Below are 144,179 nucleotides of genomic sequence, written 5' to 3'. Positions count from 1 at the left end.
ACATTTGTTGTCCCTCCTTCCTTTATGAATATTCTTTGTATTTGTTTTTATTTAGCTTATGGACAGCACCTCTTTCCATTTAAGACATCTTAAGAAGCTCTTCATTCCTGTTCATTTCGTATGGTAAAGATGTTTGTTGGAGAAGTCCCTCTAAACTTGTCCTGTGTTTCTCAGCAGGTGACTCAATAGGTATCTGATATTGACACAATACCATTAGTTGGATAAAGCATCTCTTAGTTACAGATCATTAGTCCACTGACTCAATTTACAACCTAACCAGTTCACTTGCCCCTAGTCCTTTTTCTGTGGAGTCTGTGGCAATGAATTCCAAATCTCATTGCCATAAAAACAGTTCTTTAATTCTGCACTATGCTGAACTTGGCATTTCCAGATCACATATCTTATCCTCCAGAAAAGCAATCAGTTTGCACTTCGTGCACCATAAATCTCTCCAGGCTTTCAACAGAATGATATAACAGCACAAAGACAAGTCACAGTAAGGGTTTCTTTATCACTCATATTAAGCACACAGCTCCCCAGCACCCTTTCCCTTCCAACATGGGCTCTGCATGATATAAATATTAATAATGAACATTTGTTCATCATATATGTATGTGTATGGATCTAGACCCTCATTGATCCAGACCCTCATAGCAGTATCACACAGGGCTGCATTCATAACAATGTTTTAAAGCACTGCTCCAAAACATTTGAATCAATGGACCTTGTCAATTTGTTCATGTCTTGCAGACTACTGTGAAACTAAACAACTCTAAATGTTGTTTAGAGTTGTTGGTGAGGCCACCCAGACAACTTCCACTCAGAGCAGAGACTTTACATCTATTGCTGCTTTGTATGATTCCTGACCATGTCTTGTGGACCAGAGACACTTTACAAAAACAGGCTTAAAGAGCTACAGTTCTTCTATTAGCACTTGTGAGACACGGGGTCCTGAGGAAATTAATACATACAATCTTTCAACTAGGGTCTGAAAAACTCTGATTTATCTAAGAAGGAGATTTTATTGGACACTTTTGTAAAAAAATCCTTTTCACACAGCATTATGTTCGTACATAAGCTAAAATAAAACTAAACTGCAAAAAAGGTGAACACAAGCTAAAACCCCAAAAGCTTAGTGTAGGATTCCTGTACATTACAGCTCTGACAAGACTTTATTATCTTACTGTCCTTACTTATATAAGGAGGAAAATGACCAAAATGGTTAAAGTTAACAATGGTCCTGTTGTGAAGCAAGGATCAGCTTGGATATAGAAATCACATACTACCAACTGCAATAGAGACTGTCTATATTCCAAGATTTACCAGTTTAATTAAAAACTTAGGCCAAAATCACCCTGGTGGTATTGCCAGGTTTCACTAAACAGGTTTAAGAACCACATCCTTAGAGAAACCTGTATAACTGAGCAGATATAAGGCTAGCACGAAGTGCTACCATTCGTGATAATGCAGCAGAGAGTCAGAACTACTTCCAGGTGTAACAAAAACCCTGGTATTAATTCTTCAAGATTTCTCTGCTTTTTTGAAAACAGTAACAGAATGTGCTGCTCTTGTCTTCCATCTAGCATCATGAATCTTACAGCAAGCCTTGCAACTTGCAGGTTTTTAAAGTCCACACTTCACCTCTGGACATATACTTTTATTATTACTTAATTCATTCACCCATTACTTCTTCAGACTAAAATCAATTGTGCCACTTTAAAGCTATTTGTTTTAGGAAGTGTTTTAGTGTCAGGCTGCTGAAGGAAACAGTACAACCCTTGGTTTAGTGACAAAAACATGGAAAAACACTGTTAAGTGACTAACTTGGGTAAGTTCATGCACTAGCTGGTCTTTGCAAATCACGTAATTTCTTTATGATAAATGCAGCATTTCAGCTGTCTGAATATATGTCTATGCTACTAAAAGTTACAAAAATATCATGTAACAAAACACAGCACACACGGAAACACTCTCTGAATTTCACAAACAGAATTGTATCGGAGAGCTACCTACCTCTCCAAATTTTTCTTTTAAATTTCTAGAGTTTCTGAATTTCCCCACTCAAATCAAAATGAAATGAGTAATGAAAGCTTTTCAGGAATCAAAGATGGTCAACAGGAAGCTGGGAAAAACCTGAGACAAGTTTTTAAAAAGTGGTGGAGGAGGGTTCCAAAAAGGAATGAAAGCAATACGTGATGTTTTCCCGGAAAGGTCTGGCTGATAGCCTGCAGACACAAGCAATGCCTTTGCTGTTGAGGCAGCATTAAAAAGTGTCCTGACAGATTGGCAAACTCAGCTGCAGCACCAATCTGGGATGAAAGCAAGGGCCAAGAATAAGAATTCTTTCTTCAGGAACAAAAGTTACCAGGAGTGTTGCAAGGGTGTGCTGGAGGATTTCAAAAGCACCCAAATAAAATTCAAGGTCTTGAATCTTTTCTTTGAAGGGCCTTTTGGTCTGGCCCAGGTTATCCAAAATATCTACTGAGATTTGGAAAGACCCAACAGTACCTTCTACAAGTGCAGGTTTTCCTCTCTCAGGAAAACATAATTGTCTCAGGGGCTGGTCCATTCTGTGGCATAAACTCCCTCACGAACTGGGAACTTAGAACATCACTGACATCCTCACCTGCTCTAAGGTCAAGGCAGATTTCCATTTATTTTTACACATTTGTCAAAATCTATGCCAACAAAAATCCTATCAACTCAAGGCCCTTTACTGAGCACATTACACTTCCTACAGAGAGGACCAGAGGACAATCATATGCCAGACGGCAGTTATGATGCTTAATGCACTGGTGAATAGTACTCCAATATTGTGGTGATAAAGGTTGTAGGAGAGCCTATATAGAGGAAAACAGGTAGGACAGAGGATGCTGGAGTTATACAATAAGGCACTGACAAGGGGAAGGATGGCTGCAGTGTGAGTTCAGTATATGGAAAAGTACATGCAAAGGATTCAGTTTACCTCCAACACAAAATCACACACTGTTGTTAAAGAGGTTTCAATGATCACAATCTTAATACGTATGTGTTTAACAGGTTTTAACTGAGGGGGTGACATGTTAGTTTAAAAGCTTGCAAAGAGGACTCTGCCCCTCAGAGAATCCTTTTTTTCCTTCATTCAGTTCCGTATGTCTGTGATGTTGTCCATCTGATAGGTATGTGTTATTAAAGGGTAGCTGACAACCTGGTAAGTCTGATGAATGTACAGCATGAGGTAAGTGCATGTTCAACTGCTAAGTACTCTGATACAGATAGTTTTACTTAGATAAATATATTTAAAACATTTGGACACTGCTTGCAGTTTAAAACCAGGGGGGAAGAAAAGGAAAGGGTCAAAGAGAAATAGCTTTATGCTAATCTGCATTTAATCTTATTTTCTATTATGCAATGAAATGCGGTCTCTCTCTCCTGCTTAATTTGGAGATGGAGGCAAGGTTAGAACATGAAGGAGAAAAGGTCAAGGGGTTCAGTAATATAGTGCTGGGTAATTTAAGCCATATTGTTAGCTACCTCAACCTTTTTGTTCAAAAGAAAAATACCTTCCCCCACTTCTGAGTGTTCCTCTTTTTTTTGTAATAAATCACTGGACATTTCTAAACCCCCACTGTGCCCAGAGAGTCAACAAGTATAGATCATGTTTACGCGAATCCTCAAACATTGTACTCTCTCCCTGCATAAATCATGACCTCTTTCCAAATTTAGTAACTCCAGTTTCACCTTCTGTAGTCAAAAGTCAAAGTCCATAAGGCAGGTATGGGATTTAAGGCTATGGAAAGCTACTGGTTATTAACAAAACTCTGCATTGAATTAAATGTTTATGCTGCTATAATCCTGACCCCTCAGCTCTATGCTGATCAACTATCGGTACAGTTTTCAGTTCAGACAGCAGCATTTGTTCTTCATGAAATCACTCCAGCCCTGCATCACTGAACTCTTATGTAAATTCCCCATCTATCAGCCATTCACTTGACGCACATGTCCAAGATCAGCTGTGCACCTCAGCACCTGAACCTAAACCCAGTGCTGTAGTACAGCTCCGGAATCCATGCTGCACAGAAGCAGTAGGAGCCACAGAACTGCCTTCTCTGTTTGTGTTGGCTTAGGGACACAGAAATGGAAGAAGCAGAGAGGGTACAATTTGGAGATTTTTTTTTTTTGTGCCAATATATTCCACATTAAAATATCATGTTTTAAGTTGTGAGGAGATGGCAAAAGAAATGCATTTCTTGTGGACGTGATTCAAAGCTCACTGAAGTCAATGGCAAGAACTCATTGACTTTAACAGGCTTCAGATTAGGCCATTGGTATTATTCAGTCCATTATCCTGTGTCCTCACTGTGGATTTATGTGATATTGCTATGATTTCCACTACATATTGCTTTGAACCTCTTACCCTACTGTTATAAAACAAATGTCCCTTTGCACAAGAGTATATATTAAACTAGATGTGAAGAGGGAGGGGGAACATATCAGGCTTGCCTGTGACAAGCTACGGGGTGGTATGCAATGGTTAGAGGGACGGGGTGCTACTATGAGCCCTCAACCTGTTGCCCAGAGGCATGATGGGGACGCTGCAGCACAGCTGAAGTCTTGCAGAGATGAGCTGGGGGCTCCTGAGATAGTAGGATCTCACAAGGAAACCTTCGTGAAACACCCCAAGGGAAACAAGGGATGTTCCGCTAAGAAGGTGACACAGCCAACAGCCCAGATGAAATGCCTCTACACGAACGCACACAGCACAGGGAACAAACAGGAGGAGCTGGAAGCTGCTGTGCTACTAGAAAGCTACGACCTGATTGCCATACCCGAAACTTGGTGGAACTAATCCCATGACTGGAATATGGCTACCGATGGCTACAAGCTGTTCAGAAGGGACAGGCAAGGAAGGAGGGGTGGAGGCGTTGCCCTCTACATAAAGAAATCAATACAGTGTGAAGAGCTGTCCCTGAAGAATAGCCACAAGCAGGTCAAAAGCTTATGGGTGAGAATCAGAGACAGAGGCAACAAAGGGAACCTTGTGGTTGGTGTCTACCACAGGCTGCCTGATCAAGGAGAGCCTACTGACAAAGCTTTCTTCCTCCAGCTCCGGGAGGCTTCGTGCTTGCAGACTCTCATCCTACTGGGGGACTTCAATTGCCCTGACATTTTCTGGAAAAGCAATACGGCGAGCTGTAGGCAATCCAGGAGATTCCTGGAATGCATAGGTGATAACTTCCTAAGCCAAGTAATAGACACCCATACCTGAGGGGATGCAATACTGGACCTGATGGTCAGCAATGCAAGTGAGCTCATCGGTGATGTCAAGACTGGAGGCAGCCTGGGCTGCCGTGATCATGCATTGGTGGAATTCACACTCCTGAGGGACATGGGAAAAGCGAGGAGTACAGTCAGGACCCTAAATTTTAGAAAAGCAAAATTCCAGCTCTTCAAGGAGTTAGTCAGAAGGACCCCCTGGGAGACGGTCCTCAGGGACAGGGGAATGGAACAGAGCTGGCAGATCTTTAAGGACACCTTCCACAGAGCGCAAGAGCTCTCAGTCCCCAAGTATAAGAAACCAGGCAGGGAAGGGAAGAGACCAGCATGGCTGAGTCAAGACATGCTGGTCAAACTAAAGAGTAAGAGGGAACTGCACAGGCAGCGGAAGCAGGGACAGGTGTCCTGGGAAGAGTACAGCGAAGCTGCCTGGTTGTGTAGGCAGGGGGTCAGAAAGGCCAAGGCACAGCTGGAACTGAATTTGGCAAGGGATGTAAAGAATAACAAGAAGGGCTTCTACACGTGTGTCAACCAGAAAAGGAAGGTCAAAGAAAGCGTACCCCCCAGATGAACAAGAATGGCAACCTTGTATCAACAGATGAGGAGAAGGCTGAGGTACTCAACAACTTCTTTGCCTCAGTCTTCACCGGCAACCTCTCTCCTCACCCCTCCCAAGTCGATGGACCACAAGATGGGGACCAGGGGGGTAAAGCCCCTCCCACTGTAAGGGAAGATCAGGTTCAAGACCACCTGAAGAACTTGAATGTACACAAGTCTACGGGACCTGATGAGATGCACCCCAGAGTCCTGAGGGAATTGGCTGATGTAGTTGCCAAGCCACTCTCCATGATATTTGAAAAGTCATGGCAGTCAGGTGAAGTCCTTGGTGACTGGGAGAAGGGGAATGTTGTGCCCATTTTTAAAAAAGGAGGAAAGGAGGGCCCTGGGAACTACCAACCTGTCAGCCTCACCTCTGCCTGGGAAGATCATGGAGCAGATCCTCCTAGAAGATATGCTCAAGCACATGGAAGACAGAGGGTTGAATCGAGACAGCCAGCATGGATTCACCAAGAACAATTCCTGCCTGACCAGCCTAGTGGCTTTCTATGAAGGAGTGACTGCATCAGTGGACAAGGGAAAAACAATGGATGTCATCTATTTGGAATTCTGCAAAGCCTTCGACATGGTCCCCCACAATATCCTTCTCTCTAAAATGCAGAGATATGGGTTTGATGGGTGGACTGTTCAGTGGATAAGGAATTGGCTGGATGGTTGCATCCAGAGGGTCGTGGTCAATGGCTCGATGTCCACCATTGACAAGTGGAGTCCCTCAGGGGTCCATACTAGGACCAGTGCTGTTTAATGTCTTCATCAATGACATAGTGGGATAGAGTGCACCCTCAGCAAGTTTGCAGACGACACCAAGCTGAGTGGTGCAGTTGACATGCCAGAAGGACGAGGTGTCGTCCAAAAGGACCTGAACAAGCTGGAGGGGTGGGCCTGTGTGAACATCATGAGGTTCAATAAGGCCAAGTGAAAGCTCCTGCGCCTGAGACGGGGCAACCCCCAATATCAATACAGGGTAGGGGATGAAGGGATTGAGAGCAGCCCTGCGGAGAAGGACTTGGGGATACTGGTAGATGAAAAGCTGGACATGAGCCAACAATGTGCGCTTGCAGCCCAGAAAGCAAACTGAATCCTGGGCTACATCAAAAGAAGCATGGCCCGCAGGTTGAGGGAGGTGATTCTGCCCCTCTGCTCTGCTCTGGTGAGACCTCACCTGGAGCACTGCGTCCAGCTCTGGGGCCCTCAGCACAAGAAGGACATGGACCTGTTGGAGCGGGTCCAGAGGAGGGCCACAAAAATGATCCAAGGGCTGGAACACCTCTCCTACAAGGTCAGGCTGAGAGAGTTGGGGTTGTTCAGCCTGGAGAAGAGAAGGCTGCGGGGAGACCTTGTTGCAGCCTTTCAGTACTTAAAAGGGGCCTATAGGGAGGATGGGGACAATCTTTTTAGCAAGGCCTGTTGTGACAGGACAAGGAATAATGGATTTAAACTAAAGAAGAATAGATTTAGACTAGACATAAGAGAGAAATTTTTTACAGTGAGGGTGGTGAAGCACTGGAACAGGTCGCCCAGAGAGGTGGTAGAAGCCCCATCCCTGGCAACATTCAAGGTCAGGTTGGATGGGGCTCTGAGCAACCTGATCTGGTTAAAGCTGTCCCTGCTCACTGCAGGGGGGTTGGGCTAGATGACCTCTAAAGGTCCCTTCCAACCCAAAGCATTCTATGATTCTATGATTCTATATTTGGAAAAGAAACTTGAAAACAATTTCAATTCCTCCTGTCCATTTTTTCCAACTGATCCAGCTTTACTGCCAAAAATTTAAAAGTTCCTGAACCTTTTGCTAATATGTGATTTCTAATGAAGACACTGACACATGACTGTATCATAAAGACACTGACATATGACTGTATCATAAAACTAGATATTTTAGAGGAAAAGTCTATTAAGAAATACTAAAAGAAAAACAATTTGACAGCCCACAGCAAAAATAGCTTGGCTACTGGTTCCTCCAACTTGTTTTTTATTTTGCTCTGAATTCAGCACTGCAGGTAAATTAATATAATAACAATACTCAGGGGACCAGTATAATTAATATATTCATGTGTGACTATAATGCACATGAAAATTTATGGGAAATGAGTCAGAATGTTATCCTATGCCAATATGTACACACAGTCCAAGTCTTATAGTCTTGTGTTAAATAACAATCTGAAAAGACTTGGACTGGTACAAAGAAAAATTGTTCCAATAGATGTATTTTGTAAAATTATAACTGTTTTTTTAGCTTAAACTGCTTTACTGAAGTAAATATACTAACCTTTTCATTTAAAACAAGCCACACTGAGGCACCATCACAGTCTCAAAATATTTGCAGTCATTTTTAGAATTTGAAGACCAATTGACTAAGAAGAAGAAAGTGGGCAGAAAAGAGAAAGGATAAGAAAAATGGGGTCCGTAATGAAGGATTTCCAAAGAAGAGAAATCTAGACTAAAAAAACCAAACAAATAAACAGAAAAGGTGTCTATATACTTTGTAAAACACAGTTCGTAAAGATTAAAACTTCTTGTGAGAGAAAAATCAATGGAACTTTCAATTTAATAAAATTTGAGGAAAAGTGTTTATGTGGTCAAAACAACCCATATGGACATTTTCAGAATGAAGATTCTGTTCCTCAATTAAGATAAAATCTAGTTTGGAATTGTATTTTTTTCTATATTAAAAAAAAAAAAAGGGAGGGGAGATTACCTGAGATCACAAGTACAGCAAAGTTTTCAAATCCCCAACACTAATTAACTGTTTGTGACAACCGGGGATTCACAATCCCTTTCTTTAGGTGAAAGGGTGAAAACCTTGTAACTTCACCGTCTTTTGAAATGAATAAACTGTTTTTTTCTCCTGCCTTACTTCCAAGAAGAGACATCCGAGGAAGGACTATATGCAATTGCTCACCACCCGCCGACCGATACCCAGACAGTTCCCGAGCAGCAGTCGCTGCTCCCTGGCCAACCCCCCCAGTTTATATACTGAGCATGAAGTTATGTGGTATGGAATAGCCCTTTGGTCAGTTTGGGTCAACTATTCTGGCTGTGCCCCTCCCAGTTTCTTGTGTGCCTGGCAGAGCATGGGAAGCTGAAAAGTCCTTGACTAGCATAAGCAGTACTCAGCAACAACTAAAACATCAGTGTGTTATCAACATTCTTCTCCTACTAAATCCAAAACACAGCACTGTGCCTGCTACTAGGAAGAAAATTAACTCTATCTCAGCTGAAACCAGGACAACAGTTTGGGTTTCATCCCCCAGTGGGGAGTTATTTGTCACCAGCATTGCTCAAAAGAGCTGCTTCTTTTACTCCCTTAGCTCCCAAACCTGAGCGTTCAGGACACCTCCTACCTACTTCTGGAGCAAGAGCTTCTGTACTGACACTCATGCAGTCACAGCTTCTTAACCTTCCTTTCCTCCAAAGACTTCCCTGTACATTACCATTACACCTGCCCTGGTCGTATGCTACATCCCTCCACGGAGGAGTGAGGAAGCAAGAGAAGCTGGGTTATGAACCTGAGTCTGGGCTAAGCTCATGAGGAATCCCAGTTTCAATACAGAGATGGGGAGAGTTTATTTGGGAAGGGGCAGTAATGGGGCCTTATGGTAGCATCATCTTACAGTAGCACTCAGGGCTTCTTAAAACAGTACAGTCACACTGTTAAATGTAACCTTCAACACCCAGTAGAAGAGGACATTCCAGGAAAGACACAGCATTCTGAAAAACAGCTCTAAAGGAGGGGGGACAGATTAGCTGAAGGCAGGCAAAGGCAGGGACATGAGCAATCACAGATGACTCACTGCGGTGCAATGAACTCATGCTTATTTCAAATGGATATGCCACACTGCTCTAGAATATTGTAAAGTATTGACTTAAATAAGCAATTAAAATGGAAAAGAAAGACTGCTTAAATGATAGATTAAAGTTTTTTTGGAAAGCACATAACTTGTTATTAAAGCTAAAATTTATAATTCTTAAAACGTGTCATAATTTGGCTTTTAAATGTTATAATTTTTTTTAATGAATAAATATAATGACAAAGTTTGTACCAAATATAATTATGCTGCTAGACAGAGAGAACTGAGAAAGTTCTATCGTTCTGTGGTAAAGATTGTTTACTTTCAACAACTAAGTAGTGATCTAAAAACACTTACTAGTCAACATAACATAAAGGCACATGAAGTTTTCCCAAGTCTCTCTTGTCTCAACTGATAAAGACCATCACTTCTTATGAACAAAGCACTAGCTTCAGCTGCAAAAGTGTATGTGATATTTGGTAAATGTAGCAAACCGATGGATTGTCACAAACATTTTTGTTAAAAACTTCATATGTCACCATGCTGATAATTAAGCCCAGATTCAGAAGGGAAATGTTGGATCCTGCTTTATATTTTTCTGCCCAAAAAAGTGAAAAATAAATAATCAGAACGGGCTATTTTGCAAAACTTTGCAAAACATTAGTGTTCTGCGTTATCTGGGGATTTGTTTGTTCCATGATACTTATATTCTTCCTAATTTTTTCAGGCCAAATGTTATTCTCAGAGATGGATGTGTCAAAAGATATGACAGTGAAAACATACACAACATTTTATGTGCATCTTTATTGGCCTGGTACTCATAAAGCAGAAAATAAATACTGTGTACTTAACAGCACACTGTTAATGCATGACACTAAGTTATACACAGTATGCTCCAGAAAATAGCTTTTCTATTATGAACTGGCAGTGCTTAAGAAGACCATAGTCACGAATCACAACTTCAGCATGTGAGTGGTAGTGCTAAAACAATAAATCTTCAAATATTTGAGTGACACATTTTTGTACACAGGTTTGGAATAACCCAACAGAGCAAAAAAACATGCTTGGGTAAAAAGCATAAGGATATGTGGCTAGGATTATAAGGTAAAACACAGGTCTCCCAAAACAGAATTCAAAGCTGCAGTGCTCACTTCTATTTCTAAACAGAGCAGTGTTAATTGTATCAGACTGAATTAGAATCATAGAATGATAGAATTGTTTAGGTTGGAAAAGACCTTTAAGATCCTCCAGTCCAACCATTAACCTAACATTACCAAGTCCACCACTAAACCAATTAAGGGTAGAGCAGCATTTTCATGTTTCCTGGCTTGGTGGCTGGATTACTTTTTAACGAAAGTAAAAACTAGGAATCAATAAAGGATTGAAAGGAGGTTGTAGTGAGGTGGGTGTTGGTCTCTTCTCCCATGTAGTTGGCGATAGGACAAGAGGAAATGGGCTCAAGCTGTGCCAGGGGAGGTTTAGACTGGATATTAGGAAAAATTTCTTCATGGAAAGAGTGGTCAGGCATTGGAACAGGCTTCCCAGAGAGGTGGTGGAGTCACCATCCCTGGAGGTGTTCAAAAAACGGGTAGACGTGGCACTTGGGGACATGTTTTAGTGGGCATGGTGGTGTTGGGTTGATGGTTGGGCTGATGACCTTAAGGTCCTTTCCAACCTTATTGATTCCTAGTTTTTACTTTCATTAAAAAGTAATCCAGCCACCAAGCCAGGAAACATGAAATTGCTACACTACCCTTAATTGGTTTAGTGGTGGACTTGGTAATGTTAGGTTAATGGTTGGACTGGAGGATCTTAAAGGTCTTTTCCAACCTAAAAAATTCTATGATTCTATGAATAATTGCTAGCAACTGGAAGGAATTTGTAGTTATTCCTCTGACAGCCCCAAATGACTTTCACTAACAGAACTGCATTTAAAAAGCCGGCAACAATATTCTATTCTTTGATATGTTTTATGTAAAAATGAAATAAAATGTGTCTTTACATTAGTTCCTCCTCAGCCAGAGTTAGAGCTGTGTATCAGTGATTTCCAGGCCATTATGGCACGGCCTGCAGCACCTCTAATGAGATTTACAAGTGCAGACTGTCTGCTTTGTTGGATTTGTTAAATACATTTTTTCCAATTACCTTCTAAAATGTCAGTTTCTCATGCAAATGAAAATGCTGGAAAATCCAAAGGCTGGTTTGCGGAGGTGGAAAGGAAGGGGAGCTGGGAAGCAAATCAGTCCCTGAACTACTTGCATTGCCTATTACATAGCCTTGAGAAAGAAGCAATAATTTTAAAAAAGTACAGAGAAGTCAAAGTACTTCTTGACATAGCAAATACTTCTCAACATAGCACATACATTTAGACCACTGATGACAACTGGCAAATACAGAAATCAGCACCATACTAATATACACAGCAGGGAGGTTTGTTTGATAGGCAATGTACATGGGTGTGTATGTATAAGTCCGTATCATCTCCTCCTCTCCATGTGACTCTCAAGGACTGTAGGCAAGATCATGAAAAAGGATGCTAAAAGTTTTTGTTACAAAAATGATAATAAAAATAAATTTGTTTTAATCTTGACAGGAGTTGGCATTTTTTTTCCCTTAAAACCAAAAAATAGGTCACTCTGTCCTAAGAATCTCTAAGTTACAGGAAACACTAAAAGCTAATGTATTTGCAGTTTGCCATGTTCATTTTCAAAAAGTTTGCTTTTTCCACTGCTTTATACAGAATCTGCTTCATGGAAGTAAAAGCACTTTGAAAAGGCACTGCCTTTTCAGAGATAATTGAGTTCTAAAAACCCAAAGAACAGATTTTAAGGGCACTCAGGCATCTTTTTTGCTTTAATGGGAACCAGGTGCATAAACGTCTTTGCAAACGTAGCTGCTGATTTTGACTTTGCAACTGACAACCGAGTTTTACTGGACTCGCTACAACAATACTGGTTTACATTTACACTGAGAATCTCATCTCCTTCCTGTAACTTTAAATACAAAAATGCAGGATCATTTTATGAACTTTTCTTGCCCTTTTAAATATTTCAGTTTGTTGCCAGCATGTATGGTACTGCATTGTAATCAGAAAAATCTGCTAAATCCAGTTTGGTGGTGCTCTGTCTTGTCACTGCATGAGACTGATCAAGACTATCATTGTGCGGTATAACTTCCAAAATGGAAATGAGACAAGTAAGCTTGAGAGCTCTCATGCTTGAAGTAGCTGGGGAAGAGGCAGGGAAGTAGTGACCTTCCATTGTACATGCTTTTTTTTTCCTTAGAATGTGTAGCTTTACGGTTTCACTACTGAAATAGGAACTTGCATCCAGAATAATGTCAATATTGCTCACTAGACTCAGGGGATGACAGCTAGTGGTGCTGACACTTCTCATTTTCTACTTTTGGCAGCATTAAGAATTCAGCATGGAGAAAGTGTTCTTGCATTTTATGCCTCTTTTATATGTTCCAATCTAATGTAGTTAATGTTCATTGTTTGTGTAGCAAAAACAACCACATATTTTTCAGCTATACTATTATCACAGGACTGGTAAGAACATAATGAAATGTTGAAGACACAAACCCAATCTATCCCACTTGAAACTTGGTATGTAAAATATTTTGGTATCCAGCGTACAGACACACAAAGATATTAAAGTAGAGCTGACTAAGCAAGGTGCCAGAGACTATCAGCCAGCTTTCAGTCAACCATATGCATAAATACTTTGAAATAGATCTTATGCCTGGGTCTAAAAGCCCTGCTTGCTTTTGCATAGAGTAACAGGGAGATTCCTTTGCTGAGTTAAAGGGAAGTGTTAAGTACCTAAGCACTTAAGACCAGTGCATACAAGATGAAGATTTTATTGCAACCACTCAGGCATTGAACTACCTCCTACCTGCCATACTTGGAAAGATCAGCACTGGCTTAGGTGTCTTCTGAGTCATGGTGCTGAATGATACTGTTCGCTTCCCTGAGTACTCTTTTCTTCTTCAAATCTTTCACATCTTCCTTTCTCAGATTCTACAACATCCACTTCTGCCTTTCTCACCCCTTCTAGCTTCTGTCCACAGTTACTCAAATCACAAGTCCTTAGTCTCTTTCTGGTGCAGGTACAGCTGCCTTCTCTGTCTGTCCAGAAAAATGTAAATTTCTTAACATCCCTACAGAGAAGGGAAGGCATTAAAGACTCAAAAAGTGCTGCAACCATTGAGGAGAAAGAAATGTCCAAGCAGTGAGAAGGAAAACAGGACCCCTGGACCAAGGCCAAGACTATGGTAAGGGTAGAAGAGGAAAAGAGTCTGTGGTAAAACTGAAACCTAGTATCATGAGTTTTCCTTACCATTAACCTTTGATTATCAAGGCGGTTGAATGTTTCTCTTTGCTTTTTCAATTTCTGTTCCTTCTTATTCTCTACATAGAGCTAACATTTGTGTGCTATAGGACTTAATGAAAAATAAAGTCAAATGTAAGTAAAGTGATTCCTGCTTACTTGTTACATATCTTCATTAGCTGTAGATTTGGTGAATGCATTGTCAATTCCTCATTTGTTACTTATCACCTGAATCTTTCCTAGGAAGTAGGCAAGAAAACACATACGCTTATGTTCTAAATAGACTTTGTAGCTTTAAAATCAGGTGAAGCAGGTTAAAGAGAGGCTAAGAATGTATGAAGGCACATTTCAATGTCATCAGAAAGCAGTGTTAAGTTCACATTCACTTTTGGTTCAAGGCAGTATGTTAGCAGCAAGACTGCCAAAGACAGGTATTTGTTAACTTTTCACCACAAGTAATACACTCTGCTTAAAGGGAGAGGCAGGTAACCCATATATCTTAAAAATGTGAAAGTATCTTCTCAAAAGGATGATTCTCCCTGGAGTTGGATATTTCAGATTAGATAAATCTGAAATCTGCTTACACTGCCAGATTTGTAGGTGTGTGAGTGCCTGGCATTGCTTTCCAACACATATTTATGTCCAGCAGGTACCATATGACCATGTCATAAGCCTAACCCAGCTATCTTGGAAAGAACTTACTGCAACTCCTAACTAATATGCTAGGAAGTGTTTACATCCTATCCATTCTGTTGAGCACAGTACCTTCATTGTGGGTGATGTGTCAGCTGCATTTATCATCTCGGTGCATTTTTATGACACATTTAGGTTGTCACTCGATTTGCCTCCTCTCCAGAACAGTAACAGAAAGTCAATGGACGTGTATTTATCACCACTACATTTCCTCTCATCAGCAGCATGATTGATGCCATTTGTATTTTTAATATTACCCAGGGACATAAGTGGTGATTGAGATAGAAAGAGGAAGCACTTTGGTTTTGTGTACATAAAGGAAATGTGTGGCTCCAGATACACAATTACTAACAGAAAAGTAAAACATCTTGTATCTGCAGAACACCTACATGGCTGAAAGAAGTCAACACTTCACCAGACATCAAAAATCATGTTGTTCGAAGAAGTTTGTCTCTAGCAACATACTCTATTTTAGGGACTGCAAATTCCTTTTACACATATTTCCATTCAAAGTTTAGAGTTTACTTGATGTGACAATAAAGCTATCATTATAAAGGTTTCAGGAGTACCTCTACAGAAGATACAAGGGATGGATGTCAAATATTTGGGTTTGTCACAGGTACTGGAGATTTTAAACTTGATCCCACCTGAAGATTCATAGAGACAAGAAAAATTAACTTATACAGGTTTCTAAACAATGGGCAATTTTTAATCTAGTGAAGTTACATTTTAATAACTTGCTAACATATCATAAGATTTACTCTAAAAAAATTTGGAAACAGGGTCTCAAGCCCAATAGCAATTTACATCCAAAGATTAAGCACAGAACTCTCTACTCATACCATTCAAAGCTCTTAGCAAAAGGGCAAGCAAGGTGAAACTAATTAATTTGTATTGAAGATGGAGTGTAGAAAGAAAACACAGAATAAAGAGACAGACACTATTCTTTGACTTTCATTTTAATTTGAAATCTCAACAGCATATGCTTCATGTGATGAAACAAGCATGCAGGATATTTGAAGCATATATTATTTATCATTCAAGCAACATTTTAGCCTTCCATAACTTAATTTATTAGTACTTAGAAATGTCTGCACTAGAGACTGAGATTCATCTGGTGTACAGTCATGAATTTTTCTCCAAACTCTCATTTTAACAAGACTCTAAGAAACACTTCAGGTTTGATAGGGACGTACAAAGAATCTATTCCTAGTGTCATAAGGTTGCCTCTTTCGCTGCAGGTGACCGGAAGTATCACTCAAATCTTAACAGCATTTTAAAGACAGATTCTGCTTTTGGTTTTTATATCTAAACTCAGCTTTTTGTAAAAGGGAATTAATAGCTTGCTGAAAGAAATGATAGACAAACCATGAATGTTTACCTTGTTCACTCTTTCTTGCTGTGGTGTCACACATGCAGACTTCAGGGCATGTTCCCTCCTTCGTTTCAGGCTTTCAGGAGAGACAATTTGGGTGGTTTTTACTTTTCTACTGATTGCCATTGGGAGCTCTCTAGGAAGTGAGTCCTAAAGCTTTCCAATCAAAGAGATTAACTTGTAGTGCTTAGAAGTAATAGGTTAGACAAGTACCAGCAGCTTGTCACTTCACTTAAATTCTTCTTTCAAGTGTATTAGCTGGGTGTCACCAAGTCAGGAAAGAGAATTAAGAAGGCATTTGGTTTTTCACAGTTTGGTTTCCACTAGTATAAGAGGGGTTTGCCTAGAAGTACTACTCCCCGAGATCCAGGTGGCAATCTCACTGTTCAGAGAACTAGTAAATTCTAAAAAATCGCACCCCCTGGGGAGCGACGCAGCATGTACCTGTTGCATGGCCACAACTGCTCCGAGGCAGGAGCACAAATATGCCATGTGCCACAGAGCACTGGACATGAAGCGGTGCTTGTGCTTGAGTATCTGTTCTGTAAACTGCGAGCTCTCACATTTGCACCTACCTCATGACCATTCAGCCTCCAGATCTCATTTCAGTTCAGCACAGCTTGCCCTGCTGAAAGAGCTCATAAAGATTATTCAAGATTATAGTGTCTTGCTTAACTCTAACACAAGTTTTCTTTCTTTTCTAAATAAAATACATTCCGTCAATTGTCCAAAAATGCATTGTTCTTCCACACACAGATTATCTGCCTTTCCTTTCTCCCCCATTACTACTGCAGGTCGATATCATGGTACAGGTACAGACATGTAGTTCTGCAGCTTCCATTGTATAGCTGGACCTGGTTCCAGTCCTCACACTATCAACCTATGTATTAAGACCAAAAACTCTGCAGTGATAAATGTAGCCACTTGGTTCATACTTTAAACTGGAAATAAGAAATCTCTGAATCTTTTACTAGCAGAGCAAACTAGATTTTTAATAATAGCTTCACAACACTCTCATTTAGCGTCTGATTTGCACATAGAGAATTTTCCAGAGGTTAAAATTTTAGTTCTTGTTCATTGTGTTTGGACATAAAAAACAAATATTCATATAGTCTAGCAGATTCCTATTTACTCACTAGGGTGTTCTGCTTCATCTGTTAGCAAAAAGATTGTGCCATTTTCCAGGAAAGACAGACACCTCCTAGCTGAAGCTGGATATGGAGAGAAGGACATTAATTGCTTTGCACTGGCTATGACTGCCTGGAACAAGGGCAAACCTAGAGCGCGCAGTGTAAGGTTTCTGGCTCTTGCATGCCACCATTGCATCCCTTCTCTGGCCAGGTGCCTATATCTAGAAAAACATGTTCCAGCTGAGCATAAAGATGTATCATTTGGTGTGTTAAGTTCCATATCAAATAGTAGGAGACTTTATAACTAAGACAGCACCGTAGCCCATGCAGTTTCCTGTTAACCACATAAATTTGACTCTTTTGATCCAAAATAGCAACAGCTTTAGATATGTGCATACTGAACAGCAGATTGCAAAATTCAACAGGATTTGCCTGTAACCAGGTGCACATGGAGAATTGCAGAGCTCTATCAGTCAGGAGCAGCATGAATTGACAAGAGAGAAAAACTGGTTTCCAGGTGTGCCACATTAACAGGGAAGTTTGTAATGAAATCATGGACCAGTTTAAGCTGTGGAACACTGTAGAACTGTCTGCATATACCAGCATCCTCAAAATAAATTGAAAAAAACATTTTTTACAGAAATAGACACAAATATAAGAGGAAAATAAAGAATTATGTGAGTGAGGACAAGAGAAAGTGACTGGGTCTTAGAGAGTGAAATCAAAGCCAAAATATTTCAGATTTACTTCTTTGGTATTACTTTTTGTCTTCACAGATTCTGGTAATGAGAACTCCAGAAATATACACTGGACCTACACAGAATTATAAACATGTAAAATACAAAATGCTAACCACAGAAATAGAACTCATGGCATTGTGGTGGATTGACCCTGGCTGGACGCCAAGTGCCCACCAAAGCCACTCTATCACTCCCCTCCTCAGCTGGACAAGGGAGAGAAAATATAATGAAAGGCTTTTGTGGGTCGAGATAAGGACAGGGAGAGATCATGCACCAGTTACCATCACGGGCAAAACAGACTCGACTTGGGGAAATTAGTTTAATTTATTACCAACCAAATCAGAATAGGGTAATGAGAAATAAAAACTAATTCTTAAAACACCTTCCCCCAAACCTTGTTTTCTTTGTGGGTTTAACTTTACTCCCGAATTCTCTACGTCCTCCCCCGCAGTGGCACAGGGGGATGGGGAATGGAGGTTGTGGTCAGTTCATCACACGTTGCTTCTGCCGCTCCTTCCTCCTCACACTCTTCCCCTGCTCCAGCATGGAGTCCTTCCCACGGGAGACAGTCCTCCATGAATTGCTCCAATGTGGGTCCTTCCCACGGGCTACAGTTCTTCACAAACTGTTCCAACATGGGTCCCTCCCACGGGCTGCAGTCCTTCAGGAGCAGACTGCTCCAGCATGGGTCCCCCATGGGATCACAAGTCCTGCCAGCAAACCTGCTCCAGTGTGGGCTCCTCTCCCCACAGGTCTACAGGTCCTGCCAGGAGCCTGCTCCAGCGTGGACTTCCCACAGGGTCACAGCCTCCTTTGGGCACATCCACCTGCTCCGGCGTGGGGTCCTCCCTGGGCTGCAGGTGGATATCGGCTCCATGGGTGCAGGGGCACAGCCTGCCTCACCATGGGCTGCACCACGGGCTGCAGGGGAATCTCTGCTCCAGCACCTGGAGCACCTCCTCCCCTCCTTCACTGACCTTGGTGTCTGCAGGGTTGTTCCTCTCATATATTCGCACTCCTCTCTCCAGCTGCAGTTTTGTGTTCCTTTGGGTTTTTTCCCCCCTTCTTAAATATGTTACAACAGAGGTGCTACCAGCATGGCTGGCTGGCTCGGCCTTGGCCAGCGGCAGGTCCATCTTGGAGCTGGCTGGCATTGGCTCTATCAGACATAGGGGAAGTTTCTAGTAGCTTCTCACAAAAGCTACCCCTGTACCCCCCCCCGCCCCAAAACCTTGCCATGCAAACCCAATACAGGCATCTGGGTCCAAAAGCCCACAGTTTTGTATTAAAAAAAGAAATCCCTCACTTATCTGCAAAATATGCTGGAAATTCTTTAATAAAATTTTGAATAAAAAAAATTTGTACAAATATCACCCTTAAAACCTGCTTTAAAAAAAAAAATTGCTTGTGGCTCTGGGTGTGCCTACCAGCATATGGAGCATATTCATTTTCCAGCATAGCTTTTGGCTTAATACAGTGAAGAGTGCGTTAGTGATTGTTGTCATGACATTTCCCTCTGCAAGATTAAAGTGTTTCCATTCTAGCACCCACAGCTATTATTGAAATAACATAATTTGCAAGTTATATGAACTTGCCCTTGCCTAGGATAATGAGTTGATGAAGCATTTGTATGAAGAACAATGTTTCATTATTAGCAGTAAAAATATGAAGGTCTTAACAATGGCCTTCACTGCAACTTCTGCATGACTCCGCTTTATTTTCATCTTCTGATGTTGATGAGAAGCAACAGCAGTTGTGCTGTGGCAGCGTAGTACTAAGCAAATTTCACTCTCATAACAGCTTCTGCAGTGCTTGGCCATCAGAGAGTAGTAGCAAACCCCAGCAGTGCCATCTGAAACACTCATCCAGTGACTCTTCTGTACTTGGCAACTGCCTCTGTTCTCAGTGCCTGCTGTCTGCACCCTTTGCAGGGTTTCTGTAGGGCACCAGCTGATTCCAAGGCAAATTTACTTTTTTAATAAAAGTGAAATTCACAGCCAGCATTATAGTGAAGGCACTGGATAGCTCTGAAGCAAAACACGCAGCACAAGGGACATGTAGCAGAGTGGTTGGTTCAACAGCTGGAAAGGCTTCTGTCTTTCTATGTAGACTACAGAAGGTGTCTATGATGATTACATTCTTCTATTAGCTGCCTCGGATAAATGCCCAAAGCCCTCATAACATCTTTCCCATAGGTACCTGTGCCGTGCTGTTCTACTCCAGTCATGGATGTTTGTGGCACAAGCACACCTTGGTTATTTAAGATCTTGAAAAGCCTCTTAAAGCAAAAGATGAAAAAAGGCTGTTTTGCAGTACACCTGGGAAAGATATTCCAGGAAAACAATTAAATTTTAAATTATTAGATGGTTGCTACATGTCCTTCCCAGGTGATCAAAAGGTGTTTGCTAGTTTGCTCTTCTGAAAAATAACCTGAAGCTAAAGTGAGTGAAAACATGCATGGTATAGACCACAATAATCAGATGTAGTTTGCTGATCCATAGTTTGTCATGCATATCAAATCATATTTCTGATCAGCCTTTTTTATCGGAAGCTAGGACTTGTAATGTTGTCTGTGTTTACTTTTGTTAATTCTGACTGTAGTCTGCCAGATTGTTCTGTTCCCCATATTAAAGATCTAATTAAAAGGCAAAAGATATTCCCAGTCTAAAACTCAGTGGCCAATAAATTCAAATTGACAAAGAAAGGGCATGAAAGCTCAGGTATTGCATGTAATCAAGCCTGAAACTTACTTTTGCATGGAAAATGTCACAAAAAGTTGTTTTTAGAAACATTGATTCAAATAAAAATCAGACATCATCTGAAGGCATTTCTGACTAATATTATTCACCCTTAAGGAGAACAGTCATATGAATAAGGTTTTGTTCGTAAGAACAGTTTTGAGAAAAAACATGGTAAATGCACACAAGTATGAATTTGCATGATTATTCACTTATACAGGCTGATCAGCTAACTCAGAAGGTGTGAATTTAGAGGGGAAAACAATACAATATGCTTTAGGTGACCAAACATAAATTGCAATTAGTAATTTAGAAGTAAGTATTTGAAGAAACAGTGAGTTTTACTGAGATATTTACACATTTACAATATTCTTATAAATTATTCTGAATTTTGGTCTAATGCTTTAAAACTATCCATGGATTGCTTTGAAGCAATGAAAGAATGTGATGCTTAAGATTTTTTTTTCTTACAACTATCTCATGGTTTTCTACTTGCAGCTTTCAGATAAATTACTTTCAATTTGTACAATATGCCATTCTGTTCATTTGCAAGGCAATATATACATCCTGCTTCGTTTTACTTCAGAGAAATTGCACTAGCTTTGCCTACCTCCTTTTTTTAATTGTCAAACTAGAGCAATCTAAGCATCCTATAAAGATATATGAACCACCGCAATGGAGTTAAAGCTGCAGTATATATATCTCAGGCTTGGTGCCTGTCAGCCAGTGGGAGATGCTCAAACAAAGGCTGCCCAAAGAGTGGGATTGCATCATCCAGGTGGTGGGAAAGGTCTGATGGAAAAGAAGCCATTTGGCTTGGGCAAGTTGACTCATTTAAGTTAGAATTTTCTGCCATGTTAACTACAGCAGAATGCAATTAGGTGTGCACTTGGTTGTTTAATATGACACTGAAGTTTTCTGATGGTCTTCACTGGAAAATGGAGAGTCAGCAAGCCTGAATCAGTATCATTATCCCTGATTTTTATCACTAGCTTCTCTGGTGGAAACCAGGCAAATTTTCTGCAGAATGGGAAAACCTGGAAATCTTGCTAGTTGGGGCTGGGCTTCTGGGTTCTCTGCCATGTAGCTCTGGAAGACCATTTGAGCTGGAAGAAAGCTGGAAACAGAGTTTCCAGCCCAGAGTTAATCCATCAACCTTGTCATATTTGTTTCAAAAAAATCATTCTGCTTATCTTTGGAAAAGAACCAGGCCAGGGTTGCTATTCCACAAGAAAATTTGAAAAGGAAATATGAAAATTTCCTTTTCAGTCATCTTACAAGAGACTGGGCTGCTTGGCAGGGTGGGAGAGAGGCTGTGTTCCCCTTGGTGCTACAGCTAGTTGCATCCACTTTGAGAAAGATAAATCAGCAGCAAACAGAATTTTGTAGCTTTAGAAATGTCCCTGCTGAGGTTGACAGTGTTTAAAAAATTGCTTCCCTTCCTGAAATAGCCTTTGTCATAGCCTTCCTAAATATGGCCCCATTTGCCACACGACATGTGTAAACTAGTGAGTCTGTGAGGTTTCGGTGAGCTGTGATGAGACACAGCTCTAAAATGAAGAACATACATACTCAAGTGAAGTGCAGTCTCTTAACTTCGTAAGGGTCATTCACTCCATGCTTACCACTAGAGAAGTCATTAGAGGAATTACATAGATCAAACACAAAAAATATGCCATGGTAGGTATATCTTCTGCTTTGGAAAAGTTTACAAGAAGCATATGAAGCCTGGCAGAGTCTTCAGAGGAAAAGAGAAGAAAACTTTGTCTGTCAGTCTAGGTGAACATCAAGGGAAATAATATGTTACACAGGAAAACTAGTCCATGGATTTCACTGTACAAGAAACTATCCATGCAGGGAAAAAAAAAAAAAAAATCTCTGTCCAACTAGTCTAAATCTTTGGAGCAAACTTAGAACCTGAAGGTGAAAAATAATGGGAATTTTTTTCCATTCTCACCAAACCAAATCAAAGACAGTCAACATCAGATTCATATTTGGTAGTTTTCAAGGGCAAAAATTATTACCTATATTGTTAAAAGTCATGGGAAACCGAAATATCCAGATCATGAAATATACATCATATATCACAGAACATGCAATTCTGTTTCTATTTCTTGGCTCACAACAAATGAAGAAAAGGTGTATGGCATGGATACCTCAGAAACATCTACAGGAAACAGAACTGGAAAAACATCAGAATTATTAATAAAAGATACAATGCCCCACAGGGCTGAAAAAATGGCGATGAGCATGAGCAATGATAAACAGTTCTTGCTTTGTGTAATGTGTCAGGTTTAGAAGAAAATCTATTTTCCAAGCAAGTGTGGTAGAGAAACCATTTCAGTCCAATAATAGTTCAAGATAAATTTTTTAACCAGTGAAGAAAGCTAATTTTAAATACAGAATCTGCCTGTTACTGATTGAGTTATTTGGCTTAGCAGACATGTTTAAGCAAAACTGTCAGCATATGCCCTAAACCTAAAAATAATTAATCCAACGGCAGAATTGAAACTAGTAACAACATTTACAGATGGAGAAGCACAGAGGATTCAAATATGTGTTTGAGATTCAAAGCCGTTTGCTCCTCTCACTGATGCCGATTACCTTGCCTCCAGAAACATATCACAGCTCACATTGTTTAATAAAACATATTAGATTCAGACATAAAACTCAAGTTTCTGCCAAGTCTAAAGCCTTCAGATGGTCTCAAAACAAGTACACACACTTAGCAGAGGAAAAAACATCCTCTGTTTATCTAGGGAAGAGACACACTAAGGTCAGATTGCAGATCTAGCTTTTAGCCATGTGCATGGAATAGTCACAACTGTTCAAAAGCTAGTTTTGACCCATTAATTTCATGACAACTGCTGAACCTTTCCTCCTAAAATTATACCACTGCCCGTACTTAGTGGCAGGTGTATCAGACTCCAATTTTCAAGTCTGGTTTGGGCAGAAGAAGAAAGCAAAGGCTGTCTCTTATCTGTCATTATATGTAAATGTTACTGAAAATTTGAGTGTCCAATGGTAGGAGCCCAGAGCTTTTTAGAAGGTTACGCAGCTTCAGTGCCAAAGAATATTTGTGTCACTAGCTTGGGATGGTCAGCAAACTGCGTTCAGCATCAGGCTTTATCCTGAATGTCCTAGGTAAACTGAGAACAGTTTTCTCAGGGTCTGGGTAGAAGGTTTTCGCAAAGGTTTATCCAAGAGAGCCTAAATAGAGGTAAGAAAATTTTGCAATTTCTATCCTAGGGAAAGGTTAACATGTGGGTTAATAATTTGCTTTCCAAATCAGGATAAACTTAAGGTTTATATGTGATGGATTTGAGTTAAAAAATATTGGCAGATGTCAACATGATTTTAGCTGTACCTGAAATGTTTTATTCCAAGTGATTACATTGACCCAGATGCTCTGTGATTAAATTAGCATTCAGCTGAGTGTTTCCCCTTGTGGACATTGTACATAAGGTACCAACACCCCCATTTTCTCCTCCTTTTCCTCACCTTCGGTGCATCCTGGACAGAACATTTTTTTCCACAATGCATGCAGAGGTGTGTGCCGCTAGTGGTGAACCATTTGTTTTGAAGATACCTCCAATGAATTACAGGAATATTTATTCTTTTCTGGGAGCACGGCTTAGAGGAGAGACAGGGAATTTGAAAAAAACTCTTCCATAGGGAAATGAGGTACCTGTCAAATGCAGCTAGGTGCTTTAAACTGAGTTGATATAACATGTTTAATTTTTAATTTAAAAAAAAAATCTCCTGATTCACATGAAATCAGTTTGATCTAAAATGTTCTGAATTTTAACAACCTGAATGATCAGAGAATGTAAAAAAACTACATTACAGCTAGAAAAGACTGAGAGGTATTATTATTAAATGTTGTAAATACCTCAAGATTTAAACAACAGGGAGAGAGAACAGCTATTGAGCTAGCAAAACCAAACCAGAATTGAAACCAGAGCAAATAAATACAAACTGTCCCAAATAAAAGCAAGCTGTAAATCAGAGGAAAGTGTGAGATGTTATTTCCAATAGGGCCAGCAGGTGTAAGAATCTGAGCTCTTTTAAGGATGGAATGGTATACATATTTATTTAAAAACTTTGTTGTTTGTCATAGAATCATAGAACAGTCCAGGTTGGAAGGGACCGCAAAAGATCATCTGGTCCAACCTTTTGTGGGAAAGGGAGCCTGTCCAATCGCAGCTGGAAAATCTCCAGTGATGGGGACTCTACCACATCCCTGGGGAGGTTGTTCCAGTGAATGATTGTTCTCACTGTAAAAAAAATCTTTCTTATATCAAGATGAAATGGCACCAAAGAACTTTATGACAATAAACTTAATAACTCAAGATCCCAGTATGACGACTGCTAAAGCTGGCTCACTCTTTCTCTCTTTCCCAATGAAAAAAATAATTGGGGATGTAAAATCAGTTTCCCAGGAAAACTACATTTTTGTGGAAGCTGAATTTCCCATTGAGAAAGCCATTCTGATATGTCATCACCCATACACTAAACATCTAAGTCTTTGAGATAGCTTCAAAACAGACAGCACAACCTTGAGCTCTCTGTCTCTAATCCTTATCAGTAAAATGCAGCTAGTGAATCTTCCTTGCTACTCCCCTAACCTTTTCACATGACTTATCAAGGTGGATGAAGATATATTTTAGGTATCTATTTCCTGGTGTGTTCAATCTGAGTTAAATGTCAAAATACATCTGAAACCCTGGCCTGTGTTCTCATAGCTGTCTCTTACTGTGTATTCTTATAGTAACTAGTACAATGAAACTAACTTTGCTGAGATTTCTGGTTTATAATGAATAAATAGTCTGGGGTTCCCACAAAAAAACCTCTTTCCTAATTAAAATTGGAACTGTCTGTACATTAGAAGAATATTCCAAATAGCTGAAACAAAAAAAAAAAAAACCCAAAAAAAGAGGAGAAGATGGTGTTTGCCACTTGGCATCACAAAGTTCAGAGACTTCCTAGAGGCAATACTGCTGAACAGAATCCCAGTGTGATCACATTGTCAGAGGTCCTTTATGCCACAGATCTTGGGCAGGAACTGTGACTATTACTTTTAAATAAACAATGTTTATTAACTGTCATCCATGATCACTTCAACATCAATTCTTACAGATGCTTTCTGAATCTTGTAGCTTTGTATCTGTTGCAGTTTCTTTGCCTCAAATACTCTGCACAAACTCACAGAACTGAGGAAGACTGAATTCTGGCAATATCTAATAAGCTATTACTTGGTTTGCTAAGCAAGTCAAGTTGCTTAGTGTTTTTTCCCTGTAGAGGTAGATGTACTTGTGTATGTCTGATGTTTCTCTTAGAACAAGCTGCTCAGATAATGTCATTGCTACTAAAAAATGTCAAGGACATACTTATGTCTAAGTTAAAATTCTCTTCATTAAAATGAATGATTGGCTCATCTTCAAGCAAACTGCATAATTGGCTGTCTCTGTGTAAAGCCCTCGCCATTCTCTTTTAAGAAAGAAGCACGTTCCTCTTAGTGCCCAAAACATAGATCCCAACCACTCTGAAGGTGACTGTAATACTTCAGACAAACTAATATTGGCTAGCACCGACTTCATGCTGGCAGGTTTCCATCTCCATAATAAAGTTCAGTGGTCAAGGACTTGTGAGCATTTCATTTTGAACTGTATGTAGAGGGCTGACTTTGTTCCACTGTTAAAAAGAGAAAAAAAGAACAGCCCTATAGAGTAGGACAATTCAATTATACCTTTAACCTCAAGTGAAGAAAACTTCTGAAGTTTTTTCTCCAGCTCCAGGAAAAAAAAAAAAAAGCTGCAAATTTGATTTCAAGTCTCCTGACATCAGAATAAGTCAAAGCATTTTTGCTGTCCTGAAGAGGATGTGGCATGAAAGTGATATGACAAGCTATGCAAAATTGGCACATAGGCTGTGTGTCCCTCACTTAAACAAAACACACGATTTATTTAAATAGAGCCCTGGAGGCACAGACAACAGCAGTAATTCCTAGTTGCCACACAAGCCAGTGTAGGCCAGTAATCACCAAGAAGTTGCCCTGGTACCCTGGAGTTAGCCCTTCCACACTATCCTGCAGGCAAGTCTGAGGCTGTGCTCTCTTTTTAGTCCCCCATAACCCAGAGGGCCCAGACACAGTCTGTGCAACGTGGCAACGACTGACGTAGAAATGTGTTCAAAAATTCACTGTGTGCCCTGAAGGTCTGTGTTTAGTAAAACTATGCTACAGTTTGTGGCTTATAGCAATCACAGAGAAAGGCCCCATACTTCTCAGAAAGGCTGTGAGTGATCCCTCCCAGGGGCAGTTTAATGCCTCAGAAGTTCCACCGACAGGAACGGGTGCCCATCCCTCCCCACACAGTAGATTTCAAAAGCAGTTCAGCAATAAACACAAACTTCAGGAATGACAAAGAACAGCATACCTAATTAACATTCCCATGAATCATTAGGAACTTACATTAGTTGGGTTTCAAAAGGCTTCTAGAACGAAGGAAATTTTTTTCAGGATGTTCACCTGTATTTTTGTTATAAATTTTCAGCTGAAATCTAGCAGTTTCAGACACAGCCCTTAATGATGTCAGAAGTGATGCACTGTGCTCTGCCACCCTGGAAAAAGAAGCTTCTTAAGAAGAGCAGATAGCTATTCAGCTATTAGCTGATCAGCTATTAATTCTAGATTAATAACGTCCATTGACGTGTGGACTGTCCAGATATTTCCTAAACCTTTTGATTGTTTGACATTGAGGTGAATTTAGCTAATTTACCAGTAAGCAATTGAGTTTCACAGCTGACATTATTTCAGCCCTTGCTTGACAGCTTGTTCACCTGCAGGACACAGAGGTGGACCTCTGTGGAGCCCCGGCTTTGTTTGCACAGTGTCTGCCACCTTCACCTGTGATTGTGAGCAATAAACACTGGCAAAAAAAGGAAGGGAAAGTCTTAAGTTGTGTTGCTGAGTAACTACATTTATGGCTACATAAAAATCAGAGCGCATCCGCACAGAATCCCTTTCAGAGTTGGAGAATCACATGAAAACCCTTTACAAAACCGATTGATTTTCAGACTTCAGCATTTCAAACAGCACAAGCATCTTGTGGGAATAGACACGATGATTCCTGACACAACTTGAGTTCGCTGAGTAGCAATATCAGTAGCTTAGAACAAAGGAAAAATGAGAGAATATTTAAATCAAGAAGGGCCCAGTGAGGCATGTAATTGAGAGAAAACCTCTGGTGAATGTCCACTGTATCAGTGGCAGGAAAGGGCATTGTTTTAGTAATTTACATGAATGAAAAAAGACAACTTCATAATTGCCAGAACTACACTGGGGTAAAAAGCTGAAAAGAAATTGTTAGAAAAGCACAGGAGTCAACTCAGAAATTTAAAATGGCAGACTGATGAAGCCCATTTCTGCCTGATTTCTTGGAATATGTAAAGGAAAGTGGGAAATAATTCATGGGAAAATTTAAGATGTTCACTTTCATTTTTTAAAAGCAAAGCCTATGCATGCAGTCATAGATTATGCTAGGATCTGGGATTGCAAAAAGCTCTAACTTGTGGCATGCATTTCCAAATAGCGCCAGAGCACATCAGCAATTTCAGTCAGGGGAACGTGAGCGATTACTGAAAATCTAGTACCTGATTAGTACCCTGTCTAACCCAGTTGTATCTTTAGAGAGTATGGGAGGTGTCCTGCCTGTAAATGTATATTCTCAGCCTAAGGGCCTCTGCACAGAGGTCTCACAGAGACAACTGGCAAGATATTTACTAAAACCTTCTTGTTCCATAAACACACACAGAGAGACATTTTAAAATGCAACAGTAGCAAGTGTACAGGACTCCACACAGTAGCTTTTCAATACTGCTTTCAAACCAGTTATGAAAGAACAAGTCATCAGAGCCAAGCTTTTTAAAAGATACATATTTGTCCATAAATAGCAGACTTTTAAATGTCTGCTAAAATACAGTTACAAATAATTCTGCCCAGCTTTCTGATTTCTGTCCTGTTTCCAAGATATGAGATAAGAAAGAAGTTCTTTTACCTACCGTGAGATTTCACCTAGATTCCTGTGAATATCAGAAAGAGAGAGTACTTATGCTGAAGCCAGGTTCCCATACTGCAGACAAATGAATGGGATGGCTCAGGGAGCCATTTGCTTTTTCCACTGGCCTGCCTAGTCTCTGAACTGCCTGATTTTTTTCCTTAGTTAAGAACTTCAAAACCTGGCAGGTGGCTGAAATAGTTTTGTCTACTATTTTTTAGATGTTCTGCTCCTGTGTAACAAGAGAATCAGTGACTACCCATCAGAATGAAATTAGGTAAGGTACAGTAATCTTACTCACAGACCCCTTCTGTGACCAGGAATTACTCCTTCCACCTCCTCTCTCAGAGCAGCTTGAATTCAATATGTTAGCACAGGCTTAGCATATTTCCTAGTATGTTCAGGTTTCCTGTTCATCCTCAGCCCCACAGGCAAGGGAAAGTAATTTCATGGGAATGCCTGGGTAAGGAGGAGTCACAAAATTTTAAATCCCTTGCAAAAAGCTTCCTACATCCATAGTGTTCTGACATGGAAGTAATGGCATATTTAGGCTGGTCTAGATACTCTCTGGACCACCCTACTGCCTCTGACTTCTTTCCAAAGCAGGACCAGGAATGGTACCAGCACTAACCACAACAGGTCTATTCAGATATCATGTCCAGTTTTGATCAGCCATAAATACATTGCTACCTAGCAGATCCCGCTCTGCAGAGGTCACTCATTATGGGCTGCGGTTATTTCCTTGTCACTATGTGTGTTTTAGAATCAGGCCCTCTTCTGTACCTGTACAGCAACTACATAGGCAAAATGCCAGAATACCGGTATTTTTACACTTAGCTTTTTGATTCAGAGGAAGTGCCAAATACTTTATCATCAACAAAACTATTTTTCAGAGTCTGGCTATAGTAAGGGATCTCTTCTACACTTTCCATAAGACTAAATGCCAGCTGCCCTGTGGTCTCGCCATGTACCTGTTGGAGGGAGGGTGTCATGCTGGTGACATTCTCCTCTGAATCTACTGGCAGAGCTGGGTGGTGGAGGAGGCAAAGGCACTCTAAGCTGTCCACCACAGACCAGGAAGCACACAAGAAGTCATGTTTTCTGTAGTCATGAAAGCCTGGTGCAGTTATTCCTCAAAGTCCTCTGAAACTCTGAGTAGGGAAAGAGGGTGTAAAGAGGGAATTAACCACTTCTCTGGAATGACCAACTCCTTTTCAGAGACAAGTGAGCAACAGTGAAGCCAGCAGTTCCCAGTAATAATAGTTTCAGAGGAGATATAGCCCCAGGTTGCAGTCATTCACTAAGTGCACTTAATATTTGGGTGGCTTTTGGTAACAGGAGGGAAGTTCTGAAATGTGAATATCAGGCAGCCCAGCCCCACAGGCATCTCTCAGGATACTCAAGCACTGCTGCTGACATCGTGGCTGACCCTGCCGGGTCCTAGGACCCTGGAAAGGAAAGTGGAGAGCTTGAAGACAGAGCTCTTCATTGATACAGTGACTGGGAAATACCCATCATATTGCAGAGATGATGAGGAGGAACCTTGCAGAACCTTTTTTCTATCACCCCAAACCATTCTGCAGGCCTAGACATGACCGTGTGAAACAGATTTCAGCAAACATTTCTGCTTTAGTGTTCCTGTAGTACAATGCAAAACATTATCTATGACCCTTCTAAACATAGAATTGCAAGAACCATTAAAATTGCAAGGATAGACTTCAAACCACTGTTGTTGTACAAATACCACATATATTAATCATTCATTGTGTCTGATCCCTTTTAGCAACATGGAAAGCCATAGCAAATACCAGTTGTATGTTAAAGAGCCTGGAAAATATGTGTTAAGTAATTTAAGCTGTTCAGAAATCTTGTTTTTTCTAAAGCTACAAAAGATGTCTGAAACCTTCAGGGTGAGCTATGAAAGTGACACCAGAAGAGGTCATGGCAGTTACAGAACACTGCTGTTGCTATGTATACTAGCACGGCTTCAATTTGTACCTTGAAGCTGTCTAATTGACTATGCATAATATTCATCTATATGCCAGTTGCTAGCCTGTACTGTCCTTAGTTACAAATAACTCCTCTGACATTCAGTAATAACCCACATATTGCTGTTGCAAACAGATACACCCAGATTAAGTTGGAACATGAGACACTACTTTTATATTGCACAACCCACTTTCCTGTTTCCTGGTGGGGGCTGTTTATGGTTGTTAGAAGGACTTTTTAATGGGACCATACAGAACTGGACATTACACTTGTTTTACAGCACATGTTCTGGACTTGACAGAAAGAAATTCTGGGGCTTATTGATTTAGAATGATGGAAAGCAAACTTGTGTGTTTTGCTTGGTTACAGGATGTTCATAAGCCACATATATGATGTTGTTGTGAAAAAAGGGAAATGCAATTTTGGAATACATCAGATGAAGTATTTCCACTAGACATAAGCAACTTCTGTTCAAGATAGATGAATCTAGAGAAGAGCAGCTGCAGAAATGTATTCATAGGATAATCAAGAGAGAATAGAGGCTTTTTAACAGGAGGAAACCAGAAATGGTTTGGCTGTTGAATCGAAGAAACATCATCTCAAGCACCCATAGGTATAAATAGTTTGTGAATAAACACAGGCTTGAAAATAGAGATAGATGAGCATTGACTCTAAAAGACCCTGTTTGTAGGAGCTGTGAGAACAAAGATAGTGTTAGATCTAGCTATTATCAAATATACATATAAAAATAATAATTTGATCTGTTTAGGAAGTGATTTTAGAACTTAGCTACAGTGGCAGAGGACTTGACTCAGTAACGAAAGAGATGTCTTTCAGTCCTACAGCTATGACATCATGGCAGAGCAGTTAGTTTAGTTCTACATCCTGTACTAGATAATGGAATTTAGCATACAATGACTAACTTTAAAAACACCTCAGGGGAACTTCTACACCTATACTGGCATTTTCATGTAAGCCAAAACTTAAAACTTTGTGTACATGCAACATTTGCACATATAGCACAGAGCTGCCAAAGAGGGCAAATAAAGACAGACTCAGACACTGCTGTTGACACAATGGCCAGTGGTCCTTCTCAGTGCAATTTGCAGCTATAAGCAGAAAAACCCTGCAAAGAGGAGCAGTCCTCCCAAGTAGGACAAGCCCTTGCCATGGATATTCTGTCTCTGTCAAAGACAGAATAAAGGGCTACCTGCAGGTCTAAGCCTGCAGGGGTCTTATGCCCATAAACAAGAATTTTGCAGCCTTTTTACAAAGAACTGCTATGGAGATTCTACTGTCCCGGTGTTTTGCGATGAAAAGATTTCCTTGCAAAATCAGCAAGAGTTATTATGCTTGATGAAGTACAGACAACCCTATAAAATCTGCAGTAAAACCAGGCTCCAGAGGTTTCAAGTTCGTGATATCACAGTCTTGAAATGAGTGAGAGGTGATATCCTTTACTTTTACTCTACCTTTCAAGTTCTTCCAAGACTGAAAGATTAAAAAGACAAAAGCAATACCCTCCCGCTGAAAGAACTGTTCACCTGTAGTGAATGTAAGATTATTTCCAAGAAATATTTTAAAGAGTTAAAAACTAGAAGAAGAAGAGAGGTTTATCTGCCACAAGGTTGGTAGCTGGCTGACTGCGTGATGCAGTCGATCATGCACCATTTGAGGAATAAGATCCCAAATTCTGAGACTGACTTATCCTCTGTATCCACTTGTCTCAAAAGCATCCCATTATGAACCCATGCCACGGCTATGGAAATAAACCAAGAGCAATGAAAAACAGGCGCTCAGACTCTAGTGTTCCATACAGGAAACAACGACACTGAAAACCCTTTTACAACCCATAAGCTCTGCACAACTGCATGTTCTTGGCTTCTACAAGAAGTTTTCTGTTGGGAAACAAATCCACTTCATTGCCTAATAAAACTGAAAAGAAACTGAAGAGCTAAGTGAATACTGAAGCACTTTTCTTAGCTAAGAAGCAGCATTCACAGCTGAAATGTTTAATGAACAAAACTTTTGCCTGGATATAGCATTATTCATAGCTAATGCATCTGTTCTACTTCATACACTTCCCAGCATGGATGTGGAGCAATAGGTTTACACCTGTTCCTGAGAAACTTGGCTTCTGAGACGTGAACAAAATTTGTTTTAAAGGAAGAAGAGAAAAACTAAAGAGATGGAAAGAGTTGCTTTACTGTTTCCTTTTCTGCCTTTTTTATCATTTGCTTGGAGTAGATTGTATTCACAGAAAATGGAGAACACACACACGGAAATGAATTTGCTTGGGTTGTTTACAACATTTAGATATCCTTATGCTGACTTGTTAGTGTATTATTACTAACATATAAGCCCTCAGCAACACAAGAGCCAGCACTGAGCTCTGCAGGGACAATAAAACTCTTCCCAGGTATCCCTGAAGATCCAAAAGAGATTTCTCACATTGTGAACAAGTTTGACAGCAGAGATAAAACAGACACAGTTAGTAGCTGGGAACCTGAGGTCTATGCTAATGATACGTCAAAAAGTAGTGTAAAGTTTTCCCTGCAGGTGGTCACGCAGATGAAACATTATAAATTAGCAAAAAAACCCTCTGATTTGAGTCTTGTCTTCATTCCTGTCTTAACGTCTTACATGGAATTAATTTTCCACAAGGAGAACTGTGCAGAAGCAGAGTCAGAATGGCATGCCTTAAAAAGACTTTTTGACACCTCTCTATACATCTGCACTTTATGCAAGAAATATTCCCTATTACAAACCGGACTAGCTTCTTTATGTCACTAATATTCTGGTATTTTATGTGATTCCTTAACTAACTGACTTTTAAATCCAGCTTTTAAAGCAAACTAGTCAAGCATGAAGGAATTAGAAGGGCTTTGTTTTTCTATATAGACACTTTCTAATCATTATACCTTCTTGCAGCTCCTGGCCAAGTATGCATTTTTAGTGTCAGTCTGTGCATCTCATGAGTTATTTAAAGATGTTACTTTAGGTCAAGTTGAAAATAAGGTGACTTTCTTAAAAAAAAGTTTAAAATGGAGCTGCATGCTTTGAACAAGCGTGACAACCTTTTCCTTTCACCTCAGTTTTACAGCTACTGAGATGTAGTTATTAATTGATTTCTTTCTCTGGTCTTTAATAAAACTTGGCTCTATTGTGTGCCTGGAAGAATAGCTCTTCATATAATTTCCAATTGCTTTTCACTCTAAAACATGCTCTGATTAATTACCAGTTGTTTTTCATAATTTGCTGGACTGTATTTTTGGTTTACAACAATTAACTTTTCTTTAAACAAATAGATGCCAATATATCACACAGTCTTGAAAACTTCCATTACGGTGAATCTACCCAAATGAAATCCAGCTTCATTTCAGTAACATTTGCCAGGTGGTGTAATACTTTGATTATTTTGTATTGGGATTATAAACTTATCCTCTTTACATGCTCAGAATTGTTCTGTGCAATTTCTACCTAATGTTCAGTTTCTGGCTGGGAACACTGAGCTTAGGAACGAGCCTCTTATGCATTAACATAAAATATGAGAAATTTAATCCCTTAACGTATTTAATTACTACTTATGTAAAAAACAAGATGGTTGTTTAATTTTTGTACTTGTAAATACCTATTTGCTAAATTAAATACTTCAGTGTGCCTTTCTAAAGCATGCTGGCTAGACTCACCTCAGACTTCCAAATGAAAGTAGAAATATTATCGTACATTCTTAGACTGATCAATAAATTTAAATTTAAATCCGGGCAATTGCTATCTAGCTCTAATACCGTCACCATTAAAAAAGCCAGATACTCTGAAGTCTTCACTATTCCAAAAACAGGAAATCACTGATGAGAAATTCTGACACTGTGAGCTCTGGCAAATAGCTGGGCAATCCAGCAGAGAAAGATACAGGTCTCTCTGCAGTGAGGTAGCCAAGAAAGTGTACCTCAAATTTCACCTGACTCTAACCAGCTCTAAGAGTCGTCTGGGTCCTCAGATCCTCCAACACTCTGCACCTGTAAGGAATTACTCATTCAAGAGCAACCTCAGACCTGAGTTTATTCTGTGGATTTGTGTGCTTTCTAGATCTAGGTCTTTCTAGATGTTCCCATTCCTGGGAACCAGGGGGCAGAAATAATGCCAGTGTTAGTCAAGGGGAAGGAGCTGCACAGGAGTGTCCCCTTCCTCTTCCTGAGCCTGAAGACAGAGGTTTGTCCCCATGGCAGGACATGCTGGAGGAGCTGAAGAAAACTATGGTGCTGTGCTGCAGCTAGGGAATATGTGAATTGCCACTGATCTGGGGCAAAAATCAAGCAACAGAGGCTAATGTCCTCTTTACCTCCATAAAATGCTTTCCCCAAGACATCAGTGTCTGACACAAGTCCCGGGTTGAGATTTATTCCGTATCTAGAGCAATGTAAGCACCTTGTGGACAGCAGCTAGTATACCCTGCCATTCAGAGTGAATCTCCATGGTAGCAGAATAGCTCTTCATAGCCCTTCATCCTCAGTAAAGTCCAAAGTCTAGCCAAATCTTCAAAAGTTAACAGCAGATAGCCCTTGTCATGGGCCAATACCTACTGAACTAAGTGCTTAAAAAATAAGAACAAATATGACCCATTCCCCACTGTAAACCAGACCAACACCAGTGCAAGGAAAATAACACAAAGAATAGAAATGGCCAGCTAAAATCACTTATCCACAGAAGCAATCGTTCTCAGTGGCCTCAGAGACTACACGAGAGAGGTACTAGTACATTCAGATCCACCATCTTCCCCTGTTTTCTGTATTTTGCAGGCCGGAATCTTTGTGTGCGAATGAGGAGAGCAAGAAGAGTTGTACAGCTGGTGTGCTGCTGCGTCCCCACGCACAGCTGATATTCTCCTCATCTCCATGCACAGAACCGGTAGCGTTTGCTGTGACACTGTCATGGTTTAATCACAGCCAGGAACTAAGCACCACCCAGCCGCTCGCTCACTCCCCCGCAGTGGGATGGGGGAAAGAATCAGAAGAGTAAAAGTGAGAAAACTCATGGGTTGAGATAAAGACAGTTTAATAAGTAAAGCAAAAGCCACGCACACAAGCAAAGCAAAGCAAGGAATTCATTCACTACTTCCCACCAGCGGGCAGGTGTTCAGCCATCTCCAGGAAAGCAAGGCTCCATCACGCAGAATGTTTACTTGGAAAGACAAACACCGTAACTCCAAACATCCTGCCCTTCCTTCTTCTTCCCCCAGCTTTATACGCTGAGCATGACATCATATGGTATGTAATATCCCTTTGGTCAGTTGGGGTCAGCTGTCCCGGCTGTGTCCCCTCCCAGCTTCTTGTGCACCCCCAGCCTCCTCGCTGCTGGGGTGCTGTGAGAAGCAGAAAAGACCTTGGCTCTGTGTAAGCACTGCTCAGCAGTAACGAAAGCATCCCTGTGTTATCAACACTGTTCCCAGCACAAATCCAAAACATAACCCCATAGTAGCTACTATGAAGAAAATTAACTCTACCCCAGCCAAAACCAGCACAGACACTTACAGAGCACTGCTGTAAAATAGGATTCCTGTAGGGCAAAAGCAGAACAGACATGATATTGGTTATTACTAAGCATCCATAACTGAACTGGAAAAACGTTTTGTTTTGCTGTTATAAAACTCATTCAGTGTTGGTGGAGACACTGTGGAGATTACACAAGATAATTTCTCTCATCACTCAGGAAAAAAAGAACTGAATGCTCAACATCTCACCTTACTTTATGGAAAATTCTGAGTCTAAATATAAAAATACACAAAAGGATAGCGAGAGTTCTCACACACCCTGAACTGTCACCTTAATACCTTAAGGTCAGCTATACAAGAGGAGTTACCCAAAGTAAAATGCCATCTGTAATTGCTAAAACTGGGGATGAGTCATTGTGAATTCCCTGCACATTTCTGCATGGCTAAGTCGGTCACAGACATTAGTCTACCCCACACTTGCTGAGTCAGAATCGTCTGTTCTAAAACTGGAAATGTCGGTGGATGGCACGCTAACAATTTTTTTATCCCACTCAAGGCCTTGATGGCTTGTGTCCTTCACTTCTCTGTTCTGTATTTCTATTCCAGTCATGAACACCAGGATAAGCTGGTATTGAAGCTACAGGTGATTACATGCTATCCAAGTGCCTAAGCAGTCATGTAACAACAAGAATATTAGACATCCAAGAAGTGCAAAGTTAGTGCTCTTGTCCTGTCGATAGTGATGTGCTGTGCCTCTGGGACATCCCTGAAATCTCCAGGTAAAAGTTTATGCTTGTATCATCCTTGCTCCTTATGACTAATCTACCTGTAAAAGAGGCATAATGAAGGTTCATCTACTCAGATTATAACTACGCATGCCATTTTTACAGTATCTAAATCTGTTGCTACACAGCCACTAAAGAGGTGGACCATCCACGGCCACTTCTGCTTGCAGAAGCCTGATATGACAGGAAAACACCACCAACAGATTTACGATAGAAACCAACAGGCATACTGGCTATCACTGATAGCTCTCTTTCCTCCCATGTACACAGAGCATCCTCACAGAGCACTGGAAAACCAGCTGAGTATATGGATAAAAACACCCCTGCACTTAAAGGCTCTGCTGAATTGAGACTTGACAAATGTCCTTTGACTCCTGATACCTGCCTCCCAAGTACCTCTGTTTACTTTTCAGGATGCAGATGTAATAAAAGCCGAATCTGTCTTGTTCCACTGTGTCTTAGGTACTTTAGTTCCTTAGCCTCAGTAATGCTAAGAGCTTACTATTTACAACTCTGTAGCCTTTTACCTAAGCCACTGAGGCAGCATTTCCAATGTCTCTGTGTCAATATTTTTCCCTTATTGTTCCCATCCTATTGTACTCTTATTGTTGCTCTCAAAGCCTTGAACTTGTAAATCCTGATGGTGGTGTTATGGCAGGTTCTCATGTTCAAGTGCTATAGGCACCACTGGCATGAGAATCACCCCTCTCCTGGCTCCTCTCCTTTCATTGCCTTTTTTTTTTTTTTTTTAGATATATTAGAAACATCAAAGGCACAGTGCACAAGGAAGCAGTTAATAGCCATTTAAATCCTCTAAGAAATATTATCCAATAGTTTATGTGCACAGAAGGATAACAACCAAACAACATGCAACACTGGCACCCAACCAGCATACTCCAGTCAGCACTTAATAACATTATAATTGGGAACAACCCAGAGGGTGTTTGCGTGGGTCCTAATGAAAAATAGATATAGCATTAGGGGAAAGAAGTAAAAAACTCACCAGAATCATCATCATCATAGCAGTCTTCTGCACTGGAGAGACCCCCCCAGAGGAGGATACTTGTCTGGGACCCTGTCCCTGCTATTCTCAGCTGGACAGTGGGGAGAGTTTTCCCTTTCCTTTTTTAAAATTTTCTCTCTTTTTCTTCTTTTGATTTATTTGTCCACAGGAGCAACTTCAACCAGAAGATCCATCAACTGTGGACTGACCTCACTCATAAATCTTGTTGTAAATGAATCTGTCTCAACACCCTTCATGTAACAGTCTCCTGGGCTACTCCCAGGTATCACTGCTACTAGTAGCATAAACAGTGCGCTTCTTGCTCTCCAGCAGCAGTGGTTTCTCTGTACATATGCAGGTATTTATAAATGCATAGATATTTATTTATGCTTACAGGCACATTATGCTAAGTGGCAAAAGAAAATCATAATATTCTTTTGGGGCACCCATCTGTTTCCGTGTGTCAGCATTGATGTTTCAAGAAGAAATCCTTCTTTGACCTATTTTGACTTTTCTGGTGTCCTCTTTTGTCCCTTCTAACTTTATCTCAAACTTGTAAAGTTGCTGACACCAGATAGTTATGCAAAACCTTTTCTGTTTGCCCTGATACACTTGTGAAAGCAGGTACATTATGCCTCCCTAATGTTCCCCACAGCCACATATCCCCCTCTCTGCCCTGAAAAAAGTAACCATCTTTAGCCAGTCTACCTTCTGTCTTCAAAGTTGTGGTTTTGCAGTGTTACACAATGAAGCAGTGAAACAGTACCTGAAGATCAGCTGCTTCCTCTTGTTTAAAGATGACTGAAACCAGCACGTTCAAGTCCAGTAAGTTAAATGCCAGTCCCAGATGATGGGATGACTGCTGGAGCCAGTGGTGATCATCTGCTCAAATTGCTACTCCTAACGATAGAGTCTTGTCCTGATGGAAATCCTCAAGGCTCCTTTGCAGTGAGCTTTGTGGTTCAGGCTGGGTCACCTCTACTATGGTTTTAAGACAGAGGCAAGTTACAGCAGAAGGGCAGAGTGAGTGACTTTTAGCCCCTTCTCTCTGCCAGTCACCCATGCTCAATTGACACCAAAGCCCAGAAACAAGGAGGTAAAAAGACTCAAATCATGCAAATATTTCACCTGGGTACGTGCTACACAGTCTCCGCTATGAACGCAACTGCAGCAGGTCAACAGACTTAGACCTAAGTCTGAGGCTCACAATTGGGCTGAAACCACAACAAGGAGTCTCCTAACATGGAGACAGTACCAGTAATAATGAGAAGGTCTTAACACAGCAATAATATTTCTGGCAATCATAGGAGCAATCTACTATATGCAGCTGAAAAAGGTCATTATAGCATCCTACCTACAAGCTTTTTTTCCCCTCAAATGTTCTTTTAAAATAATTTAGGTGTAAATTAAGTTGGCCTAAAAGTCTGGTAATATCTTGTCACTTCAATGATTTTGCAGTTCTGCTCTCCCAGTGAGAAAGAGCACTGCTTCCTCAGCTGCTCCAGGAAAAGCTAATGCAATGGTCACACAAAGCAAACTATTTGGTTAAATAGGCACAGAGGAATCAACTATCTACAAGGTCTTTGAGAAGGAGACCAACTGCTAAATAGAGCAGAGGATAAGATTTCCACTTGAAAGTCTTGGCTTAATTTAGTAGATTCCAAAGTAGCCAGCCATATATGAACCATATAGGATTTTTTTTTTTCAGGTTTTCTCTGTGGTTTCTCTGGGGAAAAGCAGAGTCCTGACACTTGCTGCAGGAAAATGAAGTGTGCTTCACTTTAGATGCCTATAAAGGCGAGGCAATTTTAGGTTACATTTCTGTAAGATCCCTCTCTGTGGGAAAGGCCATATTGTAATGCATCCTTCCGTGCCCCCTGTAGCATTTCATAAATCCTTCTCTGCAGGAAACTGTATGTTTCAGCTGTCATGTTCCAAAACCTCTCAACTGGTATAAATTTTAACTCGATCATGATATACCCGGTCTTAACTATTCCTTTCAATAAAGTATGTTTTCTTAGTCTCATATCTAAAAATGAGATTTCTAAATGCCATGTTTCAACAATGGGAGAAATAATGTTATAATTACAATCATGTTATGAAAATCATTTTATAGTTTTGTTTCCTAAAGGGATGGAAAACCAAGCCAAATAACATGATACAGAAGGCAGTTTCACAGAAAAAGCACTCCCAAAATGTTCATAGCACCTCCTATAGTTTACTAATATATTAAAACTTGCTGATAAATGTATTGCTATACAATAACAAAAATTCAGGTATGTGTCTACTATAAATTGTCTATTTAAATATACATCTATGAATTCAAATAAGCCACTTTTTGGCAAAATAACAGATAAAGATAAAACTACCTTTTCAGGACCTTCGTGTCTTTGAAACCTGTTGCCTAAATCAGAGTTCACACTGAAGACCTCTTTCTGTTGCAAGGTTATCAAATATATTCTATGATTCTATGATTCTATATCAGAAAGGAAACACAAGCTGCTACAGTTCTGTACCTAAGGATCAATCTCCTCCCCTTCTTGGCCTTGGGTATAACCTAGTCCTGTAACTCCAGCCATACTTGAGGAATGTTCCACTTTAAAATTGACTTAGGTCATGGACACACAGAGGAGGAATCAAAGAAATTTCCTTGTTGCTCAAAACAGAGAAGAATGATGCACAAGAGGTGGTACCCTTCCCTTCATGCTGTTACCGGTGCCCTAACCTGCCTTGGCTTACCTCCATTGCAGTGCTCAGATTTTCCTGGGCACATTGTTCTCTTCTGGGGCTACCTGATCTCTTGCACTTGGCAGGTACCAGCAGCAGTAACCTCCATGCTTCAGTCCAGAAGCTCCTTGTCTTAGGGCCGCTTCATTCATTTCAGTCACAGCGTTAGTCAAAAATGTTTCCACAACAGAAATGTAAACCTCCTGCCTGCCAACAGTAGAGGAAGCTGTACTGCAAGACCCCACTGCTGCCTGGCATGCAGTCACTGAAACTGTTGGCAAAAAAGCCTTCTTAAGGCTGCAGTCTCAAAAGACTTCTATTGCCTTAGTCTCTTTTACTTCCCCTTCCTAAAACACCAAAACCAAACCCAAACCCAAACCCAAACACCAACCATTAAAAAAACCCACAAACACTCAAAATAAAAACTTCTAAAAAGAGACAACCGAGATGGTGTTTTTGTGAAGGGGACATTGACCACTGATGGACATAATAGACACTGTCACCTCACCTCCATTCCTGTCCCATAGTCTGGAATCCTGTTCATCAGCTTCTTACTCTTTCACCTTCATCCCATGAATCGATATCAGGACATAAAAAGTATTCATCTCACTAGTAATGCTCCGAGCTGGGTTAAGATCCTTGCCTATGCAGAGATGATGGATTATTGCACTTTTGATTAAATGGTTGTTTTAGGAAGACATGTTACGCTTCCTCTGATGGACTGTATTAAAAGTGCAAGATGTGACCACATGTTCAAGTCAGGATATCCTGAGGGCTCTGAACCTCATTTAAAATCAAACTGGTCATTAAAAATAAAAATGAAAAAGAAAAAAGTATCTAGCACCCTGTCAGACATATCAACATGTCTTTTGTAACAATGTTCCTCTCATACAAAAATGCACGGGTGGATAGCTGAGAAAATCCTCTGCAAGAACTTGGCTTTCAAAAAACTTTCAAGAAGTCATATCCTCTTGGTCTCCTTTTCTTCTTTTTACTTATTTTTCTTTGCCTTTTCCCAATTTATACAGTTCCCATGTATTTAAAAGAAAGACCTTCTACACACGCACAGTCTACATGGAAGTCCAGAAAGTAGCCTGTGGTGTATTGTCACTTACATTGTCAGATCCTCTAACTTGTCTTTGTGAGTCTTTCCCAAATTCACCAAACTCAGAGGACATCTTTACAAGGGAGTGCTATAATTACAATTTACCTCAGAACATCAGTAATTTTTGTTTCATGTGTGGATGACAGTTTATTACCCATCTTCATTCTTAGCACATTTACTTAATTTGCTGAGGCAAACCAGCCAAGTGTAAAATCAAATTATTTAAGGAAGATTATAGGATAATAAGGTAGTCAGCATTAGTATAACAATCATTACAATGTGCAGAATCTTGCATATTCTGTGTTTTATTGTGGAAAATACAGCAATACACTAGTGAATAAACTGATTAGAATTTTCTAGTGGCAGAAATATGTTGGTCATATATGTCTGTTTCTTAAGTAACTTTCCCTTTTAAGCCTCATTCAGAGAAGGAAAGTTCTAACACCTGACTGCATCAAAAGGCATCAATTTACAGAACAAAATTTAAGTGACTGTCTCGTGTGATTCATTCTGAACCCAGTAAAATCAACACAAATCAATGGAAAATATTCCCACTGCATTTTGTATGCTTTACGTCATTACCTGTAGATCCCAACAAATAGAGAGTCTGATCTTGGAGTAAGCCTCCAAAGCACCAGTGAGCCATCATCATCATGATGAAATGAAAGGCTAATTTTTGAAACTTTGTTCCAGTGGAATATTCAGACTGAGACCATTTATAGTATGAAATTATTTTCTTAACCCATCTGCCTGCTACATGACAGTAACTCACTAAGGAATGGGCAGGGACAATATCATAGAAACAAGACTGTCTGTGTAAATCATGGAGATGCGTTGTGTCTCTCTGTGGGACTGCCTTGCTTCAAAAAAACAGTTTTAAAAGTGTTCATAGGAAAATAATACATAAAATTAAATATACAAGAGGGTTTAAAACACAACTCTTACTTAGGTTGACCTTGTAAGGTTGAACGCCTGTGAAATAATCCTGGATGAGAGTTATAAATTCAATTCTCACATAGATGTCTTTTTTTTTTTTTTTTTTTCCAATTGACTGGTGTGTCACTTTCAATTTTTCTATTTTAAAAGGAAGCAAAAAAAGCACACAAAAAGAAGCAAGAATTACCACCAAGTACATCAAGGCAAAATTCCCATTCCAGCAATTGTTTCCCCTAGAGATATCAAGAGATGTCTCTTCTCATGGCTTGCAGAAGTGCTTCAGGATATACACATTCATATTCACACAGCTCCAGTTAGGATTTTTTAACATAGAGGAATTTTCAGTTAGATTTCAAAGCCATGTGAAAGTTACTTCCTTCTTCTGGAGTCTTATATGCAGAGTTATGGCAAAAGGGTCAGTTTTCAGCCACAGATGCCTTTGTTGGTGGAATTCTCCAGACCAAACCATTCACCTCCCAAACTTCTCTATTTGTATTACTGAACAGAAAACTTGTACATGCACATAATACCCTTCTATTTGCACTTAAATGATTCCTCTGTTCATACAGATAAGCCCATGCTGATGCGCTCTCCGTCTTTTCACTACTTATCACTGGGTCAATTTTCTTAATTTTGAACACAAAACTGAAACAAATGTAAGCAATTTTTTCACAGTGTGCATTAAGGCTTCAGGAAATGTTAGTGAATAACTACATTTTAGTTAATCATAGATTTAATGAGTTATAGTCATTAGTGTTTCTGATACCTCTTCAAAGATATTTAAATTAGGAAACCTCCTGTCCACAGCACAATGCTGAATTTCACTGTGTTTATCTTGTACTAAAATATAATCAGAAACTGCATCATCATTATCAGACAGATCTCATGGGCTTCACTGGGACTTAGGCAAAGGATTAAAGCTTTCCTGAGAGGGATAGAATTACTTGTGTGAGAATACTTTGCTCTTTTGTGCTCACAGCTTAATTTCCTGATCCCATACATGAAAAGATCTATGTGTCACTATGTAATCCTAATGTCTTGACCCACACAGTTTCCTCCCTTTGGAAAATTTTCAGAACCTGAGAAATGTTTGACCTGGTAAGATTTTTTTAAAAATGAAAAGTATGTGAGCTAACCCTCTTTATCAATATCCCTTATTGAAAATACTTTATAAATATAAATATATTATTACATAAACACATATAAATCTGTTTTGTGTATGCATGTATTTTATATATGTATTTTACATATATGTGTATAGATATATATTTCCATATATATGTGCATATATCCATTTTCCATGCCTTCTTAAATTTGGCTCATGAGTATACCTGGAATTTTCTTTTACGTACTTCACATGCCTTAACTAGTGAGCAATTTCCCTATTTCTCCTCTCGACAGTGTAAGAAAATTCTATGCTGAAGTAGCTAGAGCAGTGCCTTCATCATTATGTTCCTCTTCTCCTCTCCCCTGCCTAAGCTGAGTGCAAAACACACAGTGATGCCACGCTCTGTATTTCCTTATCTTCTGTAGAAAAATACATCAAAAAACAAGGGTGGATACAGTGTAGCAGCAACATAGAAACTGCTTAAGTCTCTCAGAAGCATCATACCTGCTACATAGCACAAAACAATTAGGAGATGAGAGGTGGTAACAGCCAACGCTGATTTTTAATAACACACTGTGATTCATTGGGCTACAGAAGATGTAAAGTGCATTGCCCAGACAGTCAATAAGTAGAGCTAGACAAAGTACAGCACAAAGCTAATTTCTAAATAGAATTTTAAGCAATCATTGTTTATCATTTTGCCAGCCACAGACTCTAATGTCTTTGGGGCCTGTCTGGAACAACTCGAGGGATCAATCAACAGCTATCCATTAAAAATTATTTGCCTTTTATAAATAAAATTTACATAGATGATTCACAAGTCACAGAAAAACAGTAAATATCAGAAATTAGGTCCTGCCTTGCCTCATGCCAGATCTTAGAATCATAGAATCATAGAATCATAGAATCATAGAATGCTTTAGGTTGGAAGGGACCTTCCCAAACAACAGACTTGATCTTTCTTGTCCTCATCTGCTTTCTGTTAGTTTGTATTTTTTAAGGCTATATCCTCAGTGTTTGAGCTCCAGATAAACATAAACTAAGCCAATCAGGAAACCCTAGTGACAGGAAACTTGAATCCATCAAAATATGAGTCAGTTCCATCTCTAAGTCAACAAGGAGGTTGCCCTTGGTTTCAATTGTTCAATTAGTCTAAGAAGCAGCTATTACCATCTTGGCACTTCCCCTGCACGCTCACAGTTGCACAGCAGTTAAACCCTGCCTTTCCTCACCAGTTGTCCATGCACACTCCAAATTTGGATAATTATTACTGAAATAATTCAGTGATTCAAAGTCAGCAGCAAACATGAAACCAAAAGAAATTAAATTACACATATTTCTATTGACTGTAACATAGAAAGGAAATGCCTAACTGAAAATTCTTCCTGGAAGCAAAAAAAATCTCCAATAATATTCATGGAAACACCCCTTCCATAATAAACAATTCAACAAAATTTTATTGGGTTATCAGCTACATAATTCATTGAACTGGAAAAATAAGAGATCATGAATGTTACCCAGAAGTGTACTTCAAATGTACACAGCTTTTTCCGCTAAAACTCCTCCCTAGTCCAATGACAGGAATTATACTGGTACAGAGAAATCAAAGTGATGTATGTAGGTAGGGCATCTCTCCTTAAACAAGAAACAGCATCACCCCAATCAGATTGTTGCAATACTAACTATATTGCGAAATAACAACATACTATGCTAATTAAAATTAGGTCCTTTTGTTCTTTTCAAGTAACCTAAACTCTCAGAGTAGTGCTCGGAAATAAAAAAATCACTTGAAATCCCTAATGTCATCACAAGTGGATGGAGGTTTTGGATCATGTCTCTTGCATAAAATTAAATATTCTTCTGTGCAAAAAATAGTTATTCCCCTTAAAAGAAAGGTAGGTGAACTGCTGTGATCAAAGTTTCTCTATACACTACACAACGGGTCCTTGTACACTGTAGGTTAAAACACCAAACTACTGACACTGAACTTTAGATCAAAGCATGTATGCTGCCATGGAGAACTGTTCCCTCAGAGATTATGTGTATCAAAAGATATCACAGAGCTTCAGAAAGCCTTACAGAACATATGAGGACTGATGTATTTTAGAGCAAACAAGGAATAGTTTATCTATAAGGTGGCAAACAAAAAAGACTACTACTTTTGGAAAAGAAAAGAAAAAAAAAAAGATAGAAAAACACTTCTTCCTCCTCCCACATAATCAATTAAAAAATATTTGTTAGCATCACAGCATGTAGCTATGTCTCAGCCTGCAAAAAACCAAAGTCCTCATTCTCATTAGGAAACCAGGACACGTTCAAACAGGTCAAATGAAGTCTGGCAAAACACACAGCCTACAGCAAAGCATAAAGGGCCAGTTCAGAGGTGTGTCAGAGAGGTTGTTTTCCTTTTCTCACAGGTAGGTTAGTTTGCAGCCAGGCTGAGGAATAAGGGATACCATTTCACAAAACACAGCCAGACTAAGAGGAAATAAAAGTACTCCAAACCAGTAATAGATTAAGAGTAAGAGCAATAGAGGAAAACCAGTTCACTGTACCCAAGCACAGTAACAATAATATTGATAACTTTCTAAATGTCCATTTCAGATTTCAGCATTGCATTTTATGTCATTATTGCTCCCAAAACTACATCATTTAAGCATTTGAACAGAAATATTGCAAAAAATATTAAAAAATTATTTGATCTTTCCTTTTGCCTACACTGCTCGTGGAGTTTTCTCAAAAATTGTCTCCAAAATAACTCCCCATTTCAGAATTTGACCTTGTCAGATAACACACCCAAACATTCATGTCAACCAGTATCTGGAACGCCCAAGACATCTGCATATTTGGAACTGGTACTCTTTCTTCTAATGCCATGAGATAGCATTAATATGTCCTGTGCTTTTTCAGCAGAGTGACCATACATCTTGCGACTCTTTGCAACCATAAAAGATTTCAGTGCAATTTTTCCAAGAGTAGATATGGTATACAGCAATGTTCTGTCCAGTTTTCCTCTCTGCAAATTATTTCTCTTTAGTCTTTTTAGAGGTTCAGTCTTTGCTCTAAAACCCAGCAGCTGTACCCCTCAGAAGAAGAAGAAACATCAATTCATGGGTACAAGTAGTGCCTTTGTCTAATGTACCACCTTCCTTCTAAATGGAGAATGCAATACAAAGAAAAAAATGTTTTTGTTGTAACCAAGATGGTCTCACTTGAGACTCACAGATAAACACTCTGAATCCTTTGACAAACCATTAGCACAAAGCTATATACAGCTTAGGTAGAGTAGCTACAAGTGTGTTTTGGAAAGGAAAGGAAAGAAGTTATGCAAGCAAGCTGATGAGGCATTTGGTATTACTTTGCTTCTCATGGCAGGTACCAGCGCAGCCCATTTCTAAGTGCATCCATGCCTAGATTATGCTGTGATCTAAGCAGGTTACATGCTAAATGGTGTGGGTATGCTACATCTCAGCTTTCCAGTACCAGTTGTATGCTAGGTTTGTACTTTCTTTCCAGTATCACAGTAACATGACAGAAAGCTGAGCAAGCTGACCTGATTTTTCAACATGTGAAAGACCTACCAGAAGTACTTCTGACTGCCAGGTCTCTATTTAATTTGTTGCCCATTCCAATGTGGAAAGAGCTTGGTAATATTTTTTGTTCACTGTGTCTAATTTTCTTCCTGTAAGCACCATATGAAAAGGGAAAGAAAGGATTTCTATTCTAGACTGATTAGGTAGAATGGGAGGTGAATGGGCTTCAGTTATTTAAAAATACAATATTTTGCAAGTTCATTTAAAAATTGATGTTATTTTCTAAAGATATGTGTCTTGAAGGGTTAATGTTATCCCCCAAATAAAGGAATCAGTAGTGCAAGGATTTGCTTGGATTGTTCTAGGATTAAATTTGTTTTTTTAAAAAAGATAAATCCATTCTGGAGCAAGACAAATACATTTTTTTCCTCTTTTTTTTTATTGTGGCCATTATGCCAAAATAGTTATTTATTCTCCCAACTCTAGCCATTCATCTTCTAAAAATAGCCTTCTTGAAGACCAACAAGCAAAACAACATTGCTAATATTTTGGAAAATGATCCCCCCCCCCCAAAAAAAAAAATTAGAATCAAAGTGATTCTCTAAAACCCTTTACAAAACCCCAGTCAAATGAATCTGTATTTATGAGTATTTAGGAGCCCTCAGCAACCTTAACAGTACCCTAGAACCTTATTCTAGAGGTGTTCCCGTTTGAAACCCTGGTCTGGTTTACCCACTTAGATGAAGTTGGATGATTCAGCATTAAGCTCAGATTACTATCCTTACTAGTAATTTGGAAGATGTGATAAACTGCCTGTGAATTTAATCCACAGAATTGGAACGTACTTCATATACTGGAAAAAATGAATAATACGAAGCCATCCTTTCAAGTCTTAAACACTGGCATTGCCACCCCCTTGCTTCTCTCCGGCTCCCCAGTTTTCCTTCATCTGTGATGTGGTGTGCAGAGCACCAAAGCCCATTCCCAGTGTGTGGCCCAACGTGTATCCCATATATCAGGACTGCAGTGACATGACAGACTCATTCAGACTGTCTGTGAAAGACTATTACATGGTCTAAAACATGGCGACTAATTTGCAAAATACAGAACGGGGTGCAGTGATATGAATCTGAAATCAGTCAGAAATAACTACTTAGAAAATGTCAGTGCAGGAAGGGGCAGCTGTAGTAAATCAACTACAAGAATGGGAGGTGAGAGTTTCAAGTTCACTTTTCAGCTCAGCCACGGATGTCATGAATAGTTTTGGACAACTCAAATGGACCAACATTTTCAAATTAGGATGCTCATATTTGTGCATTAAATTTCACAGTTTCACCAGATTTAAAACTTCGGCATGTCTAACAGCCACTGCATTTTGACACCTCCAATACATATTTAAAAGTCTAAAGTTTAAGATCCTCTACTTGAAAAGTAACCTTTTAATCTTAGTGTCTCAGCTTTCACACTGAACGTCATATAGTAGATGCTAAAAGATCTGTTGTGTTGGCTGAGAAACTGATGGATTAATGATGATAATGATAGTAAAGATGACAATAAGATAAAAACCCTAAAATGAAATAATGTACCAAAATATCAGTGTTATGGCAAGCTTCACACTGAGGCCCTGAGGAAAGATCATTCCATATGACACAGCATTAATGTGGCCATTAGAGTGGTAATTTAAATTATTTGCAATACCATATTGTCTGCTAAGTGTATTTCAAAGTGGAAAAAATACACCAACAGATGCAATATTTGTTAGATTAACAACTTCCATCTAGCCTTATTTGGAAATAAAAAGAAAAAAAAGAAAAAATGTGGTCTGTAGGTCCTAGGCTGAGTACTGATGCTCTCACACCACACCCCAATTCTACCATACCAGTGCATGCCCAATAGAAGATGACGTAGTTGAGGTAACATGTAAACGTATAAACAATCTGATTTTCTCACATCACTATTGTCTATGGTACACTTTGTGGTCTCACCTCGGTTATTCAGGAGGTCCCTTAGCCATGTCCAGTGCATAACCAGCAAAGATTGTCCAGGCTTAATGGCTGCTGTGATGGTGGACCTTTACAGCATCATAAAAGAAAAGCATAGGCACAGTAACAGCTTTGCAGGTAAGCTTCGGACTAATTCCTCGTGCCAGTTTTTACCTAAAGAGCTATTTCAGGTTTTCATCTATCATCTCAATTTACTGCCGATGCCTGAAGTTTAAACAATGTTGCTCGCTATAGTGAAGGTCACAGATTAAAAAGGTACTTTTCAGCAGGAACAAGGGGAGAAAAGATGCAAAATAATGTAATGCCACAACTGAATATTGTTTATTTCTTTAACATCTGGTTATGCTTTTGAAACAAAAAGCATATGTAAAAAGTAGGAGTTCTACCCTACTGACAGACTCATGCACCAGTTTCTCCTATTTCAATGTTATTTGCTATAATTACATTTATTGTGCCTGTTTCTCCATGCTGACCACTTACCTGCTTACACAATGCTGGACACTGTACCGACAGAATTACAGACAGCTGCAGTCCTGGTCTAAACAGGTGAGAGATAAGGAGTGGGGGCAGGGGAGGAGTGCAGCATGATGAAAACAAGCATCGTGCTTGATGAAATCAGTGTATTACCTAAGGCAGTGGGAGCTAAACAGGAGCAGATAAAGGGATGGTCCAGGTATGCTCCAAAGCCGAGATGAAGTGACTGCAGAGGAAAGAAGGGCTGGAATGAACTGCCAGTCCACACAAAGCAGGTAAAGTCCAGCCTGAGCTGCCGTTTTTCTCATTGTCCTATCATAGGTGGGTTCATTGCAGCTACTTCTGCTCACTAAAGTCCCTAGCAGTCCTCTATCTGCAGTCTCTTTTGCCCACAAAGTTCATTTTGGGAGACTTCAAGGGATTACAAATGCCAACTCACGAGTCATAATAAATAAATATTTTTTACTAACTAGTCTAAGAGCACAACTCCTTACATATTTTCTGCATTTTGACCCAAAAATTTCATAGTATCTTGCATGGCCTAACTCTGGCCCACTGCATTGGCACAGAAAATACAGATTACAGATATTAACAATTGTAATTCAATTAGCTACGAGACAGATTTGAAATGCTGACTAGGCAAGAAGGAAGACTGCTAGAAGAAAGGTTTATAAATAACACTTTGTATTCATAGTAAGGGAACTGGGCACTTGGCTCCTTCTGCTTATATCTACCAGGTTTTCTCACACAGGAGATATTGGAAATCACACAGATATTCCGTTGTGGCAATTTTCAGTTGTAAAATGACACTGTAATAGGTGTGCTGCCATTTATGATTTAGACGAACTCTAGAGATACTCTCAAATTATGGTGGAGACTGAGCCAGCCTCTTGCAGTGTCAGCAATCATGAGCACACGTGGGGAACTAAGCTCTCCTTGCATATCTGGCCTCTCCTTTGGTTTTCCAAGCAGAATAGCAGTTAAGCAGACCTGACCTAACCAGCTTGTTCAGAAGACACTAATGAAAGCTTACTTTAGGAATCAAAATACCGTGAAAAGGAATCCTGTGGAGAAGCTTCTATGATCTTCAAGCAATTACCCACAAATACTGCTATCTACAGAAAATAAGCTATTTGATTATCTTCTGTTTTGAAAAGGCAGCTACTGGGTCATATTGTCACTGTAGCAGATAACACAGATGCTGTGCCTGCAGGCAACAACATTTGTGTACAATACACAACAGAAGATAGAAAAGTTACCTCTAATAAATGCACCAGTTTTGGAACAGGAGCCTGGATGTTTAGGCAAAATTCTGCTTCTACCGCCATTAAGGTACTAATGGATTTTAAAATGCTCAAGAACACTGACATGGCTAGGGAAGCACAGATGTGCACCAGTGAGAGATCCCAGTGCTTGCTTTCTTAGAGTCCTTGAGTTATAGGGAACGAAGACAGAATGTATTTGTCTTTACTTCTGCCTTTTCTGCAGTACACTGTTAATGCACACTCAATTCAGAGTTGCTCTAGCCACTATTCAGCTTCTTTCTTTCACCTGTATTTACTGATGTGCTTTGAACACTTCTATTCTTCTTTCTTTTTAAATCTGTCAGTTTATGCTTGGCCTTCCAAACACCACTTCTTCAGCCTGCACCTACTTGAAGCCTCCTTTCTGAGCCTTTTCCAGCTTCTCCACTGTGAACTCTAATTTCTTTTTCAGATCACTAGAACTCCAATGCTTATTTCTCAGGCATACTGCAGAGGGTGCTGCTATGTACGTACAGCTTCCTTTTGCTTCCATTTCTGCTTTGAAGGCACTGCAGTTCTGGTAGGTCATGCAGATAATATTTTGGCCTTTCTCTAGACCAGGATTCTGCTATCTGCATTCCCAGAATAATTTAGAGATCCCACAAAGTGACTTAACACTTCTTCATAGATAACAGTTTCCCCACTTCCTAATCTTTCTTAGGAGTCCAGTAACTGAAATTTGTGCCAAATTCATTCCTTCTAACCAAATTCTTAAGATTCCTTTCCAAATTTTGGAAAACATTTGTTGAGATATAAGCACAGTCCTATCAGAGGAGGATTTGGGTCTCTGACAATGCCCTTTATTAGAAAACCTGCTTTCTCACTTACTGCATGGCACTAAATACACTTAAATTTTTGGACTGAGTGTTAGAAAAGATCCAACAACATTGTATCAGGCAAGTTTATACTCTTGTCAGTGCAGGACGTCTCCCTGTAGTTCAGTCTCAAAGGACTTACCCACTGTAAAGTTTTAAATAGTTCAGAAAGTAGGAATTCCATCCATTACTGCTTAAGAGCCTCTCACCTTCAAGCAGCCGTTACTAATATAATACTATTCATGAACAGTTTGCACAAATTTCTTTTGAGGATTGTTCTTCAGGGTTTTTTGTGGTTATTTTTAATGATTATGTCCTCCATTAATTTATGCATTTATTAATTTATGCATTTATGTTTCTGTGGACCAGGTTGGTTGTCATCACAGAGAAAGATATTCACAAATACTAGGGAAGATAGACATCTCCTCTGGTGAATGAAGACACACTTCCCCAGGCAAGTAGTCAGTGCATGAGTCTGATTTGACTGGGCTCTGCAAAAGCTCATCTCCTCCATTTCACTCTAGTAAGATGCTTAGGCTTTCTAAGCTAAAATACATTCTGTGAATATAGTCCATATTTTCTAGAGATCTCCACAGTCAGTTTGTGTACAATTGCCTTTTAAAAAAAAAAAATATATATAAAAATCAGCACTGCTTGACCTCTGACCTTTTCCTATTATTGTTCCACAGACTTCAACTGTATCTAAAAACCTCTTCATGGCCGAGCAACACAGGTGGTACTGCCTGTGTCAGTCTAAGATAGGGTGTTTCAGTATTTACACCTCAGATTTGCCACTGCTTTCCCCTTTTACTCATATTTACCATTAAATTATCAGGCACTGTGAATTCTAGTTTTATTTTAGCATAACTGCCTTCCAGGTAGTGCTATTTCAATGTGCAACCTGGTATTTTTCAGTGGGTACATTTTCCAAGAAGTACATGCCTCCATTTGCCACTTCTATTTCTGTACAAGACTTTACACAATTGCTTTAACTTGCCAGGTGTTTTTACATTAGGTATATCTGTGAATTAACCCATAAAGGAAAAGACAAATGAGCATATGTAAAAATGAGTATGTAGGAACAAGCCAGCTTAGTTCCTAGATCCCCAGCCTGTCCTGCCCAGGATGTTTACAAGGCACAGCCCAGCCACAGTGAAAGGATAAATCTCACTAAGGTGGAGGCCATCGGTCATAAGACTGATCTAAGAGACAAGGAAGATGGCACTTGGTACTAAGTAGGAAACTTGGATCAAATTGGGAAGCTGAGAGCACCACTGTGCAAAGGTGACTAATGGAGAAACTTCTGAGCTGTTCATTAAAAAAGCTCCAGATGAAGCATGGTGTATCTTGACCAGGGTGTTTCAGGGGAGATCAGCAAGTCAATGTGAGAATGCAGAGCAATTCAAACACTTGCTGTTCATTGCTAGTTATACACAAGTGATTATCTCAACATGCTGAGTTTATCTGATAGCTTATCTCCCAGTAAAGTATTAGTTTTTCAGTACTCTGAGCTGGATTTGTTTACTGAGTTTCAAAATACCTGCTTAGTTATGTTTTCCCTCAATTTCTGTCTTTTTTTCCCAGCCAAAACCATCTTTGATCTAGTTACATCTATTGAAGGCCCAACTGATTTGCTACTCCACTATGTCAAACTTCTGTTCTATTAAAAGATGTTTGTGCATTAGGTTTTACTAATAACACTTCTAGGGAGGAACTGTCAAAACAACTTGATCAGTTTAAATAATTAAGAACATGAGTAAAGGTAATTCCACTGCATTACTCCTCACTCTATTATGGGTAGATGATCACCAATAAAAAGTGGTCACTCAAAGCACAGTTCAGGTCCCTGTTTTAGAAATGCAAATAAAACAGAAAAAAAATGTGTTAATTTGTATAGTACTGAGCCAGTCTAGTAGCTCAATAGCAACCTTTTTCTTAGGTCCTGTGCAGAGGAAAAGGTCTTGTTTAGCATGAATCTGTACAAAGGATCAAATCAGTCTTTAGCTGGCTGTAACATGCTGGAGCAGAAAATCTGCCTGAGATACATTCCACGCTTACCAAATGCAGCAGCTTTAGATGTGCAGTTGTAACTGCCCATGACAGCTTATATTTTTTTATTGAACATCTATGGCCTATGTTATAGAGGAGGTTAAATTAACTGATGGCATGGCCAGTTTTGGTGTTATAATTGAAAAATCTATGTAAGAAACTAGCTTATAAAAGACAGTTACTAGCCTCCCAAGAAGGATAACTAATGACACAAAATCAAGTAAAAGACAGGCTGCCTTACAGTGGGAGTTGTTTTAGTTATACTGATGGCAAATAATCAATAATCAGAAGACACAGATATACAGAAACAATTATTCATTCAATATCAAGTAAATCTGTTCCACTTACCTCTGAGGAACATAAAACATCTTCCTGGAGAACTAACAAGTTTAATTTGAGACTACCATCATTCTTGTATTCTACGTGATTATGTGAATTATATTTGTAGAACAGTAAGGCTTTCGAATTCTTGATTAAGTCCTTGTTTGTGTACTGTTAATTACTCCACACTTCTTTCTCTCCTGTCAAAAGATGATTACATTAACTTTTACTTATATATTAACTTATTATTTCTATTAGCTCAATATCCTCTGTGGATTCTGTACAAAGCCAGGAAAAACTGTAACAGTTTTAAATCTGAAGTGTAAAAATGTATGTAAAGTTGGCCATCTCCATCTGTCCGTCTTAATCCCCCAGTTGAGTCAGAGACAGATCTACATCATTAGTTTCCCTTTATAGCTCATAATCATTCAGGATTGGGCAAACATAATGATTTCCAAACTTCATTATAAAAATTATTCAATGAGTTCTGATCCTGTGAGGACACCTAGTGAGCAATTCCATTTAGAAAGAAAATAGTAACTATTGCTATAACATACACTATGAACAAACATTTTCATTACATCTTTTATTGCAGACAAATATTATTATTACTGTTTGTATTACAGCAGTTTCTAAAGCCAGGCAGTAGTTGCAATAGGCTTCCTATATGCTTTCCTATAAGCATAGAGAAAAGAGAAATCTATGTCCCGGAAGTTTACACTCTAAGGGAAAATTAGCACACACATTTTCACAGCACTTATACAGTCTCCGGTAACATAACATTTACAGCCTGTTTTAAATATTTATCCTGATATTATTCCTGTGACTACCACGAGGCCGTGACTGTAGGCTTTCAGTGGAGCAGGAGCCTTCTGGAGGGGCTCTCTAGAGAGGCAGGCATTCGGCAATGGCTCTCCTTCCCAAAAACAGGTACACCGTGCTCTCCTCTGCTGGATGCAGCGAGCCGGCTCCCAACCAGGTGCATCTGGCACTGGGACCACTGCATGGAGATGCTCTGGATCAGCAGGGAAAACACCTGGGATGTAGGGGAAGGGATAAGGAGCATGTTGCACGCATTTCACACAGGCTGCACAAGACTTGACAAGTCTGTATTTACAGAGGGAAAGAAAATGACACTGAGATGCAAAATCTAATCCAGCAACCCTCTGGATTCAGTTAAGAGCAAGGCAGGCTTTCTCTCCCTTGTTTTCACATTTTTTTTCCAGGCAGAGTGATTCTCCAGGCCACTGCCGTACTTTAATCTGCACATAATATTTACATGTGATTGCGATCACTGCTTTGTTTATTAGACTGAAAAAGAGGGGCAGAAAAAAATCTCTCAAAGTTTGCAGACTTTTGATAAATCATTCTGATGTTTGGCCCTCTCTAGCTATAAAGTATGCAAGCTTTGTATCAGAAGAGCAACTACAATCAATAAATGATCAGCTATAGATTACCTTATCTACAAAATATGCCATAACGTCTTGATAAAATTTTAAAGGAAGGAAACAACATTTCAAAGAAAGTCTGTTAACACCGTGTCTACTTGTAACATCTTAAAACTTGGAAGATTTGGAATAATACCGCATTCCGCCTCCAAAAACAAAACTTCATTTTGTACAGTACATAAATAACATGTTTATTGAATTGTGTATACAGCTGAGCTTTCCTAAGGTTCTTTTTGTTCTCTGCAAAGGCAGTAACTCTCTCTTTGAAAGACTGCATATAAGAGACTCTGAGACTTCTCTAAATTAGTAACGCCCCAAACACTATTTATGGCAGAAGTATTAACTGATAAGGCCTCCAATTTCCACCTAATTAGTGCACTAGCCAATTTCCCCAAATCCTCACTAATATTTAAGAAGTTGCCAGGAAATGCAATAAGCTTAATGAAAAACAGAAATTAGCTACAGAAGGAATTTTTGCTACATCTCATGGCATGAACATAGGGAATCCAAAACACCTGAAAATCCTGTGAAAGGAAGAGCACAAATAGATAAATGCTTTGGTAAATTCATTAGTTCTGACCTGTGCTAAGGTTTTGCATGCCTGCCCTTTTTGAGTCATCCAGACACATTTATACTTTCACGAAACTTCCAGCCTAGAAGTGGTAGCTCTGTCATTACACTGAAATCACCCCCTTATGTTAGTGGAACTAGCAGAGAACAAAGGAGTTAGTTTTATGCATTTGAAAAGTTAATTAGGTATTGTTGGAGAAATACCTTTCTTAATCGTTTGTGAAAGCCATTCACAGAATAAACAGTAACATGTGTATGTGCAAATAAGCAGGATTTAAGAATGGGTATGGAAATTCTAAAAGTATACATTATTTTTTTTCTAGTATATAAGCATTCAATATTAAATAGTACTTGCTGAAATGATTGTCTGAAAAATATTTTGACAAACTGCAGAAAAAGAGACTTGATACTGATTTGATTTATGTAATTATGTTAAACATCTGAAGGAGAATTGCCATGTTATGTTATTTGATGAGTTATTTTGTAAAATGCAACCTAAAATAAGCTGATTAGCTGGTATTGTTTCTGCTCTGAGACTTTTTAAAGTTATCCACAGACCTGCATAGTTACTTGAAAAAACTAACACTTGGGAAATGAAAATATTTATAAAAATTGCTGCAGAGATACTTTTGGCATGAATCTTCATGCCAGTAGTCATGAACTGTTGGAACACCCAGAAATGGTAATATGGTAGACCTATAATGAAGTGAAAAGTGAACATTATAAAGAATGGCAGAGAAAAAGTTAAATAATTCTGATATCAACTCCAAAATCCAGTGTCTGCACCCAGTTTAGTAAAGGAAGAAAAATCCCCATTAATCACCAAAGCATCATTGATTCTGCCCCTCACAAAGTCTATAGCATCTAAAAGTAACCTGAGAATTTTGAACAGCTATCTAGGGCAAGGGCTAACCACTCATCAAAATTAATGCCTCCTAAATGGCTTTGAAAAACTCACCCTTGACAATCATTATACAGAATGCATAATATACATAGACCTGCACATAAAAATTATAATGCCTTATTTTATTCTAAGGGAAAGGTTAAAACATGACCTCTCATTTTATATAACATCATTTACAAAACTGTTATTTGATTAAAAGACTACTTAACATCATCTATGTCTAATTTAGTGTGGTTTAAATTTCCCAGAACAACAAAAATGAAGATCATATAAGCTGAATAATCGAGGAGTGCTTTCTGTCAGAACAGCCAAACCACCCTTACTGCATTGGCTGATGTGGCTCAGGTTCTCATTTTTCTTATTGTTTCTGATTTCATAGCATGGCCAGACATCATCCAGACCCAGCCAAGCTGGTTTATACCATTCCTGCCTTCACTAACGTATCTCCTCAGCTCTGTTTGAAAAGCTGGTGTGCCACCCTGAAGCTGTGCAAGTCAGAATGGTATAGCTGAAATTACTATGTTTACCTGAAGTAGTGGAGGAAGTGCTCCCACCATCTACTTCTACTAGCAAAGCTATGAAATCTTCCAACGCACCTCACAGGGTGAGGAGGGTTGGTATCATTTTTAAGTAGCACACCACCTTGGAAATGAAGCGGTTTAGGTGAGTGGGTCTTAATTCAGGCACACTGCTTTTCAAATACACCTTTGCTGCTTCCACAGTAGGCTCAGATCCCTTTGCATGAGGTAGAACCAGTCAGGATCCCAGGGACTTTATGCAGACTTCACACCCCATTCTTACAATCAAAGGTTCCTGGAAGCACAGTGTGGGGAAGCTCTGCATGGGGTGACTGAGGTCAACTGGGATTTCTAAAATCAGCCATGCCATCTCTCACGTGGTGGTTTCCAAAGCCTTCCTGAAGACTGTTTCTTCAATTTGCTCCCTTGCAACTCTGGGTCCAAGAGTTCACTGAAGCAGGTGCAGTCAAACAACAGTGCAAAGATCCAGCTTGAGTTCGTTGCTTCATCTGCCTTCACACTTCTCTGTGAGAGCACTGAGGAGCAGACAAAAAGGAGATCCTTGATATGGTATACAGGAGCCAGCCTACATCTAGTGCAGCTTATGTTGCACTGGATCTGGACCGAGCTGTTGGGACACCACTGTGGTAGGAGGGGTTATTTGCTTGACTCAAGGGTGGGCCTGAGTTGGCCTTTTGTGTTTGCTCCAGTAACTCTCTAAGTAAATCCACACCTGGTTTTATAAGAACTTTTACATTCATACTCTTTGTCTGCCTCAGTTTATCAAACTACTCACTTCAGTATGGCCATTTTTACACGTCTGACATCCATTTTGTTTGCTGTTTCCCCAATTTTCACTACAGCTGAAACACCTGAGTATTCACTGTTACAGTACCATAGACAAATGACTCCCTTTTACAGTAACCATACACACCTTAATGCCAACCGTAGGAAGTGGAAGAATAAAGCAGTGATCCTTCCCTTGGTTGCTTCCAAGGCTGAATGCATTATCTCCTCATTAGAAATCATACTAAATTATGGCATAAAAACATGGGACGCAAATACCAACCTACAGTGCAACCTACAGCATGCAATGACATTGGTCTTTTTTGTAGTTGTCATTTATGAATGTATTGGTCTTAGACTTTCATTCATTTCGATGAAAATATCTTGCATTCAAGAAATGAAAGCTACATAAAAGCTTTAATTTGCTCATTTCCAATGAACTTTATCAAATCTTAATACCAACTGCAGCTGAAAAAATGCATGCAAAATTCAATTACCGGGCAAAATAACATGCTAGGTTCTGAAGTTTTATTTGCTAATGTCCATAAATAAAAATATTTTCATCAACATAAAAATCCAATGAGTTTATCACAACTCAATTAGTTTGTTTTTATACCCACATAGATATTTCCCCCTATGAAGTTAGATTCTTACTGTTTTATTTGTTCTTGTCACTATATCTTTGTTTTTTTCAGGTAAACTCAATTAGGATTTTTTTTCCTGCTCATTATAGTTAATTTTCTTTGTTAGCTTAGAATTTGAGCTCATGCTTGAATCTGAAGAGAACCAGCTGGATCACATGCCTGGAGAACTGAAGCATGAGGATGAGAGGGGAAAAAGGAAGGAACCTTCTCAAACTTCAGACAGCATTTTGCTTTCTTTTCTCTCTTTCACCACAACTATGTTTTGTTGCAGTAAAACAAAGTATTCACAGGAAAACAGAAATGGTAAAATCATGTACTTCTAAAAATTACTAATAGCTTCTAGCTAGAACTCCAAGCACACAAAAAAAACACATTCAGAATACCAAGCCAGGAAAACTAAAGCATTTGGCACTTACTGGCAATACGGCACAAGAAAAATCACAAGTTTAAGTAAAATTTTCAAAAGAGAATCATCCCACATTAATTGAGAGGAGAACTGGACTTCCTGTTTTTACAGAGAATAAAATGAATCTGAAAGCTTTCCACAGTTCAGAGAGTAAACAGAAAATTTAAACACCCTTAGGAAGTGACATTCCAAATGAAATTTTGTCTTTAATGTACTAAGATTTTATTTTAAACTTATTAAAATGTTATTACCTCATTTAAACTCCTTTCAGCTTTTTTACTAAAGTAAAACACAACTTCTCAAAACAGAAAAGAGTTGTTTCAAAGCAAAGTCAAAGCATCCTGTTCTGTAAATATCAAAATAGAATGCAAATGAATTGTTTTATTTTGCTGGGCTTTTGTCTAAACAAGAATTCACTGATGTGGGCATGCTTCCACAAAACATGTGGGTTTAACAAAAGCAACATTTTTGGTAGAAAAACTTTCTGTCCAAAAATTTCTGATTAATGCTAATCATACTGTCTTTAAATGAAAGTTATATTAGCAATCAGCAACATCCCAGATTTTCAGATTTATATAGACACCTAAATACACAGATAGTCTCCAGCTGGAATATTTTAAAGTATGTGAATATATACATCACTTCTGAAAATCAGAACTAACCTTCTAATCCTTTCAGATACTTTTGAGAAATTAATTTAAATCTAATTTTGTTATCACATTTTGAAGTATCCTTGTTTCCTTCTTTCTCAGAGAATATGCAAAAAATTCTTATTTTAAGCTCAACAGTTTAATTCTTTAATTATATTTTGTTGAAAGGAAAATTGTTTGGGTAAATCCTGGCAACTATTTCCCAGAACAGAAGGTAGGAAAGCTTCACCATTCATGTTGGACTGTGTTTTGTCGTTCCTACTTGACAACACAGAGTCACATCAGTAGCTGGACTAATGGATCATTAGGGAAGGATTGGGATATCAGCACAGTTGGCTGTGCTCTACTCTTGGCTGCCTTGTTTGTTCTAAACAAGTAATCCATCTGTTGTTATTTTCCAAAACTTAGAGGAGGAGCTAATAACCAGAGCTGGGGAGCTGCAGTTGCCACAGACCCCCTGGCTGGACTAAGCTGGCTGCTCTACACATCATCCCAGTTCCTGGCAACTGACAGAAAATAATGCCGGTGTTTCTAAAATAGCCAGCTCACTTCATCTATCTAGGTCTACCTTTCATTTCTGCACTATTTCAGACCACCTCAATACTTTTAAATGCAGCAAGAGTATGTTATTCTTGACTTTACTATAGTATAACAAATACCAGAGAAACTGAAGCAGAGCAAAAAAGCAGAGGAAAGAGAAAGAGGGTGCGTAATGTAACTTATAGCCAAATTTCAGGAAGAACTAGCCACCTGCATCTGGACAGGCCTGATTTACCTCACTGACCTGTATATCTTAGTACATAAATCAGCCATGTTGTTCACCTTTCATTTTCATTCTGCTGGTCTGTGCAGCTCCATCATTCAGTGTTTCCAATCTTGTCTGGGACAGTCAAATCATTACACCTGTTAAAGTCTGCACCAGCTGTTTGTTGTAACACAACATTTCTGTGTGCAGCCTGCAGAGTCTCACCAGAGGCATGTTATCACCTCTTCTAAGATAAGCTACTTGTGTTCTTTCATTTGCATTCACTTGCCTTTCTCAAAATAAGAGTTACTGGTCACCAGCAACTGGAACAAATCTTGAGTTGGCTCTATGCCTCCCTTCTCTCTGGGGAAAAATGTCTGAGCTGCCACATGGAGGATGCCGTGCCTGAAGTGCTTTAGTTTACCAAGCTGATGGGTTAAGAGCACTTCTGCACGTGGGACAGGAATAGACAGATGTTCTCCCAGCATACACTCTGAAACGTTTCACAGAGGAGGGCTGCTAAGAGAAGTACTAAGGGCTCAGGATTTCAAGTGCCAAAATAGCGCCTAACCGCAATTCCTTTATAAATGCAAGTACATGGGTATGGCTCAACATTGCAGATGCTTGCACTCCCAAATCCCAGATAATGGCAGCAAAGAGAGAAAAAAAAGAGCTTGCAGTTTGTCAGACAAAGATGGTAAGGTATAACTTAGGTGTTAAAAGCCATCAATACCACAGTAACCACTAGAAGCAAGCAAGCATCACGCTGTCACCTGGGATCTCAGCAGTGCTGCAGACCACAGCCTCATCTATGACTTGCTGCAGCCACCTCCAGCCCTATCTTAACACAGTAGCGATGCCAAGAGTTGCAGTCCTTGTAGGCCTTCAGAAGATAGTTACCTGCTCTCCTGTACAACATCTGCTGCAAAGGATGGCCTCTCCTGATCAAGAAATAGGGCTGTTAGGTCCCCTTTGCACTGACCCAGACCAAAAGGTCTCAGCATGGCCTCAGCAGATGTTTCTATGAAAACACCAGGATTTCCCTCCCAAGGCTCAGGCTCACCTCCCACAAACCCCGACTCCTAAAAACCAACACATCACCTTCCGCAACACCCGCTTCACTACATGCCTGACATCTGCAGGGAGGAATGGGCAGATTCCCTCCCCAGCAGTGTCTCACGGGTACAGGCCCTTGGATAGATACTGGAAGACAGAAAAGCCCAGGAGCTCATCAGGGCAGCGAGACAGAGGCCAGCACAAAATCTGCAGAAGCTAAACCTGCTGAGAGTTGAGACCACGTGTGGACAGGTAGTGTTAAACTGCAGGCTGGGTGAGCTGCAATAGTCCTCATCTCAGACCTGAACTTGAGCAAGAGCACAAAGACCAGGAGAGGTGCAGCTCCAGGTGTGCGGTGGCTCCTCAGGCATTTGACCAGGGCCATGGAGAAGGGCTGGGGACCAGCCCTACAGAGGTGGCTAGCTATGCCTTTAGAGCTAGGCAGATGCCATGCTTGGGTGGCCATAGTGGAAAGCCAGAGAAGAGCTCAGGAAAGCAAATCCATGAGTCTCCCAGGGTTGGAGGATGTGCTTGGGAGGACCAGACTGGGAGAGCAGGATCTCCCGCACACAGGGAATAGGGTCACCCAGCAGCACTGGCATAGGGAGGCTGTGCTGGGAGCGCACGAGGAGGTGACACCTGCCAAGTGGCCAGGGTGGGGCTTTCATGGCTACAGACTTTGGGTCCCCCTTTGGGTGCAAGGGCAAAGCTGCCGGCAGCCCTCATGGAGCTCACGAGACAGACGACCATCCTCCTGGCACGTCAGCCCACCAGCGTCCAGGTCCGAGTCTGGCGCAGCAGCACAGCACACACTCTGGAGGCAGGCAGGGAGGGAGCGATGAGGGGCAAGCATCACCCCCACTAAGCGCCTCCTGAGAAGCCTGGGGAAGTCATCCCTCCCCACACCACAGTCCTCCCTTGCTGAGCACAAGACAGGCTCTGCACCAGGGCTTCTGGGGAGCTCCTGCCGCCCTGCCTCCACCAAGCCCCTACAGCCCCTGCCCTTCCCTCTGGTTTCAGGGAGCTGCGGAAGGTTGGTCTCACCATCCTCTCTTGACTTGGGGGCCTTCCTCTCCATGGCAGCCATGCTGCAGATTGGTGCCGACAGCTCCTCTGATGACCCTGAGGGAAAAGCAGGAGCAGGGGGTGACTCCAACACCTCTCAAGGAGCCTGGGAAAGTCTCTTCGAGGGACTCCCCAGGGCTGCGATGAGCAAGAGGTGGCAGGCTACCGGGGGAAGGGTGTCCCCAGGGCTCACAAGTCAAAGTGCCTCTGCACAGCCCTCCGGGCTTTGCCATCACAGCCAGTGCCTGTCCACCCCACTACACATCCCACTCCTGCTGAAATGCCCTCACTGGACCAACTCTAGCCCCACACCCTGGCCCAAAGCAAGGCTCCCTCCAGTGCCACCAGCCTCCGTGGCTCCCGCTCTCTCCCTGCCATCATCTTCCCCAGCCGCCCCTGGCCTCCTTGCCCCCACTGAGCTCTGGGCAGCACCTGGGTGAGCTGGAGGAGGGCGGACAGGGAGCAAGGGCTCACTCTGGTCCAGCCCCAAGGGCTTTCCCTGGCACTCAAGCTTGTCCCAGGCCAGGCCAGGAGCAGGCTGACGTGCCAGAGCCCGGCAGAATTAGCCCAAGCCCTGCTCCCCACCCAGGTACCGGGGCCACATGCAGCGACTCGGGCACCAGCAATCTGCTCTCCCCTTGTCACCCACGGCCTTCAACTCCCAGGACAGCAGCCCTCACCTCTGGCTCAGCCCATGCAGCCTGCTGGGAACCAGCAGGGCCACGACATGTGCCAGGGCTGGGCATTAGCACTACTGCTGGTGGTCTTCATCGCCAGTTGTATGGGTTGTGACTCCCGGACTCCTGTGCTGGAACGGGCCTGGGCAGAGCCCCAGCAGCCCTCTCCACTGCTTGGAGGAGCCCTTGGTCAGTGCCACCAGATCTGGGGCATCCCTTCTCCCCTGGAAGCTCAGTGTCCCTCAAGAAGAATGCTGTCCCCCTCAACACCCCGCTCCACCTCTTTGCAAGGCTTTCAAGTTTCGGCTGGGATAGAGTTAATTTTCTTCCTAGTAGCGGGCACAGTGCTGTGTTTTGGATTTAGTAGGAGAATATTGCTGATAACACGCTGATGTTTTAGTTGTTGCTGAGTACTGCTTATGCTAGTCAAGGACTTTTCAGCTTCCCATGCTCTGCCAGGTGCACAAGAAACTGGGAGGGGGCACAGCCGGAATAGTTGATCCAAACTGACCAAAGGGCTATTCCATACCATGTGATGTCATGCTCAGTATATAAACTGGGGGGAGTTGGCCAGGGGGCAGCAATCGCTACTCAGGAACTGTCTGGGTATCGGCCCGTGGGTGGTGAGCAATTGCATTGTGCATCACTTGCTTTGTATATTATTATTATTATTCTCATTATTATATTGTTATTATTATCATTACTATTTTACTTTATTTCAATTATTAAACTGTTCTTATCTCAACCTAGGAGTTTTTCTCACTCTTACTCCTCTGATTCTCTTCCCCATCCCATGGGGGTAGGGGGAGTGAGCAAGCAGCTACATGGTGCTTAGTTGCTGGCTGGGGCTAAACCACGACACAAGGCTTTCAAAGACCTGAGCAGACCCTGCCCAGGCATTCATCTCCACCAGGGATGTGGAGAATATAAGTCTCCTTCGGAGATATACCCCTCCTCTTCTCACTGCTCCCTGCCTCCCCAGTACAGGCACCGGCTGACATTGCAGCCTGGATGTATGTTTGCTGCGTTGCTTCCTCCTCCTCCTCCCAAGCTGGCTTCCTGCAAGAGAAGGAAGGAAAAGACACAAGCAACCCCCAGCCCTGCCCTTGCTCAGCAAGCACCCCTCCTGGAGCTGGGACAGGGTTTGTGGCACCCCTGCAAGCAAGCCTCTCTCCTCCTCTCCCCCAGGCAACCCCTCTCCTTGGGGACAGCCTGGCTGCAGGGACTGTGGGTCCTTGGGCCATTCCCCTCTCATTTAGGTGTGGTGGGAGAAAAGAAAGGAACGAGCGTGTCAGGTATAAGGATCCCCATGTGCATCATCTCAAGAAGAAATGTCTCCCAGCCTTTGCAATGGGGACAAGCAAAAAGGCTCATCCCCGCCTGGAAAGCTTAGAGTATCCTCTCCAGCATTCATAGCCACCTGACATTTTGGGGGAAGAAGGACAACTGAGAGGAGCAGAACTCTGGTCTGCCAAGCCCTTGAGACACATTTTTCTTCCCTTTATACCAGACATTTCTGTTTAAAAATAGTAGAGGCAACATCATGCTAATAAAGATGAACCTCTGCAGATGGAGAGCTTGTCTGTACCACACAGGTCTGTTTGGGGAAGTTACTCTCAAGTAAAACAGCACATGAGTTTCCAGTGCGTTTTTTTGTTTCATATTATCTCCCCATGAGAACAGCCTTAGTAAACAGTACACTTACAAGACCACTAAATGAAGCTGCACACACTACTTTACAAAAACACTTCACTGCAACGTTGTTCATATGTTATAAATTTACATTTTAGAAATTGTAAATAAGCTCTTTGCCACACTGCATCACTATCAAACAGATCAGGAAAAGCTGACAAATAACACCATCTTTTCCACTAACAGGTCATTCACACCATTCTAGTTTTCATAAACGTGGGAAAAAGCAATGGCAAGAGAGTGACTATTTGTCATTCTTCTGTAGCTTTGACTCAAAACTTAGTCAAGCTCCTTTCACTGAATTTAATGAATTCTGAATCAGAATTTTAATGACCATTGTATGCACATATGCATCTAGTCACAAACAAACAGAAGACTACAATTCAATTAAGAGTCTCACCCAGCAGAGAAACCAGGCTTGCAGCTCTGAAAATGCCTGATGCCTGCTTTCCTTTTATTAGGCCTGACAAAGACTTGCTCTGGAAGGTCACAACCTCTGCTTGCTACTCTAAGCTTGGGGTCTGGAGTTTTTTTCCTCAGAGTGAAAGCACTTTACCTTTTTCACTCTCTGCAAACAAAGTATTGTGTCCATTTTGAGAATGGGGCCAAAAAGGGCAGAGAGGAGGAATGTCTCATGAAGCAAGGTGTGGCCACTCTTTAGCTTTTCTGTTTGAATTCCAGCAGATAGCAATGATAAGCCTTTTCCTTTTGCAACAAAAAGAATTTACTGGCTCGGTAGAGTGAATAAAAAGAAACATGCTGTAAAATATAACTGCTGGGAGCAGTTAAAAGGTTCCACACAGTTTGCCGTCCTTTTCCAAATGCCTCATTTTGTAGAAAAGTACCTCAAAACCAGGTGAGAAAAAAATCAGGACAGGAGAGGAGCTCTTATTCAGGGCTTGTGCCACTTACTACCTGTATTATTGCATGTGCGTATGCATATATGTGGGCACATGCTTGTGCACATGTTCATATACATGTATGTTTACATTATAATATTACAGGTTTATGTTACATAAGTGCTTGTGAGATATGATAATCTCAGTTATCATTTTACTATAAAAGAACTGTATCTAGCATATCAAAAAGGAATTGAGAGAACAATACTGTCAATTAAATCAGAGGCATTAGAAAACACCAGTATATTGTAATACTTCCTCACAACAGTTATCAGAACCAGCAGCTGCTGGTGTAGCCAGTTTGTAACTGGGGAGTCGAGCTGGTCCTCTCAAGATTGCGACTGCCATCTTCTGGTGGTCTTTCTTAAAGTCACAACTTTGTAAGAATGTCATCTTTTGAATAAGGTTTCTTAAAACATCACGTTTATTCACACTGACTTTTTCAGAGCGCATTTTGCAAGCACATTTATTCCAGTATATTTTTTTCCTGATATCCCACAAAACGGCTCAGGTTGCATTTCTATTGTTTTTTGAGGTTTGGTCCTTTGCCAGCTCAAATGCAAATTCAGTTTGTGTCCACATGAGCCCATGCTCAAGCATTGGCTTGAGGCTTGGGTTGGGGTGGGATGGAAGACAGAGCAGGTAACTTGAGCTAATATTCTTTCTACTCAGGGATGCTCTTGCCTTACGCATAGTAGGTGGCCCAGGTATACCATGGCTCACCAAAGGGCTCACCATACAGCCTAGACCACCTGGTGTTCCATCTGTCCTTGTAGCAATGGTACACAGACACTGTTACAAAAAGAAGACGGTCAGAGTGGCCCATAGTAAGAAACATCTTTTGTGATGAGTCGCAGGCAGCCTTTGCTTCGTAATGTCTATATAGCACCATGCAGGCACTGTACCAGTCCTGCATCCTACTTCTCACAGTGTGCTCATATAAAGTTCAGGCAGGTTTAAGGTTGAACTGGAACCTGGTTTTAGCTCAGCCTTATAAAATGCAGTACAGGTGTAGCGTACACATAAATAATGTGAAAAAAATGGCATATTTCTCATTGAAATTAGAACCACATTATCCACAGTTCTCTTATTCCTTTCCACTAGTGTGTATTGCATTTGTTTTAATTTGTTGAAAATGACAAATCTGCTATCATTTGGCACAGTCTTCAAAACAAAATATGTTCCTGAGGTGTTTCTTAGGGAAAAAGTCTTGAGATAAAAGTAATACAGAAACTGAGTCTTGATTCATCTCCCTAACTGCTCAAAAAGAAAATTCACTTTCATATGCACACCTGGAAAGGGAAGACTAAAACCTGATTGCTCTGCTCTAAAACTACTCTCTGGTGAGAATCCCATAGCAGCAGCCATAAGATTATCCTTCTCCATGCATTATAGTTGCCAGTCTTCCCCCACTTAAATGAACAAAGCCAGCAGTACATTATAACTTACTGCATTCTTTCAGGCCCAAGGAAAGTAAACTGAAAACACTAGAAGCTCAGATATAATGATAGACCACTTGCATTCATTACATTTTGACAAAGAGGTTTCCCAAATTATCTTATAAAACTCCCAGGATTTCTTCTGAAGAGTAGCATCTTTCCTGCAAGGCTTGTTTTCTACTGTAGCAGTGCAGAGTTTGGTTCACTTTCACATGTTTTTCACTTTCATTGTTATGGCAATCTTGTACAGCAATCTTGCCAATCTGCTATCTCAGCCATAAAGTCTTCAGCACCAGCTACAGATTTATTGTCTGAATTGACTGCATTTCTGGTATATGTGGCCAGTTGGGAAGGACTTGTATTTTTTGTCAGGTATCCTGTCCCAAAGCCCTGCTTCTCAAAAACAACCCCACCCATACACCCAAACTATCTGAAACTCAGAAGAGCAGCTGACACTGGAGTTCAGCTGAGAACCCAACTTTTTCATTTGCTTTTGCTCTGTTTTATTTACTGTCATTGAAGTTTTCAGTTTAGTTTCAGCTGACATGCTAATGTCAATTTTCTTTATTATTGTCCTTTTTGTAAGCTACAAACAGCTAAGTACCTCTTGTTCATGCTAACTCTAAGGTCAACCTAAATATTTCTCAGCAATGATTTTAAAAGATTATTTTAAAGTAAATTTTATCTACTTATTTTACAAAGGTGGAGATCTTGAAGACATGGGAAATCAATGACATTTGTCATTTACAATTTGTGAAATAACAAACTGCAAAATTTGAGCCCCTTACTTTTCTCTCACAGGCTACCCATCTCACTGCCACCGATTGTCACATTCTCTCTCAAACTAGATTATTAAACTAGAGATATACTACTGCTATGCAAATGTTTTTCTGACCTGAGTTATAAATAAATTAGATTTAGTCTGATAAAAACGAAGGCCTGATCAATAACTTCAGGCAAAGGTCTACTGCAAAACAACTGCAAAAACAATTTCCCCAAACTTATAAATAAACTAGTTTCCCACTTTGTTTCAAAAAGTACCACTTTCCTTTGCTTTTCAGTGGAGGCTACAAAAGATCCACTTCATCATTCTGGTGGTGTATCCCATCCAAAAATCTGAATTATAAAATATTGAAAGAAAATGCTTTAACATTCAGTTGATAGATGTATGTAACTTACTATTCTGTGAAAGATTATTCATAGTTTCCTATTCCCTTATTTGGCTTCAAATGGAAATATTTCCTTTGGTCCTTTTTAATAACAAGTCATCTACTGCGTTCTCTTTTAATCAAATAATGTTACCCGTTTCCCAGTAATGCATGCATTATTAATATTTTAAAGAGGGAGGAAAAACCCAAATGCAGCTGAGGTTCCTTAGTAACTCTGTTTCTTTTAGGTAGTCTACCAAAAGGATTTTCTAGAAAAAGAGAATGAAAGGAAATAAATGCAGAAGAAATGAAGCTTAGATTATCGGATTTTAAATCCAAAAAGAACTAATGCCATCACATAGCAAAGGACAAGAGCTTCTCTTAAACTGCATTTGTGAAGCAAAATCACTTTGATAATCCCCAGTATGAAAATTTGCTGGATCTATTATTAGTAATGGAAGTAACCTCAGTCTAACACCTGTCCCACACTAGGCTGGGCAAAATTCAGAATGCCACAAATCCACCACAGTCCCTACCAACAGGGAAGTTTCAGTGCTACTCTTCAGCCTGCAAAATACAACTGCAATTTATTAGTGAAACAGTGATTCTCAGAATCACTAATGACTCTTTTAATCTATTAAAAAAAGAAAAAAAAAAAAGAAGACATGAAAGAAGTGCTATTATATGAAAATAGATTGAAATATTTTGAAAACCTTCAGAAAATACAAAATTTCTTTCAGGTCAGAAAAAAAATTTAGAAGAAGGATTTGAAGAAAAAAAGGAGCTGATAATCTATTTTTCAAAGAATGCAGTAACTTTTGATCATGTAGCTTGAAATTTTCATGTTCTATTGTGCAAATAAATTCTCCATTCACTTCCCACTTTCTTTAAAAAGCATCTAAAATGGTCTCTGAATTGTGAATGAGAATGATGCTAAATGATGAAAATGGAGATACAATGGGACACCAGCCATTTCCTAAGCATCATGTAATAGAATCATAGAATGCTTTTGGGTTGGAAGGGACCTTGAGAGATCATCGAGCCCAACCCCCCTGCAGTAAGCAGGGATTGAACCTGTGAACTTGGCGTTATTAGCACCATGCTCTAATAGATGAAAAGCTCTAAAAATTTAACTCCATACAGCCAACCATAGAATTAATAAATATTCATTTTTTAAGGATTAAAAAATAGATCTACACCATCCAGAATAAAAAAATTACAAGCAGAAGAGAGATTATAATAGCCCACACTATTTAAGTCAAGTCAGTCTATCAATAGTGAGTCATAACTGATTGCATCTGGTTTCAGTTTTTAAATGTGAAGATAAAAATCTCTTAAGTGTCCATTTCTCTTTGACGTTCAAGAGAGGCTAAACTAAAGAAAATCTACAGTGAATATCACAAGGAAAGGATCCAAGGGAAACTGTTTGACCTCTCTTCATTCTGATTTAAGTTTGATGATGCACTATACATGATGAGGGTACCACTATCTCACAACCCATCAGCAGGTAATTCATGAGGTCAAAGAAAGGAAAAGGCCATAGAATCATGCATAATTTAGCAATTTCATCAATAAACAATTATTCAGATAATAAAAAAGAGCACTGAAAGAGGCATATGGAGAAGGAGAAAGGGAACAAAAATACCACCAATACCATCTTGCAAGCAAAATTCGACTTTGTGTGCCTACAGGAAACTAGGTAAATAATTCCCCAGTTTGCATCAACAACCATGATAATTATGCATGCAAATACAGACATATATTTATACTTTGTACATTACACTTGATCCACTTGGGTAGGTGATGATACCACAAAAATAAATAAGGTAAATAAATAAGAAAAAAGAACAAGAAGGAAAAAACAGTAAATAATTATTCAATCACCTTGGGCTTCACAAACTTAGCTTTAGTAACATAACAGTCAACATTAAAGGCACAAAAGCAAAACCTCTGAAGAGTAAAACTCTTCACAGAAACATGTAGCTACAATGGTCTAATCAGACCTGACAGTTATTCTTATTCTTGAATTCTGTAATATTCACAAAGAATTTCTCCCTATTGTGTGTGGTAGTCTACCAGATTTTTTTTTTTTTATTGTAGTGTGGTAAAACTAATACTTCTAGAAGCTATTACTAGCAATTCACATTTCAAATTACTGGAGAACAGAAAAGCAGAAATTGTTTTTGATCACCCCATGGTCACATATTTTAATTTAATTTTAAGAAAAACTGTCATTCCAAATAGATTTCTAGTAACACTCTAATGTATAATACTAGAAAGAAATATTAGTATGCAACATCCTACAACATCTAGAAAGATTTTAATGTATTGTTTATGTCTATAAGCATTCATTTTTAAACATCAGACACTAACTATGAATAAACAAAAATTAAATACAGAATTTTTTGAACTTGTTTTAACTTTTATACATGTTAACTATGATGCATCTATTCCAGAAAAACTTATCACTGCAGATCTTGCAAGTGCAAAGTCTCATCATGCTAGATATTAAACAAGATAAGAGGATAATCAAGGAGAGTAGGGATGGAGTCAAATGCTTTACTGAGTTAACTGCTCTTAGCTGTGATACTCTGAGTTTCCTTTCCACAGCATTTTTTTTTTCAACCCAAATATCATAAGGTGACAAGTGTAGGAATTTTTACAATGTAATGTGATATTACAAATGCAAAAATTTAGATACCAGAAACAAAGCTAGAATTCTAGTCACTGCCTATCACATTGGCTAAACATACACTGCATCGGTATGCAAGAACAGATATTTTTACAGAAATAGCATATAGCAATGTGTTAAGTACTCAGAGAAAATTAAATACAATTCTTTGAGACAAAGCAATGACAACATTTTTTACTTTCAACTCAATAGCACATAAACGAAAAAAATCACTTAACTCTAGGAGTACCAAAAAAGGTCAGTTATAAAGTTAAATGGACCAATGTAACTCTTTCATACTAATTTTATATCAATTAGATTATTTAATTTTGATTTTATTCTGTACTATCTAGGGATTATTCCACATACATTAGGTAATTACAGGCACATATCAGCATGTGTTAGGTCTATTGTTTTGTGAAGGTCCCTCTCACCTTTTCCTTTCGCACTTTTTCAAGAGGAAAATTGATAACATTTTACATCTAAACCTAAATTGAAATTGCACATACAATTCCTGTACCACTGGGATTATGCATTGAAGTGCCATTTGTGCCTTTAGAAATCTTTCCACTGTCTGAAACCACATGACTGCTTGCATGCTGAATAAGACCTCAACTTGCCGCCTTTTTCTCTTTACTGAGACAAAGACATCTGTTTTGCTTCATCCTTTTGCTGTCTTCACCATACTATGCCAAACTTGGGGGTAGAATTTAGTACATGGTTAGGGCCTGACAATTTTTAAATTTTGGTCACATAGATTCACATTTCAGTCTCCAAGTTTAGGTGAGAGCCTGTTCTTAAGCCCATTCTTAGAGCTTAGAACACAAAACTATGATCTATTATTTATGCATTTTTACCTGCCTCTTCAAGCAGGTACAGTGTAATATATTTAAGTGGAAGCAAGTAACTTCAACTTTTTTCTCAAATTTCAGTTCTGAGAGTAGTTCTCACACACTGCAACAGATGGACCTTGCACAATGGCTTTCCCCTACCACATGAGTGACAGGGAATAGGAAATCTTATGAAGAGGCATAGAAGGAAGATCAGGAAGAATGTGACACCTAGTTAGCAGTCACAAGCATTTGGTAGCCATCTTAGAATTTTTATTTCCAGGGTGGTGCAGGTGACATATAATTAGCATCACTGTAAGCATTTATATTTTGGGGAAAGGGGAGTGTAGTCTCTTCTATCCTTCTATAACAAATACGGTTGAGGTCTTTTGCCTATAAATTCCACTTCTCTGTCCTTCATTTTGCACACAACACAATTATCTCTTGACACTAACAAATAAAGAACAATCTATAACTCATCAAAATTAAATGTGGCATTCTATTCTTAAAAACTCTGGCTAGTTTTGCACAACCAAGGTAATTATATTATTTAGGAGAATAAAATGTGTGTAGAATATATAAAAACGAAGATAAGTTACAAATTTTTCTTGCATGTTGGACTTTCATTAGAGGTCTGAGAAACCTGTAAAAAGAACCCAAGTGGTATGAGAAGTGGTATCTTTTCACATGGAATCAATCTGTTCTTGAATGCTGATTGCTTGTTTGTAGTCCTCTACAGCCTCTTTATTGAAACCCAGTTTACCACGAATATCGGCTCTAAATTTGTACATCAAGGCATTATTAGGCTGAATTGACAATGCTGTAAAAGTAAGAAATAGAATGTTACGCTTTTTCTTTTTTTTAACATTATCACGATTATGAAGAGAAGCATCATCCAAAAACTTTTGTCAGTGCTCAAATTCTTCTCCAGACATGCTTTCACAAGAGAAAACATATTACATATATTAACTTTACATCAAGAGGTAGGCAACTTTGTTATGTTATCTGTACTTCAGATTTTTTTTCTCTTTTTGATGCCATTTATGAATCCCACTTTAATTTTGCCCTGACAGCAGAAACTATGCTTTCCTCTGAAACGCAAGCAAAATCTTAGAGAACAAAACTACCACCGTCCAACTTCTGGAACATGGCAATGAACCCAGTATCTTCTTCAGTTTCTCCATTGTATAAAAAGGATTTAAGTACTTGTTGGAAAGCTTAATGTGCTGTTTTAAAATTCTGCTTTAGAGAGAAAAATTTCGGAAAAAAAAAATCAATCAGCTCCCTGATCAAGTCAGTTTTTCACCATCTAACACTATGAAAATATTAGTCATGAAAGCCATGAAGTAAAACCACTATTTTGACAAATTCCACTGTAAAAGTAAATTAATTTATTAAAAAAAAAAAAATCTAAAGACAGTTATCCTTTCAGGAAAGATCATTACCTGTGCAATCAAGCGTTGTTAAATCAAAGTCACATTGCTAAATTTTGTTTCAACAAAATTAATACAAACTAAAGATAGCTTTAGTTACTGGAAGAAGTTTGCCTGTGTATCCAGAGCTGCTGAACCTCATGTTAGTAGCAATGACAAAAGCAGCAATGGAGTAATATAGCTCAGCAGTTTTGAACCTGAACAAAAGGTTTGTTTTTTACTAAGATCAAGATGAAAGTTTGATTCAGTTCCTCTTCTCTGTGAATCATGTCTATTCCAAACAGAAAAGCTTATGGAAGCCATATACTGTTTGAAAATTTGTTCTACAAAGAGCACATTCATTAAATTTCATTTTTATAAATAAAATAAGCTACCTGAATGCCATTTTCTAGGCACCTAGATATCTCAACACATACACACACAAAACCTCACAAAAATTTCTCAGACTTGGTCAGTATAGTAACTTTCCCATAACTTCTTCCCACAATTTCATTTAGAATGGGGCTCTGTTCAGCTGCTAATGGCACACATTATATGAAACAGTTTATCTTCTAATTTACATATTCTTTCAATTTTGAGAATGGAAAAAAAACACAATTAATTAGCACATTAACTTCCTCTTTTTAATCATATCATAATATCTCATCAAATCAGGCAGAAAATACACTAGCAAAAATACACACATACTTTCTGAATCATGAAATAAAGCCAAGTAATTTGTTATCATAGAAATGTAGAATGGTTTGGGTGGGAAGGGACATTAAAGATCACCTAGTTCCGACCTCCCTGACATGGGCAGGGACACCTTCCACTAGACCAGGCTGGCCAAAGCCCCATCCCACCTGGCCTTGAACACTTCCACAGATGGGGCATCCACAACTTCTCATCCACAACAGGGCAACCTGTTCCAGTGCCTCACCACCCTCATAGTGAAGAATTTCTTCCTTGTATCTAATCTAAATCTACCCTCCTTCAGTTTAAAGCATTACCCCTTGTCCTATCACTACATGCCTTTGTAAAAAGTCCCTCTCCAGCTTTCTTGTGGGCCCCCTTCAGGTACTGGAAGGCTGCTGTAAGGTCTCCCCAGAGTTTTCTCTTCTCCACGATGAACAACCCCAACTCTCTCAGCCTGTCTTCATAGGAGAGGTGCTCCAGCCCTCTCATCATCTTTGTGGCCCTCCTCTGGACTCACTCCAACAGGTCCATGTCCTTTTTATGTTGGGAGTCCCAGAGCTGAATGCAGTACTCCAGGTGGGGTCTCATGAGAGTGGAGTAGAGGGGCAGAATCACCTCCTTCATCCTGCTGGTCATGCTTCTTTTGATGCAGCCCAGGATACAGCTGGCTTTCTGGGCTGCAAGCACACATTGCCAGGTCACGCTTAGCTTCTCACCAACCAATACCCCCAAGTTCTTCTCCTCAGGGCTGCTCTCAATCCATTCTCCGCCCAACCTGTATTTGTGTTTGGGATTGCCCCAACCCATGTGCAGAACCTTGCACTTGGCCTTGTTGAACTTCATGAGGTTTGCACAAGCCCACCCCTCAAGCCTGTCAAGGTCCCTCTGGATGGCATCCCTTCCCTCCAGCATGTCGACTGCATCACACAGCTTGGTGTCACCGGCAAACTTGCTAAGGGTGCACTCAAACCCACCACCCATGTTGCTGACAAAGATGTTAGACAGCACCAGTCCCAATACTGACCGCTGAGGAACACCACTCATCACTGGTCTCCACTTGGGCATTGAGCCATTGGCTGCAACTCTTTGAGTGCGACCATCCAGCCAATTCCTTATCCACCAAGTGGTCCATTGGTCAAATCCATGTCTCTCCAATTTAGAGACAAGGATGTCATGTGGGACAGTGTCAAATGCTTTGCACAAGTCCAGGTAGATGATATCAATTGCTCTTCCCTTATCTATCAATGCTGTAACCCTGCCATATTTGGCTGTAACCCCACCAGACTTGTCAGGCATGATTTGCCCTTAGTGAAGCCATGTTGGCTGTCACTAATCACCTCCTTATTTTCTGTGTGCGTTAAGATATTTTCCAGGAGGATCTGCTCCGTGATCTTGCCAGGCACAGAGGTGAGACTGACTGGCCTGTAGTTCCCCGGGTCTTCATTTTTTCCCTTTTTAAAAATGGGGGTTATGTTTCCCCTTTTCCAGCCAGCAGGAACTTCACCAGACTGCCACAACTTCTCAAATATGATGGACAGTGGCTTAGCAACTTTATCCGCCAGTTCCCTCAGGACCCGCAGATGCATCTTATCAGGTCCCATGGGCTTGTGCACCTTCAGGTTCCTTAGATGGTCTTGAACCTGATCTCCTACAGTCCCTGCCTTTGCCTTCTGCAACTTGGGTGGTATGGCTTGAGCAGCTGCCAGTGAAGAATGAGGCAAAAAAGTAATTGAGTACCTCAGCCTTCTCCATATCCTGGGTAACCAGGTCTTCCATTTCCTTCTGGAGAGGGCCCACATTTTCTCTAGTCTTCCTTTCACCACTGACATACGTACAGAAGTTTTTCTTGCTGCCATTGATGTCCCTGGCCAGATTTAATTGTATCAGGGCTTTAGCTTTCCTAACCTGATCCCTGGCTGCTTCGACAATTTCTCTGTATTCCTCCCAGGTTACCTGTCCTTGCTTCCACCCTCTGTAGGCTTCCCTTTTGTGCTTGTGTTTGTCCAGGAGCTCCTTGTTCATCAATGCAGGCCTCCTGGTGGTTTTGCCTGACTTCCTCTTTGCTGGGATGCATCACTCCTGAGCTTGGAGGAGGTGCTCCTTGAATATTAACCAGCTTTCTTGGGCCCCTAGGGCTTTATCCCATGGTACTCTACCAAGCAGATCCTAAAGAGGCCAAAGTCTGCTCTCATGAAGTCCAGGGCAAGGAGCTTGCTGTGCACCCTCCTTGGTGCCCTAAGGACCTTGAAGTCCACCATTTCATGGCCACTGCAGCCAAGGCTGCCCTTGAGCTTCACATTCCCCACCAGCCCCTCCTTGTTGGTGAGAACAAGGTCCAGCATAGCACCTCTCATTGGCTCCTCTATCACTTGGAGAAGGAAGTTATCATCAACGCATTCCAGGAACCTCCTGGATTGCTTATGCCCTGCTGTGTTGTCCCTCCAACAGATATTGGGGTGTTTGAAGTCCCCCATGAGGACCAGGGAGTGTGAATGTGAGACTGCTCCTATCTAACTATAGAGGGCCTCATCCACTCAGTCTTCCTGGTCAGGTGGCCAGTAGCAGACCTCCACTACAATGTCACCTCTCCCTGCCCTCCCTTTAATCCTGACCCATAAGCTCTTGGTCAGATCCTCATCCATCCCAAGGCAGAGCTCCATGCACTCCAGCTGGTCATTGACAAGGGCAACACCCTCTCCTCCTCTCCCCTGCCTGTCCTTCCTAAGGAGCCTGTATACTTCCCTTCCATATCATAATTGTTATCACAGAATGACAGAATCATTTAGGTTGGAAAAGACCTTTAAGATCATCCAGTCCAACCATTAACCTAACATTACCAAGTTCACCACTAAACCAATTAAGGGTAGAGCAGCAATTTCATGTTTCCTGGCTTGGTGGCTGGATTATTTATAATGAAAGTAAAAACTAGGAATCAATAAGATTGGAAAGGATCTCTAAGATCATCAGTCCAATCATCAACCCATGATCAACACCACTATGCCCACTAAAACATGTCCCAAAGTGCCACATCTACCCATTTTTTGAACACTTCCAGGGATGGTGACTCCACCACCTCTCTGGGCAGCCTGTTCCAATGCTTGACTACCCTTTACGTGAAGAAATTTTTCCTAATATCCAATCTAAACCTCCCCTGGCACAGCTTGAGCACATTTCCTCTCATCCTATTGCTAACTACTTGGGAGAAGGTCTGAGACCAACACCCACCTCACTACAACCCCGTTTCAGGTAGTTGTAGAGAGCGATAAGGTCTCCCCTCAGCCTCCTCTCTTCTCCAGGCTAAACAACCCCAGTTCCCTCAGCCTCTCCTCATAAGACTTGTGCTCCAGACCCTTCACCAGCTTCGTTGCCCTTCTCTGGACATGCTCCAGCACCTCAATGTCTTTCTTGTAGTGAGGGGCCCAAAACTGGACACAGTATTCCAGGTGCGGCCTCACCAGAGCCGAGTACAGGGGGACAATCACTTCCCTGCTCTGGCTGGCCACACTATTCCTGATACAAGCCAGGATGCTGTTGGCCTTCTTGGCCACCTGGGCACACTGCTGGCTTATATTCAGCCAGCTGCCGACCAACACCCCTAGGTCCTCTTCCACCAGGCAGATTGCCAGCCACTCTTCCCCAAGCCTGTAGCATTGCATGGGGTTGTTGTGACTGAAGTGCAGGACCCAGCACTTGGCCTTGTTGAATCTTATACAATTGACCTCAGCCCACTGATCCAGCCTGTCCAGATCCCTCTGTAGAGCCTTCCTACCCTCGAGCAGATCGACACTCCCACCCACTTTGGTGTCATCTGCAAACTTACTGAGGGTGCACTCAATCCCCTTATCCAGATCATTGATAAAGATATTAAACAAGACTGGCTCCAAAACTGAGCCCTGGGAACAACCATAATTGTTAGCATGCTACCAAACATAGTCATGACAAGTAAATAAAGATTACCTGTTGAAATGTCTTTCTCAGCTAGTTCATATTGCCTCAATCCATTATAGAAATTTGCCCTGTTAAAATACACTGCTGCAGAGAATGGGCAGAGACAAATTGCCTTCTCAAAGTCTTCTTTTGCTTCTTCAATATTGTTTAGTAATGTGTTTGTAATAGCACGATTCATAGCAGCAGATTCATTTCTTGGGTCAAGTTGTAATACCTTGGAATAATAGCAATAGGCCTACAAAACACACGAATTGGAGACAAAGTACTCTGTTAAAATTTGAGGAAATGGCTTATGTACAACTTGTAAATTCCAGTTTGCTTCTTTAAGCTGTTTGTATTCTTAAGTCTTTACTCATTCTGTTGAGCCTTCTTTGTGCACAGAAAAGAGAGACACAGCACCAGCATGTTTATCAACAAATAGGTTGATCACCACCCAGATGGACTTTTGAAAAATAACAGCTGTATATGCTGAATTGTAATTATAGCAGAAGAAATATGCCACACACTAAAGCCAACTTGAATTATCACAGAAAACAGTTTATAATGCAACACCTATTCTTGAACTTCTTTCTTCATAATTAGATAGCCTCTGTGAGACAGTAAGTAGTCACAGAAACAGAGTAAAGAGGAAGAACAGCCTATGCAAGGCCAGTCATGGAAGAATGATACCAGGTGCATAAGAAAAGAGATTACATGATCACAGAAGAAGCCATATACAGGGCACTGACCTTGGACTCCGAAGGAATTTCTGGTCCAAGTCTAACTAATGCTCAAGAGCAACAAGGAATCTAACTCAGAAAAACATGCAAGAACATTAAATGTTTTTCTTACATGATCTTTTTCTTGTGCTTTATGAAGTACAATCTGGGTTTAAAATCATATGCCAGGCCTGTACTATACATGATGAATTCCTTAATAAGTGAACTGCAAGCTGAAGTGTTTACAGATGCAACTCTAGGAAAGAATTAATTCAAGTAGATGAAATGTGCTGAAGCATCCATGCTGGTTTTTGGTTTCCACAGCTGCTGAACCACAAAGCTCCAATCAGATAAAAGCCTGAGCCTACGCCCAGGAAATGTGACTGGAAGACCAAAGGAAAAATCATTGCAGCAGCCTCCTCACACAGAGAAAAATAAATGGTCCTTGCCTTCAAGAAGATTTCAAATTCTCTCACAAGAGGAATGTCCATATCCAACTCTTTTGTATTTGAAGATACCCACCATATTTAAGCAGAATTAGGTGATTTAAAAATCCAAAGTTACTGTGGTAACAGGAGGAAGATCTGACTTCTTGATTAAAGTTCATCAGCGGGAAATTCTTTTCATTCTCCTTGTCATGGTGCTATAGTAAATCTGGGCAATTTATTTAATGTATAGGAGTTAGGCTGGGGGGGGGGCGGAGTTACTAAATATCAGTGGGATTTTGGTATCTCAATTATTTACAAATTTTTGTGATGTGTATCCTAGCTGTCATGAATCTTAGTTCATTTATATTAATGATAAAATACATCATAGTAGGGCAATTATTTATTATTAATTACTACAGATTAATTCATCTCCTGGTAGAGGATCATGAAATTCAATGTAAGAAAGCTTCATGCTAATTATACTTAAAAGACAGCTTTATACCAACAGTACTTATTCAAGGAAAAAACTTGTGAAGACAGTATAAAGACAGATTGTAGACTTACCTGTGAAAACTGTCGATTATGGAAGTATATATTTGCTGCATTGAAATAGGCTAATGCATAGTTTGGGTCGATAGAAATTGCTTGTTGATAGTCCTTCATGGCACAGGGTAGATATCCCATTAACTGATTGATGACACCCCGATTTGTTAGCAGTGGAGCAGTGGTAGTGAGCTGAAAGAACAATGTAGATGCATTCTTACACTGGGAAAATTTACATTTCTACAGTAATTTATTCTGGTTTTCAAAGACACATTTACTCTAAAAAAAAAAGATTGAATTGCACCTTCTAATCCAGATTGGCAGCTACTAATATACAGTATTGGCTGGCTTCATATCAACAGGTTGATTTTAGTAAAACCACTTTAAGCTAACATCTACCTTTAATGCGGCATTTGTGTCTTGCAATGCAGCAAAAGTTTCACCCATTTGAAGACAGACTGAAGCTCGTCCATCATATGCAGCACGACATTTTGGATCAATGCAAATGGCAACTGTAAATTGGCTCCATGCTCTTTGAAGCTTTCCAAGGGCCTAAAATGAATTGCAATGTGTCCACAATAAGAAACATAAGAAATGCCAAACATACTAATGGTCCCACTTAAAAAATTACAGCAGAGAATGGAAGCATGCTTCTATTTACAAACACAGTTAACTAAATTACAGAAATAATGAATTCAAGTATCTTGTTAATTTTCAAATATCTTGTTAATTATGCAATACTTGTTGTCTTTGCAACTATGTAATGTACCTGTCACAACTGTTTTAACTGCAAGTATTACCTCTTCTGCATCACAGAATGGTTGATTTTGGAAGGGATCTCTGGAGATAATCTAGGCCAACCCCCTGCTCAAAGCAGGGTCAGCTGAAACAAGTTGACCAGGATGATGTACAGTTAGATTTTTTTAATATCTTCAAGGATGGAGACTCCACAACCTTTGTGCACAATCTGTTCCAGTGTTTGATTATCCTCACAGTTAAAAAAAAAAAAGTTTTCTGATGTTTAAATGGAATTTCCTGTATTTCAGTTTGTGCCCATTGCCTCCTGTCCTGTCACTGGGCACCATTAAGAAGAGCCTGGCTCCACTTTATTTATACTCCTTCATCAGATATTTAAACCTATTTATAAGATTCCCCCTTAGGCCTTCATCTCTCTTTCCCTTCCTCATGTATGACAGATGCTTCAAGCCCTTAATCATCTTAGTGTCCCTTCGCTGGATAAAAGCACCATTATGTTCATGTCTCTCTCGTACTGGAGAGCCCAGAACTGGACACAGTACTCCAGATGAGGTCTCACCAGTAATGAGTAGAGGAGAAGGATTATCTCCCTCGACCTTCTGGCAATACTGCTCCTAACATAGCCCAGGGGATCATTCGCCTTCTTTACTGCAAGGGCACATTCCTGACAACTTGAGCTTGTTGTCCATCAGGATCCCCAAAGTCTCTGGACTTTTCTGCAAAGCTGCTTTTGAGCCAGTCAGCTCCCAGCTTGTAGTGGTGCATGAAGTTTTTCCTCCCTAGATGCAGAACTTCTCACTTTCCTTTGTTGTACTTCATGAGGTTCCTGTCTGCCATTTCTCTAGGCTGCCTAGCCCGTCATCCCTCTAAATGGCAGCACAACCATTTGATGTATCAACCACTCCTCCCAATTTTGTATCATTTGCAAACTTGCTGAAGGTGCACTCTACTCCAGCATCCAGGTCATTAATTAAGATGTTAAACAGTATTAGACCTGTTACTGACCCCTGAGTGTACTTCACTAGTGACTGGCCTGTAGCTGGACTTTATGGCACTAATAATGACCCATTGAGCCTGACAGTTCAATCAGTTTTCATGTCGCCTCACTGTCCACTTATCTAGACATTACTTCACGAGGTTTTCTATGAAGACCTTATGAAAGACTACTGAAAGCTTTGCTAAAGTCGAGATAAGCAACATTCACTGCTCCCCTCTCATTCACCAAGCTAGTCATCTCATCATAGAAGGCTATCAGGTTGATTAAGCATAATTTCTCCTTCATAAATTCATGCGGACTACTTCAAATCACCTTCTTGTGCTTCATGTGTTTAAAAATAGTTTCCAGAATTATTTGCTTCATCACCCCCTTCCAGGGACTGAAGCAAGGCTGACCTGCCTGTAGTTCCCCAGATCCTACTTCTTACCATTCTTGAAGATAGGAGTGACATTTACTTTTTTCCAGTCTTCAAGAACCTCTACCGATTGCTATAACCTTTCAAAGATAATTGAGAGTGACCTCACAGCGGTGTTGGCTAGCTCCTCAGCACTTGTGGGTGTATTCCATTAGGTCCCATGGACTTGTGTATGTCCATTTTGTTTAAATGTTCCCTAACCTGATCCTCTCCACCAATGGTGAGTCTTCCTTGCTCTGGACTTTTCTGCTGGTCTCAGGAACTTGGGATTCCTGAGAGCTAGTCTTACCAGTAAAGACCAAGGTGAAGAAGGCATTGAATACCTCTGCATGTCCTTTGTCACCGTATCCCTAGTCACATTCAGCAGCAGGCCCATATTTTCCTTAATTTTCCTTTTCCTACTGATGTACTTGTAGAAGCCTTTCTTGTTGACCTTCATGTCCCTCACCAGATTCAACTCTTGATGGGCTTGTGACCTGAAGACTTATATACTGGACTTCACATAGCAATAAAATTAAACCACTGTTCAGCAACAGTACCTCCCCTGGATGGTCAAACGGAACTCTTATACTGTACCTTGTGAAGGATTTAGCACAGTCAAGAAACTGCTTATTTCCAGGCAAGTAGGCCACTTAGGACCACAGGCAAAATGTAAATATTTTACCTAATATACGTGTTAATTAAGCAAAGGTGGAAGGCGAATCATCTAGTTTCCCATATCAAAATATTTCTCCATGTGTCTATGTTTAAGCCCCAAAAGGTATAATAAGGTTTAAGAGAAGGCATCTAGTGAGATTTAGGCCTCTCAGAAATAAAGCACCTGTCACTATGTGAACTTTCTGGTTTGTCACCTGCACCTAAGATGTCTAATTCCTACCTACATCTTATTCCTGTCCACTCAATGCAGTCACTCCCAGTTTTTCTCTTGCACAGTACTTCCCAAAGCACTGTGAAAGCATTAGTTAGAATTTAAGTGAACTGGCAAAGCTGTAAAAGGAAATTTGCATGACACTTTATGCAAGACTACCTGACACAGGCTACTAACATTTACATTGGCAAAAAATAATTCGCAACAAGATTCATGACAATTCAAGACATTTCAGACAACTGGATATAATAAAACACAGTGGCTAAATGACAGAAATGAGACACAGACAAAAACTGTCAAGTCATATCATATGTGCCTTTGCTAATACAGAAGTTCATTTTCTATGCAGGTAAGTAGTTTTCAGAGATCATTACATATAAGGCCTTTACCAAGGGATTTTAGCACATTTGCTAACAGTGTAGTTTTGATAATTAGGACATACAAGATTGTTTTACACAGATTTGTCAACACTTTGGCTGCTTTTTACTTCAGTAAACAGCTCATACACACGAAACATGCCAGTTCTTAATGTTAGTTTATCAGAGAACCACATACGCAAATCAAATGAGTGTAAAGTTACTTGATATTCCATTATTCAAAGAGCAGAATTCCAACAAGATTGGGCACAAAAGTGAAAAGAAAATAATGATCTATCCATTTACTTAAAAATAAAGAAGGTGCCATAAAGCTTGCCTAAAGTACATGGATTATTTTATGTTTATTTTGATTATTTTATGTAGTATATAAATGTACGCATATAAGATTGATATTATTTTGTTTGATTAAACATAGCATTGACAGTGAATTTTGGTGTGTTACCTGCAAGTTGTATCCTAAGCAAATTCTGGCTTTTATACACTTTGGATTCAGGTGAATTGCTCTCAAGAAATCTTTCTGTGCTTGTTTACAACCAGCCTCACGTTCGTTTTCCATGTATGAATTTCCTCGTCCAATATAGGCATCCACAGAAACAGGATCTAGTTTGAGAACCTGGTCAAATGATCTCACAGCTTCTTCAAACTCATGAAGTCTAAAAATAGAGATATTAATGTTTGCTGTTTAAAAATTCTATAAACAAAATTCTCAATTTATGAATGATCACCAAATACTACCCCATAATGCCCACTGAAAGTAGTTCAGTTCTCACTGAAAGGGACACTTCTTTTTTCCCCTTAAGTTTGCTTTCTGTATGTGCCACCTGATGGTTATAACAGTGAGGGTAGTCAGTGTAAGGCCTTGCAGACTTCAATTTTAATTCCTTGGCCTGAGGAAGAAAACAGCGAAACTCTCATTAACTTCTGCTGGGCCAAGATTTCACCTCTTCAACAGTCATATTCAGAGAGACTTTACGCAAGTCATTCCTGCTACCCAAGTGTCATGACCAAACATGTCTTTGGTAGTCTGTTCAGGAACAGATGTTTCAGCAATAAATAATTTACTTCTAATACAAGCCTTCTCTCTGTTTTTTCTTATACCAATTCTCAAACTTATCCAAACTATGCTATACTTGCACGGCAAAAAGAGACGATATTCGGGGTTCTAAGCATAGGCCATTCTGGTCTAAGAGTAAGCCAAATGTGGAACCCCATCCTTAGATAAAACTTGATGCATCTGAGGTATACTGAGTAGGAATAAAAAGGATTAAATACCTGAAATGTCAATGAATGCTAGTAAGTGTCTGTACACGTAAAGCAGAAAATTTAATGTGTCAAAGTACAAAATCATTTTACCAAGATATTGACAATAAAATGTTGTTTGAATATAAGCTACCTGTGTCTACTTGAAGCACAGCCTGACTTCTTTACCAAAAGAGGAAAGATTAAATATATTTAGCTAACAAATAACTTTAAGGGTTGTAAATCAAATGCTTTTTAAAAGCAAAGCACGTGTTGCCAAAACAAATTAGGGCTTCATTCCAATCCTGTTGATAGTCAGTCATGAGGCTAGAGACTGCAGGATGGATCCCAAATGCATCTTAAAATGGGTTATATGGCTGAGTTATATAGTTACTAGAGACTCCTCTTGACAGTTGAATACAGACACGGGCACCAAAATCATATGCTCAGTTCTTAGAAGCAGTGTTCAGCATTCCTGTGCAAGTTCCACATCATCCAGACACTATGAAAGAGGGAGCCAGTTATGCCCTAACTACAGGCACAGTAACACAAGAAGTTTTGATAGTACAATCCTGAATATGTCCACCTCCACACTGCCTCAGCAGCAACAAGATTAAGTAGTGACAGATGGCAGAGTAGAATAAAATAGAATAAAATAGATTAGAATTGTAGAATAAAATAGATTAGACTAAACTAATAGGCAGATAGCTATTAAAATTTCCTTTTTATCATAGGTGATATTTGTGTGAAATAGGAACTATGAACTCCAAGTGCCACTACGATAAGTAGACTAAGATACTAATGTACATCTTACATCTTCCAATTTATATCTCTTTTAAGTGATTAACAGATTTAATTTAGTCTTTCTAAATAAACATTATCTTGATGAAACTACACTTTAGAATTTCCAAATAAAAAAAATCAGGCAAGGAAGATCATTGAGGCTTTTGCTTTTCCTTAAAGGACAGAAATTGCATTCTAACTAATTCTGAACAAACCAACCCAACTCTGTTTATCTCATAATTCTTTGTTCTTCAGTCCTTCTCTTTGTTCTGTTTTATCATCCTAGTATTTCCTCCTGATGCTGTCATGAACACATAGTTGCTTGATACCAGAAGATTTTAATATCAGTTGTTAAACTTGAAAAATATCTAATTTTCTTTTTTCCATTCCTCTTTACCGTTTTCTCCTCCCTCAGTTCTCAGTGTATTCGATATGAAAAGGTGAACTGGAATATAAAGCTCAGGAATTATTTCATTTTTCTAGTCTCCATCAAACAAAACTACATATCTTACCTACGACAGCATATTCCAATAGCTTGAAAGATCTGGCTATCACCTGGACTAAGCAACGTTGCTTCTTTGAAGTCCTGAAAAGAACAGACATTAAACCATGCAAATTGATATTGCTTCACCTCACCTACAACTGTTGTTCTTAGTTAAACAATTTTATACTTCTATATAAAAAGGGAGATAACTTCTGACAAAGGCATTATACATTCAGAAGTACTGGAGATGTATTTAACTGTTTTCATACTTCTTGTCCCAGACTTTGATAGAATAAAATCTCCAAAGTTACGTGATATCATGGTATTTCCTACAAAGCTGGAGGCAACATTTCCAGAAACAAAACCTTCCAGAAAGGTTTTGTTTGTTTGTTTTTAATAGAAATACTGTACCTCAGCTGCTATTATTAAATACATATATATTGAAAATATATTTTGCTATATACAATTTCAATAGAATTCTTCCAGTAATAAAATTATCTAGTTACTTTCTGTCATTCATTTGACAAATGTAGTAAACCAAACTCATATTTGCATTGGGGATTCTATGCATAATGTTCCAGTGAAAGACTTCATAGTGCTTTTGACTTTTGCCTTTTACTAACATTCAGAACATTTTTCAAAATGCTTGTGGTTTTGATATATGTGGTTCAATTGTAAAAACTGTACAGGTGCTTTTAAAATCAAATACAATCGTTTCAATTATGATGTAAGGAAGCACTTTAGGCTTCTGCATGGGAAAGCAACCAGTATGTACTAGGAGTGGTTTAGCTGATGCATCCACTGAACTACAACTTATCATTTTTTACTTATTCAAATTGTAAAAATAAAAAGATGTGGAAGATTTTAGCACTGTTGGAATTACAAAAGTGGCAAAGTAATTATGTGCAGATATATATATTTATATTTTGTTAAAATAAAAATCTCTCTTTCGATGAACATGCTATCATAAAATTGTAGGTATGTTTTTAAAAAACTACTGAGACACACTGTTTCCATCCAGCAAAGTCTTTCAAAGAATACCCAACAAAGCTAAAGGGACTCTTCATGTGCACAGTTTGGAGTATACACTCTGCTCTGTGTATGCAGCAGAGCAAAAGCAGGATCAAAGTTCCAAGTACCACGTTTTGTTTACTTAAACCAAAGATGCTATCCTCACAGGTAACTGCACACTTCACAGAATCAATAGGAAAAAATACCTCTACATAGCAATTCAGATCTTGTATAGACTGAATTGTAACTTTTCCTTTTTCTTCCAGTGTACCAAATTCAGGAATACATTCACTTCAAGTCTTATCTACCCGTGCTTAAGTAATTATATCCTAATTCAACCAGCACTATACTTGTATACAGATATACTCCTTGCAATAAAATATTATCAGAACTGATACATAAGAAGGTCTCAAGCATATTTATAATCACCAATGTTTTTCTTAAATTAGCTGTCATATTTTTGTGTCTGTTCAACTACCAGTTTGTAAATTTGTCTTCACTACAATCCATTCAAAGAACTTTTTGCTCTCCCTGCTGGTTCTGCCCCAGTCTCTTTCTCCTGGCCTTCCATACCAGTTTGTACCACCCCAGCTTCTTTTCTGAACTATTCTGATCAATTGCATCTTGAAGCACAAGAGACCAATAACACAATATTTCTACATAAATTATTTCTGCGCAAGGTCTACCAACTGTAAAGAGCTTTTGTTGTGCACCTCCAATAGGACATTTCTAGGTCATTGGAATGGGATTCATACTCATTCTTTATTTTTTATTTGCACATAAGAAACATTACTCAATTTTTGAATGCCTATACTGAAATTGTTGCTATCACGTCAAGAAGATAACATATTTTAAAATTACTAGTCCATAATGGAAGCAATGAATGCACCAGTTATACTGAAAATAAATACCCCTGCTTTTCAAAAAACTAAAACTTTTAGAAAACTTAAAAACTATTTAAAATTCAAAAATAAAAACTCATGTGTGTGAATGAGTAATGTTTAACACTGTTAGGTTTCCAGCCTGCTATTGCTATACCAGATGGAGTCCCTTGGAATGAGTGTCATCTGCACCGTGAGTCCATGTCAGAAACACATACTGTTTTCTTACTTTTAAGAAAATTATCTTAAGGTCAGACCCTTCCTGCCCTTTCAACAAAAATGGTCATTTACACACACACACGTGCACACACAGAGGAACAAAACAAGCCCACTCAATCAGAACTTCCATTTACTGAGGCTTCTGCAATGAATTAGTACTCATTTGGACCCAACATAAGTTGCTTCAAGATTAAAAAAGAAGGAAAAATCAGGTTCTTGCCTATTACATTTTGTGCAACTCCCATGTTTAACTCGAGCAGCATAAAATCGTAAAACAACTAAAACTGCATTTTATTTGCATCTTCACAGCCAGACTGGCATTAGGAGTTGAGCAAATGAGAATTGGGCACAAACTATTTCAGAAGAATATTAAAATAGTCAAGATGGCCTTTATATCAGCAATGGCTTACGTTTAACAGAAAACTCTACATTTCCTTTACTCAAAGAAGGATTTTGTACCTCACGTGCATTAGCATAATCACCAAGTTCCACGTAGAGTAGTCCACGATTAATTAACACTTTAAAAGCTATTTCCTTATTCAATTCAAGCAGAAGAAGAATTCCATAATCTTTCAAAGCCTACAAAAACATAAAATGTATTTTAAACCATAATTTATTCAGAGGGGTACAATGATGCTTCAAAATTTAAAAGGCATGCTTTCAAATTCCTACAAATCATGTGCATATGCATGGACTTCAGTGTGGCTATTCCAATGTTTCATTGTTCCCAGATTGCACTTAACTGATTTTGGAGCCTTCTATCTATTACATAGATACCCATTCCTAGAGTACAGAAGTAAAAATAATACAAATATATTAAATATACATAATTAAAACTTGTTTTGACATTATATAAATTTCAGCGTTAGAAAAAAATCTTAATTACTTCCACTGTTAAATTTTATGTCCAAATTCTTATTAAAAAAAACCCAACAAATTATTCTAGATTAATTAGTCATGCTTTTAAAATTAAATATCTTCAAATAGAATTTATTGTTATTGAAAAACCTAAGCACTAGTTGTATTAACTAAATTTGGGTGTAAATCTTCTAAGAGAGCAAATAGTGACACGACTAGGTAGACTGAAGAAGCCTCAATTCTCAAATTCATCAAAATTGAACAGTATTTCAACAATGCTTGATCTGAAGAAGTTCTATCCCAACTCTTTTTTCACCTGAAGAATAAACTTATACAATATACTTAAGAATAACTAGACAAAAATGTCCTTGGTTGCAGTATTCCATATACTAGCCACTTAGAAGTTCTATCTTTTGTCACTTCTAAACTAGCTAGATACTAGAAACAGCTTTAAAGAAAGCAATCCAGTTCTTGTTAGTTCTAGTGAATTTCTTCTGTCAATAATACACTATATTTTTTCTGCAACTTCCCTTGTACTTTAAGTGGCTTTTCTGGAGAGTTTTATAATACATTTTTACTAAAACTTTTATAATACTTTATTTATGAAGGAACTATCATTTTCACATCTTAAACTTTTACCTTCAGTTACTGAAATCACCTATTTTTCTTTACCCATCTGCATCATTCTTGGCCAATTAACCTCTAAGCACAAATGGTCTTTGCCCAAAGTTGATTTGACTTGAGACATCCGACCTCAAATACTTAGGAACTAGCCCTGTCTCAGAAAATAGGCCTCATCAGAAAGACAGTTCAACATGATTGTGTTCCCAGTCTGAAGTTGCATGGTGCTTTGTGTGCCCTGCTGTGCCCTTGCTTTATAACAAAGGTAGAAAGCTGAAACACTCAGAGGCAGCTCACAGGCAAGCTGACAGAAGTATAAACACATCCAGAAAAACAGGGCTGTGAATGAGGGTTGGATGTAGTCCAAATCCCTGTTTTGATGTAGTCTTCTTCTGGATAGTTCTTATATTTTCAAAGGGATATCAAATGTAATTAATATGGTAGTAGAGACCAAAAAGCCTTTTTTTTTTTTTTAAACAATTTCCTGAAGAACACAATCATTCAGGAAGACATTGCAAGAGGTCAGAAATTTTGACTAACTGTCAATAACAGGTTACTAGCTAGTATGAACAACAGAGTGCTCATGTGATGTTGAAAAAAAATTAATACCATACCTTTCTGAAGTCCTTTATTTGATGATAACAGACAGCTCTGTTATAATATGCCAAAATGCAGGTTTTGTTGAGGTCGATAGTTTTTGAAAGATCTTCAATTGCAGCTTTAAATGTCTGCAAATGAAAAGGCACTGTGTATAAATTGTAATTCAGGGCACCACGTATTCTTCCTCAAATAATAGCCTATTGTAAAATTTTATTTCATAGTTTTACATTTTGGTTCTTCATCAGCACTGGAAGGCATCCAACCATTTCACTATGTCCTCTACGGACTAGTTGCTGCAGCCCTTACTGCAGCAGGAGCACTTCTTCAGAAGCTCTATTTGTGCAAAGGCTGGGGAAACAAACATTCTTAGTGTTTTCTTACATCACATCCACATACTGCAATACATAATCAATCCTTAATTTTACTAGCTCACATTTTATATCTTAACCTAACATAGAAAGTATCTTTTGTGGAGTTTTAGTACTTCTGTCTGTCACTAGGTAAGAATCTATTCTGTGGAACTTAAGAGAAGAATAACCAAATAGATGCTCAGTAGCTTCTTCAACCCATCAATCATTTTCAGTTACATAGTACCACCGGAGAGTAACTTCAATGGGGAATGGAAAGTATAATAATCAAGTGGAATTCCTGGTTTCCATCAGCAACACTTTTATCATTATTTCACCATTCTAAAGTATCAAGTAAGATACATTAAATTTTAAGGGAGAACACGAAAGTACAACAATAAAGACAGTCCCACCTTATTTTGATACTTTAAAGTTCCTCGGTAAAAATAAGCTCGCACACTGTTAGGAAGAATTTTGATCGCCTCATTGCAATTCAGAATTGCCTTAGAGTATCTACCTTTACTTCCATAGTAAGCAGCACGACTCATATATGCCTGTAGGGATGAAGACAGAATGATGACATGGCAAAACCCAGCTTTGTTTAGCATTGTAAAACAAGGGTTAAATAGAAGATAGAAATTACAAGTTTATGAAAACTTACACCTTATGAAGTTTGTAATTTCTTTTAATACTTGCCACGCGCTTGTTGGTAGATTACAAGGCAATACACCCATAAATGCAAAATCTGTCAGTCTTTGAACCCATCCAAAAATGCCTCACAGAAACAAACTATCAGGAGTCTTTATATTACCTGGAAATGTGTTGGACAAAGGACAAGTGCTTGATTGAAATCTCGGATGCACTTAGCTTGTCTGAGCTGCATTCTACATAGCCCTCGCTGATAAAAAGCATCAGGGTAACGTGAATGTAGTCTGATAGCCATACTAAAAGCAGCACAGGCCTAAAAGGATGACATATCTGGGTTAAATATGGTCTGTTTGTTCAGCTGAAACCATAGGCTAACTATCAGATTCCTTTGTACAGGTAGGTATGACCTATTTTTGCAGTTGGAACTCACCATGTACCTGCATTGGGTTTTATCACTTATCACTTATCCACTTATCACTTATCCATTTACTGCTACTTAAAATTTTGTAATGTCTGACACCCTACCTAATGCAATCATAACCTCAAGGAGGCACAATCTAACTAATTTAATAGTCTCATTTCTTCAGTGAGACTACAAAATTTTAACCAAGCACATGGTCTTCTGTCTGTAAGAGCTGAAATAGTGAAGTTGTTTGTTCTAACAGACAATGGATTACACATGGCTAGTATGCAACTCCTTTAAAATCCATCCAGACAGTTTTTCCCTCTACATTGTACATTAGCTTACAAAGTCATGGGCTTTTCCAGGTTCTACAGCTGTAATGTCAGATGTACATCGACAGAGAATTCACCTTTTCCAATTGTCACGTATTACCACATTAGATATTTCAGACAATTTTGACAGCCTTCTTCCAAAAGAATATCACTTGACAAACAGGGTTGGAAGCAGACAAGGCAAGAGACTGTTCTCTTCTCCATGACATTCTGATATTTCAAATGTTTCTAGAGTCTGTCTTGAGCCTTTTAGCAAATCAACAACTGAAACATATTTATTAAAATATCAACATAGAAAACATTTGCATGAACTCACACTAGGCCTGCCACAAAACTCACTGATAGGCTTTCAGAAGTTTTCAACAAAGAAGTCTCTAATACAGTTAAAAGTATTGACTTTGTTGAAAGAAAGGAAATATATTTTTCTTAGGTAATGCAGTTTATTTCTTAAATATCACATGTAAGTGCCAAAGAGAACCAGCTAGGGGTGTTATGAGCTACAGTAGTATAAAAAACAGTTAACAAATTACAACCAAATCCATAACACAATAATCTAGGAATTCCCTTGTCCAAGTTTACTACCAATTCACTAAGCCACCGATACTCCTACATGAGTGTTGTATGTCTATACAATCTGTGGAGACACTGATAAACAGATGAGAAATTCATGTGGTTTTTATTCCATCAGAATGGCAATTAGTAACATACATTTTAAAAAAATCACAACATTAGCACTGGAATAATGACTCACAAACTTGCAAGACAGTCTAATGTATGTCATGAATTCAAAAGAAAATTGCTAAAGGCAGTGGAGGCTGTTTAAAATACTGAAATTATTCGCTCAGTTATCATAGTTGTTGTTTACAAACAGTGAAGTGAAAGGCTAATATATTCTACATAATTAATACCAACCCGTAATAAACTTTTTTGCTCTATGTAACACAGGCCTGTGAGATAACACATTTCTGCAGCCTCAAATGTTTTAGGCAGGATTTTTGCTGAGGTTGTCAGGAGCCTCATAGCTTTTCTAAAACTTCTCACAGCATCCTGCAATACAGAGTATATGAATAGTTGTAAAGCACTTAACTGAAAATGTGCAAGATTTGTTAGACATTTTAAACTATTTTTAAATGTTTTTTTTCTTAGTCTTTCTTTGGAACATCATGGTAAAAATTACTAGTCTAGTGTTCCTTGATGTTGCTGGAGTTAGACACACTCTTGATCTCTGAATGGTTCATATTAATAACTGATTAGAAAAACAGAGAAATATTCCTGAGTTTTATTTATATATGACAAACTAGCTAATGTACATGATCTAGAAATAACGTACAGTTCATTTATACTGTTATTTGGGTACATAGTTAATTATAATTATTTATTAATTTTACTTATATTTATTTCCTCGGGAAGAAAAGGTATACCTTTAGATGGAGTCTGATGATAATGCAGTACTTGCTACAGGTTTCTTTATGTAAATAATGACAAACTATTTATTCCATAGACAACTTATTGAATTTAATAACTATTAAGAAATATATTGAAAGGATAATCCTGTATAGGCATTGAAGGAACTTAAGTGACTAGCCTCTCAGAATCTCACCATGTCTCATAGATCTAGGCAATAATTTATGCATATTTAATAATGCTTTGGTTTAAAGGAGGGTGTACAGATAACAACCAAAAATTAAGAACAGTTCAACATAAGCCATTCCTCAGCCTTTGAGGATTATAAAGGGACCACAGCTGAAAGTTTCAATAACAATAAGAGTAAAAGAATTATAGCATTTTTTTCTTAAGTGAATCTTTCAAGCTGAAGAAGTATTTGTTTAGAACAATCAGTTGAAATACCAGTGCCCATAGGGCTGTCTGCAAATACTACACCTGCCTCCCTAAGTTGTCAAGGTAGTAGAAGTTTTAAACAGGTCTGCATTTACTGCTATTTAAAAATCATTTTTTCCTATCCCTACATTCAAAAATACTCTTATTTTAAGAGGAAAAAGAACTGTAGATACCTGAACTCACTCACATATAATTCTAAAAGCACAGCTGATTCTCAGGGCACTATAGCCTGAGGTCTGATCATTTTCCAATATTGAGAGTATTGTGTCATTCCTCTCCAGAAGAAGTGGCAATGCAAGTCCTCACCCCTGGGTGAAGCACTCTGAGAAATTAGGGAATTACTCTAATACACATCCTCTTAACCATGACAACTGAAATGGTTTGGAGTGTACTAATGATCACCATCTTTGACTTAGCATTCTATCAAAGACAGCAGAACTAGTAATGTCCCATTATGGTTTGAGACAAATAAAACACCCAAGCTTAATAAAAAAAGCTGAATGAGCTGAATCAAGAGGTTTTATCTGGTACAAGCCCAGGGAGCAGGAGTATAATTTTTGCAAAGTGCACACCTTTTCACTTAAAGAGAACCTGCAAACACAAGACTAAAAGGAAACAGAAAGACTGTGCATTTCAAACACAGAAATAGATAGGTAGATTCAAGGTCTTATGAGTCTACCTGTTGCATTCTGCTATTGTGTTTAGGGAAAAAGGACTCTGTACATTTTGTATAAACAAATAGGACTGTACAAAAACAAACAGCTAATCCATACTGCCAATTTCAACAATTCTGCAGGCCTCAAATATTGGCTAACTGCACAACTCAGAGGAGTGACGGTATTTGTTAAAACCTATGACATATGAATATTAACAAAGTTGAGAAAATACCTGTAACTATATATTATATATTCAGTTCACATACATGAATTAAACTTTGGTACTGCATTTTATTAGACAAAAAATGCTAGACATGCTTCTGTATTATTGTATTTCAAAAGAAGCAATATTATGACATGTAATGGACTTCAATCTACATAATTGTATCTTTTACTTGATCATCTTAAATGTTTTAAAACTAATATTGCCTAATTTATGCTGAACTATTAGTGCCACTTGTTGAAAATTCTTACTCAGGTCTTCTTATAATTTAAACAATGAGGTACTCTGACGGTTTATTTATATACTAGCACATTTCACAAAATATTAAAAAAATACTGAAAGAAAAACATTGTTTTGCTTGGCATATATATAATGTAAATTTTTCTAACCTTAGTTTTCTTGGCTTTCATTTGTATTTTTCCTAAAATAACAAACATTGAAGGCTCAGGTTGAGTTGCAGTAGCTTCACGTAAGCACTCTATGGCCTTACTGTGATTTTGACAAAATGACTGAATGAGTGCTTGCTGAACAGGCTGAGACGTAAAGGATTCTGGAAGGAAACCACCATGAAAAACAATAATCTCTTTTACTTCAACTTATATGTTTTCCAGTATAAAATACCTGTAAATGATGTGCAAACTTTAAAATGCTATTAAAATATTTGGAGTATCAAAGCTTGTTTTAACACCAATAAAAATATGAATGTAAACTAAATTCCTACAAAAGCCTGAAGTTGAACAGTTATTTATCAATGAGTGTAGTTTGATTGCTAAACATCTGCAAATATTTACCTTCCTCTCCCCACATCTATGAAGGCTTTGCTCAGCAGAAGTATCACCATATACCTGCTTTGTTTTTATATTCTTGTGCCCTGTGTATCTACTCTTGGTCACTACCAGAGACTGGAAATTAGTCTCATACAGTATGGCTATTCATATGGATTCACCAAGAGATTCAGGACGCACTGAACACTGCCATTTTATACCCAGCACATAACAAGGTACTACTATACTGAAATACTTTTTCTGTTCAAACGCATTGAAAAGGTTCAGTTCTAAAGCTATTTGATATTTTCTTAGGAAAGACTGCACAGAAGTGCAGAACAGAATCTTTACTCAATACTTCTTTAAAGCAGAAATCACCAATATTGAAAGGTAGAAATAAAAAACAACAAGAACTCAAAAGATAAAAGGAAAGGTAAAGGAAATTCTGAAATCACAGGTGATAGTACAGGCAATAGTGTACACCATTATTAACTTTAAAGGCTTCAGGCATGCAAACAAAATACTCTAGATAATAAGTTCCTATATTTTAGCTGATCCATGGTAACTAACCTATTTACATGCTTGAACTTAATTTTTTTGAACAATTTCTTGGTTACAGACTGTTGCCATGGTTCACAACTATCTAGGAAAATTCATGGAAATTCACGTTACCTTCATCCATTTCTGCAAGCTGGTGAATGCATAAACCTGCCAGCTCATATTTCTTCAACTCCATTAAATACTGTCCCCTGTAATTAAATATTTGTTGGATGTAATTAGTAACACTATTTCCAGGCATTTCTTTCAAAGTGCAAATACTAGCAAAATATGTTTTCATTAGTATAAAAAGAGAAAAAGGAAAAATAATGCCTTCTAATAAAAACATCCAAATTTTTTCATTTTTTTTAACAGAAATATCTGTTGAATTTTTAATTTTTTCTCTCGCATCACAATACCAAGAAATTATATGCTTACCTCTCTTCAGATTGTAGGAGTTACAAAAATACATTTTTTTGGATTCCACAGATAGTAATCCTTGTAATGTCAAGAACTGCAACAATAATTTTAATAATACTGTTTCTAAAATCCACCACAGACTGATAGCTGACAGATACACTCTGTTTTCAAGGACAATTTTTTGCCTCTTCAGATATCAGCATCAATATAAGAGGTCATGCTAGCCAAACCACACTCGGAGAGACAAGCTGAGCAAACCCATTCTTAAAATTGGGAAAATATAGTATTATTGACTGGAACATAGTAACTAATTCTCCTAATACACCTGAAGAATAATATGCTAGCATTTCCTCCTTAGTTCTTACTCCTTAGTTCTTATAGCTTTTCAGGGGAGGAAACAGCTTGGGAAACAGATGGGGAAGAAGAATAGTCCAGATCTAAATTGGCCTGGATTCAATTCTTCACATTCTTTGCATTATATGGATTCTGCATACAAATCAGTGAAGGACCCATCCACTTGGGGAAAACATTTAAAATTATTAATTTTTTAAAAGTTCAGACTTGCTTTTTTGTCATGGCACCTATTTACTTCTTTTTCCCCAGAAACTATATGTACCTCAAAGAGCAGAATCCTGCACATGAAACAAGATTCCTCCCTCCAAGGCAGCAGTTACAATAGTTGGGTGACACTATGCAGATAAAGTTCTTCAGGTCTGAAAATGCTATGAAATTACTACATTTTTTTAAACCCATTCACAGCAGGTTTCAAAGAACACAAGGGTATCTACCAACAGCATTCCAAAACTGCCAAAAATTTTTTTAAAAATTGAATTTTTTTAAAAGTGAGATAGCTGTGAAGTTCTCGACTAATCACTTTCCTACCTTAATATGCGAAGTTGTGATTTATTTGGATAAAGATGAATGGCCCGGTTTATATCCTTCACAGCACTTGGTAAATTATGAATCTGTAATTTATAAAAGAAAAAACCAGCAATTTAATTGCTAATATGAACACAATTTGGAGACACAATTATTATTTCTGTAAATGTGGTTCTGTACAATCTAATGCCCGCATGGTAACAACTCACAAGGCACATATGTCCTCTGTAAAGGAGCTCAGCATGTTTTTAACAAAGTCTGAAACATTTACTCTACACATTTCCATACTCTCCCACAGGGCAGATCCAAACTCCAGACAGTTTCTTTACTTTTCCAAAATCCAAAGAAGAGTCTGGACTACTGAGAAGGAGGTTAGGTCATGAGATCCACATGCACATATGTCCTGATGAATCTTCACTGCTGTAATAAATTTGCATTTATTTTTCAAGTGTCTGAGCATGTGGTCCCATTCAGTGTGCTTCAGATACTGACAAGAAAGAAGATCATTACAGTGAAGATCCCAAGAACTGATTCATCCAGCTGGGATAGCTGCTAACTCAAACTCTCATTAAAGAACATAATTGATGGAACGCATGTACTGAGCTTTATTTTACTGCTTTACATTGAAATTAAAAAAAAAAGCCCCCAAAAATCGCCCCAAAACACAGCAACAACAACAAACTACAAAAGCAACTTGAGCATTAGTGGATGATCTCCCATGTAAACTATCAGGCACAAATTCTCAAAGACAGTATCAAAAAAAAAAAAAAAAAGAATATCATCAATCCACTTAGATGGACTCTGAGTTAAAAGCTATTTCCTTTAGTTGTGGAAGAAAATGAACAGTGTAAGCAATTTCTCAAAACATTTTGAAAACAAACTAAGCACTGTGAGAACAGTTGTTTGCATTCTGCCAATGAAATCTACAGAAATTAGATCACACTGAAGACTCCATTTCTTGTACTTCTGCAAGGGTTTCAAAAAACCAACTGCCAGCAGAAACTATTCTCAAATGCTATGTAGAAGTAGAATACATTCTGTTTCACAGTAAATGAAAATGTTTTTACTCCCATTTATGGGGAAGAAAATTTGAGATTCCTGAAAAATTAGTATTCTCAAGAAAATTCTGTTCAGAAAACACTGTATTTCAAAATGTGGGGGGTTTATATTTAAAAAATACATATTTTTAAAAAATATTTTCTTAAATATATTTGAAAAAATTAATTAAAGCTCAGATTAGATGTACACTCATGTAGAAAAGATAAAATTACACTTGAAATATTTTGTGTCATTGTATTACACACCAACAATATTTTACAATTGCAATGTATGTAATTCTATTATGGTGACAAGGACTACTTGAAATGTATAGCTATAAGCAGGTTCTAATATCTATATGACACCAAGGCATAAGTATTAAAATACTCACAATAACCATAAATGTAAAGCTATATTAAGTGGCAAACAAAAGCAAAAGGAATGTATTACCTTATGATATGCTTGCGCCCTGCATACATAGGATCGAACATTGAGAGGATCAATTTCAATGGCATTAGTAAACTGTCGAATAGCTTCATAGTATTGATCGAGATGCAACAGCAGTATCAAACCAATATTTAGGTAAGCAAAGATGACAGAGCTAAAAACAGATTTTTTTTTCCTTTTGTTATTGCATGAAATATGTCATTGTATTCACCACAACTTATACAGGCTTCATCTACTTTTATGACATTTACCACACATCTATTTTGTGATCACACTGAGTTAAAGAATTGTAATTGCCTGCAGAGGAGATAGCTCATTAAAAAACACCATTTCAGTAACTTGTGATGTTTGGCTGCACACTAGAGGCTCGCTGATCACCAAAACCAGCACTCCAAATGTGAATTGTGAAGAAATGATGACAAGTCTTGGTCATAGAAGCTGGACTAGAAATAGAGCTAGCTGGTAATTTTGTATATACTGAATACACTGAGAAATACCAAATTCTTCAACACTAAAAACACATTCTAGTTTTAAAAGACTGACAAACCTTACACATTTCCCATCTAGCCTGCTCCCTTATTTTCTGTCACTTCACTTGGCTAGCTGCTAGGGAGACCTGGGTTTCTAAGATCTGGAATATCTTGTGCAGACCACTCTTACAGGCTGTTTCTAGGCAAAGTTCAAGACTTCCTATAGCAGAGCCAAGACGAAGGAAGAGCTGAGGGGATCTTTAGGCCTGCCACAGTTTGGAATGGAAGCCTTTGCTCAAGACAGGACTGTTGAGGTTGCCCGAGGCTGAACAAGAACTCAATACCTTTAGAGTAAGGTAATTAATGCAGCTAACTGGTATAGGAGGTTTGTTGCATATTGTAAGACCATTTGCATGGCAGGGCTGCTACAGATATAATCTGTTTCTCGAGTATTTTTAGGTGGTAGGAAGAAACGCAGTTCAGAGAAACCACATCAGCTTCAGTCACCAACTATCAAGGACCACAAACAGCATTTTCTTTTTATTATTTTATTTCAGGGACACCTTTTACTGGCTTTTGCTAAAGAAAACATTGTGGCATTTTCTTTTTGGGGCAAAAAAAAAAAAGTTTGATTCTCTATCTGCATTGTGGGCAGATTCCCTCCCAAAAGACTAATGAAATTATTATGGCATGAGTAGTGAACTTTAATTAGTATTTCAGTTTCATCTTTTGTCTGCCAAACCTGAATAATTTATTTGCCAAGTTGCCATGTAAGGCAAAATAAAATTTAATTTTGAAATACATTAATGATTATTTTTATTAGACTATACTAAATGAGGCAAAAGATACTAAAAGAAGACATTTTTTTTTTGTGTGGTTTAATTCCAGTCTATTTGCTGAATAACAGTTCTGATTCTACCTTCCTTTATTAGTACTTTTATGTCCCCAGGTAATCAGAATACAAACAACATATATTAAAATTCTCAAGTCCAATCACCTGTCCAAAGCTAGGACACTTTCAAAGTCACAGATTGCAAGTGACCATTGACACTGTTCTGAGTAAACAATCCCACGATGAAGGAAAGAACAGAAATTTTCCTGACTGTCATTGATGAGTACTGTGGGAGAGGGAGAGTAAAAATCAACTGATCAGATATTCACGTATATTTCAGTTATTCCATGCAACTTATTTGCACATTACTTTTTACTCCATTTTTCTTAGTTTTATAAAATATCACAGATAAACTATAACATAACATGTTAGTTTATAACAGAAACTGTTCATTGTGGCACAAAATACCTTCAAGACATATTTATAATTGGCAGTTACACCCACTCGAATTGTTAAAAGGGAAGCAGAAAAGCTTAGGAAGCAGAGACAAAACAACTGAAGAAAAACAAGCAGCAAGAGTCAAAGTCTAATAGCAAACTTAACAGAAATGAAAAGAAGCAAGTTATTACCAAACACTGAACAACAGCCATACATTTCAATATTTGCAACATGAGAAATCTGTGTTATATTACAGTATAGTAATTAGTGGTGAATGGTCATTCCTCTTTTTAAGGAGAAACATACACACCATTAAAAGAAACAGACAATACCAGAAACACTGAAATCCTGCACAGCTCTTTTTGGATCAATCTGTCGTAGTATGCAACCTCTATAGTAGAATGCTAACCAACAAGACGGGTCTAGATGAACCGCTGCTGCTAAGTCTTGTATTGCATCTCTATACTGCTGCTGCTTAGCATATGCTCTTCCTCGATACAGCCTAATAAGGAAGAAAGTTTCTCTTTAAATATAATTTCCCTTAGAAAATTATACCTACAGAATGAAGTCATAGTGTGAAGCTATTATTTATAATATTAACAGATTGAGTCAGCTTAATATCAAGAGTTCTTCCATTTTGTCATGCAACCTTGAAGTAATTATTCAGGATAAGAAACATTGAAAAATAGAATAAATATTAAAATTTATTTCTGAATTTAATAAAGCAAGTCTGAAGGAACGAAGTCCAGTAATCTATAGTGTATAGGCAGATCACTGCACTTGCATAAATCAAGTTCAATATAACAGAACCCGGTATCAGCTTTGGGCATCACGGAGTTGAATGCAACTCTCTCCAACCTCCATAGTCTATTGGTGCAGCAGTTTCTGTATGGGAAATACCAGATTTTGTTAAATCTGATTTAAAAGAAAAAAAAACTGCCCTCATTACTATTAAAGCTTTCTGAAAACATCCATTCTATTCTTCAATATTTCTTTCAAACAGACAAGTTTACAAAATCAGATCCTACTATTTTACACTATTCCTCCCTCAAATTTAGGAAGCTAGCAATATATTTAAACAAGATAAACCACAAGCACAGGTGAAAAAGTGTGAACAGACAGCAACAGCTCTAAAATTACTTTATCAATGCAAAATGTAATATATAAAATATATTTTTGTATTACTGAAGATAGCTTTCACTTATTAAGCCGGTCTTATGCCACATCCCGCTTCTGCACAGTTATCATGCAAAATACGTACTATTCCTTTTTCAATCTAACACAGTAAGATTGTTCCTCAAGAATTTAAATCACATGCTTAACTCTACACAAACACAAGGCACTGATACTAATTGTACTCACTAGGACTATTCACAGAGTCCACACATCAACATGTAAGCCTCAATGAGCTAGTGGATTTCAGGAAGACAAATGCAGCTTTATGTTGCTTCAAGATTTTATTTCAAAGTCAGAGTTTTAAGGAGCATCTGTAAATTACTTTAGCAGCACAGGAACCTAATGTCATAAGAAAGTTTTGCAGAATTCTGTGATTCCCTATGATGAAGATGATGACTGACAGGTAGAAGATACACACAGGGGAATCCTTCCCTAGCCATTTCTATTCAGTTTGGATGGGAATCAGTTCCAGAATAAAACATCTTAACCTCGGTGTCTATTTGTAGATGTCTACAACATATGTTAGGTGTCTGACTTGAAGTGAAAGCAATTCAGTTCATCCAAAAATATACACTTACTGACTGTTTAGCTGAACAACTCTCCATGCTTTATAGAAGAGTCTATATTCAGTCTACCTAGAGCCTACTAACTGTATGGATTAGTCTCTTTGGTGAAAATGGCTGCTCAGACACCTACATCCCATGGATACAGACAGCTGACACCTAAATTCAGGTATTATAATCTGGTATTGAATATCTGCTTTTATTTTTATTTTACATCTATTTTCATGAATCCAGAATAGAGTATGAAAAGAATGTAAAATCTTTGCAGGAATGATATTAAAAAGAAGTCACATGTTCTAGTAGGGAAATCATAATTTTTTTTTTCAGTCTTTCTAAGTCAAACCTCAAAATCATCGTTATAATTCAAAAATAAAGATACTTCTCATTCATAATTCAATTTTTTTATAGAAAACATTAATTCAGCATAATGCTAAAACTAGAAGTGTCAAGGCAACCAAAGGGAATTAGGCATAGAACTATGTAATTGTTAAGGACATTCTTCACTTTGAGCATGTATTTAAATCCAGCTCTTTAGAGCAAAGCACATATGCACATGCTGAAGTCCAACTGACTCTATATTTGCATTACTCCAGTGGGATCTGAGCGCATGGTTCTGTGCTTAGCTAAATTAAGGTCTAGGGACTAATCCAAAGTCATTAAAGCAATACAAAGATTCCCCAATAATAGAAGTCTTATTCTATTCCTATTAGACACCTCTTTGGAAATGCAATTGCTTTATTATTATTATTTAATGCATATTCAGTCTTTTACATATTAATATTATTTTAATAACCTACTTAAAATTCAAATACTTTTGTCAAACTATACATTTTACCTCGCCTGAGCATTGCTGGGGTCTTCCTTGATCACAGCTGCAAAATCCTGAATAGCGGTAGTCAAATCTGAACAGTCAAAGAAATGTATTCCATGTTTCATAAGAGCATCTGTTCTTTTTGGGTTATACTGAAAACACTATAATGAAAAAAATAAAGTAGTACATGATGTTATTCCTCATTCTTATTATTTCTAATGATTAAAAGTCTCAACCAAGCATAAAAATAATATATTCTTTTATTCTCATATTTTCTTTTTTATTCCATTGTCCTTTAATGTCTACTGTCCTTTCCACTAACTGTAAAGTGAAATAAAGAAGTAGCGATGCAAGCTTATTAGTGGCTGGTAATTTGTAGACCTTCAATAATTTATTGAATTAGCCGGCAACAGTAACAGAAGTTACTTATTTATTTCCATAGCACTGATTTTTTTAAAACATCATTTATTTGAAAGGATGTCTGTTCTCCAAGCTACTTACCAGATATATCCAAAAACAGTTTACTTTATTAAAAGTTACACAAAGTTACTACGTTATTGCAACAATACAAAAAAGTGAACTTACTTTGCTGTAATCATCCATGGCCAATAACAATTGATTTTCCTCAAAATACAACTCAGCTCTCCTAAAATAAATGTCATCATCTGTAGGGCTGCATTGTATTGCAGAGCTATAATGGATGATTGCCAATGTATTATCACCTTGCTTCCTGTAAATTTCAGCCATTGACAGGTATGTATCTGAAACAACCATCCAAAATACAAAAGGCACTATTTAGCAGCCCAAAACAAGAAGTCACCTCCTTACAGGGTAATTAACATAAGCAGTAAAAACAGAACAGTGGATTATACAAAAGGTTGGGAAGTCCTGCTTTAACCTGAGCAACAGAACTCAGAAGTTTAGAGCTATAGCTGTGTGCTCAATCATGGAGCCCATGCAGCTGTGAACTGATAGCTCTTGCTGGATTCACAGGCACTAAAACTCTTTGCTCTCTGTAGAGCTCTCTAGAAATGGCCCATCAAGCCATTTAGTGTAGACCTGTTGATCACAAATATTAAGACATTTAGTTTAAATGGGCCCACACAATATTTACCCCACGGTATTGGGTCTGGTCAGGATAGAGTTAACTTTCTTTATAACCACCTGTATGGTGCTGTGTTTTGGATTTGTGGCTAAAACAGCAATGAGTACACAACAATGTCTTAGCTCTTGCTGAAAAATGCTTACACAGTATGAAGGCTTTTTATTTTTTTTTTTTTCCCCAACTCTGCCCTCTCCACAGTGAGTAGGCTGGGGGTGGGCAAGAAGTTGGGTGGACACACAGCCGGGACAGCTGACTTAAGTAGGTCAAAGTGATATTCCGTACCATATAACACCATGCTTAGCAACAAAAAAAAAAATAAGGGTAGAGGGAGAAGGCAGGGGGTGGCCTTCCAAGTCCATGTCCAATTAAAATTTCCTTTGCTGCAAACTGTGAGCTTTCCTTCCTGTTTTGCTGTGCATCTCGCAGAAGAGTTTGACTCTGTCTTCTCTGCTACCACCCATTATGTAGCTGAGAACAGATTTCTCTCTCAGCCTCTCCAGGCTAAGGAACTCATCTCCCTCAGCCTTCCGTTATACAACTTAGGCTCCAGTCCCTTGACCATCTTACTGGCTTTCCAATGGGCTCTCTCCAGCTTGTCTCTCTCATACCAGTGGTTCCAAAACTGGACAAAGTATTGGAAGTGCAGCATCACAACCTGGCAGAGAGGAATCACCTTCCCTGACCTGCAGGGTCTGCTCTGTCAACCAGATGGTAACTTTCCCTTTTAAGCTGCTCTTTCCCAGCTTAAAGGATATGGCAGAACAGGGCTGACTGAAGCACAATAGCATACCGACTCCATTACAGGACTGTTATCAGCTTTCCTCATCAAATTAATGGATACAATTTCCATCAATCCTCCTTTTTTCTCTTTTTTTTTAATTTTTTAAAAATGCACTAAAATTAAGTACTTATTTTTGCCTTAGAAACTGAACTTCTGTCCCAAGCCTTTGAAGATTCAAGTCTGCTTATAATCTTTTTATAATATGGATAAAACAACAGACGTAAGGTTAAATACATACAAAAATATTTGCAGAACTACGGCCAAAGGCAACTAGAGAAAAACACTATGAAAAATTAACTGTTAACTTACACTTCAATATATACTTACCTGCTTTGGGCTTGCTCCTTTTAGTTATAAAATTCAGGTCATCCAAAGCAGCAGAAATTCTGTCTTGAAAGAGGTAAATCAAATGTCTATGCCAGTAAGCATTAAGCAGTAGTGGTTCTAAGCTTATAGCCTATAAATAAAATAAGTAAATAACTTACATTGCAGAAGGAACTTCTCAAATGTGCTAACAATAGTACACAGGAAATGAGAAATTTTTTGCACTGAAATTATTTTTTTAAGACAGTTCCTAGACTGACAAACTTTTATTTAACCTAAAAATCTGAAAAATTTGACTAATGTCACTTGTTTATTTAAAAGTATCATGTACTTGCACATATGCAGAATCAGAGTCCAAGCTACCAGAATATTCGGCACAAAATATTAATCATCTAGGATATTACCACATTTGATGTTTTCTTTAAAATAGTTATCTGAACTATTTCTAAAAGTCAGAACTCTTCTATTTGGAAGTAAGAAATAATTAACCTGTCCCTGTGAAAAAGGAATCAGCTTTTCAAACCATGCTGTTAGGATTCCCATAGAAAGTACTTAACATTCCCTAACAAAAATCACTTGACAGATATTATCAATCAAATAAGGTATTTTACATATGTTATTTATGCATATGACACACATTTTTAAAAGCCACATGGAAATAAATATAGAGACTGATAGAAATCTGAGACTGTTCTGCTACAAGAGTAATTCTCAAATTTTGGTCTATAAACTATTTCTAGGATCCATAAACTACATAGAAATTGTGTTCATATATCTTAAAGAGAAAAGTCAATAACATTTTCACTAAAATATGCAATAGCAATGGCAAGCAATTTTGACAGCTGATATTGTCCCATTGGTCAATTAACCACTTTGTCAGGGTGTGGAATTTTTAGCCTTTCAGATCCTTGACAGTCTGCTTCTAAAGTCTGGGGTGACTAAAAAAGACACAAGATAATCATTGAGTTTATATGAATATGGTTGATTTTCTGTTCAGATAATTTATGAAGTTTGGAAGGTAACAGAATCATAGAATGATAGAATTGTTTAGGTTGGAAAAGACCTTTAAGATCATCCAGTCCAACCATTAACCTAACATTACCAAGTCCACCACTAAACCAATTAAGGGTAGAGCAGCAATTTCATGTTTCCTGGCTTGGTGGCTGGATTATTTATAATGAAAGTAAAAACTAGGAATCAATAAGATTGGAAAAGACCTCTAAGATCATCAGTCCAATCATCAACCTAACACCACCATGCCTACTAAACCATGTCCCAGAGTACCACATCTACCCATTTTTTTAACATTTCCAGGGATGGTGACTCCACCACCTCTCTGGGCAGCCTGTTCCAATGCTTGACTACCCTTTCCGTGAAGAAATTTTTCCTAATACCCAATCTAAATCTCCCTTGGCACAGCTTGAGCACATTTCCTCTCATCCTATTGCTAACTACTTGGGAGAAGAGACCAACACCCACCTCACTACAACCTCCTTTCAGGTAGTTGTAGAGAGTGATAAGGTCTCCCCTCAGCCTCCTCTTCTCCAGACTAAACAACCCCAGTTCCCTCAGACGCTCCTCATAAGACCTGTGCTCCAGACCCTTCACCAGCTTTATTGCCCTGAATATGTACAAATTGCAGGTGCATAAAATAGGTACCTATGTCCCATTAAAAATAAAAAAATATAGATTTATCCCCAAGAGAAGCATTAACAGAAATGGTGTTATAAACAGAAATTTCACCCTAAGACAACACACATTTTGGGAGAGGCAAAATCTAGAATAGAGTAAATAGAGAATAGAGAGTAAAATCTGAAGGGCGGCTCTCACTGCAGGACACACTGGGAGCCTCCTTAAAATTTATTGTGGCTTGAGACTGTTTATCTGAAAGGAATGTGGAAACCAACATGAAGCCAAGCTTCTTTTTTCACTTCTCTGCACATTCCCAAATATTCCAACCGACTGTGTTTTGCATCTTAGCAAAAGAAATGCTATTTACGTTATTTAAAGGTGCCTGTTAGGATTCTTTTCAGGGACACTGGCAGATTGGTGGTGTTCTACTCCCAAAGAGCAGTATCAACTCAAAAGATCTGGTTCAATCTTGCATTATCAAGCACTCCAGTACAAGGATCATGAGCCCCAAAGCAGCTGCTGAGGATTGCTTCTCCGAACACCATGCTGTGTTAAAAGCCGAGATATTGGTTAAGGAAAGAAGGACATCTTTTGCTGTACGATGTTATGTATAGGATGAAGTACTCTGGGGTCCCAACCCAGTTATGACTAGCTGTGTGTAATATAGATGTTAAATAACAATGAAAATACCATACCAAAAGTACAACACATGACTTCTCTACCCACAAACATACAGAACTATACCATTACTTAAAGAATGCCTTTGAAAGCTTTTACAGCTTCCACGTTTAAATTATGGACTTTAAAAATATTCTTTTCATTTCTGTTTTTTCAGCATTTTTTTTATTCTGTTTTGGTTGGTTCTTTCTGTCTGTGCAGGGTCTTGGGCAGAAGTAATGGCAGGTGTGTAGCACTATACAGGGAACTGAAAAGTGTTGAAAAATAAACATACATAGAAAAACACTAGTATTATTGTATAAAATCTTAGTGTCAAATGATAGTTTAATTATAAACAGGAAATACATGACTTTTCAATTGATTTGCCTACTGTGCTTTTGCAGAATTAAAAATATATTTGTCAGCTTTGCCAGCAGCAAAACTTGAAGCAAAAGACTTTCTGTCCTTTCTGTCTATCCTATCTCCAACTCCATTTAGGAGTGTTGTATCCTGAGAAAGGGTCTCCAAAGAAACATTATGGTGCTTGCAGAACACTAGGGTAAAAAACCAGTTTGTTAAGAGCCTGCATCTTCATTCTTGTGGGACTAAACTTGGATCGTGCTGCCATACAAAGGTAAAAGGTGCCAGTGTTCAACCAGTTTATCAGCTCTCCTGCTTCTAGTTCTTCACCTGTTGAGGAACTCAGACACTCAGTTAAAAAAAAAAAAAGTGCTTGCTAGAAGTAAAACTTGGCATTAAACTTACTTTTTCCAAGTCATCCATAGCTGACTTTAACTTGCCTAACTTTCTTTGTATTGCTCCACGCCTGCAGTAGTAAAAAGCTGAAGGATGCTCTTCCTTTTCTATTAGCTCAGTCAGTCGTCTTACTTCTTTTTCTAAGTCTTCAATACTAACTGTTGCACCTTCAAGAAGAACAGGCTGCATTGAGTCAACTAGTTCTATTTGTAGATTTGCTTCTTGAGAGTCCACCATCTCAGTTCCTTTTAGTAATTCAGTATCCTTCTCCTCAGAAGCAGTCCCACTAGGAGGGAAAGTTTCATCAAACCAGCAGTTCCATATTCCACTGACCCACATGCGAACAGAAGTTTCTTTTGGAATTCCACCCCTCACTTCTGCAAACTTTTCAAAATCTAACAAACAAGGGATGCTGGGGCTCTGATATTGTTTGACTGCTGGAGACACCTTGATACTGAATTTGTCATGAATAGGAAGCCTTCCCAGAGACACAGACCTAAGGAAAAATATATTAAAATTAAGTGAAGGTTCTCAGTTATATTAACAATATCAAATTGCAATCTGCCAGTCAACAACTATTCAAAAACCTATTGTTATCTTTCTTGTTAATGATAATTTTTTTCACTTATCAGCCATTTATCAAAAACCATTATTGAAGCTGCAGGTAAGCAGAATTGTTCTGAATGCTTCACGTCCCCACAACATTCAGCACTTATTCACAGTTGCATGCTTATTTCCTCCAAAAGCTTCTAACCTGGGTTTACAAGGACAATGCTAAACCTAAGAAAGTACAATGTTTCAGAGTGGACAATTACCAGCCTGGCTAAATGATGATAAATCCTAGATGGGTGAATATATCAGTGATAGATCCCAATGATATTAGGAAGTAGCCATGAGAATATAAACAGAAGCAGCACCACCCAGAGGTGAAAACAAGCACTTGAATTTACAAGGACATTTCCAAAATGATAATCTGGGAAAATTCATAACTTCCAAGATGAGAAACTTCACAACTGTTCAATATCAACATCTGCTTTGAGTTGTCAAAGTGAAAGAAACAGAAGTCTAACAGAAACATTTAATCATTATCACAAACAATAGTAGCCTTGCTAAGGGAATAGAAGGGAATACCAGAAGAAAATACAGAGAAAATATTTTATACATGTATGTATTTGTAATACTATGTACCTAATATTTATCATATTTTATAAAATTAGATTTAAAAATAAATAAAAATGAAAAACTAGAATGAAAATTAAATTAAATTAAAAATGTAGCAGGCCCGTGCATGTATGACATGCAAAACAGTACAAAGATGAAATCCCCTTGGTTTAGCAAAACTGATATGAAAGCCTTACACAGCAAAGAATATACAGTACCCCTGTCTAAAACAAGACTTTGGAAAGAGGCCACCTTCTCCCTTAGTCACAGCTCACTATACCAGTATATCACACCATTTAAGTATCTTTGATTTTCTTAAGAATAAAACTACTGAAAGGTGCCTAAAAGCAGAAAAAAGGAGATGCTGAATGGGAAATTGGCCTGAAGGACCAGGCCTGAGCATCAGTGTAAGTACAATGCGGACACATATGACTGTACACAAAAATAGACAACATTTCAGGTTTTTTTGCAGGTCACACTTCAAGCATTAGTATTTAAGAAATATCAAAACACTAGCAAGAAGATTAATTTCATTTCTTTTTTTTTTTAATAATACTTTAATATTTTCTGAGGCACCCCATATATGAAGTATGTAAATAATAAACATTCACTAGAAAAATATTTAGAGCGCTAAATGAAAAAAAAGGTAAAAAGCAAACTACTTGTTTGATGTAATCTATGAAGTTCATGGTACAAAGGAGGTTAGTCCAGCCTAGCATTTTGGTTTCCCAAGGATTTAGAATTTCCCCCTTGTCTTTCAGAAGAAAGAAGTCTGACCATTTTAATCATGCATTTATACTTAGATAAAACTTTTTCTGTTGTTGCATTAAGCAATACCATTTCCATTTAAAGCGCAGTATATACTAAATGTCCTAAAGATACCCGAGCAGTACGTATTGTTTCTTGGAGTTAAAAATACATATTATTCCTAAATAACTAAACTATTACTTAATTTCAGAGCAATACTTAATACTAAAAAAGACAAAACCTGTAATCACATAATATGGCTACAGATTAAAATAAATTCTTTAAAAAGGCAATACACATTAATTAAAGAAAACCTTTTAAGAATCTTTGGGGGTTGACTTAATTTCTTAATCACGGCTTCTAATTTTCTAGGGTTTATTATTTTCTTCGATTTCTTTGTTTTCTTTCTTCTTGGGAAAACAGTGTATTTAATCCCAGCCTTTTGAGGTCGCTCCACAAGAACAATGTCATTCTCACTATCCTCTTGTCTGGTCAAAGTAGGCGGTTTTTCTACTGGTATGTCTGTCTGCATTGACTGAGGGTCATCACAGATTTGATTCAATAGATGCTTGGCAGGGGAGCTTTTCCCAATCTCTGTCTGAACCTCTGGTTCAGCTATCCGTTGCTTCATAACATTCAATTCTTTCATGCTGGTTTGGAAATTAGCTGACACATTTAACATAGTTTCATCTTTGAAAGCAGTCATCTCCAGAGCTGAGACTGATCTTTTAATCAAACTTGTCTGTTTAAAAAAAGGAAACTTAATTTATTCAGATGTTCATTTGAAATAAGATTTATATATCACATTTCCTTAGTTTTAATGGACTGGTTTTTATTTTATACAAAATTGTAAATTAAAAAAAAAATAGCAACATGGAGACCACACTGTTGAAAAGAAAAGTATTTAATGGGAAAAAAGATCTACATACCTCAGGATATGTGTCAAAGCAAAAAGATGAGACATTAATTCAAAGTTATTTGAAGGTCATAAAGGGCTAAAACCAATCTAAAAAGTATCACAAGAAAATTGAATTAAAAACCCCCAGCCCTGGTAGGAAAGTTAAATTTTTAAATCAAAAATGTATGCCACTGGTGGTGACATGAACTCAGAAGAAGAGACAGAAGGATTATGTTTCGAAGTACAATTGTATTATATCGAAACACAGTTAATATCTGAATGGAATTATGCATCCTCATACTTTGTGCCCCCATCCCTGAATTGCCTGACAAAATCAAACCAAAAGAATAATTGTTATCCTCTGGTGTTTAATTGTTTTTAATTATTAAGCAAGTACTATTTGCAATAACAAATGTATTGCTTCTCAGTCTTTTTGTTAATTCCAGTTCACTAACTTGCACTATAACATTAGGCATAACATATCTTTGTCAAAGACATTAGAATGCAATTTCATGTCCACTGCCTGAAATTTACAGAGGGAAACACTTATTAGTAATAAATAAAATAAATGAAAAAAATAAATGAAGTACTGAATAATTTTGAAATTTTTTAAATTAGACTCAAAGCAGCACAGCACTTTTTCAATGCTTGGTTACAGACATCTGTTAAGAATCATTTAATTTATATATTTATTAGAAAGACACTGCATCAGCCTTTAGTTTATTTTAATAATAATTTAAAGCACACCATTTAAGTAATTAAATATCTTTCACTCTTTATTTGTGTCAATGCATTATACCCTGTGAAGTTTTGAAAAGATTAAAAAAAAAAAATCTCAATGTCACAAGTGTGCCACTTTTCCTTAGGGAAATTATTTTATTTATCATTGCATACAAACTGCTGCCATGCTTCACGTCCGTCTTTAAAATAACATGGTCACAACATTTTAAGCAGGTCTTTATGGACTATATAGGAGTTTTAAATAAATAAATACTCCTCAAATCCTTACGCAAAATCAAATTTGTTAATAAAATATTACTTGTATAATGCTATCAAGGTCATCTTTGCACAACAGTAAAATTCGCATGGTTTGTTGCTGCTTTCTGTGTTTTGTGAAACAGCTAACATCACGTCAATAGCCATAAGAGCACATAGCACTTTATAGATCGGAAACTTGACAACATTGATGCCCTGATGTGTCTGAAATCCAAGGATCTGATACTGCAAATCTTTACTCAGAAATGTTCCACTCATTTCAGGTTAGCTAGAGTACAGGCTACTCACACTTATCTCTATCAAAATGCCTGTAAAGTTAACAGGAGTTCACACTGCAGAGCTGTGTTCTCCTACTTAATGTAACCAATCCACTTGAAAAAGACCTTTGAGACACTCGCTTTTGCATCTAATAGGAAAATATTAAGTTCAGTTTAGTAGAAGAATTTCTTCCACAAAATCACAGTTCAGGAACAAATACGAGTAAATATAAAATAATACCTCTGAGCTCCCACTGTCAGAAAAATCGGGCAAGGATTGGCACCTTCGCAGTAAACTTTTTGTCTATATATGAAACAAAAAACAAAGTAAGTCTGAATTAGTCTGAGCCTAATATCAATAGAGCTTTCAGATACATTCTGCTTTTAAAAGCAGAGACTGCCAAAAATAGAGTTAATGTCCAAAGAAATCTGTGTTTTCACCAAAAAAAAAAAAAAAAGCCACCTGTGCCAGAGTGAAGGACTGCATTTGTCTGGATTTCTAGATGTCTTAAACCCATTCCACTGCTAGATGTCCAAAAATCTGAGACACATTCAACGTACTCATATGGATTAATGCTAAAGAGCAAACACAGTCACTGGACATACTCTATATATGTGCTGTATGTAGATGCTCCAATCTCAGAACAGACTGTGAATATCCCATACTGTGGATCACCTAATGAATTTACTGTGTGTATGGAGATGTCTTTCCAATGAACTTGTTTTAAGCTGGACACTTCTCAAAAGTGTCATATTGACTCCATATTAAATGACATCAGTCACATACAGATTCTTATCTTGGGAATCCCAGACAAAAAAATAGCCACATAACATCACCACAACAATAATTTCCAATGAGAATATTACTTCTTCCTGAGAATCTGCATGTGCTTCATCTGTTATTAATTGTTGTTGTTGACCTACTTGTACCATAGTAACAGTATTCTTTTTCAGTAAGAGACATTCCCAATAGGTCCATAAGTAAACATAGAATAAAATATAATACTGTAGTAACTGCAGACTTTATTACTTCCAATTATTATATCTAATGGCCCAGTCAACCTGTAGGCAAAGGACTACCAGCATTTTTCATCTCTGTTGGACAATTCCAAATCAGTTTATAGTTCCATATACAGCTGTAACATCTTTGTGCCTGAAGTCAAACATGATACAAAATCCCAAATAGTTTTCAGCCAAACACAAAATAACTATTTTAAGTTGCTGCTGCCAGAGGATATAGATGTGCAAAGCTGATTGCAGAATTCTCCCTTTTTGACATACTAAATAATATTTTCCTCATTATTTCTAGCCAGCTCCTGCAAGAAACGTTCAAACCAGCAAGTGATCCTTTATCATAATTGAGTTTATCTTTTTGTTCCACTTCCATGTCATCTTCAAGTCACATACTCTTGAATGACATATTCTCTGATAGCCACAGTCACTATTAAAAAAGCTTCTTTCAAGGACAAAAGCAAGTGTGTCTTGCCCAGCATGTTTGTCCTTCAAATAGGAAACACATTATCCAACAGATCTTAACTGCTCTAGTCCAGACTTGCAGATGGAGCCCTAAATTTTAATATAAATAGTGCCTCCAAACACTAAGTTATACCTGGGAGCTCAGCTGCATTAATAATATGCTAATATTATTAATAGTTAATATGCTAATTATAATACTTTGCCCATTTCTGGCTGCAAACACACCCACTCATGCATTAGTTTTCCTCTGTTCCAGCTGAGGTCTCAGCAACATCACCAGCCAGTTCCAAAGTTTCCACTGTGTTTTAGCTACTGGAACACTCGGTTGTACCTCAGATTCTCTGGTAGAGAAATATTTTCAGCTTACTTCCCACAGGAAGATTTGGGTAAGCTTTTACCCACTTCTACCTCTTGGATCTTTTGACTAGAAATAGCTAACCCTATGTAAACACATATAACTGAACACTGTCATTAGGCAGTTCAGGTTCTCTGTGGAGCCCACAGCTCTCATTTCCTACATTGCCTCCATGAACTAGATCAACCATGTTCGAGATAGTCAGGATACTGTCCTGGTTTCGGCTGGGATAGAGTTAATTTTCTTCCTAGTAGCTGGCATAGTGCTGTGGTTTGGATTTAGTAGGAGAAGAATGTTGATAACACGCTGATGTTTTTAGTTGTTGCTGAGTACTGCTTATGCTAGTCAAGGACTTTTTCAGCTTCCCATGCTCTGCCAGGCGCACAAGAAACTGGGAGGGGGCACAGCCAGAATAGTTGATCCAAACTGACCAAAGGGCTATTCCATACCACATGACGTCATGCTCGGTATATAAATTGGGGGGGGTTGGCCGGGGAGCAGCGATCGCTGCTTGGGAACTGTCTGGGTATCGGTCGGCGGGTGGTGAGCAATTGCATTGTGCATCACTTGCTTCGTATATCATTATGATACTGTTACTATTATCATTACTATTTTACTTTATTTCAATTATTAAACTGTTCTTATCTCAACCCAGGAGTGTTTCTCACTCTTACTCCTCCGATTCTCTCCCCCATCCCATCAGGGTAGGGGGAGTGAGCGAGCGGCTGCATGGTGCTTAGTTGCTGGCTGGGGCTAAACCACAACAGTCATATTACTCAAAACCTGTTATTTATAACGTAAGTCTTCCCCTAAATCATCACCTCATGCCATAATGCAAAATAAGAAGCATCTTTAAAACATGCAATGACTCTTTCCAAGCACAGTCTCAAGTTTCAAAAAGTCAGATTTAGCATTTTCTATCAAAAAATGAACAAATATCTAACAAAATTGTTTCTAGAAGTCAACTATATAGAAATATTTTGTCTTATGACTAGATCTTCAAACTATGAATTGTTTTGCTAATCTTAATTTTTACATATTTTAAATTTTTAAAAAATTGTACCGTAATACACACCAGTCCATAATCAAAGAAATCATTATTATCTTGCTCAGCTTCTAACTCTTCTTCATGATTAGTGAAAAAGTCTTCAAATACAACATCCTCAATAACATTGCCCTGAAATATTAATATTTGAATATGTACAATACTATTATTTTAGTCAGCTATAGAAAACATAGTGACAGATAAATAAATAAACTCTATAACATATTTGAGCTAAAGATTTATGACGACCGAGACCAACACCACAGAAGCCATTTATCCTAGGCTTCCGATGGAGCACATTCTTTAATGTGATCAGGAATTACATGGTGCAAAAGGGGCAGAGACCTGAGGAAACTGATTATTGCTACCTGATTCTCTAAAGTTTTTATCTTTAGCTTTGGTAATTTATGTCAGGTCACAGTAGTCCATATAGTAACAAGAACACAGCACTCAATTTGGTCAGAGTAAGGCTAGGAGATGGGGAACTATGTCAGGTTTATTCCTGCTATCAATTAATCCATGCGTAAGTGTGCTTCATCTCTTGCACAGGAGAGTGAACTGGTCATGAAATGCTAGTTTATCTGTAACCTTTGCCATATGAAGGTGCAGAGTGCTACAAATAAGGGCATACAATAGGCATGAACAGCTCATCTCTCACAATAATGTAATCATATGGAGATTATACATTCAAAACATTTCAAAACTCAGAAACATTGGCACTTTCTAAAATGGACTTTGTTAAATATATGAAATATTTTATTAAGTTTTAATAGAAATCACTGCCAGCATAGCGTTGCAGAAGAAAAACTATGCAAAAGTAGCTTTCAGCATAAATGTAAAGACATTAAGCAAGATAATATAATAGCAAGTGGTAATTAAGAGTAATTACTACCAGAAACTTTATGACAGTAGAAAACTAAACAATACTATTCAATACATATTATTACAAATTGTACAATGACTTATATACTGTGCTTACAATATACAGAACTATTGATAAGATAGTATAACTATTACAGTTAATAAATGTAGTGTTAGAAAAAGACGTATATTTCTGCAAAAGATGGGAACACTAAAAATACATTTAAAATATTTACCTCAAACATAGGAAATAAAATTTCTTGTAATGAAGAAATTGGAGCAGAGAATTTTGGTGGAGCTGGAGCCCAAAACATTTTTAAAGCTTCTGGATAAATGCAAACCTTCAAAACCAACACAATTCCATTATCAACTAACATAACCCCAGTTTATAAATGTCTGTACTGAATCTGAATTATTAGGTGATAAAATGCTGTTTTCTGCTAAACATGATTTTGTCAAAAACAACCCCACCAAATACAATAGAATCCTGATATAGGGTTCCACAGCCTGAATGAACTACCTACTTTGCTCTTTTAGTGGTTTTGTTTGTTATTAATTAGCACATTAGCATATTTTATTACTTCAGAGAAGGAATTAAGAACCGAGACATGAAGTTTCAGAACAACACTCCCTATTGATGAAAAACTCCATATACATTTTTTATATTGCATATTGTCAAATGTTGAAAAATCAGCAGAAATTTATTTCCAAGGTGTTCTGTTCTTTTGTTGCATGACACAATAAAAATAAAAAAAACCCCCACACCACCACTTCTTTTCCCCCTGGATTTTATGTCTTCATTTGTAGGATTGTGCACATACAACACACATTTATTAAAATTATTTCTTACTTTCTCTCCTAACAGTTGCAGTTGTGGCTTTTTAAGACAATATTCAGCTACTTTTCGGCATTCAGTTAGACTTTTTGATGTAACAGGGGGAAGAAAGTGAATCCCATCTGTCCGATTATTCTGGAATTGTTCTGAAATAGGAACTCCTTCATAACAAATTCTGCAGCAACATAAAAGATGAATAAATTACTCTGATTATGTCAGGTATTAACAGCACAGAAATAGCTAGGTTGTTAAAGACAAAAAAAATCAGGTAAAAAATTTAAATCAAATTAGAAATAAATGAAGAATAAACCTTTTTTCCCCCTAAAGACTGAAATTACTTAATATACAATAGAAACCTCATGCCAAACTTGTAATTTCTGCAGTCACACACCAAATAAATTTTAAGCAGACTTTTATGATCAGGTCCATGGTGTATATTACAGAAGTCACAAGAAAAGTATAACGCTAAGCTCTAAATTAGTATGAAATGCATTACATGCATAACTTCATGCATGGTAAATACATCACTCAAGTGCTGCGCTTACAGTCAGATATACTTAAATGCCAGAGAGAACTGATTTCAGCAGGAATGTCTGGCTGGTTTTGAACTGCACCTTATGAGATTACCTGGGAATTGGATTCTGATTATTTTTTGTTTGCCCTTTTTTAAAATAAATCTACCTACCTATAGCAAACACCTGGCAAAAGGAATATTTCACTTTAGAAAGTTGTAGTTTGAAGCAATTATAGATCCGAATTTCTTATCTAGCTACAGTTTCAATTTCCAAAAACAGTGAACACTTTTACACAACACGGTAACTCATAAGTATGTTCATACATGCATGTGCACATATATATATATGGACTTCTGTAAGGCCTTCAACACAGTCCCCCACAACAACCTTCTCTCTAAATTGGGGAGATACGGATGTGATGGGTGGACTGTTCGGTGGATAAGGAATTGGTTGGACGGTCGCATCCAGAGGGTAGTGGTCAATGGCTCAATGTTCAAATGGAGACTGGTGACAAGTGGTGACCCTCAGGGGTCCAGTTTTGGGGTCTGCTCTGGTAAGACCTCACCTGGAGCACTGCATCCAGCTCTGGAGCCCTCAGCACAAGAAGGACATGGACCTGCTGGAGCAGGTCCAGAGGAGGGCCACAAAAATGATCCGAGGGCTGGAACACCTCTCCTATGAGGACAGGCTGAGGGAGTTAGGGTTGTTCAGCCTGGAGAAGAGAAGGCTGCAGGGAGACCTTATCGCGGCCTTTCAGTACTTAAAGGGGGCCTATAGGAAGGATGGGGACAATTTTTTTAGCAAGGCCTGTTGTGACAGGACAAGGAGTAATGCTTTTAAACTAAAGAAGAATAGATTTAGACTGGCTATAAGGAAGACATTTTTTACAATGAGGGTGGTGAAGCACTGGAACAGGTTGCCCAGAGAGGTAGTGGAGGCCCCATCCCTAGAAACCTTCAAGGTCAGGTTGGATGGGGCTGTGAGCAACCTGATCTGGTTAAAGCTGTCCCTGCTCACTGCAGGGGGGGTTGGGCTAGATGATCTCTAAAGGTCCCTTCCAACCCAAAGCATTCTATGGTTCTATGATATGTGTGTATATAAAATCCTGTAATAACTGTTCCTCCTCTATTTCCTTTGTTCTGGCACCTCCAAAGGGAAATTCAGATTTGAAGGATCTATTACTACTACCAAACTGGTAAAACTATTTTAGAGATTAGAATCATAGAATCATAGAATCATCTAGGTTGGAAAAGACCTTTAAGATCATCCAGTCCAACCATTAACCTACACTACCAAGCCCACTCTAGACTAATCAAGGGTAGACCAGACTAAACCATATCCCGAAGTGCCACATCTACCCGTTTTTTAAACGCCTCCAGGGATGGTGACTCCACCACCTCTCTGGGAAGCCTGTTCCAATGCCTGACCACCCTTTCCGTAAAGAAATTTTTCCTAATTTCCAGTCTAAACCTCCCCTGGCGCAGCTTAAGCCCATTTCCTCTTGTCCTATCGCTAGCTACTTGGGAGAAGAGACCAACACCCACCTCACTACAACCTCCTTTCAGGTAGTTGTAGAGAGCGATAAGGTCTCCCCTCAGCCTCCTCTTTTCCAGGCTAAACAACCCCAGTTCCCTCAGCCGCTCCTCATAAGACTTGTTCTCCAGACCCTTCACCAGCTTCGTTGCCCGCCTCTGAACACGCTCCAGCACCTCAATGTCTTTCTTGTAGTGAGGGGCCCAAAACTGGACACAGTATTCCAGGTGCGGCCTCACCAGCGCCGAGTACAGGGGGACAATCACCTCCCTGCTCCTGCTGGCCACAGCATTCCTGATACAAGCCAGGATGCTGTTGGCCTTCTTGGCCACCTGGGCACACTGCTGGCTCATGTTCAGCCGGCTATCTACTAACACCCCCAGGTCCTTTTCGGCCAGTTTAGTAGCAACAACTATTAACATTTATCACTTAAACAGATATTTTACAGGATTTATATATAAAGTTATAATGAATATTTTTATTTAACAGAGAGTACAAGTTACATTTATATTTTTTGCTATTCTTCTTGTAGCTTGTTTTATAGTACAATAATTACTTAAGTTCTCACATATAATTCTTACTGCACTAGCAATTACAAGCACAGAACGCAATAAATGGTGAAATATGTAGTATATATGCAAAAGAACAAGAGAAAAGACTCCATTTCATATATTCAGGTATCCATATACGTATGTAAATTAAAATGCACTTCACATGGAACACTTGACTTGTCTCAACACATTGGCACATTGAGATGTGCCAACACTGACATCTACTGGTGTTAGTCAGGCTTGGGGTAGTTTTTCTGCAAACACTAAATTAATAATGAAGTTTCTTTGTGCATTCATGGAACTAAAGTGTGTAACTTCTGTTACTTGCAATTTCCCTGTCAAACATATGTCTGCTATAGTGGACTTGACTGTCATTTATGCTAATTGCAATGTATTTCCATTTTAAGACCTGTTTAAATTATCAGAATACTGTGTAAACGGGGGGGTCTCAACATAACTGAAAACCAGCCATTTGATTTAGCAAACAAAATGCCTTCTGAAGTACATTTGGACGTTAAAAAGGAATCCTTAAAATGTAGCACTAGCCCAGAAGTTGTAGTTCTTACAGAGAGAAAGATTATAGATCTGGGAGTAGTTCTTGAACTCTTTCTGGAATGTTCCTTTCTTCAAGTGGAAGCTTTGACAAAAGACCTGTTTCTTAAAGAGAAGAAAAACAAGAATTGAAAACCTAAGTTTTTACAAGTGTTTGGCCTTCCTAGTTTTGCCTTACACCTAAGTATTTGGTGGTTCTGACTCTTCAAGGTGGTATCTGCATAAAAGAAATGTCAAGTGAAGTTATGCAAGATACAAAAAGGCATAAAACAATCAAAATATTCCTTAGCATTTGTCGGTTAAAAGTGTTTTAAGTGAACAACATAAAGAATTGTCCCTCTTTTAGGGCACTTTTTGTCATAAATAGTTTTCAAATCAAGGAGGTTATACTAAGTAATGACTGTGAGTTAATGTGAAACAACATTCAGGCTTTTCATTTCTGGAAGAGAGAAGCACCATGGAGGAAAGCCCCAAGTAACAGTAATACTGATCTAATATTCTGTTTCCATCTGCTGGTAAAAAACTGTAAAATCAGAAAGTCTCAGGGAGATGCAGGCATTTCTGCATGAAGGAATCTTAAGAAACATAACATGAAGCTACAAATCCTGTTAAAATTTTTGTAGGATATCTGCCAGGAACAGGCTTGACTATCCATATATAACCTTCATGAAAATAGATTTAGCTTAATACTTGTCTTCATGGCTAAAAAAGTAGCTTTTTTAACTCTCAGATAACTGATGCCTGCAGAGTATGCCAAGATTAAACAGGAGAGCAAAAGCAAGGCACCTTTGCTATCTGATGAAATAAACTTAATACAGTCAATGCCAGGAGAGAGTTGTAGCTGACCTTGGGAAGTTTACATCTTGATAAATTGATACACCCTGCTCCGCAAGACGTTTTTTGCAGATGTGAAAAGTTATATACATTTTTAAGCCTGTGGATATTTTTCATAATGAAGACAAGACTTTAAAGCAAGAAAATTATTGCTTTCTTGATCTGATCTACCATAAAATCCTACCACCATAGGCTTCTTTGGACTTTGTTACAGTCAGACAAGATTCTTTCACAGAACAACTCAGAACTAGTACAAAAAATAAAGATATATCTATTGTTATTTAAATAGTTGACAAAGTAATTTGAATTTTACTATCTGCTACACAGAAATTATTATTAGCGCGCGCCCCCCCCCCCCCCCCAGATCATTTGCATTTGTGAAATTAGCTAAATGTGTGGAATTGGTCAGTAATGAAATGTGAACAGTTTAAACAGACCTAAATTAGTGTCAGGTAAATTACACCTTCGACCATCAAGGCTCACATAAGGCAACCGGTTTTAAAATTAAAAACAGAAGATGATGGTAGATGGTGCCACTAGATGGCAGTGCTCCAAAGAATTTAGTTTTCTAGATTTCGTGGCTTAAACAAATTCAGCAAGGAATTTTGGTATGGGCTTCTTTTTAAACTTTAATTCTCTTCATCTCCAGGGAATGTAGCTCTCAATGTAAAAATTTCTTCCCAAAATTTTTTAGTGATTCATAAAGCTCAGACTCACCCTCAATTTCCTCAACCTGTTGGCTACTTCTTGAAAAACAAACCATTCTCTTCTTCAAATGCCGTTCTCCCATAGTTTCTACAATTCATCTCTCCTAGTTCCACTCCCATCTAACTCCTTCAACTCTTTGGGTATTTCAAGGGGTTCTGTACTCTACTCTCTCCTCTTCTTCCTCTACTCTATTTCTAGTAATGTTCTAGTCAAAGACCACATACAGGTTCCCTTTCCGTGTTAATGAATCAGAGCGTGATTCATCACTGTTCTGCACCAACAAAAATATCAGATGATCTTCCTCTTAGGGACATCAAGCTGCCAGTGCTAGTTCAGCAAGGCTGAAAGACAAGGATCTTATGAGCCTTTCCCTTTTCAACCTTCATGGCGTCCCCACTACTTACTTTCTTCATCACTATGGCTAGCATCCCATCATTCACACACTTAGAACACCGGTATCATTCACAACATTCTAAAATTAAAGTCTTTTTCTAATCTCTCTACAAAGCTAAAGTCTGGTATCTAATTTCATATCTCTCTTGCTGCAGCATCCGTTTCTTTAGCCTAGACAAGCATCACCTTGTTCTGTTCACATTCATTCAAAGCGCTACTGCAGAGATCATAGTTGCTTGCTTTGAACGTTATCCCATTCTTTGAAGTAATAGAAAAAGAGAAGCTCATTCAAATATAAGGTGCTCCGCTGCTTTCAAAGCCTTCACAGCCTTTTCCTTTTTTGTCATCTCTAGATCAGTAAAGCGATAACAACTTCTATTTTGGGGACTTCTGACTCCATCACTGACTTTCTAAGGTCAGGGTTTTTTCCTTTTTGAACATCTTTTTGCCCACCCTCACGCTGCCTGTCACATCTGAGAAAAGCTCACCACAGCCATCAATTCATTTGCTCAGAATTTCCTTAAATCCTCTTCCACCACGACATGCAAAACAGTTAATGGCTGGGCTACTGGTATGCTGAAACCCCTGCTTACAATGCTGATCAGTGTCCTTATTCCCATTGAGCCCTTATATTCTCTGTCTGTATCTGTCCAACAGACAGAAAATGCTGCTGAACCAAAAGCAAACACGGAAATTACGGCCATGAATGATATTCACATGCTACCCAAATTCCTGACAGAAGCAGAAGCTCACAAAAATCAAAGGGAAACATCAGGGCCTAATCTTGTACCCTGAAATAATGCCATCCTTGATGGTTAGGGTAATCTTGACTATACCAAAAAAATTCAATGACTAAAAACTTTCATAAAGCAATTTATGGATTCATATTTTAAGGTCAGAGAGAAGCATCATGATTATCCAACCTGACCTTCTAAATAATACAGATAATAAAATTTCATCAGTATTCCTGCATCAAGCTCACAATTTGCTGGGTGAAACTCAGGATGTACCTCAAAGAAATCCAGTTTTGATTTAAAGGCTGTGAGTAATGGATAATTTCAGAAGCTGCTACTTTCATTGCTATATATTGAAATCTTCTAGCTACTCTAAATCTGTCTAGACTGAAACCTCAACTGCTGTGTCTGTTATGTTTTCATTTAGCAAATCTTGCATCAGAAACTATACCATGCAGGTAACATATTCAAACCAATTCCATATCTCTTGTGTAAAACAAACAGAATGATCTTTTAAAATGTCTTAATACAGAACTGGTATTCAAGGAAAAGAGAGGTCACATACAGGAATCGACACTTCTGCTTGCTCCCCTAGAATGGTATTTGGAACACGCCATTAGGTGCATTAAGTGCACAGCATTCCTATAAACCTTCATACGGAAGAAGAATCATAGGTTTAGCCAACAGGAAATCCGCTGCCCCTCTCTGGAACTTAGATTTTTCAGGGGCTGCAGGCAGAAATTTCCCTCCATTTCAAATCCCAAACATGGAGCCCTCTTCTAAGGGTGGATGCATCCATTCTTTCAAGGTAGGGCAAGGTGATTTTTTTTTTTCTTTTATAAGACAGGAAAAAAAGCAGAGTGGTGATTTCCACCTCTTTATGATAATTTATTATTGAAGCACAGAGCCAGGAAATAAGAATTTGTTCCTTATCTGAGGATTCAAACCTCACTCACCATTAGATTATTTGACCATTCTGGGTACAGGAAGTTGTGATGTTGAGCAGAAAAGAATGCAAAAGTCATGCAGCCAAGAGAGAGAACAAGTGGTGACATGACTATCTCAGTTGTTAGAGCACTTACCTGGAACAGAAAAGCTTTGTATAATATTTCTAATCCCAAAACTTTTTTTCTATATTATTGCTAATGTCTCACCTCCTTTATTTTAAGGTAAACATGTTTAATTGAAAGTTCAGAGAGCATTACACAGCCATCTTCTGTTGCTTATCTTTCAAGACTGTAAAGCTCCTTTCAGAGTTACTGCTTTTCAGGATACAATCTCCCCTCCTACAAAGGATGACCCTAATTCCCTATTCTTATCCTTATGACCTTGCATTTGGCTGCACTAAAACGCATGTTTTTCAAGTAAGCCCAAGTTAACAAGCTATACAAATTGCCCTGTAAAACTGACCTAGCCTTATCCTTATTTACCACTCTACCGTTCTTTAGATCACTACAGACTTTATGAGCAATAATTTTATATTTCTGGAGCTGGTTATACACAGAAACTGTAAGTAGCAAACCGCCAGTCTGAAAAACCATCAGGAAAAAACTTGAGACTATTAAGGCTCTAGTTCTGAATTTTTTTACATTATTATATAAGCTAGAAAGACACAAAAAAGCAAAAATGTAACCAAAGTACTAAGTAATGAAAAAAGAATATGCTTCATATTCATTCACATGCACATTATTTTAGTGCATAATACATCCCCCCCAAAAAAAAACCACAAAGATTTAGTAATTCACTACCATCAGATATAAAAATTGGTAATATAACAACATGACAAAACTGAGTAGGCTTATTGCAAAATCCACTTACATTTCCTCACTACTTCATATAGAACAAATTTTTTGACAGATCCTTTTTACATGCTGCATCAACCTCAGAAAAATTAATTATTATGCATTTTGTTCTACTTCAGCTCCTCATTATTAAAGATGCAGGATCCTGCAGTTATCACATGACTACCTTTTACATATGCAATGAATACTTTTGACTACAAGTTTATCTATGTCCCAGTTCTGTATGTACTTAACATTGTGCATGTGTTGAGCTCAACAGGACTACACTCAATTACTTAAAGTTATGCTTGTTCCTAAGCGCCTGTAGAATCAGGATTGAGGTAAGATTGTCTCTGTGATAAAGGGCTAGGGGGTGTGCACTTTAAACCTTTTACTATTGCAGAACTTTACATTCACAGAAAGCCTACTCTATTTGCCCAGTATTTCTTGTTATTTCAATGGGACCTCTCATGTAAGTAGAATGAAGTATAAAAATTCATATATTTATAACCTAAATAGTGACATATAACTTAAAATGTCTACAAAATGCAATTTACTTTTAAAAACATACAATACATTTTACATTCTAAGGAAGATATAAGCCTTTTAGTACCCTTGTTCTAACTACTTTAAAACACATCTACCAAATAAAGCAATTTTTTTCAAATCTTTTTCTTTGCCACTTCTTTGAAGCTACTAAGCACTGAAACACCATGAAAGTTATTTCTCAACATATAATCCTTTAACATTCTATGATTCTATGAACTTACAAAATTAATCATAGTAACTCTGAAAATAAATAAGTTCATACCTTTTCCTTTCAGCTTGCTCTTTCAAATAAATATATTTGGAACACATTGGTTCTTCCTCCTTATTGTCCATGTCCTCTGCTGTAAATAAGATATTGTGACCTCTTCTGTCTAAAGTATGATAAACTCTAGAAACCAGTTGTAAATAAGGAGGTAATATAAAACTAGGAAAAGCAGTACATAGGTGATGAATGCCTGGATAATGTTGACATCTAGAAAGGAAAACAAAGAAATCAAGAATCTTGATATCCATTCTCTATATTCTAAAGTATACAGTTTATCAAATACTACATCATGACATACCTCAGACCATAGGATATAAATTGCTAACACAAATACTTGGCATAAAGTCCCTGGTAATTTCTACTAAAAGTAGGGATCTTATTATTTAGAAAAGAAAAACAGGTAAAAGCTAAGATGTTGGTAATGATTTTAAAGTAAAAAGTAAGTGCAGTAGTCACAATTTTACTTTCCCAACTTAAGTAGAGCTTTCACTTGCTGCACTGAAAACTTAACCAAGTAATGCAGATTTACAGCTTAAATTGGGTATGTGAATAAATGTTATGTTAAAATGTTACATATACATTCATCTGCAAATTCTCTCCCATGACAGAGTACCTTGTAAATACCCTTAAAACTTTGAATTAGTTTTATGATATGCTATCACTTGAACTTCTTCCTAGCTTTTCAATTCAGCTGTTGATTCTAGAGGAAATACCGGGTCTTTGACTACCTTTGAAAAGTTAGTAACTAAAAAATTCTACCATTTAACCCCCCAATCTAAGTTGTACTGAAGGTGATGAAAGTCTATTGACTTCCACAGGCCATGGATCAAATTCTAAAAACAGACTCCAGCTACTGTATGAACTCTGCAAAGTTAATAAATGTCTAATGGGGAGACAGTTACAATGCGAAGAGCAGTATATGGAAACTGTCTGAAATGTAAAAAACTCAGAAATGGCTCCCCAAATATATGCTAATTTCAATTAAAGTTCATAAGTGCCTTCATATTTTAAGATAAAATCCCAAATGAAAATGGTTAAAATTCCACTTTGAAATTACACCAAAGAGTTTTCGGATTTAACTATTTTTCTGAGGTTCTCCTGAGACAATGACACTTCCAACAATTTGGTTTTTTTTTAATGGGAACTACGCCTTATGTTATAAACAGATATTATAAAGGGGAAATCAGCAAGAACTACAAAATGAAGTAAGGAAAAACACAAGATTGATTTATTGTGCAATACATATTCAAGTTAGAAAAATAACATATTTGCTTACGTTTTCTGAAAAATAATGACAGCAAAAAAGTAAAAGATAAAAATCACACATGTAGAAAAAAAACATGAAAATAAGTGTAGTATAAGAGAAATTTGACTCATAATCAAGAAATTATCACATCAAGTATATACCAGATATATCTCAGTTACATTAATACAGCTTGAGTACCTAAGTTTATAGGCACATGACAAGCCAATAGGAAAGAGAGTCAGTAAGTCTTTTTATTTTAATTAAAACTGCTCAAAATATTTTTTCTCAAGCTATACAACTTTAATATATAGAATATTAGCCTAGTTACTTTATGCTTCAACAAGACAGCTTCACCAGATCTTACAATCCAAAGTCCCTACTGAAATCAGTGGCATTTTTGCCTGAATAAGAACAGGGTCAGGGCTATGAAATAAAATGTGAAAGATAAACATAAAAATGAAATATCCAGTTTGAAAAGCAACTCAATCGTACAATACATGAGACTGATTAGGATTTAAGGCATGCTTACAGCAGCCCCATTTACCGCAAAGAATATTTTTTTCTTTAACTAATTGAATACATTTACAGCATGAATGGAAATAAGTAACTGTTTTGGAGTATGAAATCAGAGATAAGTGCTTTAATAAGCAGATCACATTAATTTAAAATTAGAAAGAAATATTTCACAGTACTTTTTTAACTCGATAGAGAGTATATCATCTTCATAAACGTTTATAGTAATTTACCTCAGGATGCTCTAACACAGTTCACTTTCTCTGCAATGCAATTACCACACAATTAAAAAAAGAAATAAAAATAGATGGCAAACAGTTTAACTTTGAACTTACAACTTTTGGAGTGATTTCTGTAAATGATAGCAAGCAAAATAATTTTAAAATTAGGAACTTTTTCCTAAGTTTTGTTATTTACTTTAAATAAATAAAAACAAATTGAATGTTATTTAACTGCATTATCATTACTGCTCTTGTGTACAAGTTTATCATTTCATTGAATGAACTAACCGAATGCTTTATCAATGTAAACTGAAATATTTGGGGCATGCTGCAGGTAAAGGTGAATGTTTTTACAGCACACACTCTCCTAAAACAGACTATTTATCATTCTTTGAAAAAAGGGGACATGAAAAAACAATACTATGTGTGTGGCCTACATTACCTTCACTTAATGCACTAAATACGGGTTTTTTAGAAAATTGTGCCGTTTCTGCACCATTGATAATCTGACAGTAAGTATTTATTGAAGGTAAAACACTCATTGTCTGCTGACACTATTTGTTTTAATATATAATCTTGCTAACCAAATGATCTTTAAGCAATGCAGATAAGCAATGGCATGCAAAGGGTCACTTAAATGCCAATTTGACTGTTTCATAAACTTAAGCATTCTTTTCCCATGACTATTCTCAGCTACTTAATTGAAAGTATTATCCATTTACAAACTTCAGGCCTGCCATAAAAAGGCTCTCTTCTGTATCCAATAGACCTTTCGGGACCCTAAGAACAACAAAAGCTAATAATTAAAGTTTCTTCTTTCTCCCCCCCCTTTTCTCAATAGAGAAGTGAAGAAGCCTATGGTACATCTAAACAAAGCTATCTATAAAGATCTTATTAGCAGTGAAGACCATAAAACTGAAGAGTCTCACTTGACACGGGATGGACAGGATCAGTTAAATTAGGACACGGTCTGTACTACTTTTGTAATCTGCACTCCTACTACAGAATGACAGATACAACCTATGACAAGAGCAAGGTAATAAGCAGTTGTCCTTAAATTACAGCTCTCCATGTAAAATCTCCTGAATTTCAGACAAGCACTGACTGTAATACAAATTCAAGTTAATGAATTTTTAATACATCTTCTCTATTTAAAGATGATGACTTACAGCTGGCATTGCTTATATTAAATTTGTGGTATTTTCCATTGTTTGTTTTTAATTATTTTGATTAGATTATGCTTGGAATTGTATGGACAATTCAACCCCCACATAAGCAACTTCAGTTTCTGCTGCAGTCAAGAGAAGTTTCATCTGCATACAGCAGGACTGAATAGGCCCTCTGGATTTTAAAAAACATAAATCAGAGCTATTTCAAGGAGACAAATAGCAAATTAAAACTAGTGATACCAAACTAAACTTCATAATTTAGATCAGGAATTGCAAGGGTTCAGATCCAAATTTGGGGGGATGGCATTATTTCCTCTCCAAACTTATCTATCATACTATGCACTAATAACTTCATATATTTTCAGTATTTTTCTTATAATAATGAAATAAGATTAAAAAATTACTTGACATTTGAAGCCTGAGGAGGCAAACATTGTTGCAAGTCGTGTTCCTCTTGTAGCTCTTTCTGAACTTCATCTGGTTTAATTTTTGATATTGCTTTTCCTTTCACCTGTAGCACATCTGAGGATGGAGCCTAAAATGTTCATGAACAGAAGATAAACACAGTGTTACAAACTGGTAAGTTATATGGGTATTTTTACACCCACTCTGGAGCAGAACAAGGAGCAATGGCACACAAGCAACTCTGACCATCAGAAAACACAATTCAATTAAACTATAGTAGTTTAGAACTGATGTCACTACACAGATCACAGCAGTGCCCACAGCTATTTAGGATATAGAATAAGCAGAAAAGTGTGATAAAGCAAAATTTCCAATGTGCCCTACCTAAATAGCATTTCTGAATAGCATATAAGATTAGTGTATTTCAATATATTATGAAAAGAATAATCAAAAGAGCATCAAAATCATATTACTATTCAGAACTACTAAACTTAGAAGAGCATGAACACATCTAAAATTGGTATTATATTTTTACACAAATTCAAACAGATACACATGGTTTAAAGGATGATGTTTTTAGAAAAGTTTCTTCAAGGTTACGTTTATTAAATACAGGAACTTCAGCAGGAATACAGGTGTAAGGAATTCCTAGTGTTTCCACCCACAGCTGCTCATTCCTATTTATTAGAGCACCACCTGCTTAGTTGTGCCAAAAATTGTTTTTTCACATTATGAAATAGATCAGATAACTGATCCATGCTGAAAAAAATAGTAAAAAAAAGTGTGGAGGGAAGGCAGAAATTAACCTAGATCTCTAATTCCCTTTCTAGAGTGTCCTCACATAGAAATTGCCAGGGGCAGCTCAGTGTAATCCAGGAGCAAGAGCAAACAGCAAGGAAAGGGAACTACTGAAGTCATCATTGCTGCCAAAGTGTCTACATCTGTTTCATAAAACTCAGCTACAGAATCTATACCCTTGTGCTGCTTTTTCCACATTGTGATGACCTCCAGAGTTCCCTTCCAACCTCAACGATTCCACAGTTCTGTTTCCTGCAGACTGTTAAACATCTTCCTAAAACAGACTAGCAGTGCCATCAATAAAAAGGGTTCTTCTGAACTCCCCTTAAAAGCTTGCATACATAACACAACAAAGCAAGTTAAAAAAAAAAAAGTATAGTCATAGCATAACAAAGACAAGCAGAAACAGAACACCATAGTGGGAAAAATGAATTTTAAAATGTTTTGTCTTGAAAAAATTTTCTCTCTCAATATGAAAAGTAAGTCCACTTTTTTTTTCCAGCTCTTCCTGATATACCATGGTAATTACTTCTGTAAGGCTGGCTAGGTTCAGTTTATAGGAACCCAAAGAAAACAATTGTTGTAACCAAATGCCTTTCTAATTAAGATTTTCAGTCACATATCTGGTTAAATCACAAAAGCATAGGATTTTACTCTTCTTTGTCCACTCATATGCTTTATTTATCCCAGAATATGACTGGGCACAATGCCTATGTCTACTGATAACTTCAGCAATATTTAATTTCTCAGAAGAAATCACTGCATGAAAAAATTATGGAAGTTTATATTTCATAAACAAGTATATTAATCACCAATTAAAAGATACTGAGAACTGCAGAAGATACCAAAATGAGTCACGACCTTCCAAAAAGGCTTATTCAAAATTAAAATGGTTTCATATATTGTTAGTTTATTTTTGAAACCTACAACACTGTTTACATCAGCACATAAATGAAAAAATATGAAGGACCGAACTCAGATATTTGATGTTTACCAGAGAAACTGGAAGTCAATAACAATTTTACATAGAGAAAATAGGCTAAAAAAAATAAGGAATACATAAAAGTTTGAAAGTAATAGGTTTACCTGAAAATGTATCATTAAAATGAGTCAAATATAAGACTACGATTTTTTGTTTTTGAATGTCAGGTAAATGTTTGTGTCATGATCTCTTGTCCAATTAAAAAAAAAAAAAAACCAAACAAAAAAAAACAACCTGATTGGATGCATTGCCATTACCAGCTTTTGGAATGCCTAGATACTCAAATAATTTGAAAAAAAATGCCATGTAAGTGATATCCAAAGTAACAGAAGATACTTAACAACATTTGTCGGTCTTTGACACCAATATGGCTAAAGAAAACCTCCAAAACTAAAATTAGAGCAGCTACTATTTTAAAATCATAAGGCAAAGTTCTGTGTTCTGTTCTTTTTTGTGAAACAGATCACGAAGGGGAACTTCAACACACTTTTGCTAATGAATTATGGAGACTATACTAAGTAGAGGAGAGTACCTTTAAGCACAAAATCAGGGAACATGACCCAACACATTTACTATTAGATGGACATTTTAAATTTACATAATCTCGTATTTTATTTCATTTTCTTTGTAGAAATACCAGTGAACTAACATACAACTTTTTAATAAAAATATTCATGTAATTCAGTTACAGATGTAACATAAAATTACAATAACTAAAGCAAATATCTGCATTTTTTCATCTGACTGCTTTGTGTATAACCAAATTTGCATGTTCATCTGCACAATCAATCAATTTATCTTGAAATTGCATGGGCCCTGCAGCCCACTAAGCAAAGCAAAACAATTTCAAAAATAAGATGTCACAAAAACATGCCAATGAATAGTGTTCTATTAGAATTACTAATACACAGTACATTACTGTTACTCTGTATAGAAATAGTTCTGATACAGATGCGATAGAGCTTTTAGCTAATTCATATGGGTTCTTAAAAACATTCCTCTTTCTTTTCCTAAAATTTTGTCTCCATTATTTTTTCCACGTATAAAAGTGAAAGCATGCACCTTCAAATTAAACAATATATTTAAATTACATAGTACTTGTGTTAAATAGAACCTAATGTGTGTTATCTTTTCAGGTGCCAATCTTGCAAACTACTTTGTGTTGTAAGATCACTGAACACACACTGATGGTTGGTGTTGCAACAATACCAGCAGTGCATTACAGAAGTGGCATGCTGCCCAAAATAATACTGTCTAAAAAACATCATCGCAGTACCCCAGTACTCTTTAAATAACTGGGAAACTGTTGTGTTGGCAAATAGCATATAATTTAGAAGTAATAAATAATCTTACTATATTCTTGAATATTATAAAAATTACCATCAGTGTAATTGCACTGTTTATTTACACATCATTTAGCATATTTAGTTTAGTAACCAATCGATAACTGATGTTGCAGAGTATACTCTCAAAACTACCTGCAAACATCCTTATTAATTATATAAAACATTATAGCCAAGTACAAATGGCACATAAGATTTCAGTTACTGAAGGATTAGAAAGATTTCTGACCTATAGACAGACAAATATTGTAAGGAAAATTTCAAAACACAGTATTTTTTCTAATTTAGCAGAATTTTTAAGAAGTAATATAATTTCATTTTCATCCATTTTCTTCAACAGAAGAACTCTAACCCATCTAACAGAAATAATTTTGCTACCACAAAGGTTGCTAGGAAATATGAATCCTTAGCTATAGAAGAATGCCTGCCAACTGGAACTGCTCAGGCCAGCATCACCAGGTCACTTAGGGCTCTACTTCATGTCCACTGTAGCACCATTGCAGAATGCAGTGCCAGAACTGATGGGGAGTTTCTGTCATCCCCCTGTGACTCGCTCCCAGAGCTCGCCTGTGCCTCAGCTCTTCAGGGTAAGCTGTGTGCATCTTTGGTTCTTGGCTATCCTAAAATTGATCAGGAAAGTTGGTTGCTAACGCTCTGGAATTCTAGGCGCGTGCCTACCTCTCGATATCCCTTTCTCGCTGCAGCCTGGAGAGACACAATCAGAGCCAAACTACAGTCAGTGGGAGGAGCTGAAGAAGCAGCTGAAGCAAGGCCCTTAGACATTCAGGTTTCTCATTTTGACTAGACCTCTGCCTTATGGCAACTAGACCTTGAAACAACATACTTGCAAATACCGGGCCATCAACAAGCATCCCACATGTGTGTGTCTCATCCTCTTTTGATTTTGGTCCCTTTATCTCCTTTTCAACATCTGTATCTGTCTTCCCATGTAGCTTACCCAATCTTGTGTTCATCTCATATATTTAAGTTTAGGCCAAGACTATGTGGTATCTCTGCACGTAACACTGCCTAGTGGAAACGTATCCCATTCTTGGTTGTCCTTCTCATTATACCATTGTAAACATAATAAACGGTGTTATTCTGTTTTACAATTAGCATATATAACAACTTTAAGGTAAAGTAATCATTTACATCAAGCTGCCGAAGGAACCAGGTTAGGGTTTTATTTTAGTATCTGGTTATAGCCTTGAAATACCAGAATGCTAGAAACTGACAACATATGAGAAAAGACATTATTTGGTATTAGCAACAAATTTGTCCTCTGTGGGACTGTCTCTATAACCTTGACGTGTGTTCTCCACTAAAAATCTAAGCTTTATAGAGTTAATATCCTAATGACAGTTTTTGTCATGTGTGAAATATTGCAGAACCAAAAGGATATAGAGCATTATGCCATTTTCCAGGAAGGTAACCACTTGTTAAATGTAGATTAGGATTCTATTTATACATTGTTTCATTTGTAATCTTCTTTCCAATCTCATAAAGAAACGCCTAACCCAACATTTGACCGAATGAACCTTAATTTGTTTTTTCCTCTAACCTTAAGCTGCAAGACCAGTACGAAGACCTGTTTTATAGAAATCTTCTTTTAAAGGGCAGGTGGTAAGGAAACAGCTTGCAGACCTCTGTATGCTCTAAAGCATCTAATCCATAAGCATGGGAAAACTAGTACTATCTCACAATAGTACTAAACCTGCTTACCTGCTTCACCTGCTTATTACATGTTAACAGCTCATCTTTAGGCCAAGATTCATTTTCCGTTGCTTGAGGTTCTTTCTGAACTACTGGTGACTTCTGGGGGAAAGGGCGGGGGGAGGGGGGGATCAATGTAAGAGGTAAATGTACAGTTTGGTTTTTTTTAAACACTTTTGTGCTCCCTGACACATAATTCAGTACAATATTTATTATATGCGATTATTCTTTCATCATTCATGCATTTTATGAAGCACCTAGAACATTGTATCAAATTTTTTCTTAAGCCAAATATTACCTCAACAGCTAACTAGATTTCCAAAAATAAATACAGTAATAGGCAAAGGACCTACAATGAATAACAGTAAATAATAATATTTATAAAGATTTCTTATCAAAGATCTGGTCTGTTTCTTCTACAAATTGCACTTGTAAGAAGAAATTGCAAAATGTAAGAAGAAACATACATCAGAAATTGGTATCAAGAGATCTATGATCCTTTAAAGCAAATAAATCATTAATGCCTCTAAACATTAAGCAGTACCCCAGACATATCTAAGTTTAAATAGATATGTTTTAAAAACAGTTTGACTGATAGGCATAGAATGATGGGTACTAATATATATATATGAATATAGATGAATTGTTTACGATTCCATCACGCTAATCGGCATGCTACTTAATAAAAGCAAAATTCTTTATATCCAGCAGTTGGGAGTATCAAACCCCATAAGAAAAGGAATGAACAAGAGACACAAAAGAGAAAGAGAGAAAAATAAAGGTATACTTGTGATTTATGAAGTACCAAAATGTTTTCAAGGACTATTTCATTTCCTTCCCAGTTTTATCAGTTTAAAATATGAACTACCTATCTTAACAACTCTGCAAGCAAATAGAAGCACTATTAATTTATTATATTTTAACATTCCTAGATAATGCAGAATGTTACCAGGCTTGCTTGGTGAAAACTTGGCAGGACTTGAGATTTAGTTTTTATTTCCTCATGTTCAGTTGGTGCCTGTTGTATAAGCAAGAGAACTACCAAACAAGAATGCTAAAAAAAATATATTATTCATACTACCTTACAGAACAAAACAACATCAAAACAATATATATGCATAAATTAAAGTTTGGGTCTTCATTAAACAAATTAGTTTGAAAGCAAGAAGTACATTCAGAGACAAATGATCTTAGGCTCATCTTTTGCAAACGCTTACACACATGCTTAACTCTTTACTATAAATAATTTCTCCACGGAACTGCTTATAGTAGAGAAGTTTAAAAGCTGAGTGCAATTTTCAGTTAATCATTTTCTCCACAGAAGAAAATTATAATTGCTCCACTAGCAGAAAAGCTACTACAAAATTTGAAGTTGTTCTTAGTTCCCAGACATACTATAATTTCTAGTCAAAGGAACAGTTCAACAAGTCCCCTTCTGATTACAATATATCCATACAAAAAAAAGCAAAAATAAAGCAACAGCAACAACTCTCAAAACAGATGGTAGTTTTAAGGACAGTGTGCTTTTGAAGCACCTGGTTAGCATACATGTACGTAACTCGGCACACACGTACTTTACCCTTTGTGCCATACACTGGCTTGAGGAACCAAGTTTTAAAGATAACAATAACAAACAGAAGTATCACATCTAAACTACATTTCATTTTAGGATACAGTTCTTCAAAACTGCTACGGAAATATTAAATATTTCTGGGGAAAATATTTCAGAGGCACAAGTTGATGCAAAAATGCATTAAAGCTATCAGTTGAATACGTGTTAGAAACAGTCTGTCACGTCGTGAAAAAAAATCTTTCCTGGCACTGCAAATGTCCATTTGCTCTTTTAATGTAAGAACCTTCCACACAGTAGAATTTTTATTCCATTGAGTCTATTGTCCACCAAGCTATCTAAAAATATTTTTTTTTAATGCCTACAATTTTTTGCATTGAACTTTAATACCACGTAAGAAGCATATTCTGAGCTGTAAACATTTTTTCCTTGCATATTAGAAAACTAAAAGGAAAAAAGGAGGAGTCTCCAGGCCAACACAAAGTGATAAATGTATATACTACCACAAAAATTTAAACTATAAAGCAATAAAAAACTATGGCCTTGCAGAATATTGTATATGTTGGTGTTTTGCTTTTAACCAAAGCCTTAGTAATTTATCTACCTTTGACAGAAAAGACAGCTTAAGAAAATAACAATTCATATTACATATTTTTTCATCACCATGAGAGCAAGGAATTAAAATAGAGGAATGTAGTAACAGCTCAGACTAAGAGGAACAGATTCAGCACTATCTTCTCAAGCTATACCAAACAACCTTCCTCTTCTTTGCAACATGCATATTTTCAAACATGGTGATTACCATGAACTATTAGTTATTACAGTCCATCTTAGCCAACTGTAATTCTTTCCCCATGCAATTTATTACCCAATTAATGGAATCAAAGACAAATTTTCACGAAGGCTTCCATTCAACCAGAATGGATCAACTCACATTTTTAAACTATTGCATAATATGGAAATTACAATTTTACATATTAATTTTCCTGTTCTGTCAAAACCAACAGAATTATATGAGCAGGTATTATCTTACTTTCATTTTAGACACCTGTACATGTTATGCGATTGCTTTCCTTTGTTGGGTGTGGTGTTTTCTCCTTTGTCCACTCCCCATGGGAGAATTGCAGGCACAATGCTATTGTGTTATTTTAATAAAATGATGTGTACCGTCTATGTATGTACTATGGGCTGTGTGTTTGCATTAACAAAAACAAGGCCAAAGAGGTGTGATCTAACTTTGGGAAATTAAAGTGTTGAGAACTGTGGCAACTCTTGATTCTTGTGGGAATATGTTCTTGAATATTCTGTCCATTCTTGAGGAAGCTGTTTCCTGCACTGATATTTTAACCTTGTGATAGAAACTTCTACTATGCCTTTAAAAAACAGCTTTATTAGCCATAGCCTTCCTCTTGCAGGTGTCGAAAACTATTTCGGTACCCGAGCACCTTGATAATTCATCAGAAACCATTTTAACAGTTTCAGTCATTTTGGTATGTCTGTGGTATCTTTTGTAGCTGAAAAGACTCATTGTAAGTCCTGACATACAGAAAATTAATTTTTTTTTGTTGTTTGGGCTTTTTTTTTAATAATTACGTTTAAATTTATCTTACTTAAATATTTTCATCTGATATTTCTTCGATTCCTCATTTGATAGTTACTTGCTATTAAAATAAATTATCTTCCTCTCTGTTTTGACAGGAAAAGTCTCTATCACCAGTGCAGAAAAGACCCTGATAAATGACAAAACTAAGTCAATCTAGATGTGTGAAATATTTTAAAACATTATTTTAACATGGTGAATTTATATAAATTACTTATACACAAACATAGCTAATTACCCTGTACTCCTTTGAGAAAGCTTGAAACTCTGGGAAACTACAATCTATCTGATTAAAAACAATTTGTTCTCATATTATAACAGTAGCTTACTGACCTAATGAGGATTAGTCTCCCATTTTGTTAGTTCTTGCCCCATAAAGCCTGTAGCATTTTTAAGACAAGCATAAATGATGTGGGCCTAATGATCATAAGGAACTGGAAAGTGATTGTTGATAAAATGTAACAAACTGTACAACTGGATTGTTTTTAATTAGTTGTTTGCACTGGTAAATTTGAAGAAATAAACAGATAGATTTCAGAAGTCCACACATGTAACCCATCTATCCAACATCTCTCCCTAGGCAGTTTCTTACAATGTTATGAAAAGAAAACATACTTTTTTAAAAAAAATCTAAAGTAATGAGTTAACTGTTCTAGGGAAAAAAAAAAAAAATCATGTATTCAGAAGTGGTAGTGTCCACCCCTGAAGACTGAGCGGCTCCCTTCAGCAAGTGACAGGAAGTGCCATAGCCTTTGCCATGATTACCCTTATTGAGCATAGTCAGTAATGTGTGCTTCCTGAATTACTAATGCAGTATCAAACTCATAATAAAAAGCATCATGGTCTGGATTTAGCTACATTTTAACGGATGCTAAGACCATGAGAATAACCTTCCATAAGCCACCTGTAAACAGAAAATAGGAAAACCAATAGGAAGAGCTAGGGTTTTCCCACTTAAAGAGAACTAAATAAAATAAATTTGTGTCTCCTGTTCATTTCCATGACACTTAGAATACACCTTATAGCACCTAAAGGGAAAAAAAAAAAAAATCTTTTCAATAAGCCTCTTAAAAACACTGTTTTATCAGAAAGCAATATATGATCTGTTGTGTAATTTTCATGTCAGCTGAAATATAAAGAACATACAGAGCAAATAAGTGAGATACTGTAAAGTTATAAGCAAATACTTGTTTGCATTTGCGTATAGATATAAAGGACATACAAGTCTATCTTTTTGTGAATTTTAACAATAATTAGTCTCCATCAAACTACTAGTGAGAGACTATTAATGCATTACAAAGAAAATCCTCTCAAGGCCTCCCTATTGAGATTAGCTGACAAGAGCTAGAGATGTTTTTTAAAACTAAAGTATATTTTACTTTGGCTTCCTGCTAGTATGGTGCATTGTATAGTCCTCATTTAATAGAAGCATTCAAATTTCATGTTACTTGTCGAGAACAAACACGTTAATTTAGTTACCACCCTCACAAGCTCATCTGAGGTACCAATGAACTGATCCGCTGAAAACAATAACTAACTAAAGATTATGAGCTGCAGGTTCATCACCAAGAAAGCTGAACATCAAGCTGAAAACCAAGAAAATGCATTTCTGAAATGAATATAAACACCCTCCTATGGATAGTAAATCCAACATATAACTTAATAACTCAAAATACTTCAGGGGTAGCAACAAGCCTCAAGGCAACCAAATTACTCTATTTGGAAATTATATTATTCTTATAATAGAAATTCTACTTTTTAACAGAAAACATGGTAGGAATCATTATTCATAACTGATATCTCTCAAAGGAAACGGGGCTAAGTACTAATGTCCCACCGAGCTGGCATTCCATTCCCCAGAAAATGCTCTTTTCGATGCTGGGGGAAAAACAGTGTTCAGCCCCCACAGCAATATCATAAGCTATCAGTGCTAACCAGTCATCAATGCAAAATCAAGAATAAGATAAAGAGAACAGAATATTTTTTGTAAGAAATGAAAACCACATTTAATTCTGAGAGCTTGTTTTCATTTTAGTAGTTCTGTTCTTTTCCTAGGTATTTGTTTCATTTAAAATACATTGCTAACTTCATTAGAGAAGGCAAGCCGTGAAGCTCAGCGTAAAGTAAATAAAACATGCATAATAATAATAAAGAATTGCTAGAGTCTTCATCCTATTTATAAGGTCACTTGCGTTCAAAAGACACCTGCTGCAAATGCCTTTGATTAAAAAAAAAAATGCAGTCAGCAAGGGTGTCATTCATCCTCACTAATGTCCATATGTCCACACCTAAAAAAAACATTAAACAACAAACAACTGGACGAGAAAGTCATTACCAAGTTCAAATTTTCCTTTTACTTTGAACCTGATTAACATAAGTTTTAGAAATAAAGAATTAAACATCATAGTACTCCAGAGGTCAGATTTTCAAAGCTCACTGCCCAGTAGCTCCCACTACAAACAACAGAAAATCAGTTCACTTCAAATTAAGAACATCAGGACTTGCAAGAGGCCAAACTTTTAAAATCTTAGCTAGAACATAAGTCATATTTATAAAAGAGTAAGAAAAAACACACAATGCAGCATATGTTACTAATCACTAATAATTATTTTGGGTAAGTTGAACATTAAATGGTTTTCCAGATCCAGGATCTTCTTTACCCCTCTTCCTTGAAGTATTTTTGTTTCCAGCTGGCAAATTTCAACTAGAGAGAACAGTCCCAAATTATTACATTCCTAAAACACAAGTCAAGCAATGAAGAGGGATCATCTCAGTGCTGCCACACCAAGGAAAGTCATCTCTGATTTCAACCCCAACTGAAATACACCAGAAAATATAGAGAATGGAGACACTGTGAATGCCTCAACCGCACAAACAGCTCTCAGAAGAACAGAACAGAAAATCAAATTAGAGGACATAAATCTATTGGAAATGCAGTTTCAGACATTGCTGCTCATGGACTTACACATTGAAATTAACTCAGTTCAGGATTCTTTTTTCTCCTAACTTTTGTATTTAAGCAAAAGACAGTCAATCTCACATTAAGGGAACATAAGGTACTACACTTACATTCTATGCGAGATACTCCATAATCATAAAAGATAGCATTTTGATAATTGTGGGAAGCAATGTCCTTTATCATCACCTAAAACACGGGTTCATATGCTTTTCATCAGTCTTCCATACTTCCTTGCAGAGGCAGTTGCTACTGAAAAGGAGTAGTTCACCCTCCATGGGTCTACTCATTCCATGGCATCCTTAACAAGGGCTAGCGTGAATACCAAGTGTGACAGTGATTTTTGTGAGATAAGTTTCAGCCCTCTTGGAACTAGAACAAAACTATCAGTCTGGCTAAGAGAGGACGAAGAGCCATCTGACAGTAAGTTACTAGTCTAGTTAACAAATGAATCAGCAACCCTCTGGTGAAAATCTAGGAAAGCTTTCTGTAGCATCTACCTGATGTTTAGTATTACTAATATCTCCTGCTGTAATTAGTTGAAATGACTCTCTTACAGCTGCTTACACAATCTGCCTAACTGTGACAACAAAGAATTTGTCTTATTGAGACTTCACAAGCTAAACAATAACTAAAAGAAGCAATACTTCCTACTATGCCAAATGCATTTAATGCACTTTTTCATCTGTCAGACTGGAATGTCATCTTAAAAACGGGAAAGTAAAGAAAAAGATGTATTAAACTATAAGCAGTACAATAAAAATAACACCCCAAAAGAGGTTATGTTTTAGTATATTTTGATATTGGCTCATTTTTAAGGGACATCAAAAAAACTGGCAGAAGAAAGAGTGAAGAGTATTCCATGATACATTAGTGTCTTTATCCATTTGTTTTGTCTGGCTTCTGTGTTGTAACACATTGTAGGAGCTGGAAAAAAAATATACAACTCTTATAAAAGTAATATTTACCCAAGAGAAAAATATTGCTCTTGTTCTGGTTCACCTACTTCCATTTTTATGTTGTAGCTCTCGCCAAGAACACTCTCCAGGAGTTCTTTGATCGTCTGGTCTGAGGGAGATGGAGAAGTAGACTGCAGGGAAGCAATTATTTCATCAATAGACCTTGCAACCACTTTCACAGGCAATGCTGGTGTGGAAGTAGGCTCTTCAGGTTTGCTCTGCTGGAAGTTCTTCTCGTATATTTTTGAAGTGTCTGGTCTAGTCACATCTCTTGCCTCTTCCAACTGTTCTCGAGCAGACCTCACACTTGGCTGCTTGCTTCCTTTTCTCAGCACTCTTCCCGATTCAACATCTAAATCTTGTTGCTTTGCTTTTGAAATCACTCCGCTTCTCTTCTTACAGCTTTCCCTGGTTATTTTTCCCTTTCTTGAAATGTTTTTACTTGTATCAGAATCTGTAGAGCTAAATTCATCACTACCTTTAATCACAGTATCTATTTCTTCAGTTTTATCTCTTTTTATATTCTGGGGATCCATCTGTAGCATACACACTCTATCCTTTATTTTACTAACAGCTTTTGTCTTGTCTAATGAGATAGGGGAGCTATTAACATGAAAATTAGACCTGCAGTAACTTGGCTTCTGAGGTGGTGCTGGGTGCTTGACCATTACAATTTTTTTAGTGGTACCTGCAAATGATGCTATTACTGGCAGTTTTACAGCTGTACGTTCATGACTACAAGTGGCATTTTCTCTGTTAACTTTTTCAGAGCAACTTCTATGATTTTTGTCAGCACTGTCTTCTTCCACAGATTTATTTCCTTGAGTCATCACCCTGAGATCAGGAGCTTGTTTCTTCATGTCTCTTACTTCAGAGGATATCCTTACTTTCTGTGAACATCAGAGCACCCAATGAATTAATTAGGAATATTTTTATTTATATTCATGACATGCTTATGTGGACTCTTTGACCTCTGGAGAGGATAATGTTCTTAACTGATACAATTGATCTGATGTTAAATCTTCCAGTAAGGGGTAAATGCTCACGTTTCTAGGAGCAGTAACTATTGCTTGTTTGATCTTCAGACTATCCCACTGAGATTCCCTGCATATAGTCTCATGTTCCTTAATCATGTTCAGCTCTTCCACATAACTCAGCCCAGAGCACTCATGTTTTCTAGTGATTTTCTTCCACTGTATGCAGCCTGTAAATTCAAACAGAAATGAGTTTTTGTACTTTATATCCCAACACAGAACCCAATCTTGCAAAGACTGCTTCATTTTGCTAAGGGCCCCATTGATCTTAACAGGACTGTTCTGAACGGGTATAATTAAGCACCAGCAATGCCTATTAGCATTTCACCTGAGGAAACAAATGAACCATTTCTAACTCTGGGAGCATAAACTGGGAGATGGACAGAAACTCCCAAGAGAGAAAAAAAAAAATGAGAAACACGTTCTTGAAGTAACCACAAAAAGCTTTCCACCTACAAAAACCAGCGACGCCTCCAAGCCCCACTTCTCCCCCTCGAGCAGGGAAAGGGCCTCCTCCCCCCAGAAAAGTACCTGACAGCCCCCCGCGCCCACAGCCGGGCCGCCGGCAGGGCAGGCGCGGCACAGGGCAGCGTCCCAGCCTCGCACCGACACCGCCCCCGCGCAGCGGGGCTGCTAGTCTCCCCCCGCACGGCACTGGCGGCCTCGGGGACGACGACGAGCCGGGCCCGCAGTCCCAGGAGGCACCAGAGCCGCCGCCACTGCCTCTTAAGGCGGCGGGCCGGGGAAGGACGCGCTCCGTAACCGAGCAACGAGGCGCCCGCTGGGAGAGAGAGCGGGCAGCGCCAGCTGCCACCCCTAGCGGGCGCCCCCTGCCGGCGGGGAGGGCCCGGCCGGGGCCACGCCAGGCTGGGGCTCCCATGGCCTGCCCCTCCCCCTCCCGTGGGAGGCAGGGACGTGACGCCTGCCACGCGTGGGGCTTTGGTGGGAATTCACTCCCTTGAGCGAGCTTATATCCTGGGCTGCATCAAAAGAAGCATGGCCAGCAGGTCGAGGGAGGTGATTCTGCCCCTCTACTCTGCTCTGGTGAGACCCCACCTGGAGCACTGCGTCCAGCTCTGGAGCCCTCAGCACAAGGACATGGAACTGTTGGAGCGGGTCCAGAGGAGGGCCACAAAAATGATCCGAGGGCTGGAACACCTCTCCTACAAGGACAGGCTGAGAGAGTTGGGGTTGTTCAGCCTGGAGAAGAGAAGGCTGCAGGGACACCTTACTGCGGCCTTTCAGTACTTAAAGGGGGCCTATAGGAAGGATGGGGACAATCTTTTTAGCAGGGCCTGTTGTGACAGGACAAGGAGTAATGCTTTTAAACTAAAGAAGAATAGATTTAGACTGGCTATAAGGAAGACATTTTTTACAATGAGGGTGGTGAAGCACTGGAACAGGTTGCCCAGAGAGGTAGTGGAGGCCCCATCCCTAGAAACCTTCAAGGTCAGGTTGGATGGGGCTGTGAGCAACCTGATCTGGTTAAAGCTGTCCCTGCTCACTGCAGGGGGGGTTGGGCTAGATGATCTCTAAAGGTCCCTTCCAACCCAAAGCATTCTGTGGTTCTAAGTTTCAGCGTCATCTGGAGACGTTGTTAGAGAGATTCAAGCTGAACCATGGTTTTCTGAAGGCCATGGTATGGCCAAGGGTGGTTGTGCCGTTGTAGCCTCATTTCTCCTCTGTGTGTGGCAAACCTTGTTCTGCTGTCACTCACAGGCTCTTTAAAGTTGTGCACTAAAAACCAAACGTGTGAATGGCATTGCAGGGGATTTGTGTGCCGTGCAATGCAGCCGCTTCCTAAATGCAATTACAGATGCATTTTTCCTGTCAAACTAATTTTCCTAATTGTCAAAGAGTAGCTTGGAGATGAAAGCCCAACTCACCTGCATTTGACTTGTTTATCATCATCAATAAAGTTTCAGTCATCGGGATTTAATTTACAATACTAGGGATTGCCTGCAACAGGATAGACTCCATCTCAGACTCCACAAACTGATCAGCTTTGCAGTACTAACATCAGCAAAAAGTCTGAGGCCGGTGCTCTGGGAGGAATCCTGACTCCATGTCTTGCAGTTTTACTAGCCTGTCCTTCAAAGAGCAGAGGTATCAAATATATTTGACAGCTGTCTGGTGAAAGTTAAATTTTAACAGTAGTTCTTTTCACACATGAAGTATGAAGTAAAAAGTGGACC

At 38.2% G+C, this 144,179-nt stretch overlaps 1 protein-coding gene across 1 annotated transcript; it reads right to left on the bottom strand.

Moving 5' to 3' along the window:
• Window positions 1-73,200: 73,200 nt before the first annotated feature.
• TTC6 (tetratricopeptide repeat domain 6) lies at window positions 73,201-142,864 on the bottom strand. Its single transcript, XM_075713044.1, has 29 exons — window positions 142,516-142,864; window positions 141,997-142,154; window positions 140,998-141,840; window positions 129,029-129,159; window positions 117,076-117,235; window positions 115,383-115,496; window positions 112,730-112,792; window positions 110,652-111,079; window positions 108,439-108,925; window positions 105,388-105,517; window positions 103,760-103,935; window positions 103,199-103,335; window positions 100,957-101,126; window positions 100,352-100,472; window positions 98,888-99,038; window positions 97,403-97,485; window positions 96,236-96,312; window positions 95,189-95,349; window positions 92,994-93,128; window positions 91,510-91,659; window positions 91,112-91,252; window positions 90,366-90,479; window positions 88,732-88,851; window positions 86,190-86,263; window positions 84,098-84,308; window positions 80,642-80,794; window positions 80,264-80,434; window positions 78,583-78,808; window positions 73,201-73,337 (listed from the first exon to the last, which is right to left on the bottom strand). The coding sequence occupies exons 1-29, from the start codon at window positions 142,862-142,864 to the stop codon at window positions 73,201-73,203; spliced, it is 5,571 nt and encodes a 1,856-aa protein (XP_075569159.1).
• Window positions 142,865-144,179: the final 1,315 nt, after the last annotated feature.

Source organism: Pelecanus crispus, chromosome 6 (genome assembly GCF_030463565.1).
Source record: "Pelecanus crispus isolate bPelCri1 chromosome 6, bPelCri1.pri, whole genome shotgun sequence".
Classification (NCBI taxonomy): Eukaryota; Metazoa; Chordata; class Aves; order Pelecaniformes; family Pelecanidae; genus Pelecanus; species Pelecanus crispus.
This window is presented reverse-complemented; position numbering and strand designations above follow the sequence as displayed.

Bases quoted from the DNA above. Each gene is read 5' to 3' on its own strand.
- TTC6 (XM_075713044.1), bottom strand. From the start codon at position 142,864: ATGGGAGCCCCAGCCTGGCGTGGCCCCGGCCGGGCCCTCCCCGCCGGC. The intron at 103,336-103,759 runs GTAAGTTCACTT...TTTTCATTATAG, and splicing joins CCATGGATGATTACAGCAAA to TGTTTTCAGTATAACCCAAA. The intron at 99,039-100,351 runs GTGATTGGACTT...ATCTGTTTTTAG, and splicing joins AGTGTCCTAGCTTTGGACAG to CTCTGTCATCTTTGCTTACC.